The sequence below is a fragment of the Mytilus galloprovincialis genome, chromosome 8 (genome assembly GCF_965363235.1).
Source record: "Mytilus galloprovincialis chromosome 8, xbMytGall1.hap1.1, whole genome shotgun sequence".
Lineage (NCBI taxonomy): Eukaryota > Metazoa > Mollusca > Bivalvia > Mytilida > Mytilidae > Mytilus > Mytilus galloprovincialis.
Window position 1 is genome coordinate 39,963,503 of NC_134845.1, and position 144,179 is coordinate 40,107,681.

The 144,179-nt window shown below is 32.3% G+C and overlaps 3 protein-coding genes across 14 annotated transcripts; all 3 read left to right on the top strand.

Moving 5' to 3' along the window:
* Positions 1 to 15,406: 15,406 nt before the first annotated feature.
* LOC143041919 (uncharacterized) lies at positions 15,407 to 56,188 on the top strand. 8 transcript variants are annotated; one of them, XM_076214053.1, is made up of 12 exons: positions 15,407 to 15,424; positions 18,634 to 18,682; positions 20,521 to 20,698; positions 21,217 to 21,287; positions 23,079 to 23,117; positions 24,566 to 24,616; positions 29,500 to 29,562; positions 30,663 to 30,725; positions 53,092 to 53,293; positions 53,535 to 53,600; positions 53,925 to 54,017; positions 55,775 to 56,188. In XM_076214053.1, exons 3-12 carry the CDS (start codon positions 20,630 to 20,632, stop codon positions 56,057 to 56,059), a joined length of 1,002 nt encoding a protein of 333 aa, XP_076070168.1. In that variant the 5' UTR covers positions 15,407 to 15,424; positions 18,634 to 18,682; positions 20,521 to 20,629; the 3' UTR covers positions 56,060 to 56,188. The 8 variants fall into 8 exon arrangements, with proteins under 8 accessions (XP_076070168.1, XP_076070169.1, XP_076070167.1 ...); XM_076214054.1 differs by lacking the exons at positions 15,407 to 15,424; positions 18,634 to 18,682 and adding an exon at positions 18,401 to 18,585; XM_076214052.1 differs by lacking the exon at positions 15,407 to 15,424 and having other exon boundaries at positions 18,579 to 18,682.
* A 12,277-nt stretch (positions 56,189 to 68,465) lies between these two features.
* On the top strand, positions 68,466 to 95,901 carry LOC143041920 (uncharacterized). 4 transcript variants are annotated; one of them, XM_076214061.1, is made up of 21 exons: positions 68,466 to 68,568; positions 69,810 to 70,031; positions 70,745 to 70,812; positions 72,171 to 72,230; positions 72,486 to 72,554; positions 73,407 to 73,469; positions 74,744 to 74,806; positions 75,870 to 75,932; positions 76,639 to 76,701; positions 77,104 to 77,166; positions 77,774 to 77,836; positions 80,491 to 80,553; positions 81,235 to 81,297; positions 84,370 to 84,432; positions 85,383 to 85,445; positions 87,313 to 87,375; positions 88,896 to 88,958; positions 91,564 to 91,771; positions 93,558 to 93,623; positions 94,277 to 94,369; positions 95,236 to 95,901. In XM_076214061.1, exons 1-21 carry the CDS (start codon positions 68,560 to 68,562, stop codon positions 95,527 to 95,529), a joined length of 1,845 nt encoding a protein of 614 aa, XP_076070176.1. In that variant the 5' UTR covers positions 68,466 to 68,559; the 3' UTR covers positions 95,530 to 95,901. The 4 variants fall into 4 exon arrangements, with proteins under 4 accessions (XP_076070176.1, XP_076070179.1, XP_076070178.1 ...); XM_076214064.1 differs by lacking the exon at positions 81,235 to 81,297; XM_076214063.1 differs by lacking the exon at positions 72,171 to 72,230.
* Positions 95,902 to 100,565: 4,664 nt separating this feature from the next.
* On the top strand, positions 100,566 to 112,086 carry LOC143041921 (uncharacterized). Of its 2 annotated transcripts, none has more exons than XM_076214066.1 (6): positions 100,566 to 100,677; positions 103,799 to 103,941; positions 107,403 to 107,730; positions 108,317 to 108,642; positions 109,834 to 110,054; positions 111,691 to 112,086. In XM_076214066.1, exons 2-6 carry the CDS (start codon positions 103,809 to 103,811, stop codon positions 111,934 to 111,936), a joined length of 1,254 nt encoding a protein of 417 aa, XP_076070181.1. In that variant the 5' UTR covers positions 100,566 to 100,677; positions 103,799 to 103,808; the 3' UTR covers positions 111,937 to 112,086. The 2 variants fall into 2 exon arrangements, with proteins under 2 accessions (XP_076070181.1, XP_076070182.1); XM_076214067.1 differs by having other exon boundaries at positions 100,587 to 100,661.
* Positions 112,087 to 144,179: the final 32,093 nt, after the last annotated feature.

A 144,179-nucleotide genomic window follows, 5' to 3' on the forward strand; every position in this document is an offset into this window, starting at 1 on the left:
TCACGCGTATTTTGATATTTAAGTCCTTCGTTACTCCTGTAATATGCGTTGCGGAACATATTGACTATATACATTTTGTTCCTCTCTTGATAAGCGTTCGATTGAGGTATAATATATATCTGTTATTTGGGGCTGAAGGGTCCTACCAGTTCATTCCATTATTCAAAACATCCATTTCATTATTCAAAATTGGCTATTTCCTCATTTTTACGCATATTGTGGCATTTACATGTAGGTCCTCCGTAAACCCTCTGATGATCATTGCGAAGCAGGATATAGCTATAGTGTCACAGTCAATTTTTTTTATATTTATTTCACTATTCACCGCTTCAATTTGAATAATGAAACATAAACTATTTCATTATTCATTATTCATTTTTTAATATTGAATAGTGAATAGTGAACTATTTCATTATTCATTATTGAATGATGAATAATGAACTATGAATAATGGACGTTCTTCAGCGTTGTTAACGAATCAGGTAAAATATTTATTGTTAATTTTATCACCTCATCGTATCATCATATGATAGGTAAATGCGTGAATTTTCGATTTTCAGTGTCGTCATGGTTAAAACTTGTAATCATGCCATCCTTTCATTATATTTTTTTAAATACTATCCAATGGTCAGAACACCTTGATTTTCTCCCAATTTGTAAAGTTGATTATGTTGCATGATATATATTTTTATCGGGGAAAAAAATTGATATGCAGCTAAGATTGGCAGTTTTTTAATTTGTGTTGATATTTGAAATAAAGGGAGGTAAATTAAAGTTAAAGAAGGCGCGCTTTTTCAAATAGTAAACACTTTAATTCAGATGCATAGTATATTTATCTGGGGTCGACAACCAAAAGATGATGGTACATGCAACTAACTACTTTTTCAATTTCATTGTAAAGTAAAATGGCTGGTTTTTGGGGTGTTTTTTTTTTTTTGCATCTCTGTTCAAACGTTGGTCTTATATTTTCAGGTTCTCTTTGGATTGCCAAATAATATTATTATCACTTAATTGAATGTTTAAATTATTTTGCAGCGATGTTCTGCATGGAAGGAAGACTGTCATCAAATCCAACAGTTCCGGATGGCCCTTTGAACTAATTGCTAAACATCAATAACGATGTAAGATTCAAGTGTCTGATCCAGCACAAGTTTACTTATCCAGGGTTTCCTTGTAGTTGTGGCAGAAAAAACACTAGACAGTGTCTGGCATTGAAAGGATATCAAACGGATGTTTTATGGAATGATTCTCACGTACATATGACAATCATATGCATAGGAATGCGGAGCTAGTCCCTTTCATGCAGCAATTTTTAATTTCCAATATAAACTCCGAAAAGACAAGGATATAGAAATGTACATCAATGAGAAACATTCTTTGTCAATAAAATCATTCCAAAACTTAAATGTGTCATTAGTGTTGCATTATTTATCAGTAGAGATAATTAGATTCCAGTAAGATTGCCCAACTGAAGGTTTTTGTTGGTAATGTTTTGTAAATCTTGGCTGTTTTGCAAGACAAGCTGGGCCGTGCAGGTTTGCCCGCCCGCTTCTTTCAGTGTGAAACAATATTTTGTTTATTATAAAAGAAATCACTGACGCAAGACTGGAGCTGGCCTCCTTTTAGGCAGTTAGTGCAAATCCCCTGAGGTTTCAACTATTACATGCAAAACGGGTGGAAGGTTTTGTTTTTACCGAGTCAAACATTTTTCATAAGAATTAAACATTGAGAATTAACATATACTTTCCTATATGTAGTGTTTGTATTAAAGTATTGCCAACAAAATTCATCAAATTTGGGGTCATAATATTGCTAAAGAAAAAAACCTTACCCCCTGTACATCATAAAAGTGCAAAGTCTTTTTAACACACGTGCATAGTTAATTCGGATCACATATTTTCTATTCCGATATTATAAGAATTCGAAGGTTCATATCATTTACAATATTATTGAACATTTTCTGGGATTTTTTTTACTATCAACGTTGAACCTCGAGGTTACATTGTAGTAAAAAACATATTCAATAATAACGTTGAATGTAAATGATATGAACCTTTAAAGTCTTATATTATAGGACTAATATTTTTCAAACATAATGTGTTGATCAACTATGTTATGATGATTTTGATAAACTTCACATTAGGTAATTTGTCACGTATATTGATTACATTATATCGAGTTGTCCCAACGATACACTTGTCTTTGTGCTCGATCATACGAAATTACCGACATTCAATCATATAGACAAAATGACCCAACTTTGCAAAATTCTTGTGACGAAACTACATTTCGAAACACGTTAAAAATTGGATACTCAGAAAGCTACACATTATTAAGGTTTGATATATATTTTAAAAAAAAAAAAAAAAGAAAAATACGCAGTCAAATCTGGCAATTTTTTATACACCCCTTTGTTGAACAATAGATTGTTCAATTACCTGTAAGATACCTGTAAGATCGTTGTGGGGCTCATATGGAAGGATCCTATCCTTTTTAGCCCACCCTATTTTGGTACACTTTCAAAACTGATACAATCATCAATCCTGTATGATTTGGTGCAATATTTCACACAATTAAAAAGTTATATAGAAAACTATTTGTGTCCTCATCAATTTCTTAACTGATACATGACTGACTCCCAATGACGGTCTATACTAATTTTAAAGGCTTCCACAGTTTTTGATGAAATAACTTCAACTGGTAGGTTATTCCAATCATTAATAATTCGTTGTGAGAAATGTCTTAATCGAAAAGAAGTGTTACATCTAGGTTTTGCTAATTTCCAATTATGCCCACGGGTATTTGTACTGATGACAGTAAAAAATCTTTCGTAAGATATATCTTCGAATCCTTTTAATATTTTGAAAGCTTGTATCATATCACCTCTTCGCCTTCTGTGAGTTAGGGAAGGTAGTTTAAGTACTTTTAATCTGTCTTCATAGCTTAAATGTCGTATATCAGGAATTAATTTAGTTGCTCTCATCTGCACTTTTTCTACAGCATTAATATCTTTCTTTAAATGCGGATACCATATTGTATTTCCATATTCCACGTGTGGTCGTACCAACGCAACGTATAGTCTTAAAAATGTATATTGATCTTTAAAGATAAAAGTTCGGTTAATTAGCCCAAGTATACTATTGGCTTTATTTATTTTACTTGATATATGTTGAGAAAATTTCAGATCATTTTGAAAAATAATTCCAAGATCCTTTTCTTGTTCATCTTTAATGATATCAATATTGTTCATGGTATAAACATTTTCAGGATTATTTCTTCCATAATGGATTTGTTTACATTTGTTCACATTAAATTTCATGTCCCATAACTTGGACCAATCGTAGAGGGCATCTAGATCATTCTGTAAGACATCAGATTTAGAAGTAGGTGCATAAATTTTAGTATCGTCTGCGAAATTTTTTACTATAGACTCCACAACATCTGGTAAATCATTTATGAATATAATGAAAAGAACATGTCCAAGTACACTGCCTTGGGGCACTCCACTAATTACATTTTGCCATTCAGATTATTCCCCTTTCACCGCAACTTGTTGTCGACGTCCAGTTAAAAAGTCAGTTATCCATTCTAATATAGATCCACGAATACCGTATGAATACAGTTTCTTTAGTAATCTTTTATGTGGCACTTTATCGAAAGCTTTGGCAAAATCGAGATATAATGTGTCCCAGGATATATTATTATCCATATATAATGACCAGTCTTCCATGACATCAAGTAATTGTAATATACATGATCTTCCAGAGCGAAAACCAAACTGTGAGTCTGATAACAAATTATTGGTTATTAAATGATCAATCATTTCCTTCCGTATAACCTTTTCCAAAGTTTTACAAACAATTGAAGTTAGACTGACCGGTCTGTAATTTCCCGCATCCAGTTTACTACCTTTATTCTTAAAAAGTGGGGTAACTCTAGCATCTTTCCATTCTTTTGGAATTTTTCCAGTGTCAATGGACTTTTGAAATATCAAAGTCAAAGGTTTTGAAAATGTATTTGCCATACTCTTTACTATTAACGGATGAATATTATCTGGACCCATAGACTTGCTTCCATTTAATAAAAGTAGATATTTTTCAACTGTATCTTGATTGATCACAAAGTGGTCTAAAGATGCTTCAAAATTTCTCTCTTCAATATTAGGTATATTATTTGGATTTTCAGCAGTAAATACACTGGTAAAAAAGTCATTTAATACAGTCGCTTTAACAGCATGTTTGGCAATTAAAAAATCATATATTAACAAATTTAGCTTTAACATATACTTTACTAATAGTGGTTGTATAAAAGTTATATAATGGTTTTGTGTTTTAAGATATATTCATCCCTATGCGTAAATTATCTCTCCTTTTTTTTTTTACCTTTTCTATCTCTTTATAAGAAGAGTGACTTTTCTATTGTTCTAGTGTCACTGGAAATCCCACTGAAGAATGCTATACGGCTTTGAATTTCTTTAATTTTACTATGACTGATATTTTAGAATTGGAGAATTTCCAGAAAAAGACATTCAAACATCTGGGGCCGGTAACAAGAAGCATTATTATGTCTTACAAACGTCTAAAGAGAGTCTTAACATTTAAGGGGCCCGATTTAAGAGTGTAACAAGACCCAACCCCAGACCTATCTTAGAATAATTGACAGCCCTTAATGTTTTAAAAAAGTGCATGATTTAAGAACGATTCTTAAGTCTTCCTTAAAGCGATCTTACTAATTCCGGTAACACAAAATCATTCTTAAATTTTGGTCAGTTATTAAGTGTTCTTAAAACAAACTTAGCAACTTAGGGGTGTAACAAGAACAATTCGCAATAGCTTCTCTTGATATATTTTGTAAGAGTGGTCCCGACTATTCTTAGCTGCATATTCACTTGTTAATAATAGAACAAGTTGCTTAAAAAAAGATAATACGTGAACCTTAGAACTTTTTTTAACCTAATTATCAATTCAACTGAATAAGAAATTATACATCAGTGTTCTCTTGGCCATGTGTGTTAAGGATGGTAGTTTCTCTTTATTGTAAATCATTTTTTACTATAGACTCCACAACATCTGGTAAATCATTTATGAATATAATGAAAAGAACAGGTCCAAGTACACTGCCTTGGGGCACTCCACTAATTACATTTTGCCATTCAGATTATTCCCCTTTCACCGCAACTTGTTGTCGACGTCCAGTTAAAAAGTCAGTTATCCATTCTAATATAGATCCACGAATACCGTATGAATACAGTTTCTTTAGTAATCTTTTATGTGGCACTTTATCGAAAGCTTTGGCAAAATCGAGATATAATGTGTCCCAGGATATATTATTATCCATATATAATGACCAGTCTTCCATGACATCAAGTAATTGTAATATACATGATCTTCCAGAGCGAAAACCAAACTGTGAGTCTGATAACAAATTATTGGTTATTAAATGATCAATCATTTCCTTCCGTATAACCTTTTCCAAAGTTTTACAAACAATTGAAGTTAGACTGACCGGTCTGTAATTTCCCGCATCCAGTTTACTACCTTTATTCTTAAAAAGTGGGGTAACTCTAGCATCTTTCCATTCTTTTGGAATTTTTCCAGTGTCAATGGACTTTTGAAATATCAAAGTCAAAGGTTTTGAAAATGTATTTGCCATACTCTTTACTATTAACGGATGAATATTATCTGGACCCATAGACTTGCTTCCATTTAATAAAAGTAGATATTTTTCAACTTTATCTTGATTGATCACAAAGTGGTCTAAAGATGCTTCAAAATTTCTCTCTTCAATATTAGGTATATTATTTGGATTTTCAGCAGTAAATACACTGGTAAAAAAGTCATTTAATACAGTCGCTTTAACAGCATGTTTGGCAATTAAAAAATCATATATTAACAAATTTAGCTTTAACATATACTTTACTAATAGTGGTTGTATAAAAGTTATATAATGGTTTTGTGTTTTAAGATATATTCATCCCTATGCGTAAATTATCTCTCCTTTTTTTTTTTTTTACCTTTTCTATCTCTTTATAAGAAGAGTGACTTTTCTATTGTTCTAGTGTCACTGGAAATCCCACTGAAGAATGCTATACGGCTTTGAATTTCTTTAATTTTACTATGACTGATATTTTAGAATTGGAGAATTTCCAGAAAAAGACATTCAAACATCTGGGGCCGGTAACAAGAAGCATTATTATGTCTTACAAACGTCTAAAGAGAGTCTTAACATTTAAGGGGCCCGATTTAAGAGTGTAACAAGACCCAACCCCAGACCTATCTTAGAATAATTGACAGCCCTTAATGTTTTAAAAAAGTGCATGATTTAAGAACGATTCTTAAGTCTTCCTTAAAGCGATCTTACTAATTCCGGTAACACAAAATCATTCTTAAATTTTGGTCAGTTATTAAGTGTTCTTAAAACAAACTTAGCATCTTAGGGGTGTAACAAGAACAATTCGCAATAGCTTCTCTTGATATATTTTGTAAGAGTGGTCCCGACTATTCTTAGCTGCATATTCACTTGTTAATAATAGAACAAGTTGCTTAAAAAAGATAATACGTGAACCTTAGAACTTTTTTTAACCTAATTATCAATTCAACTGAATAAGAAATTATACATCAGTGTTCTCTTGGCCATGTGTGTTAAGGATGGTAGTTTCTCTTTATTGTAAATCATTTTTTTACTATAGACTCCACAACATCTGGTAAATCATTTATGAATATAATGAAAAGAACAGGTCCAAGTACACTGCCTTGGGGCACTCCACTAATTACATTTTGCCATTCAGATTATTCCCCTTTCACCGCAACTTGTTGTCGACGTCCAGTTAAAAAGTCAGTTATCCATTCTAATATAGATCCACGAATACCGTATGAATACAGTTTCTTTAGTAATCTTTTATGTGGCACTTTATCGAAAGCTTTGGCAAAATCGAGATATAATGTGTCCCAGGATATATTATTATCCATATATAATGACCAGTCTTCCATGACATCAAGTAATTGTAATATACATGATCTTCCAGAGCGAAAACCAAACTGTGAGTCTGATAACAAATTATTGGTTATTAAATGATCAATCATTTCCTTCCGTATAACCTTTTCCAAAGTTTTACAAACAATTGAAGTTAGACTGACCGGTCTGTAATTTCCCGCATCCAGTTTACTACCTTTATTCTTAAAAAGTGGGGTAACTCTAGCATCTTTCCATTCTTTTGGAATTTTTCCAGTGTCAATGGACTTTTGAAATATCAAAGTCAAAGGTTTTGAAAATGTATTTGCCATACTCTTTACTATTAACGGATGAATATTATCTGGACTCATTGACTTGCTTCCATTTAATAAAAGTAGATATTTTTCAACTTTATCTTGATTGATCACAAAGTGGTCTAAAGATGCTTCAAAATTTCTCTCTTCAATATTAGGTATATTATTTGGATTTTCAGCAGTAAATACACTGGTAAAAAAGTCATTTAATACAGTCGCTTTAACAGCATGTTTGGCAATTAAAAAATCATATATTAACAAATTTAGCTTTAACATATACTTTACTAATAGTGGTTGTATAAAAGTTATATAATGGTTTTGTGTTTTAAGATATATTCATCCCTATGCGTAAATTATCTCTCCTTTTTTTTTTTTACCTTTTCTATCTCTTTATAAGAAGAGTGACTTTTCTATTGTTCTAGTGTCACTGGAAATCCCACAGAAGAATGCTATACGGCTTTGAATTTCTTTAATTTTACTATGACTGATATTTTAGAATTGGAGAATTTCCAGAAAAAGACATTCAAACATCTGGGGCCGGTAACAAGAAGCATTATTATGTCTTACAAACGTCTAAAGAGAGTCTTAACATTTAAGGGGCCCGATTTAAGAGTGTAACAAGACCCAACCCCAGACCTATCTTAGAATAATTGACAGCCCTTAATGTTTTAAAAAAGTGCATGATTTAAGAACGATTCCTAAGTCTTCCTTAAAGCGATCTTACTAATTCCGGTAACACAAAATCATTCTTAAATTTTGGTCAGTTATTAAGTGTTCTTAAAACAAACTTAGCAACTTAGGGGTGTAACAAGAACAATTCGCAATAGCTTCTCTTGATATATTTTGTAAGAGTGGTCCCGACTATTCTTAGCTGCATATTCACTTGTTAATAATAGAACAAGTTGCTTAAAAAAGATAATACGTGAACCTTAGAACTTTTTTTTAACCTAATTATCAATTCAACTGAATAAGAAATTATACATCAGTGTTCTCTTGGCCATGTGTGTTAAGGATGGTAGTTTCTCTTTATTGTAAATCATTACAATTTTGCATGTTGAGAGAAGTGTTAAATTCAGTAAGGAAAAATGTGTGACCTTTTCATTTTCAAACCAAGAGTTCCAAATGGTGAAGTTAAAATCATAACTTCTTAAATTTTACGGACGCCATCAGACATGAGTCGGTTGACCGTTAGGGAATATCCGTTATACATGCAGATGATATTGAATATCGTCGCTGAGCTTCTAAAATGTCGTATATGACTTTTTGGGCTAAAAATACTTTTTGACACCAATGGTCTGGGCGGGAGGGAATCTTTGGTATTACAAAATAGCATACAGTTAGACCAATCAAAATGTGTGAAATAAGACATATTACAAAATTTCCAATGTCAGTTGTTTGTAAAGTTTGCTTCCAAAATGTTGTATGAAAACTTGAAAATCGTTGTAGAATGGCTTTGGGAAAAAAATAATTGTACATTTCCTTATTTCTGTGAAAATAATTTAAGTTGTTGGATAATCCAGAAATGTCAAAGTTTTTATTTCACTGCTATTTTACAAAAATGTTCAAGTTCACATACGACATTTTGGAAGCATGCATTTTGCCAAAATTTTCAAAGCCTGTTTGTGAGAAAAAAATTTCTTGAAAAATTTGTAATTTACAACATTTTAGAAGCCCAGCGACGATATGTTTCTTGTGTCGTTACTACAATCACGTTCCCTTTACACGAATGTGACCTACCGAATTAAACTATTTATCTGCTTCGTAATATGATGAGCAACACGACGGGCGTCACACGTGGAACAGGATCTGTTTACCCTTCCGGAATGGATAACCTGAAATCATACCAGTTTTTAGTGGGGTTCATGTTGCTATTATATCCATATTTGTGACATTTTTGCCTATTTTGTCTGTTTTGTTCACGCATCGTTTTCCATATAATGGAATTTGATGAGACTGTCATACAAGTGAGAGGTTTGGCGCTTTAAACCAGGTTCAATCTACCATTTTTTTACATTTGAAAATGCCTGTAACAAGTCTCGAATATGACCGGTGTCGTCCATTCGTTTTATGTATTTCATCATTTGATTTTACCATTAATTTTGATTAGGGACTTGCCGTTTTGACTTTTCCTCGGAGTTCAGTATTTGGGTGATTTTATTTTTTGTTAGAAGTCCTCAGACCACAATTAGTTCCCTTTGGTCGTGGTCTATAGTCATTATATAAGGTATTTCTTCCTAAGTATTCTGTCTACTGTTTTATTTGAAATGTTTACTATTTGAGTGGTCCAATCAGTTGCATGTATATTGAAATAAGTAAAAAATGTGATAAAAAACATTATTGTTGTAAGAGAAGGTAGTTATTTTGGCCGAAATGAAAGTGAGGTAAAAATTAGCCTTCGTCATTTTATCAATATTCAAGATTCAAATCCTACCATTGGTATGCAAATTGGGCTCTTAAAAAAAGCTCTTATGGATTGTCCTGGGACAAGCATATTTTATTAGAATAATAATGGTCTATAAGCAGTTAAATTCATTTCATGTTTGAAGCGGTGCAATTTTTTTTAATTCAATTTGACTTTTATCAAAAATGCATTGTAGCAAAGGGAAGAATAATGGCGGTCTGAGGCCGAACTGTTTCCTTAGGTTAAATGGGTAGTTGATTGTTGTGCGCATTTTATCGTTCATGAAAACATTTTTATGATTCATTGAAGGTGATTCTAATTTCTTTACGAGGAACCTAACACGGAAACGCCAGAAAATTATTAAGAACTCGTAACTTGAAAACTATTACGATGCAACTTAAGTGGGAAATAAGACCGATCTACGAACAACCTGAGGGAGCTTTGATTTACACTCTTTCAATGATCTTAGGATTATCTTATCTTCCCCTTAATTCAATACTTACGACCTCTCTTAAAAAAAATTCTTGTTACCGGCCCCTGCTATAGAACATAGAAGTCCATAAAACAACTCATCCACAAGGAAATGATTTCTCTATTCCTTAGAATTTCAAAAGATACAAATTCAATTGAGTACAAAATAGGAAGCAGACAATTATTGACAAAAGATGAGAACTCCAACAGCTGGTATATCAAAGTGGATAATATTCTCAAGTCATATGAATTGCCCTCTGCGTATGAGATAGTCTTTAGTCCAAAGAAAAACTGGAAAAGATTGACCCATGATATGATAGATTCAACATGGAAAACAATATGGTCTGAGATAGCTGAAACAAAATCAACGTTAAATCATATGGAAATAAGCAAATGGAATTTCTGAAGTCTTAATAATTGTTGGAGCAGTGTCAGAGACAACAAGAGAGATGTTGCTGAAGTCATAATTAGATCCAGAATACTTACTGGAACGTATAAAACTCAAAGTATAAACAACCGAAAATCAGATCAACTACGACTACATCATTGAATCTGAAAATGATCTACTCCAATTATTAATTGATAGTTCCACCAACCGTCGGATACCAAAATCTCAACTAGTAGCTATAGAAAGAATCTGCAAAGACTGGGTATATGCATTACATACCAAGAGAGCAGAATTACAGTGAAATATACATAACATTTATACTCTGCATACCAACTGCAAGAGAACAAATTATATTTTATCGGTCGTTACTACATTCTCTTCCTTTTTAACCAATGTGACCTACCAAATAAGACTATCTACCGGGTTTGTGTATAGTATAGTTAGCATATTATCTTTACTCTTTTGATAAATTGGTCATGGTAACAAAATTATACTACATCTTCTTAATTTTACATTATTACAGTAGTATAGAAAACAAACACACATCATAAGGAATAAATACAATAACATGCTATAAAGTATTTTTTTCTCATTTAAACTTAGTTTGAAGACGACTTCAATTGGGTATTCGAATAGCATTCGAAAAATAACTACTCCATATTACGAAAAGATCAAGTTTAAAATATACTTTAGCACGAAAATGTTTGTATCATAATAAAAACTTTTTTAATTCATTCATATATTTAATTTCTTCCGACGGGCAATGCTCAGATCCGTGTTAACGCAGCTTTTCATAAATTTGTGGTTTCAAAACGGGTCAGATACTGAGGCAAAACCGAATGATTGTGTAGTAAACAACAATGACGAAACAGGATCCTTCAATTTTTACATGACCTATTTCTTTCGTCCCATGCACAGAAATACAAACATTGAGGTGCTCATACTGATATGTCATGCAATCTCTGTGTTAATATCTTTCTTTCCGTACTTTTCTTTCCAAATTCGTGGCAAAATACCAAATTTGATGTGCCTTTTTACTTATTTTTCCATTAATCTAGAACGGTTGTAAAAATATTATATCTCACAATCGTAAATAGTTATGTATATTCTTCAATATCATTAAAACAACAAATTGATAAACAGCAATTCTACCTTTTATCTTTTATTAAATGTTCATCACCCTACATATGATATTATTAAGTTCAACATGTTTTTGCCGGGGAATTTAGACTCATTAGAATCCAGTAGCCCTTTTCACAAAAAATCTTAAGAGTAAAATTAATCTTACGATAAAAAAACATTTAGTTGAATTGTTAATGAATATTTTAGACTTACGATAAATTTTACACTTAAGATTTTAAGTGTAAAATTGATCTTAAGATAACAATAGTTAGTTGAATTGTTAGACTTACCATAAATTTTACAGTTAAGATTTTTTGTGAAAAGGGCTACTGCTGATTCCTAACGATGAAAGAAAAACAACTCATTTTTTTAAAGCTCAGTCAGACGCCCTCGCAAAGATACTCGATATACATATGATGCATTATTTAGGGATAATCAAATTCTCCGTACGCTTTATTAATATTATTAAGGGGGTGGTCTTTGTCCTCATTTTGGTCATTGAACAGATCAGCATAGTTTTTATCCATAATAATTACTTTACTTTAGTCTGTACTGTTCCGCCTATATCAGACGACCCACTTTTCAGTGTGAATATCATTTAAATTGTCAATAAATCCAATGCACTAATATTGTCTGTTTATACACATTAACCACCACCTCTATTTACACACGAGAATAAATACATCCCATGAATATATACATGACCGAAACTGGAGCGCAAGTCATTGGACTTAAAATGTTCGTTGCCCCATTTCAAATTAACAATTGTCACATTTGAGCACTTATTCATTAAGCTGATTGATATTGATTCATTAGTACTGCCCCAATAAAGTCGATCGCACCTGATGTAACTTAAAGCATAGTCCTCTAGTGATGCACTCTACTGTAAACACATCGCCTCTAGTAAGAAAATGAAATACACTGCAGTCGATTCACAGGCACTTGTCTCAGAATTTTTTTTTTTCTGAGACAAGTGCCTGTGAGTCGATTATTAATTGTAAAGTGTTAATTTCGGAACAAAATAGTTCATCGTAAAGTTTAGTAGATACATCTTTTATAAAAGATTTTAGACTGTATAAAGCTGTTTCTCACATTATTTAATTTACTACATCTCAAAATAAAATGTAACCGGTTCTCTTCCCCAGTTAGTTCCACATAGCAGACAGATTGCACTGATTTGTCGTTTACTAAATTTAGACTTATCACATTGAAGAGTATATGTATTACATGCTAATTTGGATTTGATGCAGACACGTAAGGTAGAGTAAGGTTTAGATACACAAGTATTCAAAATAGGATAAGAATGTACTATTTTATTGTGACTAATCATGTCTGACGCCTCTTGACGACGTTATGTTATCAGATTGATGTTTTATCTAAAAAAATATGTTTTTTTCAATTATGAAATACTGATTTTCGGAAAAGTTTTCTATCATACCATGGTGGGGATTTGGGAGTTAGGATTATTAACAGTTGTTTTATACATAAGGGCATCACATGGAGTAAATTGAAAATTGCTGATTAATATTGCTAAGTTCTTTCCTATTGATCATTGCAAACAATTTTGTTACTCCTTTCGTACACATTTCTAGATTCAGCATAGCACGGTTTATATTACAAAATGTAGGTTACGACTGAAAATTGGGGCATTCAATCATAATTTTCTATATCGACGAATTTGAAGATTTAAAGGGGCACTAGCTACGAGATGTATAAAAATCTAATTTAATAAAAGTATGATTTGTTTTTGTTCAATCAATAATAAAAGTGAAATAGTGAAATACTCGCTATAAGCAGCCAAAATGGTTCAATTTTGTCAAATTAAGCTAAATAATATTAGTTTAAACATATTTATTCATAGTGGATTGGGAAACCAGTTTTGAAATTTATATTAATCCCTTTCCACTTTGCGGGTGCGAGTGCTGCCTAGTAGCGGCATTAGCCTACGCTTTTTCGAAATCTACAAGGGTGTCTTTAACGTGCAAGAGATATGGCTCTCTCTTAAATAATATTGATAATGAAGTATTCACTTGCAAGTGAATAAGTTTACAGGAGAGGTAATGACGCTGCTAACGTAAAATGTTATTTTCGCGACGTCAAACTGTGACATATCGGGAAAAGATGCATTTTCGACTGATTTTTATCATTGAAATTGATTTAATTTGAAAACGAGTGCATGGACCCCTATTTTTTAAAACGGCATTTTGTTTCATTTTCCAGGGAGATTATGTGGACCAAATTTTATAAAACTGTAAATAGTGCAATTTTTTTAATTCGGATAAATGTACAGCAAAAAATGATTTTTTTTCAACTCATGACCATTTGATAAATATGAGTTATTTCTGAATAAAAAATGCATAAATTTTTAGAATACGTATAAAATACAGAAATTACAAATTATTTAACAAAAAAAAAAATTGTGTTTATCTTTTAAAACAAAAAAGTTATGTCTTTCTTTCGAAAAAAACCCAAAAAAAACGGCCACAAATCTGAATTTTGAGCAAATATACAAAATTTCGACCTCATTTAACTAAAAAAGTAGCACATGGAGGTATATGTTTTATTACATATTTGATTTAATCAGGCAAAAAATAACCTATATGGAAATTTTCATCAAAACTGTATCGTATGCCCTTTAATCCGTATTCATGTGAACTTCAATTTAACCCCTTAAGCTGGGGTCACACATTCACGATTTTTACTGCCGTCCTTAAAAGGACCATTCCCGATTAAAATTCGTCAAAAGTCTGATCAAGATCCTGTGAATCGTGGATGGAAATTAAAACTTTAATTAGAATTTGTAAAACAAATAATTTAATCACGACAACATTCAGATATTGTTCAGAAAGCGTCGATATTCAACTGTTTCCAAGCGAATTTATCCATATAATCCCGTTCTCAATCCGCTTCTATCCAATTAGTATCTTTCGCCTGGTAAAATTCGACCGAGTCTGTCACGACTGAGTCCCGATTCTACCGAATGTAATCCGACAGAGATCAGACCGTGCAGTGACCAGACAGTGAACCGACGCTGACGGAAGTTATCCGTTCGAAAACTGTCGGCATACTCGGGATGATCAGGTACTGTCGGCATACTCGGGACGATCAGGTACTGTCGGAACGTAATCCTATCACGGTCAGCTCTATCGCATTGCAAACGGCTTTGTCTGGTTTCAGTCGTATTGTATTCTGTAATTGTCAGGACTCTGACTTGGGTATCATTGACGAATTTCGTATTAATAATGGAACTGTTCCGGAACGGTTTCGGCAAAGACGGTTCGCAATCGACTAGATCTGGATGCAATCTGGACTCGATAGGCAGAAAAACAACAATGACAAATTTCTCCAGGTCATTCCCGTTCCACAGGACACCGTCCAGAATACACAGAACATTGTTAGGATTTTGATCCGATACAGCAGAAACTGTCACGACATAGGCACGATTGTGATCCGAATAGACACAATCGGCTGAGTTTCCCCGAATGTTACGGGACGCACCTAACTGTTGGGGTGCTTCGCCGAACTATTCGGACACTTCCCGACCCGTAGGAATCTGCTACGAACTTAAACGACTGCGTTCAGACAATGATAGGACATTCCAGATAATTGAGGATAGTAATCCGACTTTTTCACTTTTTGTATTGCTGTCTGATCTCAAACAGGAGCAATAATCGGCAATGTGTGAACCCCGCATTAACTAGAGATTGACAACGCATGCTTTGTACGTGTACTGTTTATTTAAAGGAAAGGAATGTCAACATTGAAAGTGAAACAAAGGTAAATCATTTGATGACTGTTTCGATCCACTAAACATCTTTCTTCTACATGTAAAAACGATGAGAAACATATATTTTTAATCTATAAAATAAAATTAAACAGACCTATAAAAATCCAACTGCACGTGTTGGCTTTATCTATGTATATCTAATCATTAGTATATTTATGTTTACATCGCTTATATGGTCATCTGAGGTCAACTCGATATTTAATTAGATGGAGTCTAGACTAAAATACACACGAAACGAATCTTCATATATTATTGACCCTATTTTCTGTAAACTGTTTAATTCACACTTTTGATAGTTTTGATAAATATTTTACATTGCTATAAATAAAATATGAGAATTTGAGTCAAATCGGTGACCATGAATTTGACAGCTAGTGCCCCTTTAACACGTCGGGACCACTACCTTATATGAAAATGCATAAATTAGCATACTTATGTTCTCGCACATGTAATTGTTTATTTGCATGTGACGCAATTTATTTTTACCTAGGTTTTAGACCAATCCACTAAATGAGTCACAATGCATGATGGACTACTACGTGTTTACAATCAACCAAGAACACGTGTTATTTACTGAAATACAACACATTTTTTTCCTGCAATGCGGGATTCACAATTTCGCTTAGTTTTTCATTTTGTGTATCCTCATTTATAGTTCGTGATATAAAGTATTACTTCCATGCTCAGGTTAACGAAGAGTTGTTTCTATGCGAAGAAAAAAGGGTTTGAATTACCCGATATATAGCCATTAACATGTTTCATGATGGCACAGAGATTAATTTCATGTATTTTTCCACCAGAAGCAACGAAATAACAGCGAAAAAACACAATTACCCATGAGACAAACTTACTGGTGTAAAGTAAGCCGTAGATAAAATGCAGCCGTTGGTGCTGATATTCAAGAGTACAGCAATGTTCGTTTAGATAATTAAAGGCAAATGTGGGATCCTTGAATTTTGTGTTCGTAAAAAAGGCGAAGAAATATTTACATACATGCCAGTGTTAACTAAATCTATAAGTATTGTTTTTGGTCACATTTCAGTATATGGGACTTCCAAACTGTTCCCTTTTTGTTGAAGGTAGTGAAGTCAGCAACTGTAGTTTCAGTTTGTTCTTTTTTTAACGGGCTCGGAGATTTGCCAAACTGAATAAAACCATTACAGCTGATTTCTTAAACCTGCAAAGTAAAACTTTGGTTGGCTTGCTTGCTTTGTTTGTATAGTTGTTTATACAAGCTTTGAAAATAAGATTGACATCTTTAAACAATATATATATATAGATAGGCATAGCTTTATTAACTTGTATATTTTATATTTTGTACAATATACAAACAAAGCAAGCAAGCTAACCAAAGTTTTGCTCCACACGCAATAGGAAATAAGCTGTAATGATTTATCCATATGTATGTGCGACAAGGTGGAAAATTTGATATGTTTTGTGAAAATTGCAGCGTTGGATCTATAATAAAAAAGAAGATGTGGTATGATTGCCAATGAGACAGCTGTCCACAAGAGACCAAAATGACACAGAAATTAACATTTATAGATCACCGTACGGCCTTAAACAATGAGCAAAGCCCATACCGCATAGTCAGTTATAAAAGTCCCCGATATGACAATGTAAAACAATTCAAACGAGAAAACTAACGGCATTAATTATATAAAAAAAAAAAAAATGAATGAAAAACAAATATGTAACACATAAACAAACGACAACCACTGAAATACAGGCTCCTATACAATATATTTTTTTTTTGATGGGATAGATTTCTTGTCCTTTTATATATTTAATTGGGCCGTTTTTCTTTTTGTTTTTTTTTGTTTGGATTGTTTTACACAAGTAATTTTTGGGTCATTAATGGCTTACTTTTCAGCATTGGACCTATGACTGCTTACTTTACTAAATTATGTCTTTGTTGGAAAGATGTCTCATTTGGCACTCATACCTCATCTTCTTATTTCTATATACAAAGCACGTTTTAAAAAAATAATAATAGGTAATATGGCACCCACTATCATCCAGAAACTTTTAATATTGGAGATATTTTACATCTGTCAACAGGACAGCAGCCGAACGATAAAAAAACCTCTGAGGTATATTTTGTGATAAAATTAGCAACAAACGGATATTATCGATGGATGAAACTATAAAAAATGTATTGAGCTATATACCGTACCCGCTCAGTGGCGGATCCAGGGGCGGGGGTTCCGGGGGATGGACTCCCTTTTTTTTGGACAATCAGTGCATTTGGATGGGGACATTTAGTTGGAACCCCCTTCCCTTTTATCCAGGGTTAGGACCCCCCTTAAAATGGCTGGACCCGCCCCTGCCGCTTTCATAACACTTCTTTTTAGCATACTGAATATTATGATGTTCTTACTATTAGTTCAGGTCCTGATAACAAAATACACATTCAGTACAGAAAGAAGTGTTTCAATGAAAGTTTCGTGTTTTTATAGCAGAAATGATTTTGCAATGACAGTATACAGGTTTAAAAGAGCTCAAATGATTTTCTTACTGGACAGTAGTCACTTCATTAGATATTTCACTGTGTCATGTCGTGAAATTAATGCAGGTTCAATTCATAACAATGCACAAAACCGGTTCAACTACTTTTGCGAGGCGAAAAAGAAAGTCGAATCGTGAAGCCAATAAACAATATTTTTTTAATCTGAGGATGCAAATTGAAGATTACGTTATATATTTTACATTAAATATATTTGCAGAATAAAACTTTGGTAATGAGAGTCCCAGACAATATATTAATTGACTGTTTTCCCACTAATTCCACGTGTTTTAAGTAGTAGTTTACTCGTAGTAGCCCACAATGCATTGTAGTTCATTGAGTCGATTGGTCAGTTTTCCAAGGCCATATAAGCCTTGTGTTTTGGAAATTACTATGCAAATATATTCTGACGTCAGAAAATCTAGAGTTCTCGACCTGTAAACACCGGTTTTCTTCTTTAATGGTTTAAATGTACACAGAAATGGGAAGAGATTTCATTCAAAGGTCGTGCCAGTATTTTAATGTACAGTTTAAATGTTAGGCAGTGTTTTCGAAGTAGAAATTTACCTAGATGACGTGTAATCTTATAAATTGTAAACTATATTTAAATGACCTAACACAGCGCATCACGGAAGTAAAATATATGTAAGCTTTACATTTATTGTTATGAATGCTTTCTTTGTACATTTGTAGCTTATGGTTTGGACTTTTTTTCTACACAGCCCCCTTTCACTTGGATTGGGTAAGTAATAGTGTATTGTTCATGCATACATCTCCAAGTAAGTCAAAAATAAAAAGAAACTCCAGTTCGATAAACCATAACATATAGTTTCATGGTAATTATGGTCTGCAGGTCGTTGGCGAAATTGATCTATAGTCTGATGTCTACGTACGGCAAAATAAAACTTTTAAGAACCAGTCATGTGATGATTTGAATCTCAATTCCTCAAAAGTTAAATAACTCGCACCTTTGAACACTTGTTATCAAACTCTGGCATTTCATTCAAGGAAGACTACAGTAATCATGGTAATACCATTTGATGATCACCAGAATCAGCAAATAAAGACTCAATGGAAAGATCTTGATTTTACCGGAAAAGAAAACCAACCAGAAGTTCTTCTACACATTATCTATAGCAAATCATTATGCAACTAAATATCCATATAATTTATTTTACTGGTTATTTGCCAATATTCAGTTGTAGTCATAGCTTTGAATCGATTGTGACAAATTAACACAGAATAAGACTTATCACAAAATTTGTACTACCCATAAACAAGGCAACAGATACAACTAGTGAGCCAGAAATTGTTTAATTACCTTTCCGAAATACCTGCATTAGAGATCAGCCTCCGCACGGAATGTGTTGTTGATGATATGACTGTGAATCCTTGGTCTCATCGCTATGTGGTATGGGTTTTGCTCATCGATGAATACCGTACAGTGACCTATAATTGTTAATTTCTTTAAGTTAATTATTAATGCATATATACCACGTTATTCATAGGTACAAACAACAACCACTGAAGTTCAGGCCCCTGACTTGGGACAGGCACATACATAAAGAGCATGTGGCGGGGTTAAACATGTTAGCGGGATTCCAATCTTCCTCTAACATGGGACAGTGGTGTAACAATACAATATAAGAACGAATTAAAAAAATCAGTTGGATAAAAATACAAATACTACATATACAAGTGGACGTGGCCGAGAACTTGTACATCCCAATAACAAAAAGACACTAAAAAGATCCGAGAGTACTCCAGTTATTGACAGCTTGTTCAAAGCCACTAACAACTAAAAAAAATCATGCATCTAAGACTAAATTATCAATCAGAACACATCCAACATCCAATGAATTTAGTGTAAAGACGTCATAAACAGTCGGAGAAAAACATGACCTTGTGCAATGCCAATATACAGGTATTAAGCGATTGTAGATTAATGAATGTGTATATGTATATAACAATTATTATTTAGATTGATTTTAATTTATTGATAACAAAATCAATATTTATACCTATAAAAACAATATTCAGTTATCTAACTACAGTGTTGAATTGGTAACCTGTTATGATACATTTATTTAAAGAACCGATAAGTTTACCAGGATCGTTTCTAAATTTTCCTGGCACGGTAAACAATATATATCCGTAAAAATGAGGATGTGATATCCTGTTTGAAATCAGTTTTCTACAGGTACAACCAAACTTCAAAACCAAATCTTTATATTTATGAAAGAATTTAGTAAAGGTTTTAAGTAATTTGTGGTAACGAAATCCCTGGCTTAATAATTTACCAGTAATACATAGATTACGTTCGTTAAATTCAAAACGTCACAACAGGCACGGGCATAGTGGACGAGTTGTGAAATATAAACACTGTAAGATGGTGCCAAAGGAACATCACCATCCAAAAAGCGCAAAGTAACAATAGGGAACGAAAAATCGTCCCTTTTGTCGTAAATTTTAGTGTGGAGTTTCCCGTTTAAAACCGAAATATCTGAAACTAGGAAAGGACATTTATTACCTTAACTATTCATTTCTTCTGTAAACATTTCATTATTACTTTCTTTCAAGGAACAAATCTTTTTGACGACTAATATACTGGAGACACGAAAAGAAAAGACTTAAACTAACCAAAAAGAGAAGATATGAATTATAACATAAATGCACACAGAATGATGGAATGTTTGTGGATATGATACTAACTGTTTGTTTTAGTATTTGTTATTATTATTTGAAGATTCCTTTTCAGGTAGGTTAATTGTTTTGAGATGTTTTAAGAGTGAAGTAAAAGATAAACAGAATATGATATTTGGGGTTTGAAAGACAAATAAACAAAACCCAAATATTGATCAAAACTCAAACAAAGTTGAAAAAACCCCATAATTACCACTGTCAAATTCCAGTATATCAACATTATAAAAACTTTAAATACATAAGAAATGATAGGAAAGTCCATAACAGGGAATATAAAAAATAACGAAAAACATTTTGTCTGTCTTATATCTTAAACGCTTGATACAGATCTAGACAAACAAAAAAAACAACACTTATATGTTCTTGATTTGACTTTTTATTTTAGGTCCTTTTTTATGATATAGCCCTTCAAAAGTTTCGGTTCTAATACACCCTTGAGATTTTGATAGTCGGCGGCTTTAAGCGGACCTGATGAACTTTACTCCAGAAGACGCATACAATTTATAAAGCGTCGTTTTCATTTTTTATGTTGATTTAAAGATTTATACATGCATGCTTTTTATTTGTATTTAGATTATGGCTTGGATAGTTGGAAAGATTATTTCATTGTGTTATTATATTCAAGGTTTACTACTACGGTTACTGTAAGTATAATATACATAATATACATTACCACTACACTACGTCATATATACTGTTTTTACAACCATATATTAAGCACACAATTATCTAACTAACGAAGCATTGTTTCAGATATTGCAGATTTTATGTTAGTCATTGGGTACTTATTTTAATAGATTTCATTGGTAAAGGTTATTGCCGAATTCAAAGTTTCAATTTTGATGAAAATTGATGTATCCACAGAATGAAATTGAGAATGGAAATGAAGAATGTGTCAAAGAAACAGCAACCAGACTGTAAAGAACAGATAACAGACAAAGGCCACCAATGGGTCTTCGATTCAGCGAGAAAATCCCACACTCTGAGGTGGGCCTCAGCTGACCCTTAAATAAAAATATGTTCTAGTTCAGTGACAATGATAAAGCATAGTTTATCGAAAAAGTAAAAACATAAAAATATTGATCTCCGCGTAAAAATTAAAAACGGAAAGTCCTTAATCAGAAGGACACATTGCAGATGCTACTGTCGTCCGATGTCTCAACAAATGTATCCGAATTCCGCAGACAGGATGATACCGATTTACAAGTGAAATGTGGATTGAACATTATTGGACTGAATCCGTAACAATAATGACATCGTTAAAAGAATTTTCAGCCGATGTTTAATGGAGATAAAAAAAAACTTCAGAAAAGCAGTTGTCGTGCATCTTTTAACAGATAGTCAAGGCAATGGCATTGCTCGTCGGATATACTATGCACAGGCACCTTATAGGAGTCATTTGCTTTGAAAGTATTTTTTTACTAATTTTTGTGTTTTGCAGAAATTTGATAGACATGGAAACACTCTAAATTGCTAAAATCGTTATAAGATCTACAAATAAGCCAAATTACCGAAATTAGCAATTCTCACCTTATTGAATATATGGCCCCTAAATGACAATCTTTTTTTTTTTTATTTCACATTTGTTTTCGAAACGTCACTATAGTAGATGGAGAGTTACTCTAAATGAAAGAAGAAAAAATCAGTTAATTATATCTACAATAACGTTAACATGGCTGAAATTGTAAAACGTTATTGGAATTATTGCCCTTGAATTACAACTTTTACTCATTTTTGTAAATGTTTGGCGACCTTTGTTACCTCGGTAGAGCCAAAATTATAGCGAAAGATATTTTAACCCACAAAGTTTTCATTCGATCAACATTTTCTTCTTGCATTTTATCACAATTGTTGTTACGAAAAAGTAGAACAGCAGTCAAAAATGTGATATAATCTTACTAATAATCAGTTTAAAACAATTATTAGCAAGAGCGACATACAACAATACAAAAATTAACAAGGCACAAATAACAAAGTCTGCTAAAAACAATTACAAAGTTGGAATGGCAATGGAAACGCAGACAAAATACTGCTGTGTATGATAGTCAAAACAACAGGTTATGATAGCAATCGGGAACATATATTCTATTGTTTCTGTCGTACTTATATCTGGTAGTAGGGCGTGTGGACCTCTTTGACAAAATCTGAATACAACAATAATAGAAAATACAATACTGATTTATTCCCTTGATATTAAAAAGTACAAATACGATATATTTTTCAGTGCCAACCAGTACTCTACTTTGTTCTCATAAGGTCCATTATCTTTCTGGATTCTAGAGATTGTAATATATAATACATCGGAATTTAATTTGGCCAATATGGCTGCTTCCAATGAGCTACTTGAAAATAATGAGTCCAATAATATACATTGTTTCGTTGATTGTGAATACAAATTATATGTAGACTTATACTATTAATCCTTTTTTTCCCAGAAGAGGTCATAACTATCAACCAGTTGCAAATGATGAAGAGTGAGTAGTTCTATTTTTATGGATTATGTTTGGGTGAAATAACCTCGGACTACAAGTTCACTTAACTACTTAAATGTATCATAATTATACATTGTAGAAGTTTTCAATACCATGACCCTTACCTTTTCTATCTATATACCTATATCTTATCAATAACGCATATCATTTATCCTCCCATTCATAAGAACATTTAAGGTACCGACTGTTGATCTTTTGTGTGAGGTGTGTTTTGATGGGAAGGTGACAAACCATTTGCCAAATATATGTTTGCTTCTTAATTTCTTGAAAAAGATCAGTAGTGAAGTGGAAAACAAATTGTAATTTTGAGTGTCACTGATGAGTCTTTTGTAGACGAAACGCGCGTCTGGCGTAAATATTTTTTAAACTGGTATCTATGATAAGTTTATTTACAACCACTGGGTTGATGCCACTGCTGGTAGAGTTTTAATTCCCCGAGGGTATCGCCAGCCCAGTAGTTAGCATTTCTGCGCTGACATGAAATATCATTGATATGGTCATATTTTTTAAATTAACTGTTTACAAAACTTATGAATTTTTGAAATACTTAGGTTTTTCTACCTCAGGAATATATTACCTAAGCTGTATTTGGCAAACCTTTTAGGAATTTGGGTCCTCAATACTCTTCAACTTCGTACTTTATTTAGCTTTTTTTGGATTCGAGCGTCACTGATGAGTCTTTTGTAGACGAAACGCGCTTCTGGTGTAAATCCAAACTTTAATCCTGGTATCTATGATGAGTTTATTAATTGAAAGTTATTAATAAATTAAACAAAGACATTATTGATTTGAAAAAGTGTGATCTCCGAGTTAATAATTCATATAATTGTGAATTTGACATTTAGTGGTAACAAGTAAAATCACAAAAATACTTATCTCTGAGGAAAATTTAAAACGGAAAGTGGCAAAAACAAAATGATAAAACACATCAAACGAACGGACAACAACTGTCATATCCCTGATTTAGTACAGGTATCTTCAAATGTAGAAAATGGTGGATTGAACCTTGGTTAATAGCACTTAACCTCTCACTTGTATGACAGTCGCAGCAAATTCCATTATATTTACAATGATGCGTAAACAAAACAGACATAATAGGTAAAATTGTTAAAAAAAGGGGTACAGCAGTCATGCTGCATGTTGTAAGTAGTGAGTTGTAATCAATGCATTTGAATGGGGACAAATTGTTGGAACCCCCCCCTTTTGTCCTGGGTTGGGAACCCCCCTTTTTAAAATGGCTGGATCCGCCCCTGCTATTACTATAATTTTTAGTTTTGCATTTTATCGTAACGTCACTTGTACCTTTTTGTAAGTTTATTTATTATATTTTTATTTTGTTTTTATACCATTGAGTCAGTAACAGTTTATCAGAATTAAAAATTCACATTCTAGTACAAGAAGTCTCATAATCCTTGTAATAATTATTGTAGATCAGGGTTAGTGGCTGGCATTGACAGAAAACTTATCGAAGCTAATATAAGGTAACTTACAAATATCTGCTTGGTATTATCGTCTCTTAACAGCTTATACCAGGGTTTGGATGTTCACACATTTCAACCTTAGTAAATGCGAGGTTTATTGCCTCTATGAAGGAGAGCTATTTTGGGGTCTTATAGATTATACAGCCAAGACAATTTTACACTATAACAAAAATAGTAAATATAAGTCATCTTAAGACCACCATTACAGTGTTCAGAAACTACCACTGTTTCTCACTTTATCGGATTTTCCTTTCCATCAAAAATGGAAAAATATATTTTGAATCTCCTTCAAACCCCTTAGGGGGAGGGGGTAGGAAGGACAATCAGAACTGAACCAAAATGGGAAGTGCAAAAGTTTTAATCACTACAACCTTTTCCAATATATGCTAGTTCTCTATAAGCCCATATATTGAGCAGTAACTTGATATTGTTTATCTTGGCTGTAATAATACATAGAATCATATTTGTTTTATCAAGCTCAAACCATTACACCAAAGTCCAGCATTTTCTGAAAATTTATCAAACAAATATAAAATTGATTTAGGGACTTATGGTCACCATCCAGGACTAAGGAAAAATCGTCAGCATATTGACTTAACAAACACTGAGTAATTAATTGTTACAACAGCAACATCAGGGTCATTGTTAATAGCTGCACTGTGTAATTCCAACACTAACATAAATAGATAAGGAGATAGTTTATCCCTTTGACGAATTCCACTTTTCAATGAAAAAAAAATCTGAAATATATCCGTTATTTATAACGACACTAGAGACATCACAGTAGCATGCTCTTATCTAACTATTATATGGTCAAAGCCATAAAACTGCAAAGCCTTTAGTATAAAAGTTCCAAATCGAATAAAAGTAAAAGTCCAGGAATGTCGTCTTCCCCCATCTTTTCCATCAGATCATAAATGAATCTAGTACATTCGCTTATATACATATCTTTAAGAAATCCTTTTTATTTATAACTTACTACATTTACCAGTACCTCTTTGAGTCTATTTGCTAGACTTGCTGTAGCTATCTTATATATATATATATTCTACACACAATAGTGTGATAGGTCGCCAGTTCTTTAGATAAAATTTTGACCTACCCCTCTTTGGTATACAAATAATGTCCCTGCCTTTTAGTGATAGAGAACTTTACATTTTCTAAAGCCTCATTTAACCATCTTAGCAATGGTATCTTCATTTCAAATTTTGTATAAATCTCAACAGTGAATCAATCTATACCAGGTGATTTTGGAGTTCTTCATATGCACTGGGGTAAAGCTGATGACCGTAACTGCATTCACGGTCATCCCAAGATGTCGGATGAAAAATTAGGTCAGTTTCTGTATTGTCTGTTAAAGTGTTTCTATATCATTTTCTTTACAAATCATACATTGAAACGATGTAAATTTATAAAAGAATCACTCGGAAATCACTAATTACTTCTGAGAAATGTGCATGAAACGGGAAATTCGATTTGAAAAAATCGTTAAGATGACCGTAAATCATAATCAAAATATTTTCAAGATGACCGTAACATAAAACAAGGATGACCGTGATTGGTAAAAAGATGACCGTAACTTGTAAAGGATGACCGTAATTTGTAAAGACTGACTGTAATTTATATAGGACGACCGTAACTTTTATAGGATGACCATCAATTCTAAGAAATATCCGTATTGTATTCAAAGCTTTTTTGTTGAGTTTGTCGATCTCAATCGGGGCTCGGTTAGCGGATATAAATATGTTTCATAAATTTCTTTTTTTAAACTATAATATAATTGGCCATGTTTAGGATTTATAACAATGATAGTAAATTGCATATTTCTCGTAAACAATGAAATATTCATTGATATCGACGTTAAAATTTTAACACAAATTGACAGCGATACGACGAAAATTTGAAGAAACATGAATGTGTCCCTAGTACACGGATGCCTCATCTACACTATCATTTTCTATGTTTAGTGGACTATGAAAATGGGACAAAACTGTAATTTGGCATTAGAATTAAAAAGATCATACCATAGGGAAAATGTGTACTAAGTTTCAATTTTATTTAACTTGATGCTGGACAAACGGACAAACAAACAGACGAACGGACGAACGTACGCACAGACCAGAAAAACATAATGCCAATAAATGGAACATTAAAAACATTAATAATACATACGAATATTTGGTAATCGAGCCCATGTGTATGGTTCCAGAGGAAGCAGATTAAAATCTTAATTTGTCTTGATATATGCAGGCGGAAACACTTTTGAAATAGGACCAAAAGAATAGAAGCTCTGTGTTTATCGAGAAAGCGATAAATGTTAACTGTAATGTTTGATATAGTAACAAAATTTTAAAAAGTTAATAGAAATAAATAAAACGACAATTTTCTTATTTTAAAAACACCTTTTGCATAAGTTTTCAATGTATCTATTACATAGTAATGCAAAACAATAAGATATCAAGTCGACGACATGGTTCTTATCGGGGCCATTTATAGCTGACTATGCGGTATGGGCTTTGCTCATTGTTGAAGGTCTTACGGTTACCTATAGTTGTTAATGTTTGTGTCATTTTGGTCTTTTCTGGATAGTTGTCTCATTGGCAATAATACCACATCTTCTTTTTTATATATAGTATCTATAAGTTGGATGTAGAAAATGCATAACCTCCGATTGTTTTTTATCACGGACGGAGAACATATCAATCTTTTAGTTCAGAAATTTTCGTGTCTGCCCTTCCATTATGTGAATCAAGAAAAAATTCCCCAAAACAGGTAACGATTGTATCGAAAAGAGAAAAATCGAGTGCACCTTTTTATGTTGGGGCATGTTTGGTGTGTATATTTGTCTTTAAAACGTACAAAGCAAGAGTATTTTATATAGCATCTCGCTTCAGATTCTATCATTATTATATATCAAAGCTACAGGTTGACTTTATAACGTAAAACAATGACAGTACGAAAAGATGAAATATATGGGTCAAGTGAGATACCTATCTAATGAATCACAAAAACAGAGTAGGTGTGTTCGAATAGCTATTTTACTAAAAGTACTTGACGACAGTCTTTTAATATGGATGATGAAAATGGATATCTTCGAAAAATATGATTTTCTTGTGTGTGATAACTAGGGTTTATAATCTTCAACCACTGAAAATGTTTAGTCTGCCCTTCCACGAAATATTTAATTAGAATTTTTTTAAATGCTTAAGAATTTTCAAAAAATCCATCTGACATCCGAACAGACAATATTTTTAAGTTGAATCAATGCAGACAAGATCATTAACTAATGCTCATTAGCTAGTAGATACATTTGTCTTTTAAAAAATAACTGACATATAACGATCGATTGTAATGGTGCTATCTGGATAAATTTATCAGTTTTCAAGAGCAAAATTGACAGAGCGTCATCCCTACAATGGCTTCCAGTTCTACGATTGTGAGCATGAACTGGCGTAATGGGGAGATAATTTTGAAGAAGTAGAATCCTGACTGTATGAATAACATTTCTGTATACGTTCCGCCTTGTGATACGCTTTTCGTACAATACTATTTTAAGAATCTACTTTGCTGGAGCTCACCTTCACTAGTTTATTCGAATGATATTTTTCAAAATATTTCTGTTATTTTATTTGCACGACAAAATGAAAGACGATATAATATCAATGAGTGTACATGCAATTTTTTGGCATTTTTAAAAATGTGTATTTATTATATGTCATTAAAAGGAATCCCAGAAACAAAAAACAAAATCTTTTGTCGAGCAGTTGAAGGCTGTGCACCGCATTTTTTTTCATTATGCTTGTAAGGTGTCATTTTATCGCGCTTTTGTAGCATGTTTTCCCTTCCTGTTCATTTTCATGTCTTTTGGCAAATTCATTTTAAAAATTAAACCCTCTACTGTAAAAAAGATACATATGGTAATCTTTGCATTTGAAGCACGTCTTATTTTCTTCTACCTATAGGATAAAACTCTCATATTAATATGTGTATACCAACACGATTAATCATTTGATACAAAAAGATAGATATATAAATACGGATATTTCTTAGAATTGAGGGTCATCCTTTAAAAGTTACGGTCATCATTTACAAATTACGGTCATCTTAAAAGCAGTTACGGTCAGCCTTGTTATGAATCGCTGATTCTGTTACGGTCATCTCGATTGTGATTTACGGTCATCTTGGCGATTTTTTCAAATCGAATTTCCCTTTTCATGCACATTTCTCAGAAGTAATTAGTAATTTCCGAGTGATTCTTTTATAAATTTACATCGTTTCAATGTATGATTTGTAAAGAAAATGATATAGAATCACTTTAACAGACAATACAGAAACTGACCTAATTTTTCATCCGACATCTTGGGATGACCGTGAATGCAGTTACGGTCATCAGCTTTACCCCAGTGATATGTGTAAGAGAAGACAGAAATCCTGCATAGTTAAAAGTCCCTCACAAGTACCCAACTATTCCTCATTATGTTTGGTAATAAAAGGATATTTTTTATACTTTTAAAAAGATGAGCCACTTGAATGAAGAAACTTTCCAAGTTCATGTCAGATAATTTTCGTGACAAATTATATTCAATTTAAATAATTATAATATTGGACTACAAGTTGCACTACAAGTTATATTGATTTAAATTTTGAAAAAAAAATATTCCAGTTTAGGTAGTTGACCCTGATTTCATGTACATTGAACATGAATATATGATGGTACGATAGGGCATCGAACCCTTAGAATACACATCTTTGTGTTATTATGTATTTGAGAAATCCGTATATGTTTACAAAATTGGTCAGAAAAACACATTTAGAACTATTTGGACATCTGTATAAGGTATCTGTATCAGATGCACCTTTGACAGTGTTTCTTTATTTTTAAGGCTCCACGATTCTCAAGAAAAAATAACCACGTTACAGAAAGAAAAGGAAGATGCAATAACAAGGTTATATAGCTATAATGGTCCATTTCCTGTTGTCTTTCATATCGGGATTTGTTTTATATGAACAAGTTGATACATGACTAAATTCATAATCTTGTTATATATTTTCTGTCGACCAATACACACGAATGCCATGATTAAAACAAACATTTTTGATGTAGTAGTATACATTACATTTATTGTATTGCTTTACGATGAGTACAAGAGCAAGTTTATTTTTTAGCAGAGTTAAATTCCCGATACGAAGTGGAGGGAAATAGTTGTGTGTCGAATGGCGAATAGACTTGCCATCGTCTGAATAACAGATAACAAGTTATTTACAATACAGAAAATATTTGTTACCAGTAAACAGTCTTTTTATAGGAAAATGTTTGTTTCCAGGAAATAATTCATACACAGTTTAAAGTTTCCCGATAAAAAATCTTTTTAAAGGGAATGTTTACTTCCAATAAATAGTTTTTTGAAATATTACTAGTAACTGGTTTATAGTCTTTTTCACAAAATGTCGTAAAAATATTACATTTATTCGTCAATAACTTTAGTAAAAGTATGCACACTATAAAGTTATAATAATTTTATATGTTTCTTAATGGTTTAAGCCAGTTTTACAACCAAATTGACTGCCATTACATAATAATTTAAGTTGCAGATGTAACACGTCTTCAGATTTGCTGAAAGTGGTTTGCTATCAGCTCATAATTTTGTCATGTAACCGTTACGTCATAATCTCACCCTCCCCTGCTATACTCCAAAAAATGGAATTTAGAATTGAATTATAAGAAATGACTGTTTCATTATTCTGTCTGATCGAATTAACCTGAAAAAAAAGTGCGCACTATTCGATAATCCGCTACAAGTTTTATTTAGTGTGTACCACATTTTGTTATTTCAATCATTTCATATACAGAAAAAATATTACAATCATTACCTAATTGAAATTGTGTATTGGTTTCTTTTGGAAACTCTCCAACAAATACAATTGCTATTTTGCATATTTTAAATAGAGGAACTATATTTTATTCACGTCTTATATCGAAAACATAAAACTTTTTTGGTTAAATGCATAAGGTCTGTAAATATGAAAATGTTTCTTTATCTCTAAGATTTCAAGACTATCAAGAAAAAATAAATGGGTTACAGAAAGAAAAGAGTGATGCATTAACAAGGTAATATAGTAACATAATAGTCAACTACATGATGTCTTTCATATCGGTATTTGTTTTAAATAATGACATTTTGAATTGGTGTCAGTTAGAACTTGTCTATTTGATATACTTGAAATTTTACATGCTTTGAATATAGTACATAAGTTTATGCAATCCTTATACCAAGAAACATCTATTTAAAATTGGAATGGAACAGGTCGTCCTATACAAAAAGGGTCACCTACCGCAAGATTGATTGTTGATTGTTGGTTGCTTAACGTCCAGTGGCAAATATTTCATGCATATTCAGGACGAGAACAAGTTCACAATAAATACAATAGGTAGGTTGATACAATAGAGGCCATCTGGGATGATGGTCGGGGAAATTTGGACTGTCACTGGAAAATGAGGGTATATTGGATAGGGACAGAAATTTTGCCTTGCAACAGGCCACATACGGACCCCTCAAAGAGTTGTTGCAAGGGTTCTTAACGTGCAAAAGAGCGTGGCACTCTCTTTACACGAGGCATCGGATTTAACGTCCCCCTTCTGACCGGACGTGACTGCGAACTTGATACATCCCGCACAACCAAACGGACGCCCCACTTCGGCAAGCGTTTTACTGCCGGTCGAGAGAAGACCAAGTGACCATATTTCTATACCCCAGTCACCCTTGGGGTGGCCTACCGCAAGAAGGATAGAAACATTAAAGTTAAATACTGTTTTTATTCACACGAATTTTGTTTTTTGGAAATTGTTTGTCAGTTCCGCTGTAAAAATAAAGGTTGTACATGTAAATAGTTTAGGTTTGAACATAATATTTAACACGAAAGTGATGGGAAATAAATGTATGCATTTTCCCCTAAAATATTGTGATTTTTTTTCTAGTATTGTTCAAAAATTATTATGTCATACTTTTTCAACTATTTTTTGTCTCGAAATAGTAGGTCAATAAATTTAAGGTATGGCTTGTATTGAAATGACTTTAATTATGCCATTTAAAGTTAAGCTTTACTAACAGAAATAACTACAGGTTAATCACAGCATCTGTATTTGAAAATATAAAAAAAGTGAAGCTTTAATTCTAACTATACAATGAAATCAAAAGTATATATGTGTATACAATTGCCTAAAATAAACAATTAGCTTCATTAGCCAATCATTCTCACAGCCTGTATAAAAAGATGACAGAAAAACTTGTACCAAGTACACACAATAAATAAACTGTAAGTAAAAAACTTGACTATTTGTGTTGTTCTAGATTGAGTGAGGTAATGGGATCAAAATTAAGAGACAATAATCCAGCAATAACAGACCTTAATGATCCAAACAGACCAATGAAACTTGGGGATCAGTTTAGTGAGTTGTATGAAAACGAATGGACGGATGCCTACTCTTTGTTAGAAAAGAAGTTCACGGAAATCGAAACGATAGACGTTCTTATTAAAATTCTTAGCGTAAGTACAGGTGTTTAATTCTTTGGGTAGTTATGTACTACATTAGGATATTATTGCATTGCTTCTTAATGAACTTGTCGTTCTTCGAAAAAATAAACTTTTTGTATTTATTGATTTCACTTTCAAATCGCGCACTAGAATACAAAGCAACCATTTAATTACATTTATCTTCCTTCCCTACGCCTATATTACCCTGTTCTGTCGCTCAGTAATTCTCGTATCAAGACTTCAAAACGAGACCAGGCATTATCAGCGACGTCACAATGTGAGAGGAGAAGTTATCAGCGACGTCATAATGCGAGAGGAGACATTATCAAGCTTTGCTTTCGTCAAGCGTAAAACTGTCTTAGGGAGGGCAAAAAGACCATTAATAGAACGATAAATAGATAATTGGGTTTTCTATGTAAAGATATCGTAAAATATCAGCCGCTCGACACAATGTGAATTTTTTTTAGCTCGTTCGCTACGCTAACACGCCAAAAAGGTTCACATTGTGGCTCGCGGCTGATATTTTGCGATATCAATGTGTAGTAAACCCGATAATCTATACGTATTCACTAATCATCTTAAGATTCTACTTTAAAAATAAAAATGAACAAACTTAAGGCTTATATATTTTGGCTAAAACTTTTGAACAGATCATCATGATAGATCATGTTAATGACAACTAAATGTTAAATAAAAATTTAATCCGTATAACAACTGAAAAAAAGCAATGCAAATTCCAAGGAACAGTTATAATGTCTATTGGACTATACTAGAAAATAACATTTCACCATATAAAGAATAGTCATAACAAAAAGGCTAACAATGGTGAACAAACTTACAAACACTTATATGGAAAACGTTTAATTCAAATATATGTTTACTTTTTATTGGACATTCACATAGTTCGGCATTCCTTGTAGGAAATTTATGAGATGTGTTTGGCAGAAGTTTCTCTGCAGCTATCCGGACACAGAAGCGCTGTTCAGGTAAGCAAGTAATATCTATCAACAGGAAATATACAGAATGGGAAACACCCCATTCCTTATTTTCCATTACTAAATATTTGTACTTTTTTTTTTAAAAGAAAATAGTTATTTAACTTTTTGTTAACCAATTGTTGTCATTGCCAATTTGTGGTCGAAATAAAGTTACACAAACCATCTTTTTTATAATTTTGACATTGAATAACGAATGAATTCAATATATTGAACTGCTTATTATCACATTCCGACTAGTTTATCATTTAAAAGTTATTTTGGGAAAACATGCAAGTTGATAGTGAACAAGATTTTACTTTGTAGGGTTTAAGTGATGATGAAATTGAAGGTTTTATAAAAGCTGTAAAGGATTCAATAAAAATCAATGCATCAAAGTATATTCCACTACTCCGTAAGGTATGTAATATATTCTATAGATGATGAGCAAATACATTTTGTTGTTAAGAAACAAATTTGGCAGATAGACGTGCACACAACTGGGAGAATAGTTTTCACCTGATTCAACCTTGTGATATTTAAAAAAAAATAATAAAGCTATTATGTTCTAGTTTTATACATTAATAAGTTTCGTACAACTTGCGGTTGAAAGGGTACGCAAACACTTTGCTTCATTTTTTTGGACCAGATTCGCATTTCGACAACCAATGTCTCTTTAGTGATGCGTGACTCTAAAATATTTGAAAATCCAAAGTTTACTAAAAGGACGAAGATCTTTAACCTGAAAAGTACAAAAGAGTATAGCTGAAGCCTGGCAAGGAATCTGAGCTTTGTATGAAGGAGATACATTCCTTAATTTTTATAATTTCCAACATTTTGTAACAGCAAATCTTAATGACACAAAATCTTGGATTTCACGCAAGTACCGAAATACTGGCTACGGAGCTGGTATTCACCTGCGGAGGCGTCTACCCATTAGTAGTAATAACATTAATGGTATTAATGTTTCTGCACCAGATGAGCATTTAGACAATCAATGTCTCTTCAGTGATGGCCGTGGCCGATATATATTAAAATACAAAGCTTACTTAAACGATGAAGAGCTTTTAATCGAAAAAAGGACCAAAAGTATAGCCAAAGCCAGGCAAGGATTTTTGCATGAGGGAGATCAATACTTTGATTGTAAATAATCGCAAACACATTGTAACATCAAATTTTGATAACACAAAATCCGTATTGTTTTACTTAATTTCTACACAATTGAAATAGGTGATGTATTGTAATCTGCACAATTCCTATAATAACCATTTGCCTCGTTTTCAGAAAATAACCAGTGACAGTTCAAGTTGTAAAACAGTTGTTCAGCACAGAGAAAGCTGTCTAGAATACGTAGAAATTTGCGTTAACCTATGTTATCATGTAGCTGTCCAAGATCCACCAATGGTTATAGATTTTAAACCTGGAAAGAATTTTGATAAACAGTTATGGAAGGAATACACTCGGTCAGGAACCGAGGTTGAATACGTAGTATGGCCTGCTTTGTATTTGTACAAGGGAGGCCCGATTATGTCAAAGGGTGTTGTTCAGCCTACAGAAACAAACAATTGATGTTATACGTTAACCAATTCGTTTTAAAAGAGTCGTTATCTTATCATATCATTATTATTTCTGTATAATTTTATATTGAAATATTAATAACAAGCTATTGAACGTATATATCTTACCAACAAACAGAATACATAACTAATATCTGGTCCAATTATTGCAAAAGAATTAAGCTTGGTAAAATATTTCTTCTCACAATATAAACAAATCCCTTTAAATAATTATTATAACTTCATTAATAGTTCAAAGTGATTGATTGTTCTTTGTGCCCATGTTTGGTTCCTACTTTCATTTTGTCCTTTAAATATTATGTTTTGATTTTCCACTCATTCAGTTCATTCCTTTAAATTGCTTGTCTTTAATTTATGAATCTCATTTTGACGATAGAAGTGGTCATTTTTTTACTATAGTTGATGCTCTTTTTGTTTTAGATATCTTCACAAGCATTTCTCGAATTAAGAACTGACCAGCTACGCTACGCTGGTCAGCTCTTAATTCGAGAAATGATTGTGAAGCTGCGTGTTTAAATAATGTTTGCTATTCAAGAAGAAAAACACTGTTTGCTATTCAAGAAGAAATGATGTAAACAGAATATTAATATCAACAGTTGGAAACAAATTTTCCTTTCTGACGGGACACAAGTTGTACTTGCGGAAGGGGAAAATCTGAAATGATCAACGAACCCATGCTTATTTCTAGATAAAAAAAATCAACATTATGAACGTTAAATCTACCTCAGGAAAAGATTACCTTAGCTGTATTTGATAAAACTTTTAGGAATGTTTGGACCTCAATGCTCTTCAACTTTGTACTTTATTTGGCCTTTTTAACTTTTTGTTATTGGAGCTACACTGATGATTCATTTGTAGACAAAATGCTTGACTGGTGCACATTAAAAATTTCAATCCTGGTTTATATGAGGAGTTTATTCATTACATCGTAATCTATAGCGTCAATGGTCTAAGTATGCTCTTCATTATGGCAATATATCAATTTATGGCTAACTTTTATATAAACTACGTTTATGTGCTTACATATAATCCTGCATTAGCCCAGGTGGTCGTGTGGTCTAGCGGGACGGCTGCAGTGCAGGCGATTTGGTGTCACGATATCACAGTAGCATGGGTTCGAATCCCGGCGAGGAAAGAACCAAAAATTTGCGAAAGCAAAATTACAGATCTAACATTGTTGGGTTGATGTTTAGACGAGTTGTATATATATATTATATATATATAAGTGCTTATAAATAGCAGTACATGACATACAAATCTATGGGAGTGTGGATTAATCAGTACAGAGATTAATTCAATTACACAAATAAAATTATAGATTGCCTAACAATGTAATTTTAACACACTATCTAGTATGTAAATATAAAAATGTTTAAAATATTTACAAAATGATGAAAATAAACGCAATATTTCGCTAGACCAACTAGCTATACCAAGCGTGTATCAATCCAGGTGAAATCGGATGTAGATGATAAGAAACTTTTGCAGCTCAATGTATATGTTGCACTTAGCTGCCTTGAAAATAAGAAAATTTTGCAGCTCAATGTATATGTTGCACTTGAATTTAGCTGCCTTGAAAATACATAATTGGTAGTTGAAGTTAGCAACGTCCATTGGCCAAAATTCCGGGATGAAAAGGACGATGCTTTGTTCTAAATTATTCTTTATCTTTCCTGTATCTTTTCTCGTCTTTTTCGTTAAGACCATCAGGTTTTAAAGTGTGGAATTGGTGGATCCAAAAGTTTTCTCTTCTCCTCCTCGCCGTGGTGTCCCACTCGGTGTTGACTTCTATAATTTGGAAAGTAACATTATCAAAAGGATGTTTCGTTGAATGAAGATGTCTTGTGAGAGGACAGTTTTTGTTGGTTTTGTACGATGAACGATGGTTATTGAGCCGTATATTAAATTTGTCCATTGTTTCGCCCACATACTGAATGCCACGAGTGTCACATGTTAATATATAAATTGAGTTCTCAGTTTTACAGTTGGAATTAGAGTAGATTGTATAATTTTGTTTAGTAACGGAGCTGATGAAAGAACTGCTTGTATTGGCAGCTTTACAACACAAACAATTCCTTCGACCACATTGTTTGTAGCAACCGGCGATGGAGTAGGCTGCTTTGGTAAGACAGATGTCACTAATTTGTCACGGATGTTTTTATGTCTTCTGAAGGCCATGACTGGTGGTGATGAAAATACTTTTTTTTTAGATTTAAATCATTTTCTATAATTTTCCAATGCTTCTGAACAATGGATGACACATTTTTAAAATCAGGATGGTAAGTGAGTACAAGGGGTGTTCTGTTAGCTGCGCTATTCTTATCTTTGTACTCAAGAAGGTCTTGGCGACTAGTTCTGTTTGCTCTTTTGAAAGCACTATCAATGATGTTGTTATTGTATCCTCGAACAACTAGATGTTTACGAAGTTGTCCAAGTCTAGCATTTTTCGTATTTTCAGTAGAGCATATTCTCTTGATTCGCAACGCCTGGCTGAATGGGATACCAATATATATATATATATATTATATTTATATACGTTATACAATGTACGATGCTTGATAAAAAAGGATGAAAAAAAATGACGTCTTTCTAACTTGATTCTTTTTTTAACAACCCTATTGTGTAAAATAATCTAAAAATTCATTTTCATCTCTCAAAATAATTGTATTTTTTATTTTCACAGTAGATTTTCCAAACACAAGCGCTCTCACTTTAAAAAATACAGTTTAAACTTCTTGTCAAAGAGCAAAGTTGTCCATCGTACTTTGTCTTTCAGCACACAAATCCATATTTGCAAGTCAGTGACGAATTGATCACAATCGTCAATATTTACCTAAATTTATGCTGACAAATTATTGCATATCTTACAAATTATTTTTTTCATTTAGAGAATAAGTTTTAATGGTAAATCTTTATTGATTCTTTTCATTCACATCTTGTATAACCCTTGACGATTTAGAGCTTTTAGAATTGCATTATTAATTTTATGTTTTCAGCTGTTGTTGAGAAAAAAAACATGGTATTATTTAGATGTCTGTAGTAGTTATTTTTGTAGTTCTATAATTAAAACTATCCCCCAGATCAGTAAAAGTCACTAAATTTATTAATCTTATAATAGTGGTAAAACAAAACTTTCTCAACAGAGCCGTTTTCCTTAAAAAGGCACAACTTTAAAGAAGACGGAACAACTTCACCCAAATAGAAATATTTTTATTTTGGAATAAAAAATAGCCTTTAGAATTGTTTTTTTTAGGTATAGAAATGAAACTTCTCAGTATATTGGTTAATTGCTATTTATCTTTTGGAAAATTTGCTGCTTTTTTCATGAATACATTTCGAGTATAAAAGGGTTAAACAATTTTTCTTTACAAAAAGATAAGTTTCTCCATTTGAAATCCGATTACTTAAATACACGCATCAGTTTAATGTATCTGAGGACCTGTGACGATCTTACGTCATATAAACAAATAAGATATGCACAATCAACAGTATTGATAGATATAGATCAAACTTTATAACATTAACTTTTGCAAACAATGTTGTTACGTTATCAGTTTCGTACAGATGTGGGATTTGTTTTAACTTTCGGCGATAATCTAGACATTTGGAAAAGTAGGGTATTATCTGGTCCTGACTAAAAAGGGCACACTATGTTATATTTTTTGTTTTCTTTAGTTTTTGTTAACCATAGGTGCTTAGGGAACAGTCATTATTTATCAGCTGAAGGGGTCGGTGCATTTTAGGGGGGGGGGTCATTGGTAAAAATATTCTGTTATTTTGACCCTTTCTTCTTTATTCTCAAAACCCCTTCATGACCCTCATAAGAATGCTTAATGGGCACCATGGCATTCACACATACAAAACAATACACTTTATGATTTTGAAAAACATTTCCACCTGAAATAAAATTAGTGATATTTGCAATGTGTTATTCCAGTTGCACTTGCTATATTGGGATCCTGATTTTTTTTTCTTTATACCTAAGCAAATTAAGGTATAAAGGTTAAAGAGAATTCAGAGACAAATGCCTGTGATTGGGATTGCAATACAAATAATTATATGATGAGAAAAATTAAAATCCGAGAAATGTTTCCTCTTTTTTTTTTTTTTTTTTTAATATTTTAACTTTTTTCATTTACAAATAATTCTGTGACAGCAAATGTAGATTTATTCATTATATAGAATATAAATCATTATTGAAGGTTATCTATAATAAATTTGTAGAATTATTAGTTTGATATATATATAGTGCATATAGTGCCTTTGATAGCTTTACTATTTAAGGATTAGCATTTTCAAAGTTAGGGACAACAATATGTAAAGACTATGACTTCATTTTGTACATGAATGTTCAACTTAAATAACAATACATTTTTTTCTCATTTAAATGCTTATTTTGTCAATTCTGAAGTCCTACATACAATTGTCAGATATTCTTATTTTAGAAAAAAATTAAGAAGAAAAACTCTTTGTTATACTCTGGGTTTCTCAAAGCCTGTTACAATGAAGCTGGTAGTCATCACCTTCTCACAACTTTTATTTGATTGGATTTTTTTTTCGAGGGGGGTCAAACTTTTCAAACTCTGTTCTTAGGGGGGGGGGGTCATTTTGTGGTTTTTAATAATGATGGGGGGGGGGGGGGGGGTTGCCAACAAAAAAATTTATGTGAAAAATTTGAACCGACCCCCTCAGCTGATAAATAATGACCATTCCCTTATTAACCCCGGTATTACAACTAAGAAATGGGGGTAGTATTACAAAAGGGAATATGTCTACGAAAATGCAGTGTATGGCATGATGTCGCCATTTTGTACATACAGTATTAATGTAAGACAAGATTATTCCTACCTGTTAACCCAAGGATTGATAACTATTTTTAAGTTATCTTTCAAAGGTTACACAACATATTGAGGAAGTAAAATATATGGAAGCTTTCATAATTTTGTATTTTCAATGGTCTGAACTGCTCTTTGAAGCACTTGTGTTTCGATTGGACTTGTTTTGAAAACGAATACTAGCCCATTGTCACTTGGATCGGTAAGGATTGTGTATTGTCCGTAAAGCTACAAGTAAGTAAACATGCAAAAAAAGTTATGTATCTAGTATCTGTAAGCATATTAGTTTGGTGGTTCATTGGTTCTAATGTTCGTTGATTAAAAGGCTCCATACCTAAGTAATACTGTGGGTTCATTTTTATTCGTGTTATACCAATTTTCGTGGGTTTCGTGGGTCACAGCGAACCGCGAATTTAAGAATTCAACGAAGAATAATCCCGAGAGATGTGTATCGAGTCGAATGTTTATTTCCGGTTATGTTATGCAGTTCTAGTATAGTGTTCACTAGCGATAAACATTATAACAAAACACGGTTTTTTTATTGACAGAAGATACAAGTATTATGATTAAATCTATAATAAATATATCGAATATCAGTGATAATTTACTTTTTAAAATTGATTAAAACTGTTCATGGAAAATAACTGCCAGTTGTTAATTACCGTGTCATAGTTTGGTTTACCAGTGATTAAAAATCAATAGGATTAAGTACGGGGATATTGCCCGTAGGTTATATTGTTTATGACAGGAACATTTATTTTCAAACCTTATACTTATATCACTGTTTATTATATCTTAGAACATACTCACCCCTTCTCGTCCAAAGAAAAGTCAGTTTTTTGCCCTCTAATTTTCATAGTACATGGTTTTCCATGCACTATGAAATGCTATACATGAATGACTTTTCATTGTCAGTTAATTATGAAAGTGAACTCTTAAAAGCTGCCCTAACGAAGTGTACAATCCCCTTAGGCGTTTTCCTTGGGAAAATAGCCTACTGATTTAAGATGAAAGAGCAAGATTAAAATAAAAACATTTTGAATTTTGCCAAATTTCATGCATTTTCTCATGGTACAAATATTAGAACACAAACAAAAAATTGGTAAGGATACATAAAATGATATTTATTTAACTTATATACCTTACATTTGAGGGAATTATTTTTCTCTCCATCAAAAAAACACAATGCCAGACTGCTGATATATAAAGCAAAAGGTTGTTTTCGGAGAAACGCAATACATTTAAATTTATCAATAAAAAGTAAGCATTTAATGTCGAATGGTCTGAATTCAAATATTCATACAGAGAGTTTTATATCTAAAAAAAAATCAAATTCCAAAAAGGGGATTTATATAATATTGTGTTGCTTGTTAAAATAAAAAAAATGTAAAGATATATGAGTATTAAAATTTACCTGAAGCAGAAATTAAACAATTTATCCTTCACAAACTTTGTACGTGCTATTTCATTTCATTTATTGAAATGATCATCAATTACCTATGTTTTATATTTAGGTCATTATAAAAAGTGAACTCTTATTTAGGTTCGAATATTACAATGGGAAAGGATAGTTTTGTAAGGTCACTCGAAAGTGTGAATATGTTCTAAATTGGTCAGACAATACTTGGCTTCGCCTTGGGCTTAAATCTTCATAAAACATGACCAAGTATTGTCTAACCTATAAGTGATAAGGGAAATGAGCTTTCAATCATAAAGTTTTGAATGCCTTATAGAATTCAGACAAGAATTTATAAATTGTAAAAAACAAACAAATAATTAGTTGTCTCTGTCCATTATTGTATTCGAAGTTATCAATGAACACTTTTTAAAACCTAGAATGACCAAGCGAGGATTTTGACAATTCAAAACTTTTTCAATCAATTCCTTCTTTTTTGTTTTCTTTTATTATTGATCAAACCAAGGAGGTTATATGATCTTCTAAATCAAAAAGAAATCCACGAATTACGTATCTACTTTTTTTTGTAATCAGCGATCCACGAATTTACGTATACCACGATGTCTTTTTTTTCTCTATCCACGAAAATTGATACCCACGAAAATAAATGAATCCACAGTACAAGCTGGAACTTATAGAACGGTTGTAATGTGATCTTAATATGATGTCCGTTCCATAAAAGTAAGACAATTCACCCCACAAAAGTCAAGAATATTGGAGATAACGATTGCTAAAGCGTCCAGTCTGGTTCAGAGGTACAGGACTTTTTGAATTTTGCCAAATTTCATGCATTTTCTCATGGTACAAATATTAGAACACAAACAAAAAATTGGTAAGGATACATAAAATGATATTTATTTAACTTATATACCTTACATTTGAGGGAATTATTTTTCTCTCCATCAAAAAAACACAATGCCAGACTGCTGATATATAAAGCAAAAGGTTGTTTTCGGAGAAACGCAATACATTTAAATTTATCAATAAAAAGTAAGCATTTAATGTCGAATGGTCTGAATTCAAATATTCATACAGAGAGTTTTATATCTAAAAAAAAAATCAAATTCCAAAAAGGGGATTTATATAATATTGTGTTGCTTGTTAAAATAAAAAAAATGTAAAGATATATGAGGATTAAAATTTACCTGAAGCAGAAATTAAACAATTTATCCTTCACAAACTTTGTACGTGCTATTTCATTTCATTCATTGAAATGATCATCAATTACCTATGTTTTATATTTAGTTCATTATAAAAAGTGAACTCTTATTTAGGTTCGAATATTACAATGGGAAAGGATAGTTTTGTAAGGTCACTCGAAAGTGTGAATATGTTCTAAATTGGTCAGACAATACTTGGTCATGTTTTATGAAGATTTAAGCCCTCGGCTTCGCCTTGGGCTTAAATCTTCATAAAACATGACCAAGTATTGTCTAACCTATAAGTGATAAGGGAAATGAGCTTTCAATCATAAAGTTTTGAATGCCTTATAGAATTCAGACAAGAATTTATAAATTGTAAAACAAACAAATAATTAGTTGTCTCTGTCCATTATTGTATTCGAAGTTATCAATGAACACTTTTTAAAACCTAGAATGACCAAGCGAGGATTTTGACAATTCAAAACTTTTTCAATCAATTCCTTCTTTTTTGTTTTCTTTTATTATTGATCAAACCAAGGAGGTTATATGATCTCCTAAATCAAAAAGAAATCCACGAATTACGTATCTACTTTTTTTTGTAATCAGCGATCCACGAATTTACGTATACCACGATGTCTTTTTTTTCTCTATCCACGAAAATTGATACCCACGAAAATAAATGAATCCACAGTACAAGCTGGAACTTATAGAACGGTTGTAATGTGATCTTAATATGATGTCCGTTCCATAAAAGTAAGACAATTCACCCCACAAAAGTCAAGAATATTGGAGTTAACGATTGCTAAAGCGTCCAGTCTGGTTCAGAGGTACAGGACTTTTTTTTTTAAATTTTGGCTCGATGAATCTTAACAGACTTTATTTTTCAGATAAACAAATTATGTTCATTCAAATCCCCTTCACGTATACGCACGAGACTGGGAAGCTAAAGAATAACAATGGTAATGCCATCAAGCCATTTTATAAATATTCGATTTAAAAGAAAAGAGAAAAAAAAGGAAATAACGGCTTTCCATTACCAAATCAAATAACATGAGTGTTGTCATAGTGATGATCAAACACACAAGAAACAAACTGACGACGGACCTTAAAAGTTTACTCATTATTTAAGCTGTTATTACATTCTTCACGAAGAATTAAATTCAAACTCTGTTTCCTCAATGAAAATCCTTGTAATCGACAGGTAAAAAGTAAAATCACAAAAATACTGAACTCAGAGGAAAATCTAATCGGAAAGTTCATAATCACATGGCAAAACCAAACGACAAAACACATAAAAAACGAATAGACAAGAACTGTCATATTCCTGTACAGGCATTTTCAAATGCAGAAAATGGTGGATTAAACCTGATTTTATAGCGCTAAACCTCTCAGTTTGTTAACAGTCTCATCAAATTCCGTTCTATTAACAAATAAAATAGTCAAAATATTGGTACAACAGTCATCATCGTGAAACAATTTTAAAAGGAACAATTTAACAGAAAAATTACGCAAACACTTAGTAAAAATGAAAGATATGAAAAGCAGCATTACTATACACATAATAATGGAATAAATAAAGGCAACAGTAGTATACCGTTGTTCAAAACTCGTAAATCTATGGATAAAAAACAAAATTGGGGTAACAAACTAAAACTGAGGGAAACTCATTAAATATAAGAGGAGAACAACGACACAACATTAAAATGTAACATACACAGAAACGGACTAAGCATTAGACAAAATCCGACGAGAATAACAAGTATAACATCAAAACCAAATACATGAATTTGAGATAGAAAATTACCTTGACACGTCTTATAGTAATGTGAATTCACACTCAAATATAAGAGAAAACAAACGACACAGCGGAAACACAACGTTAAAATGTTACACACACAGAAACGAACTATAATATAACAATGGCCATTTTCCTGACTTGGTACAGGACATTTTTAAAGATAAAAATGGTAGGTTGAACCTGGTTTTGTGGCATACCAAACCTCGCACTTTAATGGCAATGTTAAATATAACATTGAAATGACAACATAATATTACAGGACTACAATACAAATAAATAGGAGAACGTATTAGACAAAGAAACACATGATTAATAGATAACAAAAGGCATCGGGTTAAAAATTCAATACGCCAAAAACGCGCCTCGTCCACACAAGACGCACCAGTGACGCCCAGATATAAAAGATCGAAAGTGAAAAAAGTACAAAGTTGTACAGCACTGAAGATCAAAAGTTGAAAAAGGTTGTGTCAAATACGGCTATGTTTTTATGCTTGGGATAAGAACATCCTTATTATTTAGAACAATTTATGCTATGCAAACAGTAAATTTTATCAAGTGAATATAAAAGATATACATAATGAAACTGAAGTATTAACTAATTACAGAAAACAAAACCCGAATACATAATGCAAAGACCAACACAGAAAAATAGACACACCCGACTTAGTCCAGTGTTGGATCTAAGTTTGGGATCTATAAATCTTAGCTGTCTAAAGGTGTTTTCAAATTTACTGAAAATTCACAAACATTAGGTGTGTTGTTTTAAGAATGTATACCTGTCAAGGGCATGTGTTGGCTATCAAGACAATACGATTTCTGTTAATCCTTTAGAAGTACGAGATTTTCGCATTCGTGTAACATTTTCAATTTTAAGAAGTTTTTCTTTAATAAATGAAGAGTAATGAGGATAAAGTATATGTATAGTATAAGGTATAGTTAAAACGTTTATATACAGTCGCCATAATAATTTGTATGAACATTTTGGAATAGTGGAATAGCTGCACCCCATTAGAATGTCCCATGTGTTGTTTTTGTCATTAGAAAAGCAACGGGTGTCACACGTGAAGCGTAACTACTCAGAAGCAACTCTAGTCTTTGAGTGGAAGTCGTATAATTTTATTCAACGTGATTATTTATTGGGCACTTTTCCATTATTGTATTTCTATATTGCTCTCTCTTTGTCTTTTCTCTTTTGAAAAAAAGATGATCTCACTAGGGTAGTAGTAAACACAAAAATAGCGATTTATTACAAAAACGAACAGATTTTACAGTTGGTCGTTAGAGATTGAGTCGTCTGTCTTTAATGTCACTGGGCGATGATATCTGACTGGATTCCAATGCAACATTATCTTTATGTCTCAATTATTTAATGTTTTCTGCATGTTATGTATTAAGAGGGGTTGAAGTATGTTGGTGATGTTGAGATATGATCTGCATATTTGCGAACATAATGATTTCTACGTATCGGGATTTGATGATTTTTCAGAATCCTTGACTAAAATGCTCTATTGTTATCCCTATTCCCCCTTTACGATCATAATGATAATACACTGCTTTTTGAAAAGATAATGATTGGTTGATCAATTGTGTAGGTCTTTATCTATTGCAAAAAGTAAAACCAAAAACATATAAAGATAAAGATAAAGCTGAAAGCACAACAAGCAAGTAGACACAAGTACAAGTCGCCTTTAAATTATGTTAGAAAAAAGACTTGTGTGAAATTAATTTCAGTTTTATCGGGAAGACTACAATTAGTTGATTTCCCATACTTATAGTTATGTAACCAGTTTTGCAGACGTATTGAGGACGAAAACGTTTTGGTGCCAAATATTTGACTTTATAAAGTGTTATAAAATTTTAGCAGATATTATATGTTATGTTTATTTCTTCATATTGGATAATTTGTATAACTTATTGAGTTATAGTCCTCTACTGTGAAATCCATTCAAACTTCAGCGCTGGTCTTTGGATTTAAAACATATTTATCTTCATAAGCTGAAGGACGCCTCCATGCGGGAATTTCTCGTTACATTGAAGACCTGTTGGTGACCTTCTGCAGTTGTTTTTTCTATGGTCGGGTTGTTGTCTCTTTGATACATTTCCCATTTCCATTCTTAATTTTATTATCTTCATAAGCACAAGTGATGATACACCTTTAGACTACTTCGATCTTTTTGATATATGTGTAACCTTCAATCTGTATTTCAAAACTATTGATACATTACTGATGTTACGAAAATGTTTAAAGTGATATTTTATTTGAATTCAGATAATGGTTTGGATTGTTGAACAGTTTTATGTAGTGTACGAATATTTTCGTTTTTTACTTAGATCGTAAGTTATTTATATATAAAGAAAAGCTGCACAGATATACCACATCACTAAGCAACTACATATAATGTACTATATGTTATAAAATAATACGTAATTATATGCTAGCGAGGAAGGACATCGCAGAGATTTTCAAGCCTATATATAGTATTGATAATGGCTAGTTGACTGTTTAGTCTAAAAGATATGAAAGACACAAATTGGGCAATACATTAGAAGAAGTTCAAAAATTGCAAAAGACTAAAAGACAAACAACAATACCAAAACACTGCATAACACACTACGATTCACATACCAGTGCGACCAACGACCACTCAATCAGTCTTCCAGTGAAATTCGGAATTAACATTTTTTCTGTAACGATTTCTCGGATTCCAGGTTTGCCTAGATTCTACGGAGAACCAATTCGACCTATTACATATGCCTTTATTAGACGGATTCAAGTCTTGAAGTAATAGTATTTGTTGTTACTATTTTTGATTTTCTAGGTATCAAAAGGAAAAGGTCGAAGAAAAGTAAGTTGTTTTATTTTACTATACTTATTTTCTATAAAAGAGATACTTTGCAATCCTATCTTTCTCTTTATCGTGCATCTTTCAGTCCTATTAATAAGCATATTTTTCATACCTTTTCTCCTTATTTTGATATAAGCTTAAACCAATCAAGGAGTTTGTTACATCATGAAATCTAACATAAAATAAAAAAGTCAAATTTCTGAAAATCTTTTTATAACTTATCATATATGGAACTCAAGATTCAGATTACATATTAATGTACTTTTTGTGATGGAATTGCAGACTGCAGATGGTAACAATTGAAAATGACTCAGATAACGACAGTAAACTTATTGAAACTGATATAAGGTACATTTAAGTAGTGTTAAACGTTTTGTACAAACATAAAGATGGAAATAATACGTTTTTTTCCCTTCTAGCATGGATAAAATGAATACAAGATAAATAGCGGGTGATATGCCTAAAGTACGAGGGAAAAGGCTAAACAATGTGACTTGAAAGAAAGGTTTCTTTCATAATTTAGTATCGTATTACTTATATCAGATTGTCTGCTTTACTTAATGTAACAGAGATACAAAATGTTTTTTAAAGACCTACTTTAAACATAAATCTTGTATCGGTACTATTATTAGCTTTATAGCATACAGCCTGTCAATACTATATCATTATATGTTGTTATTCTAATGATTTTTTTATAACACCCTTTATAACGTCGTAATACTAAATCCGTTGAATGTGTACAATCAGTTTAGTTAAATAATTTCCAACTGATTGTTTTATTCCAGTTTGTATTACACCACTGTTACAAAACTGTTCAACAATACAACATGTATTATGAGCCTGTCACGAATAAGATTGCATATGTATGAAAGCTTTAATTAAATATCGTTTTAGATGACAAGCAGGGACTCTTCACTGGAATGCTGGAAATTCTATCTCACTTTATGGCACACATTACAAAGCATATTAACTGGTTGATTCTTTTTTTTTTTTAGGAAATTACCGTATTTTCTTTAAATTAAATTTTCAGGTGTCAATTTTAAGTGTAATGCTATATTACTTTTTGTGTTGATATGAATTATCATTGATATGGTTATATTTATAAATTAACTGTTAACAATATTTTGAATTTTTGAAAAACTAAGGCTTTTCTACCTCAGGCATAGCTTGCCTTAGCTGTATTTGGCAAAAGTTTTAGGTATTTTGGTCCTCAATGCTCTTCAACCTCGTAGTTTATTGGGCCTTTTTAACTTTCTGGATTCGAGCGTCACTGATGAGTCTTTTGTAGACGAAACGCGGGTCTGGCGTATATACAAAATGTAGTCCTGGTATGTATGATGAGTTTATTTAAAACATCATTGACAACTGGACAAACGAACTGACTAATCTTTTGATGACCATAATATTTTGAATAAGCTGTAAGTGAGAGATTTTGTGTTTTGTTTTTCAGACTACAAGAATACAAAAGGGAGATTGGTCCACTTCGGAACGAATACAACATGCAAGCAAAAATGCAAGTATTGCTTTTTGTGGACCAACATTTAATATTTTTCCAAATTAGGAGGGAGCAAATACATTTGAAATTTTAAATAACTGAAAGACATTAAAAAGTATCAAATTTGTAAAAAAGATGTTTTACCTGTTTTACCTTTTGATAAACAACTAAGCCAAACTCCTACCGTATAGTAAGTTATGAAATGTCCCTACATCTCAAAATCTGAAACAATTCGAACTGAAAAGGAAAAACCTGATTTATAACTACAACCAAGAACGACAAATCATTTTGCAGAAAGTACCAGACACAATCAAACCATAAATTTCATTTGAAAGGGGATTGATCCGTTAGTACTTAGCTCAAAACAAATACATGCAACTAAAAGATAAGAGATACAAAGTATTGATCGATAAGTATGTTCTCTCAGTAAATAAAATAAAGGCAACAGTAGTATATCGGTGTTGAAAAGAGAGATAACAAATCCGGGTTTCAAACTAAAACCGACGGAACCACATCAACTATAAGACGAAACCCAAGGAAAAACAGTAACATCGAAGTGTAAAAAAACTACAAATACCAACACAAATACAAACGAACTATTTGAGATCAACTGCCATATTCCTTGCATTTATATATATATATATATATATGTTCCGGACCATATGAGTATTTGGACCATACGCGTATGGTCATGACCATATGGGTATATACTCATATGGTCCGACCATACGCGTATGGTCGGGGTAATTAACACGTTTACTGTTAAGACTTTACTTTTAATAAGGTATGATCCTTCTAGTTGTCACGTCATTGAGAAGACGCTATCAAAGGTCGATTAATTAATTAATTAAACAATTATCTTAATAAAAATAAACAGTTTCATATAGTAAATTTTACTCACTGGTCAATACTATACTAAACACATTTTATACCAGTCCTATGGTCATTACCGATTTAGTATACCCATATGGTCATTAATAGTTATCCCATAAGGACGCGGTGTGTCAGTGTAAGATCACCCCGATGGCCGGAGGCCAGAGGGTGATCTAACACTGACACACCAAGTCCGAGTGGGATAACTATTTTACATCCCAGCTGTTTTAGATTAGACGAAAAACCATTTACAATTCATAAAATCTAGTTTAGAACGCCACACAACCATAACAATATACTTTATATATTACTATATGATGTATACCCTTTTTGACCCCCAAACACGATGAGTAGATATCAAACAATGTCAACTCGCCCCACTTGCCAATCGGCCCACGCTATATCGCCACTTTATAAAAATATCGTCCCAATCTTGTTTACCGACTTGCCCCACTTTGAAAAAGTGTAAAATCAAATTGAACAATCAGTCTGAAAACTCACAAATTAACGTAAAAGGTTAAAACCCCACTGAATAAAGGTTTCACAACTCGCCCCACTAATAAAAATATCTTGCTTCCTTTAAGTATGTCAAATTACTATTATTTCGTATCAAGTCGTCCTGGTGTAGTGGTATGTGTCGTGGCTTGATATGCTAAAGGTCTTGAGATCGAATCCCAGCATATCTACTGGATTTTTTCTACGTGAATTTTGATAGATAGTCTTTTCCGTAAAATTAATTATAATTTTTTTAGTGGATTTGACATTCCCGCCAAAATGTTACAGAACAAAGGAAAGCATGCATAACAAAGAAACTCAAACTAGGGTGATCTGGCAGGGGTGATCCGGCTCAGATCACCCCTGTTAGAACAAAGGAGCTGGGATGTAATGACCATACGGTGATCCGGCTCAGATCACCCCTGTTAGAACAAAGGAGCTGGGATGTAATGACCATACGCGTATGGTCATTACATCCCAGCTCCTTTGTTCTAACAGGGGTGATCTGAGCCGGATCACCCCTACCAGATCACCCTAGTTTGAGTTTCTTTGTTATGCATGCTTTCCTTTGTTCTGTAACATTTTGGCGGGAATGTCAAATCCACTATAAAACTTATAATTAAATATACAATTACACGGAAACGACTATCTATCAAAATTCACGTAGAAAAAATCCAGTGTATATGCTGGGATTCGAACTCAAGACCTTTATCATATCAAGCTACGACACATCCACTACACCAGGACGACTGGATACGAACTATCAGTAATTTAACATACTTAAAGGAAGCAAAATGTTTTTTATAAGTGGAGCGAGTTGGCAGACCTTTATTCAGTGGGGTTTTAACCTTTTACGTTAATTTGTGAGTTTTCAGACTGATTGTTCAATTTGATTTTACACTTTTTCAAAGTGGGGTTAGACCTTTATTCAGTGGGGTTTAAACCCTTATCGTTAATAAGTGAGTTGCAGAGATTGTTAAGTTTGATTATACACTTTTTCAAAAGTGGGGCGAGTCGGTAAACAAAAGTGGGGCGATTTTTTTCATAAAGTGGCGATATAGGTTGGGCCGATTGGCCAGTGGGACGAGTTGACATTGTTTGATATCTACTCATCGTGTTCGGGGGGTCAAAAAGGGTATAAATCATCTAGTAATGTATAAAGTATATTATTGTGGTTGTGTGGCGTTCTAAACTAGATTTTATGAATTGTAAATGGTTTTTCGTCTAATCTAAAACAGCTGGGATGTAAAATAGTTATCCCACTCGGACTTGGTGTGTCAGTGTTAGATCACCCTCTGGCCTCCGGCCATCGGAGTGATCTTACACTGACACACCGCGTCATCATGGGACTATTAAAGATACTCATATGGTCCGGAACATATATATAAACTCGGTACAGAACATTTTTAGAAAGAAACAAAATTAATCTAGTTTAATGGCATGTCAAACACCTCACTTTATGACAATGTTAAAAAATATCGCTAAAACACTACGGAACAAAAATAAACCAGCACAATACACGCAAAAATATTCATACCAGCTAAACGCACGTACAAATAATATAATTGTCGACACAACATGCAAACTGCAGAACATCAAAGAACATATTCAATCAACGACAAACACCACAGGGATTCAACAATAGTCACGCGCTTACTTTATACAATTATTTTCACATTATTCGTCAAAACATTTTCATGACAATGATGGTATGGAAAGGCATTTTTTTTTAATTATTCCGACTAAAGCGATCAGTCATAATAGATTAACCGAACGAAAACAGAAACATCAAGAATAAATCCATGAATATTGAATGTGCAAAACATCGAGCCACGCCGCACACCAATGCAAATTTACATTCAGTATAAAAGTCCCATTCGGGAATATGACAATGATGGTATTAAAAGGCAATATTAGAATTTTTTGCATAACAATGGTTAAGACAAAACTCATTATTCAACCGAAACCATAACAAAAAAAATAAATACTTGAATGTTGAATGTACACATCAATTATGTTTAGTTTAATATAAAAGCTTGTTAAAAGCCCGCGTTTTTCCAGACTATAATGTAATTACGAAGTTGCACATATTATTTTGATCACATTTATATTTCATGTAAATATTGATTATTTTACTCTCTCTTAAGGCTTAAGGATTACGAAGAAAAGATCAACGTGTTACAAAGAGAAAAGAGTGATGCATTAACAAGGTAATATAGCTACATATTATGTCATAATAGGATACTACAAGTTATAATTCATATGGGTATTTTTTGACATAAATATGTTAATCATGCCTCATTTTAAACTCTCATCAAATTACTGCCCCTTAATTTTATGTTAATCAGCTATACATTTTTGTGGTTTCAATAGTTACAGACCACTAAGATGCAGACCATATTCAGAAATGATTAGTTTAATAGAAATATCATACATCAATTGTCTTTCGTTTAATGTTTTTCCAAAATAAATCAGTGGCCAATTTTATCTTTTTTCATAATCGAGTTATCTATGTTCAACCGACCAGTACATATGAATGCCATGGTAAAAACAAAAATGTTTTTCATTTAGTAATTTTTATAAGTTTTAAGATTCTGATTTCAAACATAAATGACTGTCATTTCAGCATATAATTTTGAATAGGTCCCTGATGGGGACTGCATGTATAATAGATATAATTGAATCTTTTGATGTTTTGAATAAATGAAATATCGAAGAACATAAATATGAAATAGGGCTAGGACATACTAAATAGGTCATATATCGCAAAGGTGTACCTTATGATAAAAAAAATAATTTAAAAGTTAGATATAATTTTATGCAGACCAAACATGTTTCTGAAAATGAAAGTCAGTTAAGCTCTAGATAAAAAGATTTGAATGGTAAATGTATTTTATTTTTTTTCCAAAAAGGTCAATTTTAAATTAGACGATGAGTTTGATTAACACTTGCCTTTGAAGAGTTCAAAGTATAAAAATGAAGATGTGGTATGATTGCCAATGAGACAAGTTTGACATGAATTATTGCTTTTTCATTTAAAGCTAAAACTCTATATTAATACAAATAGGTTGAGGTTTACTATAGCATCTGTCACTGAAAATTGTGAAATTCAAAGTTTGCATTTTTTTAATTGTATCATAGAAATAGACAGTGGGGTCGGTTGAAAATAAATCTTTGTAACAAAAAAGATGATATTAGCTTTCCAATTGTGAACTTTCCATTTCTAAGTAGCAACATTCCAGCAGCACCTGCATACGGGATATATATCTCCAAATTGATACGATATTCCCGTGCTTGTATTTCCTATCACGATCTGTTTGTTTCGATTTTGAGAATAGCTAATATAATGCATGGTTCTCCTAAAAAAAAGAGCCTTATATGTAAGTCCTATGTACTCTCTCAAATAGATCAATTGTTAGTAAGAATATTTGGTTATTTGTTTTTGTTTTAGATTGAGTGAGGTAATGGGATCAAAATTACGTGACAATAATCCAGCAATAACTGACTTAAATGATCCAAACAGACCAATGAAACTTGGTGATCAGTTTAGTGAGTTGTATGAAAACGAATGGACTGACGGTTACTCCGAATTAAAGGATTCCAAGAAATCAACAGAAATCGAAATAATAGAAATTCTTATTAAAATTCTCAAAGTAAGTTCATGTGTTTAATAATTTCGGATACAGCTTCATTACATTTGGATAGAATTTAACTACATTTGTACATAAATGCACTGTTTTATTATTGTTTTGTACATCATGGTAAAAAAAAAAAGTCAAAAAGAAAAATGCTTATAATAAAAGATTAAGTCTGCACACACTAATATCGTTACTTTTTAAAATAAATTTATATCTCCATTTATTGAAAATTCGCATAATTTGGAATTTCTTGTAGGAGATTTATAAGACATGTTTAGCAGATGTTTCTCAGCAGCTGTCGGGACACAGAAGCGCTGTACATGTAAGAAAATGATATGTATTGATAGGAGATATTAAAATGGGACAAGGCTTTCCTCATGTTCATTGTTTTACAAGAAAAAACTAACATATTGAGAAAATAAAATTGTTAAATCAAAATGGTTCTCTTTGTTTTTTTTGTGGATCAAATAAAGTTAAAGAAAACATTTTATCAAACAGTTAACTATTGTGGCATTTCATTATGAATTGATTCAACAATCTTTTGCACTGTTAAATTTTTAAAATGTCTTAAATTCCGACAACTGTATTAGTTTCAAAGTTTTATGACAACATACAAGTTGATAATAAAAAAGATATTACTTTGTAGGGTCTAAGCGACGATGAAATAGAAGGGTTTATAAAAGCTGTAAAGGATTCCATAAAAACAAATGCATCAAAGTATATTCCGCTTCTCCGTAAGGTAAGTATTATATTTTACAGATGATTGACAGATGTATTTAGTTTTTAGGAGGCACGATCGAGTGTGCATAGTTTGAAAAAACGACAGATTTATTTTCACATTATTCACCCTTGTAATAGCCTACAACTATATGATCCAAATACTACTTCAGGTAACCAGTTAATTTAAAATTTGCTTTCACCTAGAAATAAACTGCAAATAAGAAGCTATCTATAATAATATTTTACTCAATTTGATCCCTTTCAGTAATGTCAACGGATTTTATTTACAGTAATGCGGGGTTCACACATTGCCGATTATTGCTCCCGTTTGAGATCAGACAGCAAAACGACACGAAAAGTGAAAAAGTCGGATTAGTATCCTCAATTATCTGGAATGTCCTATTATTGTCTGAATGCAGTCGTTTCAGTTCGTAACAGATTCCTACTGGTCGGAAAGGGTCCGAATAGTTCGGCAAAGCACCCCGATAGTTAGGTGCGTCCCGTAACATTCGGGGAAACTCAGCCGATTTTGTCTAGTCGGATTACAATCGTGCCTATGTCGTGACAGATTCTACTGTATCGGATCGAATTCCTAACAATGTTCTGTGTATTTGGGACGGTGTCCTGTGTATTCGGGACGGTGTCCTGTGGAACGGAAATGATCTGGAGTAATTTTTCATTGCTGTTTTTCTGCCGATTGAGTACAGATTTCATCCCGATCTTGTAGATTGCGAACCGTTTTTGCCGAAACCGTTCCGAAACAGTCTTGTTATTAATTCTAAATTCGTCAATGATACCCACGTCAGAGTCCCGACAATTACAGAAAACAATATGAATGAGACCAGACAAAGCCGTTTGCAATGCGATAGAGCGGACCGTGATAGGATTACGTTCCGACAGTACCTGATCATCCCGAGTATGCCGACAGCTTTCGAACGGATAACTTCCGTCAGCGTCGGTTCACTGTCTTGTCACTATCTGATCTCTGTCGGATTACATTCGGTAGAATCGGGACGCAGTCGTGACAAACTCGGTCGAATTTTACCTGGCGAAAGATACAAATCGGATTAGAAGCGGATTTATAGAACGGGATTATCGGGATAAATTCGCTTGGAAACGGTTGAATATCGACGCTTCCTGAACAATATCTGATTGTTGTCGTGATTAAATTCTATTTTTTTACCTTGGCCACACACTTTGTTTCAACATTTGCCCAAATGTATTGCGATTTCTCGGGCATCTTCTACACAGGCAAAATTTGCTCACATGAATTTCACATGAATCTCACGTGAAATTCACATTGAAAATTTCACGTGAGATTCACGTCAAACGAGCTTATACATGAAACTCACGTGAAAATTTTCATGTGAATTTCACGTGAATTGAGATTCACACGAATCTGATGTGAATTTTTTCACATGAATTTCATGTGAATTTTACAAAAAAAAAGTGATATTTTTCAAGATTTTAATTCAATTTGAAAATTAAGATGTTATTTGAAATACTCTATTTTAAAAAATCATGTGAAAAAAAATACGTGATTTTCACAAGAGATTCACATGAGATTCACGTGAAACTCACAAAAACTTATTTCACGTGAGTTTCACGTATAAGCTCGTTTGAGTTGAAATTGACAATACTTCATATAATGGTAAACAGTAGATAGTTTCATACACATTTCGTTTGAAAGGGTATTCAAACACATCTTAATTATATTTCTACACAACTGAATATGATGAATCATTGTAATCTTTAATTCATATGCCTCTTTTTCAGAAAATAGCTAGTGACAGTTCAAGTTGTAAAACTGTTGTTCAATACAGAGATTGCTGTCTGACGTACATAGAAAATTGTGTCAACCTATGTTACTATGTAGCTGTCCAAGATCCACCGATGGTCATAGACTTTGTTCCTGGACAAATATTTGATAAACAGTCATGGAAGGAATACACTCGGTCTGGAACAGAGGTTGAATATGTAGTGTGGCCTGCTTTGTATTTGTACAAGGGAGGCCCGATTATGGCAAAGGGTGTTGTTCAGCCTAAAGAAACCACGATTTAATGATTATATTATATATGATGTCAAATCATTGGAAAACAGCAGCTAATAATCATATCATTGTAGGAACATCTTTGTATTATGTTTTTGTTAGAAATATTTAAAATTATATAAAAACAATCATATCTAAAATCATTGTTAATATTTATGTCAGAAGATTTCTTGCATTTCTCATTTACAGCAAACCAAGGAGGCAATAATAAACACAGCAGGAAGGCAGAAATCATCCTCGACAAATGAAACAGATAAAGCAAAATTTGTAATTGTGTTTGGTTAAGAACTTTCTCCGTTTCACATTGCTCTATAATTATTGATTTAAGTTTTCTGATAACTAGTTTCATTCTGATACTCTGCATCAAAACCTTTTTTGAATGCAATGTAGGTCTCATTTGTGTTTTTTGATAGCTGACGAACTTTTTAAATATTTAATTTCACAAAGTTAAAATAGAGCGGACAATGTGTAATGAACACAATAGCTGTAAAAGTAGAAGGTGACTAAAAAAGAGACACATACTATCAACGTTCATATTTTGAATTTGTTTTATGTATTTGCAAAATTGTACAAATTTACAATACAGTGTTTTATAAATTATGAACAACACCATAATATGAGGGGGGGCATGGGGGGTCCCAATAACAGCAAAACAGCAAATTGATTTGGCTCATAACAGATAACAAGGAATTAAAATGGACAAAAACAGATAACAGTAAATGAAATATTAAAATAATTCGGTCTTTGACAAATTAGTATTTCTTATTACGGATATAATCCTTTGTAATGCATTCCATTTTTTATGACTATGTTTTTAGTATTAATTTATGTATCTAGAATGTGTTTAAATTACTACTCAATATATTATTATATTTATTATACGCTCGTTTACGGAACGTATTATATGGTATACTGTTGTCCGTCTGTTGTCAACTTGTCGGACATTAACTCAAAAACTCTTTAACCATTTGCATTAAACTTTGGGAAATTGTTTATATCTATTGACGTGAGCTCCCTTTTTGGTTTTTGTTTTTTTTTAATAAATTTTAGATTTTAAGTTTCTGGGTAATGGGTTTTTATTCAATAAAATTGGTGTTTTTTTTTCAAATTCTGATAATATCTCAAAAATACTTTCACAAAGAAAGGAATTTAGGTGAATTGTTTATATCTATTAACATGAGGTAACTTTCAATTTTTATAAATTTTAGATTTTACGTTTCCGAGCTAACGGGTTTTATTAATTAAAAAGGGGTGATTTTCCAGTTTTCAGACATTAACACAAAAATGTTTTCAGCAGTTCTCATGAAACGTTGGTGTATTGTTTATATATATTGATTGAAGCTCCCTTTGTTGCTAATCAAAAAAGTGACCTAAAAGAGTTTGAATATTCTGACTTTTTCTAAATGACCATTTAATGAGGTGTGTGAATTTTTCTTAATAAAACTATGAGGCAAAGTGGTATATAGGGTAGAAAAATCAAAAGCACCAATTATAAGCATGCAATTTATCAAGTACTTCGAACGAATTTTGACACTCTAAAAGTAATTTATTCCACTATTTTCAAAGGCCTTATTTGAACAATTTTTTATCAGCTGAGGTTTTTGGTTGTACCAAGTGTACTAACTAGTAAGTAGAATACATAGTTTAGTAGGGAAACAACGGCTTGAAACGAAATAAATCTTTGTTTGTTATGAGTTATGTGCAGCTTCGGACCCAAGTACATGGTTGGAACTTTCATTGTACAATGCATTTGGTTGTGCTTTGAAAAGAATCAGAGAGCTGAGTTTATGTACCATATTATATAAAAGGTTAAGTGTTTGTTAGGACCTAGTCCTTAATTGAGATCCTTGTCAGATATTCCTGGCCATATGTTTTCCTTTTTGTCATATTAAGAATTGTTTTAATTTAATATGTTCGTACGGAAAACAAGGAACATTATTCTCATACAAAAAAATAAGATAATTCTAAATACACATTCATAAAAAAATGGAATTTATTACAAAGGATAATCATAAGATATACTTGAATTGTCCTGGACCTCACTTTTTGATGGGTATATGTTAATGGAATCCTTCTCTGAATACGGGACAAACATATTAGTAGTGATAGACCCCATTGGCCAATGATCTTCAATTTATACCGAATATTGACTGTCAAAAAAAAATGCTAACATTCCAATTTTCAATAACAGTTAACAGCAAATACATTATCACAATAACAGATAACAAAAAAACTAAAAGCCCAATAACAGCTAACAAAGAATAAGACAATAACAGCTAACAGCAAATATATTTTCAAAATAACAGATAACAAAGAATCAAATTGCCCCATAACAGCATAACAGTTAAACCCCTTGCCCCCCTCATAATATGAACAACTGTTCATAATCAGTGATATCGACAGAGGTATAGTTAAAGAACATAGAATATATAGGTTTTGCTGCAAAGATACAACAAATATTTCCTTAACGAAATCCATACCCTTGAAAAATGCTATTCAAGGAAACGTTATACTTTTGAAGTACTTATACATGTATTTACAAATGTTCTCTCAACCTTTCTTATTTAACAATTTTTCTACGTCTTTAAATGATGTTACATATGTGTCTTATAGCTGATGTGATGCCCTTGGTTTTATTTTGTAACTCATATTTATTTTTGCTTAATCGATTTACGACTTTTAAACAGAGATATAACACAATGTTGACTTCGTCCCCTTTTTTAAATTTTTTTTTTACTTATTATGTCTGTTTGTTTTGTGCACACATCGTTGTCAATATAATGGAATTTGATTCAACTGTCATACAATTTAAAGGTTTAGCTAGTGGTTTCAGCAACAACTTTTTACATAAGAAAATAAACAGCTGCGCCATGAGCGCATGGTACGCCCGACGTCTTGTTTGGAAGTTTTATGCAATAATCATAAATAGTTTCTGAGAAAGTTTTAAGCAATAACCATATATTGTTTTTGAGACACAGCGGGACGTGTGAAACCCCCAACCCTGTGTTGTTTTTTTTTTTTACAAAAAACTGAATATCACTAAAATAAAATTTTGAATCAAAAACAAAAAGTATACAGATCTTTAGATTAATATAACAAAGAAGTGTGTAAAGTTTTAAGCAATAATCATAAATTATTTTTGAGATACTGCGCTACATGTATAAAAACCCTCCCCTGTTTAACAAAATACTCAATAACTCAAAAATAAAATTTTGAATCATCACCAAAAGATATACAGATCTTTAGATTAATATAACAAAGAAGTGTGTAAAGTTTTAAGCAATAATCATAAATTGTTTTTGAGATACGGCACAACATGTAAGAAAAACCCTCACCCTTTTTTTTACAAAATACTCGATAACTCAAAAATAAAATTTTGAATCATCACCAAAAAGTATACAGATCTTTAGATTAATATAACAAAGACATGTGTAAAGTTTTAAGCAATAATCATACATTGTTTTTGAGATATGGCGCGACATGTGAAAAAACCCTCCCACTTTTTTTACAAAATACTCAACTACTCAAAAACGAAATTTTGAATTATCACCAAAAAGTATACAGATATTAATATTAATATAACTAAGAAGTGTTTAAAGTTTTAAGCCATAATCAAGAAAAGTTTTTGAGATACGGTGCGACATGTGAAAAAAACCACACCCCTGTTTTAGTTACAAAGTGCCGTAACTCAAAAAGTTTAAATCCTATTTTCACCAAAAAGTATACAGATCATTTGACCATCATAAGAAACAACTATATTAAGTTTCATGAAATTTGGATAAGTCGTTCTCAAGTTACGGTGCGACATGTTTACACCAGACAGACATACGGACAGACGAACAGACAGACAGACAGACAGACAGACAGACAGACAGACAGACGGACAGACGGACACCGGACATTTGTATACCATAATACGTCCCGTCAAAATTTTGACGGGCGTATAAAAAAGCCAGGACTATGACAGTTGTTATTGTTATTCGTTTGATTTCTTTGAGCTTTTGATTTTGCAATTTGATTAGGTACTTTCCTTTTTGAATTTTCCCCGGATTTCACCATTTTTGTGATTTACTATGTTGCCACTTTTTTCAGTTATAGTTACTCGATGTGAAACCCTGCATCTGAGAAATCGTTGCAAAACCATCTACAATGTGTCGAGCCTCTTCGGATTTATTTAGAGTTGCATATGTATGCTGTATGTATCTGAGACATCGTTGCAACATCATCTACAATGTGTCGAGCCTATTCGACTTTATTTAGAGTTGCATATATATGCTGTGTGTATTTTGATTTAGAATCCACTGGTTTACTCTTTTGTCATTAACTTAATACCGCTCAACAGAGAAGTAAAATAACATATGCAAAGCTTTGGACACTATCAAGATATTAGATTGATTGGTTAATAGCTGCTTAAGACCCAGCAGCACAAATGACATATACAGTAAGATAACAAGCTAACTTGATATAACATTCCTTGTGCTTTTCTTGATTAAGAGGCCTAGTCCGATTTTTTTTTAGTTTAAGTCTACATGAAGATTTTTCACTTATTCGAACACATACACGTACTTTCCCAGTGTCGTATATAAATATCAACTTTTAATACATAATTATCGTCTCTGCGTTCCATCAACTTTTTTATTATTCCTGAAAGACATTTACATTACGCCATACGGAGACGAAGCTATACCAACTCAGAAGTCTTTAATATAACTAAACCAGAAATCGAACCAACAACATTCTATTGTCATTCTTTAAAGCCTCTCGAATATTAATCTTTACTCTGTATTTGAAGAACAAACGTTTTGCTGGAAACACCGAATCCGGTATTTTGATTGGTTGGTTTTTAAGCTTGGAGGAAGAATTGTACTCAGAAGTATGGTTAGACCTGTTTAAACTAGTGACACATAATACAGTAAGTCATTAAATCAAGTGATTTTCAGAAAAAAAACCAATAACTAAGTGGAGTTAGTTGGATGGTACGCATTACTTTTGTGTTACACTGCACTCACTTCAAACTATTAACCTTTCATTGAGGCAATTTGTTAAAATATTTTACCAGTTGATAGAATTGTGAGAAAAGAAACCAAGTTTCAATTTGGTAAACTGTTTGAGCAATTGCTATTGTGATATTCCAAATCCTACTGGATAGACCAATTAAAAATGAGACAAAACGAAGTTGTCCTAAATAAAGGCAACAGTAGTATACCGCTGTTTAAAGCCACAAATCGATTGAGGGAAAACAAATCCGGGTTACAAACTAAAACCGAGGAACACACCAACTATAAGAGGAAGACAACGGAACAAAAGAAACACTGAAGTGCAACAATATCAAACACCAATGAAACGAACTATTAGATAAAATTTGTGGGTTGAACCTGATTTTTGGGTATCCAAACCATCCGCTTAAAGCAATGTTTAAAGTACGGCTAAAATGACAACAAGATAAAGATTATTTGCTACATCACAATTAAAACTAAGTTAAAAATAGTTTTACTTAAATCGTTTCTATCAGAAGTGGTTTGTATTCCCCCTTTAAAGATATCAAGGAGGCAATGAAAATTCACAAGTCACAAGACAGAAGACAGACTAAATTCGAGCAAAACGAAAAAGACTGAGAAAAAATGGTAACTTTTTCTGTTGTGAGAATCTTTCATGTTTATATTTCTATTAGGCTTTCCTCCCATGGCGTTGTTCGGATAGTCGTCAACAATATGAAATAAGATTTTTTTTTATGTCGGAATGGCAGTCTTCTGGAAGCCACCAAAGACAACTAAACAGAATAGCCATTTCAATTGAATAAAAAGGACAGACAGGGGAAAAAAGCGTACTACGTTCTCCATATCCAATCTACATCCACATATTCGATAAGATATAATGTTAGCTCTGAAAAATTCACAATTCATGAAATATGTCGAGCTCTTAAATTGGGTTCAGACTATGTTCAATTTGCTAGGAACCTATAAGTTATGTTGAGATGCCGTGTTTTTTAAATTCTATATTTTGAAATTTGGTAATGGGTCTTAATATCTAACCGACATGTTCAGATTGTTCCAAAAAGTAAGTTTTGAGGGAATATTCGATTATGAAGTGAAAAGTAAAATCACAAAAATATTGAACTCCGAGTGAGTGTCAGCCAGCAAAATTGTAAACTGATATTTTGTACTTTTGAAAAGGATATTGTCTTTTACTTTGAATGTTAGGAGACAAAATGCTACATAAAAATTCAGGGGCTATTTTTATCTGAATTTCTGTAATTTAAATCCGCTTTATCCGCTACACAGGCACATTTTGCTGACATAAATTTCAATCGAAATTCGTATGATTCACCTAATTAAAACGAGTTTACACATGAAAGTCACATTAATTTCACGTGAACTGAGTATCGCCTCAATCTCACGTGAAGATATTTTGCATGACGTTGATTGAATTTGAAATTAGATGTCATTTGAATAACTTTATTTTTGAAATTCACGTGAATTTTTTTATGTGATTTTCAAATGCAATTAATGAACAAGCTCGGTTGGGGTGAAATTCGCATGAATCTTAATTTACTTGAATTTGTCCTTGTGTACGCTTTGGTTTTTATACCCCATTTATGGGCATTGTGTTTTCTGGTCTGTGCGTCCGTTCGTTCCTCCGTTCTTTCGTTCGTTCGTTTGTTCGTCCGTCCGTTCGTCCGGCTTTAGGTTAAATAAAAGTTTTTGGTCGAGGTAGTTTTTGATGAAGTAGAAGTCCAATCAACTTGAAACTTAGTACGCAATAATGTTCCTTATGATATGATATTTCTCATTTTTATGCCAAATTAGATTTTTTACCCCATTTTCACGGTCCACTGAACATAGAAAATGATAGTTTGGATGGGGCATCCGTGTAAAACCCACCCTTATTTTTTTTTATCAAAACAATTCAGCTTTGAAGGGTGCGACATTATAAAAACAAATTTACTCACTTTTTCAGTATAACATATTTACGATTCTCAATAGATTATGTTTCTTAATAACCAAACACGAGTGCGCATAATAGTAGTTGATGTCTTTAAAAAAAGGTAAATTCTAGAATACTGTACATCGAACAAGGCCGTCTTTCACTCTTTTCCTTTCACAACTCAAAACCCCTTTATATTGTGTAGGCCAAACGAGGACACGATTGGTCATAATCGTCAAATAATAAGAGCTTGCAATACTGTAGGGATTCATGTCTGTTGCTGAAGACTACACATGAGGCTCTCTGGAAGTATTTTTGTCCTTTATGTAGCTCATTTACGTATACCTCGCATCTCCTTTTATTAATATCTTTACGTCTGCATTATTTTCTCCTGACGAGAGGATTTGGTATGTGTCTATATTTATTATTGTACTATGTATATTATACAGTTTGTTTATAATAACATTAACGTTACTAATTTTCCTGCAACAGATGCGTATTTCAACAATAAATGTCTCTTCATACGGGGCGCCGAATGGGACTCTTGTGGTTTTGTACTCAAAATTCAATTTTGTACGGACAAAAGTGACTTTTGTTCAACAAAAATAAGTTCAGTTTAACAAAATTTGTATCATACTACAAATTTAAAATTTTGTCATACAAAATTATCTATCAGCGGACAAAAGTCACTTTTGTCATGACAAAATTCATTTTTGTTACACAGACTTGAATTTTGTTACCTAATTTGAAAATTGGGCGACAAAAGTCAATTTTGTATTCAAATTAGTTTAGTTTGGTTTCTGTGAACTAATTTGCATACAAAATCGACTTTTGTTACACAAAATTGACAAAAATGAATTTTGTCTCAACAAAATTGACAAAATTGACTTTTGTCTCAACAAAATTGACAAAATTGAATTTTGTCTCAACAAAATTGACAAAATTGACTTTTGTCTCAACAAAATTGACAAAATTGACTTTTGTCTCAACAAAATTGACAAAATTGACTTTTGTGAGACAAAATTGACAAAATTGACTTTTGTCTCAACAAAATTGACAAAATTGAATTTTGTCTCAACAAAATTGATTTTTGTCTCACGAAAGTCAATTTTGTCTCACGAAAGTCAATTTTGTCTCATAAAAGTCACTTTTGTTGTTACAAAATTGAATTTTGTCGTCACAAAATTGACTTTTGTCTCAACAAAATTGACAAAATTGACTTTTGTCTCAACAAAATTAACAAAATTGACTTTTGTTTTAACAAAATTAACAAAATTGACTTTTGTCTCAACAAAATTAAGAAAATTGACTTTTGTCTCAACAAAATTAACAAAATTGACTTTTGTCTCAACAAAATTGATTTTTGTCTCAACAAAATTGACAGAATTGACTTTTGTCTCAACAAAATTAACAAAATTGACTTTTGTCTCAACAAAATTGACAAAATTGAATTTTGTCTCACAAAAGTTAATTTTGTCTCACAAAAGTTAATTTTGTCTCACAAAAGTAAATTTTGTCTCACAAAATTGAATCTTACCTCACACAATTGACTTTTGTGATTTAATTTCCATATCAGGTAACAAAAGTCAATTTTGTATGCAAATATGTTTATATTTGCATACCTTTTAGACAAAATTGACTTTTGTCATGACAAATATGAATTTTGTCTACAAAAATGAATTTTGTCATGACAAAAATGAATTTTGTCTACACAAATGAATTTTGTCATCACAAAATTGAAGTTCTCACAAAACAAGTCTGTAGCACATAGTTTTGTAAGACAAAATTGATTTTGTTATGACAGAATTGAATTTTGTACAAAACCACAAGAGTCCCATTCGGCGCCCCGTACTTCAGTGATGCTCGTGGCCAAAATATTTGAAATCCAAAGCTTATATAAAAGATGAAGAAGGTCCAAAAAGGGCCAAATCCGTGAAAGGAATCAGAGCTTTGCATGAGCGAGATACATTCCTTAATTTATAATCATTTCTAACATTTTGTAACAGCAAATTTTAATAACACATAAAAAAATCTGTATCTGTAAACCGAAGTACTGGCTCCTGGGCTGATGATACCCTCGGGGACTAACAGTTCACCAGGAGAGGCATCGACCCAGTGGTAGTAATAACATTAATGGTACTAATTTTCCTGTACCAGATGCGCATTTCGACAATACATATCTCTTCAGTGATGCTCGTAGCCAAATATTTGAAATCCAAAGCTTATATAAAAGATGAAGAGCTATAATCCAAAAGGTAATTTTGTAGACACCTTTGTGACATTTCAATAAAATATTTTTTAACAATTATTCACAATCTCAAAATTATATATCCACCTTCTTGTATGGCCATTGTGAATACAATCAACCTGTGATGTACATGTACATAAGAAAAACACTTATTTTGTTTACAGATGGTTTTACCGATGTTTTTTGTATTATCAAATCATAACACTAATACATGTTCAGATATTTACTGTGTCGAGTACACCTTTTGGATGAAAATATGGTGACTGCCAATTCAATTGTAGTAAGTGTAGGTCATTGTTTTATTACTTAACTTTTGGAAGTAGATATCAAGTGAAAGATAAGTTTATCATATACATTTTAGCTGTTTTGAAATATCATGAGCATGACTAAAACGATACAACACCCTGTGTGTTACTGAGTCAACGATCAACTAAAGGCAAGTATGATAATTCCATCATATTTGCAAAACAAAGAATCCGATAAGGAAAATAAAAGCGTATGAATTAGGCGCTTTTCTTGGTTAACCTTCATCGATTAACCTCAGAACCATATTTTGAAAGACTGAGATGCAGATCGAATTACTTACTCAGTTATATGACCGAATGGGATCAAAAACTAAAGAGTAGCAAAACTTTATAATTCTAAAGTATACTCTACCTAGTAGGGAGTTGGAAACTTATTATCTTAGTAACATCTCAAGGTTATCATCGGAGACTGACAATCCAAAAGCAGCGGTATCCACTGCAGGACTCCCTTTTTAAAATTTGTTTTTTACATTTTATTTGAAAATACTTTCGGATAGAGGGAACATTATTTTTTACTAATATTGTTAAATCGCATTGAAAAGATTTTGAACACCTTAAATAAGTAAAACTAAGTTAATATAAGTTGAAATATCAAACAATTATTTTCAAATAAATTATAGAAACCAAAAATAAAAAAAATAAAAAAGGGGTGCTAATTCCACAAACGCCTGTGGTATCCACCCATTGCTAAGTTAATGAACATTCTATTGAAAAATAGTTCAGAACCTTAAAAATTGACTCGTTTTCCATAATCTGGCACCACGATTTGTTTTGCAATCAGACTATTACAAGTTACTATTTCAATTTGAAAACGTAAATGTGAAAAATATATTCATTTGGGTCACGGGAGACACACCAATAAGTCGTTTAGTATATTATTATAGAGTTTGGTTTAGTTTCTAGAACATTATTAACTTTAATAAATGTATTAATACAGATTCCGGATTTACAGTTGTATGTATTATAAGCTAATTTGAAGCATGCATGTGAAACTTTGCCACATTCTTATTTGCCCCCCCCCCTCCCCGGCACACATTGTGACAGGGGAATATTGATATGTTCACTTTGGTCTTCGTCTTGCCAGCAGTTAAACTAGCGCTAAAGTCAGACGTATGTTTTGCTGTGCGGGTGTACAAGTTTACAGCCACGTCCGGTTATATTGTATATAACTTCAATTTAATCTCTCTTGTACAGAGAGTGTCACGTTCTCTGCGCGTTAAAATCGTGAAACTCGTCGAGGGGTTCGTAGGATAACTGTTGCCAGGTAAAATATATATCGCTATTCTATATATCCTCATTTTTCAGTGGCAGTTAAAATTTCTCCTATCTTCATTTCGGACATCCTATACTACAAGACCTACCTATTGTATATATTGTTAATTTGTCCTCGAAGTATTTGCCACTGGACGTTTAGCAACCAATAATAAATCAATCTTACATACCTGTCTCTATTCTGAAACCGGAATATCAGTAGGTTTCGTTAGTTCATGTCCCTCGTATTCGTTTTTTCATTTATAAATTTGAAATATTTTATGCCGTTTATTTCCTCGTATGAGTTATTTCGGGTTTTCTACAGTTGACTTATGAATAAGCCACCAACAATCAATCAATATATTTAGATATATGTAGTAAATCCAATGGTGACAGGTAGTAAAAGAAAACGGATCCTTTCAAGTCGTTTGTGCTACAGTAAAGGAAGTTTTATGAAAGACACAAATGTATTTTGTATAAAAAAAAAAACCCATTCAAATATCTACTTGAGAGTCGGACTGCCTCAGTTCCTAGATTGAGGCTGTGACCCGAAGTACTATTTTGACATTCAAAATATGGTAAACTACTAAGGAAACATATCTGCAAAACTTCACAGAACAAATGGGTATATTTATCTCTGATAGAAGATTGCTCAAATTTGGACTAAACCATTCAATTTACTTTTACTGGTATAAATATTCAGGTGTGGCAGATGTGTTTGAGTGTAGCTAGTGGGGGAGGGGAGGGGTTTGGAGGATGCATAAAAAACGTTTAACATATATTGTGTACAATTTGGAAATTAGTATGGCGTTCATTATCACTGGACTAGTATATATTTGTTTAGGGGCCAGCTGAAGGACGCCTCCGGGTGCGGGAATTTCTCGCTACATTGAAGACCTGTTGGTGACCTTCTGCTGTTGTTTTTTATTTGGTCGGGTTGTTGTCTCTTTGACACATTCCCCATTTCCATTCTCAATTTTATCCAGGCAGAAAATATGAGTACTAATCTTTCAATCTTTGAAAGTTTGCACATTTCTCTTCATGTTTGCTACATGTTTGCTACATGTATGCTCAATGCACCATCGCCTATCATAAATTCTAACCCCTCTTTTATCTATAATTTTGATTGCCCCTTGATATTGCCTTTCGATTACCTTTTATTTTTACCATTCTTAATTCTTTTATGACTCATGAAGTGTCATTGATGATTAATGTCCAACAGCAAGTATTACATGCATAACATACTAAATGTAGTAGTAATGTGATATGAAAACGAACATATGAATTCACAAGAACGAATAAATAACTATATATATATATAGATACTTATTTCTAATTCTTTAACCGTTGACAGGAGATTTAATCAACCTTGTCCCGCCCTCGGAGCATGCTACCACAAGATTTGACTAAGTACACCAATATTGATTGAAAATAAAGTAATTCGAATATTATTCTACTTTCATAATACACATATTGAAAATACTTTCATGATAAAATTTAAATGAAAATGAAAATTAAAGTGTGTATATCATTTAACCAGAGCACTCATTAATCTTTATTTTACTGACTGTTGATTTTATTGATATATATAAAGACAGTTTATCAACAAAATCTGCAGTGTCAGCAATTTAAGTGTTATGCATGACAAAAAGAACCGAAACTAGTGTATATCTGTACATAATAATGTATAATTGATCGGGTTTTAAAAATAAACAATCTACGTGTCAAAGATTATTAAGCAACACGGATGTAAAATTGAAGAGCACGAAAGGAAAGTTAAAAGATGGGAAAGGTATTTATAATCTTTATTATAAGGCTTTAATTGGTGAAGTAATGTTGTTTATCGACTTTACTTTGTATTTTGTAGTAAATGTCCTCAGTTAATATCAAGTCACAAAGCAAATCATAATTAAAGTTTGTGTTTGTGTACATTGAACACTCGCAAATATTAAAGGTATGCAGTATTATATACTAGACATTGGTACCGAAACAAGACAAAGGGTATAGGTCAAAGAAACCACAATAAAACTAGTAGAAAGGATTTCTAGAGGGTAATCTATGAATGGAATATATTATTAATAAGCTAGCGTTTCTATGCCAGTACATGTCAAACTCTGAATCGTGTTAAGTATATATTTAATACAGATAATACTAAAGAACTGCAGACGATACATAATCCTTGAATGGTTAGGGTTCATCTGCACATACAACAAGCACACGTAGGTCGGCTGCATGTCACGAAAAAATAATATACGCTTCTCTGTACTATATTGATACGATGGAAATGTATTTCAAGAGACCTAAAGCGAACACACTTGTCAGATTCTTAAGCATCCATAATTCCAAGATTTTTTTTTCGAAGATGTCCCTTGAATGCGTTTAAGACCAATCAATTAATGGATATATGAAGGTCGTGAAATATGGTGTTTTTATCTAACTGTACAAATAATATCCATGTCGACATTATTCAAAATACCAGTAATCATGGACCCATATAGTTTAAGATGTAAAAATTAAAATTAATAGGTGTCATCATTGTAACTTTCTTTTCAATTCAACAATTCATATACAAAATGCATTTGCAGTGAAAACCAAAAAAAAATAAAATTAAGGACAAGTTGTATGATTGTCATTGAGACAACTACCCACAGAAATTAATATGATGAAGATAAAAGCAATTATAGGTCAGCGTACGATATATATACAGCCGTTAACAATGAAAACATATATCGTAAAGTCACCAATAAAATCTGAGCCAATGGTGTTACTGTACAACATATGCACAAACTAAAAATCAGTTTGAAAATGACTAAACACAATACATCGGTATCGAAGCAAAAAGCAAAAAGATAAAAAAACAAAATGAAAATGAAAAAAAAAGAACAAAGTTTTACAACAATGGACATAAAGCACAGACATATAAGGGTACTTGGAGTTATTTAACCAATTACAACTAACAGAAACAAATCTCGTTGTTCATTTAATTCAGATTAGTAATAACAACTCATTCAATCTATGTTTACAAATTTTCAGAAAAAGGGAGGCCACAATACAACGAAGAAACGGCATATTCATGACAAGAATAAGCAAGGAAAGAAAGAAAATTCTGACGAAGACGAACAAAAGAACCAAAAGGAAGAGCAAAATGAAAAAGAAAATGTTACCTTTCTTACTACATGCTTTAGACTATTAAAAGGACTGGTTGTATTTTTATGTTGTACACTGCCATTGATGCCTTATAAAATTGTACGTAAGGTAAGTAACATCAAGTATGGAAAATTAATGAATCGATAACTTTTATATGGTGTCCGATTTTGTTGCTTTTTGTTCTTTCGTCTGTTCAATAGAATGTGCAACTCATCTCTGACCAGTCACTAGATTTAAAGGAAATGTGTATGCCTACTCAAAAACCGAATGAAATTTTACATTTATATAGGTTTTCCAAAGCAAAACATCTATTCGAACCACTGTTATAAGCCTCTATATGCGTTGACCATAAAATGTTGGTACACAAAGGTCACTAAATCTTTTATGCGGAATTTGAACTGCTACTTTGCAGACAATATTTTGTTGAAAATGTTGAGTCAACATCTATTGTAAAAATTTTGAAAGCCAAGCATGTATAAATATTTAAAGACTTGATGAAGGGGTGGGGAGGAGGAGGCGAAAGATACCAAGGGGGACAGTCAGGTGAGCTATATGACCTCTAGGGGCATAGCATAAGAATAAAATTGTTCACATATTGATTGAAACAAGACATTCACACAATATTCATATACACACAAACAACAATCAATATCCAGCCAAAAAAAAAAAAAAAAAAGAAGCTTGATCCTCTCAAGGTCCATATAGGCTCACTTTAAAATAATTAACTTGTTAAGATCGTAAGGAAATACTGCACGAAGTTCGCTTGTTTAAATGAGCAGCTGTTTCAAACATATATAATACAAGTAACATTTTTATTTTAGATTATAATTTGTATTTGGACCAATTTTTGTGCTATTTGTGGAACATTAACAAAGATGTTAAACTTTAGGTAAATGAAATAGAGTTAAAAAAATAACACTATAGATATATTTATGAAAATAGAGTTATAACTTGTTTACCATTTGTAAAAAATCTATCGGACAGAAGAGTTTAGACGAACGCTAAAACATTCTTGGACTGAATAAGCCAAATCTTACATAATTATGTCTAATTAGATATAAGAAGATGTGGTATGCATGCCAATCACAATACGTAAAAGTATACCATCAAAGATTAAAGTACGGCCTTCAACACAGAGCCTTGGCTCGCACCGAAAACAGCAAGCTGTTAAGGGCACTAACTATGACTAGTGTAAAACAATTTAAACAGGTAAACCAACGGTCTTATCTATACAAAAAAAGCCGTGAAACGACGCATACTCATGAACCACATCAACAAACGACAACCACTAAACAGCAAATTCCTGACTTCAGACAGGTGCAAACAGATGCAGTGGGTATATAAACGTTTGAATAGTCAACAACCTTCATACTAGCCTGAAATGATAGTGCAACATCACAACATAGAAAGACACACTATAAAATACCAATTGAAATTGATTAACTCAAAAGACATATTATCAAAACAAGTAAACATATGCTGAACGAATAAATTTGAATGTTACTATAGTAGTTTGAATGAATGTTGATATGGGTTTTGAAAAGAATTCTTTTACAATGAAGAACTTTTCATCAAATCTATTTCGCTGGAAGGTTGTTTACCGATGAGAAAAATCTCATTAAACAACAAGTGAATGGCTTTCTTAGAGGTTATAATTCTCCTAAACCCCGAGAAAAATAAAATATATATGAATCTTCATGCCCATCTGTCTGTAAATCTCCATCCGTTTGTCAGTCTCTCTTCGTGCCCTCCGCATAATTTTTGTGCCGTAAAAGATATGTTAAACAAACATGATATAGTGTTTCACCATTAGCTTGAGGTGTATCATATAGCAAAGTTCGATGAATCTAACATTGACTCTGTCCTTATGATATTAATAACCTTGTTTTACGTATGTCCGGCTCATAACTTTTGTACTGTAATTCTTAGAAAAGTTAAACGTAGTATGCAGTTGCATCATGAGATTTTGGTGTTTCATGTGTCATTTGCCAACATCAGAATACTTTCAACTCAGTATAGTTCTGTCATATATTGACCACGTGTTAAACTACCACAGAAGCGTAGATAATATAAAATGAATGGATGGCTGAAAGCCAAAAATACATAAAATGTCGTCTGGGAACTTTGATGTATAAGTACCACTATGCGCACAGCTCTAACCAAATTAGCAAGATTTCCAGAGTGTATTCCTTTTCCACTTAACGAAGACAAAGATTTGCGATATAACTGCTACTTTCTGCTTTGTAGTCGGAAGAAAAAGGAAGAAGAAATAGAAATTAAGGAAGAAAATGGTGATGTCAAGACCAGGTACATGTTCAACATACTTTACTGAACTTTAGCACCTATTCAATCATGTAGCAACTCAGTTACACTAATTGCAGTATTGCTTACTTTTTTTAGTCAATTTCAACATATCCCTTGAAGATTGATATAACAGTGCAGAATATATTGAATGTATAACTACTTATGTTACACATTGTAGTTATATCACAAACAATATTTATATTTAAATAGAATTTTCAATTTATAACTTAAATACCAACATTACATATGTTTTTATAGATCAAAGTCTCGGAAAAAATTGCAGAAACAGAAAATACTTGAACAGGAAACGAGACAATTCACGAAAAGGTAACTATACTAATTGATACAAGTCAATAAAAATTTGGAAATAATGGGACATTTGTACAAATCAATAATTAGTAAAAACGCATCATTAGTACCAAAACGACTACATGTGTACGTGTTGTAGTACTCTGTTTAACTATCAGGATAAAAATTCAGAATTTTACTAATAACATTCAATACATAATTTGGGGATCCGTTATATCATTACTCGGATATGTCTCAGTTGTCTAAGCAAAGTCTTCTCCTACAACTTTTCTTCTAATTAAATGACAGAATGCGCCCTACCAAAGAATTTTTGTCTGCTACGCTTCTAAAAGCGAGATTTGTTTATGTTATAACAGAATCACCGATGACAATACATATGTTCCACTTCAATACTTGATTTACAGGGTTGCCGCTGGGGTTATGTTAGATTTTACAGCTGTTTAACTTTTTATTTATTGTGAAGGTACATAAAATGTAATATTTTTCCATATTGGTTGGTTTTCATGTTTTGTGTTAAAAACGTATAATACCAAAGTGTTAACATAGGGAATAAGTGTTCCCCGATCGCCTTTAAAAATGACGGGCGAAGACCTTATTGACTTTTCAAATATTTCTAGAAGTTACCCCGTCCCAACCACCTATTCACTATTTTTCAAGCGTTTCAATATGAAATATTCCAGAGGTATTTCATTTCGCCTTGAACATCGGATTACTACTGTTGCTCTAATTTATATAGGAAGTGCCTGCATTCCCGATAGTTTCTTACACGCAGGCTATTTGGTCTGATATATAGTTTTGTTCTCTTGGTTATCATGCCACCTCTACCTATTCATAGATGTGTAAAACAATCAAGACATTTTTATTTTTAAGCACAAGCGAGTCGAATGGAAAGCTGAATGTAAAAGAGAATGAGAAAGAGACAACATTAAAAAGGTTAGTCTTGTTAGTCATGCTGTTGTGAAAAAGAAAAAAATAACAAATATACCTTACTCCATGGAAAATCAAAAACGAAAAGTCCCTCATTAATCACTGAAGTCAGATACTAAGTGTTTGTTTATAAGTCTGGTATATTACAGCAATACGTTTTTCACTCATTGCTGAGAATCAAGGTAATATTAAACCAACGAAAATATATTTGTAAAGTTCTGCTTTAAAAAACAAACATCATGTAAAAGGATTTTTTTTTCAGTTTCCAAATTATTTTAATAAAAAAAAGACAGAAAACAAAAATACTTACATTATAGATGTACAAAATCTTGAATAAGTTGCTGTATTGTGCAGAAAAAAACCCAGAAATCAATAATTAACAGGATTGAAATATTGTATTTACACCAGACGCGCGTTCCGTCTACAAAAGACTGACCAGTAACGCTCGAATCCAAAAAAGTTAAAAAATCAAAATAAAATACGACATTGAATAGCAAAACACCATGTCTAATTATATATAATTTAATTTTGGATATAACGAGTCTTCTGATTGGCTGACGTTATTTTGTTCTGAGCCCATAGACATAATTTAGTCATGTGACCGTGACGTCATCAACGTATTTTCATGGTTTTCTACGGTTTAAAATGGAATTTAGAATTAAATTAAAAGAAATGACTGTAATATTTGTTCTGTCTATTCGAAATAACATAATAAATGTGGTGCACACTGTTAAATAACCCGCTACGCGCGTTATTCAGTGTGTACCAAATTTTTTATGTTATTTCTTCATAGACAGAAAAAATATTACAGTCATTCCTTAAATATTCGTTATAAGTTTACTAATGTTTCATTTGCTTGGGTTGCTTACATTTTTTTATGGAAATTATGAGTCATGTTATATATGAGTTACAAGATCAAGCTTTCAAGAATTTTGTATTTCATCTCTCAATAATTTCTTAGTATCCAAACAGGAATCTGTCTGAATGTTCTGATATCTGTCAGGCTATTTTGGTTTTGATTACCACAAAAATTTAACAGTTCGTGTATTATATATGTCGTGTTCATATGTATACATTTATTTTTATACGATGTTGTACCGCAGCATGTAATAACAAAATAAGAGATATATATCTTTTAATAACCACTTTCGTAATTTAATTTTGATTGAATTTATGAACCGGCCAAACCCTCGTCTTCTCTATTATTCGAATGAACTAAACTCTAGACGTTATCCAGCAGAATCTAGTTAATGATCTTTACATGAACGTGTACTTTACAGAATTTCAGAATACGAAGAAGAACTTAAAACTATGGAGTCACAGAAAAATAGTGCGTTAAACAGGTACATGCTTTGTATGCTTACAATGTTCAACAAATTTAGTCAATTTATGACAGACTAGGAATATCAATTTTAACTGGTTTATTTGTTTAATCCATAACAAGGCTCTGTTTGATTATTGATCATATATCTGCAACTTTAATTGAAAAGAAACATGAGGAAATGGGTAAAGTTTTACATTATTTTATGCGGAAAAAAAATCAAAGTTTTGAGCATTCATGGAAGAAACAATAGTTTGAAAGAGTATGCTTTAGTGTTTTCCTTAAGACACATAAAAAAACTCGATTGATACCAAGTGGATAACAGAACCTATATGCGTCTAAGAGAAATTAACGAAGTCTTGGCAAAAAAGCAAAATAGCAAACTGACAAACAACTCCAACAAATAAACTGGGAGTGATCACAGATTTTTTCGAGTTTTTTTAAACTGTGTGTTCAACACCACTTGATTATTAGTGGTGAACAATTGGACGCAAACACATTTTCAAATCTTAAACATTTAGAAAGAACATACACATTAATGTATAAATAAAGACCGAGTGTATCAGATGAACTCCAATAGAAGCGATAGCAAGTGCGTCAATGGGTTATAAGTCACCAGCTATGTATGGATCATGATCATCTGCAATGGGACTGACTTCCCATTCAGTCAAATGGTCAATATCTATAGTGGATCGAATGGGTAATTTCACAGATAAGGTAACTTTTCTGGTATCTAAAAAGTTCAAAATTCATAGATTCTAGTTAGAAGTCACCATTTTTGTAAATATCACGAAAATAATTCAAGTGAAATGCCCACACCATCGCTATTGTGACTCTGGTGTTGACTTGTTTCATTGGAAAAATCATAATACACCTCCTTTTTTCATAAGAGTTTACAAAACGTATCAAAAAATCGGTATCAAATATTTGTATGATTGATTGTGCGTTGTTATGTATGACTTATGTAGTTGTTTAGAACAGACATGATTAAAAAAGTTAAAAAAGTGAGTTACTGGGAAATTTTAAAAGTTTGTTTCATTGTGAATTATAAAAAAAAAATACTTTCAATACAAACTGTTTTACAGAATTAAAGAAAGTGAGACACAACTCAATTTGGTAGACAAAGAGAAGAGTTCAGCCTTAAAAAGGTAACGTTTCAAGTCATTTCGAAATTAGAAAAGTTATACACTTTTTGCATCATATTCTATTGTGTTTTCCAATTTTTGAATACATCTATAGGAAAAAATACTATTAACATAATAATAAATTTTGGCGGAAACGTCGAAAAAGGCTATTTCCCCGATTTTAGCACAAATAGCCTTGTCTTAGAAAAAAATTGGCTGATATTACATTGAACTCAAAGTGTTTTCAAATTACTTTTTTTCCAGCAAGAAGATACAATTACTATTAATTCATTAACATAATTTATGGTCAGGATGGTACTGTACATCATTGAATATCATGTGTGTCACGTGATCAAGTTATTATTTCAGTTCGTCATGGGCAATTAACGGAATTTCTTTCCATCAATGGATTCAAAACAAATTAAAAAACAAAGCAATAATAACAAAAACTGCAATGTCCGTGTACTGATAAAAACTTATGTAATTTCGTGGTTTTACAACCTTATGAAAGACCGTAAATCGTTAAACATTTACATTCATAGTTCCCCTTTACCCTAGAAATCCACGAAAAATGGTATCCCACGAATAGTAATGAATCAACAGTATATCAAATAAAAAGGTGAAGCATTCTAAATCGAGATCAATGTAGGGAACAGTTTTATGTTTTATTTGAGTTTATTGTTGTTTAATTATAGTATCATAATATTTCATGTAATCTATGCATTTACAGAATCACAGATTTCGAAAAGAAACTGAAAGCTGCAGAATCAGCTAAAGGAGTTGCGTTAAAAAAGTATGTTACTTATGATAGTTAATTCAAACACTGCTCCACAGATGTGTTAAACCTCAGATCAAATAAAGCTGACATTTTTCATAAACAGTAATCAACATATATCTCTTTAATACATAAGCTAAAAATCTATCGGATTATAAATGTTTTCTTAAAACAACTATATAAAATTATATTTTCATTAGTTGTTAAGTTGTGAAGACTCGATTTAGAGCTATGTTGCTTTTTGTTTGTCAAGTATTATCTTTTTAGAACTCTTATTGTCTATTTTGTTATAATGTAGATGTTTGGTTGCTTTTCGTTGGTCACTACACTGCCGATTTTCTTATTAAAAGATTAAGTTTAGCTATATCGAATAATTGAGGTTAATTCTGATTTGATTGTTGAAAAATGGCTTTGTTTTAGAATAACAGAACTGGAGGCACACCTGAAATCGACAGAGAAAGAGAAGACTTCAGCTATAAAAAGGTATTTGGCAATAAGGGCGGTAACATCAAAAAGGCATACTAGTATTCCAGAATTTGACAGACATAATTGTTTCAGAAAAAGATATACTGACATAACATAGAGCACATTTGTTGTTTAATTTATTATTTGCTAGAAATTAGATAAACACAAATAACAATTAAAATATGTAAACATAATTTTAGTCCAGGATTGTTCTCTACATTATAGATCACCCGGTATGTGTGTCATGTAATGAAGATGTTGTTCGCCATTCTAGCACTTTTTCTGCTGTAAGACCAAAACAAATTCAGCCAAAAATTACAATGATTTAGTAATGAATGTCGATTCTGAATTCATTTGTTGATGAATGAAGAAATTTGGAACAACGCATTTTCCCCCCTAAATAATGTTTCATCCAATAACCTCTCGTAGTCCAATAGTTTCTTTAACTTGATCAAGTCAACACTTATAATACATTTTAAACTTTTTATAATTATAATTTTGGCTTAATAGTTTGTCCAATTTGGTAAGTGATTTTAATCACTCATATGCAGGAGTATAACGTTTTTATTGAGTTTTTTTTCATGGATATAATTGAAATATTCTATGTAATAAATTACATTTACAGAGTCAAAGATTTCGAACAGAAATTGAAAGCTCAAGAATCTGACAAAGAAGATGCTCTGAAAAGGTATGTTACTTAGTTAAGTTAGAGCAAACACTGCTCAATGCTAAACCGTATAAAGCTAGATTGTTTTTTTACATTTTTGTTTGCATAAACTAAATAAACATTTCCTGCATTAATCAGCTTTAAAAGGTAGCGTTTTAAGCCCCAGTCCCACTAGACCACGATCGCACTACGCTCACCACGATCTAAAATAAAATCAGATCGTGGTGAGGTCGCGGTATGAGCGGCATGAAAATGTACATTTTCGTTGCTTTCACGATGCTACTACGTCCTCATTACGCTTCTACAACGATCCCGCTACGATTATACCACGTTCTCACCCCGCTTATTCTGCGACCTCACTACGCTTATCAAGACCTTTCTACGCTCTTCACGTTCTCACTACGACCATACCACGATTTATGCGATTGCAACACGATCTTACCACGCTTCTACTGTGATTATAGCACGCTCGTCCAACGACCTTACTACGACCATACCACGCTCATACCGCGATCTTACTACGCTCTCAACAATAATGTCAGCACCGAACTCCATATAAATACTGTTTCATTCCTTCTATTTCTCATTTATAAGAATATTTTACGGAAACAACACAGACACCTCATCTTTATATTCGTCAACTATTTCTCGGCAAACCTCGGGTAAAAATTTACTTATAGAATTCCGAGCAACTCTTAAGTCATACTGCAAGGTCGAATACTTGTCACCAGTAGCTAAATTAAAAGTGATGGCAAGTTTAAGACCAGGCGATAGGGCTCTTCTAAATAGCGTATCCGTCTTCTTAATTCTTGGACCAACTTGGTTAAGAAGTTCATCGAACATCACTGGAGACATTCTTAAAAGATGGAAGAAGGAAGGTTCATCCTCAATTCTTAACTCGTTCATCAACTGATCATAATGACCAAACTAGAGTCTCCTATCCGTTGCTAACCAAGGACGAATCCAAAAGGACCTACGCCGTCTAAATGTTCTTCGAATCCTTCTTCTTCGCTCTCTCAATAACAAAATCATGGCTTGGTCGTTAAGATTGTGTATCTGAGTTATTGATTGAAGAAGCATTACTACATGTACATGGTCTTGTGTTTTCATGGTTCAATTGAAATTGATGTTTCAAACAAAAACTGAAGAGTTATTATACATTTATGTGACAATGAGCATGACAAGAACTCGAAATAGTCGTTGTACGAACGTAGACAGGTCGTAAGAAGAGCGTGATGAGGACGGCATGAGCGTGCTAGAATCGTACTATGGTCTTGAACAGCGTGGTGTAAACGTGGTATGGTCGTAGTGGGGGCGTAGTTGGGTCGCGGTGAGAACGTGATGATCGTAGAGAGGTCGTGATAACGTCGCTGTGAGATCGTAGCGTAATCTCCCCGAATAGAATCACGCTCTCGCTACGATGGTACAGCGACCTTTGCGATCTTACCACGACCTTACTACGCTCTCACTACGCTTCTACTACGACCTGATTTCGCCACGACCGCACCACGCTTGTTTTGAACATGTTCAAACTTGGCCACGCTCATCACGATCTCCAAGACCTTGCCACGACCGTATTACGACCTCACTGCGATCTACACGATCGCACTACGCGCGTCAAAATTTGCATTTTTTTCACAGATCGTAGTGCGATCGTGGCCTAGTGGGACTGGGGTATTAAAGTCATTACGAACGAAATGAGAAGTGTTGTCCATTTTGACCAAATAAAATTATGTTGTATAGTCACACTTCTAAATACAATATAAATAAAGGCAACAGTAGTATACCGCTGTTCAAACTCATAAATCCATGGACAAAAAACAAAATCGGGGTAACAAACTAAAACTGACGGAAACGCATAAATATAAGAGGAGAACAACGACACAACACTACAATGTAACTAACACACACAGAAACGGACCAAGCATCAGACAAAATCCCACGAGAATAACAAATATAACATCAAAACCAAATACATGAATTTATGGATGTAAAGAACAAAGGTTTAAACAAAATATCGATGGTTTATTTTAGAACACTGATTATACATTAATGTGTTGCCGATCAATTGGAGAAATTTTGATCATCATATCTTTTTATCTGGTGAATTTTACACGAAATTGTACTTTTCCATTAAAAGAACTAAAAATCAAGAACTTTTTTGTTTTATCTTGATGGCCGTACATGTATTATACATTCTAAACTTTATATATCATACTTGAAGCCTATACATTGTCTTATTCGGCCACTCGAGCATTACTAAAGAGACATTTATTGTCGAAATGCGTATTTTATTCAGTAAAAGTACTAGCCAGGTACCTACGATAACTACAAATAGGCCAGTTCCTATGCTGTTTGACTGTCAAAAAGAGGAGCGAAAGATTCAAGAAGGAGAGTCATACTCTAGGTCGAAAATAAACTGACAGCGCCATGACTTAAGAAGGAAAAAAAACCAAACAGACAAATAATAGTACACAAGACAAAACATAGAAAACTGAAGACGAAGCAACACTAACCCCACCAAAAATTCCCAAAGGGTATCACATGCCCAGGAAACAGTAATTCGGTACTTATACCAAATGGCGAATATTGTTTGGTTGAGTTGTGTTGTTATAAGATTTTAGAATTCATTTAAAAGCAAGTTATAATATTCTTACCAATCAATCCATTTAAAGAGTGAAAGACTTCGAACTGAAATTGAAAGCTGCAGAAACAGACAAAGAAGATGCTTCAAAAAAGTATGTTACATAAAATAGTTTAAGCAAAACACGGGTTCACAGCTATGTTTAGGTGGTACCCAACACTACAGGGAGATAACTCTGTAAAATCTGCTAAACGTTTTAATTACGTTGTGTTGTTAAGGGATTATTAAGCTTCTGAATGATCAATATTAGTGTTTGTCAAACTGCTATATAACCAGTGTAATTTTTCTGATGAATTGATTGGTTCAAATTTAATGATTTTTTTATATTTTTTTCAAAGGGTCAAAGTAAATAATTTGTCAAAATTTTATGAAAATTAAACGAGCCAAATTAATTTAAGTGAAGGTGTTGGGTAACAACTTAAACGTCCAATAACAGAAAGTTTGAGTTTTGTATTTTGCATCAGAATTAATGAAAACAAATATCTCATTAAGTAGAAGTATAAAAAGGTACCGGAAAATGAATGATATCGATGAAATAAATCATAAAAGGAATATTATAAGATACAAAAACTATCACTCGCTTATCTTCCATTCTTTTTTTCATATTTGATCTAAGTGTTATTTTCTTTTTTATTGGATATGAGTGTCACCTATATATCTTCTACTTATAGACAGATATAATAAGTGCTTCGGCGCGAGTAATGTAAACGCTGATTTAAAATATATATTTTTGTAATACATTTTATTCTAATATGTAATGCACTTCCATTTACAGAGTGAAAGCTTCTGAACAGAAATTGAAAACTACAGAATCTGACAAAGAGAATGCTTTAAAAAGGTATGTATTAAAGATCGTTTATACAAACGCTGATTTATAAATATTCGATATTAAGCGTTACTGTTGAATGTATATTAAGAAAAACGCTTCAGACGCATACAATTTATAAGTGTACATTACCTTAGCTGTATTTGGCCAAACTTTTAGTAATTTTGGTCCTCAATGCTCTTCAACTTCGTACTTTATTTGGCCGTTTTAACTTTTTTGGATTCGAGCTCCACTGATGAGTCTTTTGTAGACGGAACGCGCGTCTGGTGTATATACAAAATTTAGTTTTGGTTTCTATGATGAGTTTATTTTCGTATTTTTAAAGCACTTAATATCAGTCATAAGCTCAGAGTCAATAATGAGATTTGTATAACGCACATTCTGAAATAGTCGGTTTATATGTTTATAAAATCATTAACTAAAGTTTGAGATTCCTCTGGCAAAGTTGACATTAGATTGGTATTGTGCAAAGATGATATTGGATTGATTTTGACAATTATTTTAAGAGACTTTGTTGTCAGAATGCGATTCAAATGTTTTTTTTTTTATACATCCTTTAGTTTCAAATATTTGAGTTTGAGTGTTCCTGATGAAGGTAAATCCAGAAAAGCACTTCCGTCGCAGGCAATGTATATTGTGTTGTTTTTATTTGCTTACAGGTGTTTAAAAATCTGAAGCTTAGAAAGTTGGATTTTCTTTTTAGAATCGCGATTTAACAACAAAAACATCCATATAGAGAAGTTTAAAACATATCAGAAGTGAATGGTATTAAAAAAGATGTAGTCTTAAAATATTAAAAGACGATACAAAAACTCATTAACAGGTCTTGTTTGACTTGTTTACCGTCCCGTCCTTTGTTATTTTGATTAAAGTATTGACTCTTTATTTTAAGTTGAAATTGTATAAGATTGTCATCTTTGCATGTTTTTATCATGTCAGCAATGTCTCGGAAGAGCCAAAAAATCAGCGTCGATCAATCAGTTTTACAACCGTCATGTTCATTTGCATTAGCATTATTTATTTGTTAAAAACTATTTATTAAATACTATCATATCATATGTGTATAACACTTAGATATTGGCAACCAACTTTTCTTACATATGATATGCCCTTTGGCAATAAAATGCATAAAAAAATAAGTTTTAAAAAAATGTAATGTCAACATTTCTTGTAGGGTTATTATGACAATATTAAAACTGAAACTTCAATTTTTTAAGTGATTGTCATTAGGCCACACCAATTTAATTTCTTGTTCTACGGATTTTTGGACTCAAAAATTTGGGGCGAGCGAGCGATTTGAAAATTTTAATAAAAAAATATTTAATTTGCAAATTTTTGAGGCGAAGCTTGAAAAGTAAAGGCGAGCGACTATATTTTTTTTGTAAACATAAAATAGTAGGTTTTGACAATAATTAAACTTGATTTATAACTTGTACTTTGACATTTCTTTAATTTCTGAAGTATTTTTTCCCTACCTGTATCTGTATCTGTATAGTACTGGAAATGAACTCAAAATACTGAGTAAAACTTATCCCTATACACCAAGAAATAATTAAATCTGGTCTATGTATGTGTGACTGACAATGAGACAATTCTCCATCCAAGTCATAATCAGTTTGGGGGCAACCCCTTAATGTTATAAATATCCCTTTTACATGTTTTATGAGGGATCAATATAAGTTATAATATATTTGTTTGTACAAAAGGGCTCATATTTTCTCAAAGAACTATATATCTATCTAGTATTAAATGGTCAAAGCATGTCCAAGAATTTTGTAATATTCCTGGACTAATTAACCATGTTAAATTAACACATTTACTTTAACAGTTTAATATTATTCAAAATAAGTGGACCCCTCTTTTAGAAAAAGTTTAAAATATGATGTAACTCTCCTCTTTTTGAGTACAAAATTCTAAGTTTTCAAAGGTTTTGTACAGAAGAACTATACAAATCCTCGGTATTTCTATTTTCTTTTCTACATCAGTAAAATGACCCCTTGTCTGAGGGAGGGTTGTTCTCAACCTGACAATAACAAACACAGGTCAAAGTACGGCCTTTTACACAGGGCTTTGATACATACCAAACAGCAAGCTATAAAGGATCCCAAAATTATTAGCGTACACAATTCGAACAGGCAAACCAACGATCTAACTTAAATATCCAAACGGGAAAAATTATACCAATGAACAACATCAACAAACGGTAACTGCTGAACGACAGGCCCCTGAATCAATCAGGACAGGTGCATAAACATGCAGCGGCTATAGATAGTTTTGTTTTGCCAGCATAATATAATTGCAGTTGAAGGCAAATCCTTCATGTGTTCTTTGTACTTTATTCTAACAACGAGAATTTTTTAATAGGGAATATAAGTAAGGGGGAAAGAAACCAATGTTGATATCTTTTTATAATATTTACAAAAAAAACGGTGCGGGAAATAGACATGATTACATTTCCGGATGCGGGAAGCGGGAATAAAAAAAAATAAAAAAATTCTGTTTTGAAAAAAATAGGTGCGGGCGGGTCCGTCGAACAAGGAATCAAATTGGTGTGGCCTTAGCTAGATAAAATATAAACATCGGTGCGGGTAAACGTTGTTCTTCTTTTGGGTTATAATTTGTTGAATCGATTATTATTCTGATTCTCAAGTTTTATCCACCATTTTGTACGTAAGGAATATTACCAACTTTTGACTCCGGTTTTTATAATTTTTCGACAGGTCATCTTTCTTGTGGTAAGACATCCTGGTAGTCGGCGTGGTTTTACTCAGTCTTTTACGTTGCTCTCAATTGACTTGGTACCAGGATGTCCAACCACAGTGTATGTAATCAGTCGAAAAATATAAACTTCGTTTATCTACAGGAAGTCAGGAATATCAAAGTTGTTTTTCATTCGTTTGATCTGTTTAAGCTTTTGATATTGACATTTGATAAGGGAATTCACGGTTTAAATTTTACTTTGAATTTGGTAATTTTTTTATTTTAACTCTCACAGTAAAGATATGATAAAATCATAGTAAATGTTTTTAATTGTTGTGTTATGAATTGACAACATACTTTTTATACTTTTGGTTTTTTTGATAGAATGAAAGAAAGTGAGACGAAACTAAATGCAATTGAAAAAGAGAAGACTTCAGCGTTAAAAAGGTAATTATGTGTCCAAGGTATTTGTTTATTGGATTAGTGACACATGTTGACCACAACAAATCCTTTTGTGACCAAATTTATTACATTTGTGTAGAACCGAATTGATCCCAAAAACAAATGCACCGAGGATGATATAAAATGAAGCTTAATCGACAACATATTTGTTGATATTGGTGGATTGATATTTCAACAGACAGCCGGTATTTTAATGACTACAAATTGTGCAACCATACTTGTTTTTGTACTGATATGAAGCAGATATTAAGCGAAAGCTTCTCCAAAAAGAAAAAGCAAACTCATTTCCATTCAAACTTGACTATAAACAAACTTGACTATTTCAAATTTCAAATTGTCAATAACTACCCTTTCTTCAGTAACACCCTTCTACCCTACTCTAGGGTGTTTACATGTTTTCTATTGGTATTTTACTCTCTCTCTTTCTCGCATCTGTAAGATTACTCATTGCTTCCTTTTCCCAATTGTGAAATATTAACTGAGTGAAGAGTTGTGTTTGGAGTGTTGCATGCAGATCTTCCACTATTGACGAACCCAGTTTGTCTCTTACTAAATCATACAAATCACCAAACAAACCAAACAAAAATAATTTTAACAATAAAGCAACAATTTTTGAAACATCAAATCAACATGTATTTGTTGTGAAAACTGTTAACAACCTAGTTGCTAGGGTACTGGACACCATATCATACCGTTTCCCTTTGCAAATTTCTCTTAAGATCCAGAAAGGTTTTTGAACTTGATTATGTTTAAAAGCATGATACCTTTTAAATCCTAATTTTACTTTCAGTTTATATTTTTACTTAGTTGGTCGTCTTTTTAAACCGATGCAAAATCAGAATCAAATTCATTGTATGAAGAAAAAATGATTTCCTGCTGCCATCGTTCGTCAGATAATTAAAGCATTGTAAAAGTTTGCTTAAATACATTAACAGGGTCAAAGATATCGAACAGAAATTGAAAACGGCAGAATCAGAAAAGGGAGAAGCCTTGAAAAAGTATGTTACTTAAGGTAGTTAGTAAAACGGTTCACAATTGTGGTACTTGCCAACGTAGACTGGAAGTAGTATTTTGCATCTCCATTTATCTTCATATAATAGTGCGATATTGAAGTATAAATTGTTGTATTTAAGGAAAAACCAAGGTATCGAAAAAGATACCTCAAGATAAGGGAAAAAATGAAAGATACCAAGCTTATAATGTATAATAATTTGTGTACAATTCAATAGATAAAAGACAAACGAGTGACATTCGAATCTAAACAACTGGAAGTTAAAATCCATTATGATGTAGGAGAGAATTTAAACTGAATACTATGGTTTCAAAAAAATTATGCCGAAAATTGCTTAGCCCGTTTACTTTCAGGTTATTTTAATGTATGAAGTAATAGTATATTCTTGTTTGTAGAGCAATCTATCTCATTATATAGACTTTTCTTTATTCGATACCATTTTTTTATTTGGAGTTCTTTTTTATATCACCTGGCCCTAACGTCCAAGTGAGCTTTTATCATCACTTGACGTCCGTCGTCCGTCGTCATTAACTTTTACAAAAAATCTTCTTCACTGAAAATACCTGGCCAAATTTAACCAAACTTGGCCACAATCATTATTGGGGTATCTAGTCTTAGAATTTGTCCGGTGACCCGGCCAACCAACCAAAATGGCCACAATGGCTAAAAAAAGAACATAGGGGTAAAATGTAGATTTTAGTTTATTTCTCTGAAACCAAAGCATTTAGAGCAAATCTGACAGGGTAAAATTGTTTATCAAGTGACGATCTATCTGCTCTGAAATTTTAAGATGAATCAGACAACCGGTTGTTGGGTTGCTGCCCCTGAATTGGTAATTTTAAAGAAATTTTGTTGTTTTTGGTTATTATCTTGAATATTATTATAGATAGAGATAAACAAACTAGAAACAGCAATACTGTTAAGCAAAGAAAGATCTACAAATAAGTTAACATGACCAAAGTGGTCAGTTGACCCCTTAAGGAGTTATTGCCCTTTGTAGTCATTTTTTAACAATTTTCATTAATTAGGTAAAGTTTTGTAAATTTTTACAAAATAATTTCCTCTGTTACTAATGGGCAAGTTCATTATAGATAGATATAATTGTAAGTAGCAAGAATGTTCAGTAAAGTAAGAACTTCAAACACATCACCAAAACACAATTTTGTCATGAATCCATTTGTGTTCTTTGTTAAATATGCACATAGACCAAGGTGAACGACTAGCGAGCCTCTAGTTTACTTTCTTTCTCGGAATAAATGTAGACGACAACGAACTCAACATTTTCTAACACATTCAATATTCTTCGTGTGGCTATTTTTAAATTGTAAACTTTAAAAACGAGTAAACCACCATAGGCTTTATAAAAACCGGAACTACGAAGAGTTTCATTATTAACATATACTATAAGAATATATCATTTTTGTTAGACCAGGAATCGCGGAAGCAGTCAAGAAGACAATATTATTTTTTCAGGGGTTGACAGGATACACGTAATCCTTGTATTATTAAAACAAAGTATTGCACTGTGTGAAAGTGAGTTTGCCAATACGATGTTGACAATAGGGGACGAACATTTGATATTCTGTTTGGATCAGGAGGCATTTTTGCGGATTGACCATTCATTTTCATTTGTTGCTTTGCATATAATTTTCGCAGCGATAATTCAATTTTTGTACACAATTATTTCCTGCATTTTGAAGAATAAACATTGTCATCCTGTCTGGTTCAAGTTTGTCTATTGTCATCTCTTATCAGGTCATGATATATTCATTTACAAAATCCAACTGATTGGCCTTGCTCTGAACATCAAATGGTCGTGCCCTAGTTATAATAATAATTTATACTTCTTTCAGACTGACAGAATACAAAGCTGCAAATGTATACCTACAAAGAGAACATACAAATGCTTTAGAAAGGTAATCTTGAATATGTTATGACATAAAGCCCAAATAAATTTAGATCGTGGTGAGGTCGCGGTATGAGCGGCATGAAAATGTAAATTTTCGTTGCTTTCACGATGCTACTACGTCCTCGTTACAGTTCTACAACGATCCCGCTATGAATATACCACGTTCTCACCGCGCTTATAATGCGACCTCACTACGCTTATCAAGATCTTTCTACGCTCATCACGTTCTCACTACGCCCATATCACGAGTTATCCGATTGCATCACGATCTTACTGCGATTATAGCACGTTCCTACCATGATTATACAACGTTCATATCGCGATCTTACTACTTTCTCAGCAATAACGTCAACATTGTGTTCCATATCAATACAGTTCCATTCCTTCTATTTCTGATTAATACGTCTATTTGACGGAAACAATACAGTCATGCCACAAAAATCTACTAGAACACGTGGGCGTGGTGGTAGTGGCTAATGTAGAGGCAGAGGGAGCAAAGTAACGAATCCTGATCAAGCAGAGATATCGGACAAACCAATCCAACCTAAATTATTACCTATTGCTTGTCTATAAAGCTCAAATGACGATATTTTAGTGAACGATAGCAGAGATGACACAGATGTGTCAATAGATATAGGCCTTCAACACGGAGCCTTGGCTCACACCGAACAGCACGCTATAAATGACCTAAAAATATACTAGTGTACAACCATTTAAACAGGAAAACCAACGTTCTAATCTATATAAAAAACGAGAAGCAGGGTTGAGCCGTTAGAGCAAATGGATAATTACATTCAGACAAACAAAAAATTTAGGGAGTTTTTTTATATATTTTATGTGAAAATGACAATAAGAGTGATGGTCGTAGTGTGAAGGTAGTCAGGTCGTAAGAAGAGCGTAATGAGGACGACAAGAGCGTGCTAGAATCGTACTATGGTCGTGAACAGCGTGGTATAGTCAAAGTGGAAGCGTAGTTGGGTCGCGATGAGAACGTGATTGTCGTAATGAGGTTGTGATAACGTCGCTGTGAGATCGTAGCGCAGTCTCTCCGAATAGAATCACGCTTTCGATACGCCCAGCTACGATTGTACAGCGACCTTTGCGACCTTACTACGATATTAGTGCGCTTTCACTACGCTTCTACTACGACCTGATTTCGCCACGACCGCACGACGATTGTTTTGAACATGTTCAAAGTTGACCACGCTCTTCACGATCTTGAAGACCTCACCACGACCGTGATACGACCTTCGTGACCTAGTGGGACTGCGGTATAACACAACAAATATTTTTTTGTAAATATACAATATAATATCACGTTTTTTTTTTATATATGATTCACTTAAATAAATATCAACATTGTCTCTTTACTTACAGTGTAATATTGCAAGGTCTATCAAGTGATCTACGAAACATCTTTACAATGTTTTAACAAAGTATGCGTTTGTCCTTAAAAATACAATTTTGATCAATATGCTGTGTTTACACGTCTTGTTATGATAGAAGTTTCATGATACAATCTTTCAGAATAACAGAAGCTGAAAAAAGTGTACGTTTGCTCTCTCAGGAAAAGTCTGATGCTCTAACAAGGTGGGTGTAACAGGTAGCATGAAAATTTGCTTTGAATTTTTTTTGGACACAAATTAAAAGGAAAATTACCAAAACTTTAGACAGAACAAAAAAAACATAACCAACAGTTCTAAAAAAACAGATGCACAAAAAAATAAATAAAAGAACTTGCAATTCATAGTTGAAATGTTTCAAGCAAACAATATGATTCAATTTAAACCAGTTTTATTTTCACACTACGGAAAGCCTTAGACGACGTGCTGCAAGATTTGATGAAAGTAAACCTTTGTGAAATGATGAAGAACAACACAATATACTTCAAGTTGTATATTTCTTATGAAATGATTGTTTACAAAAGTAACAAAATGTTTTAAAAAAATAGAGCTAGATTCTTGTAATTCATATTCCTGGATAAAGTGCCTGACATTATCTCTCAATTTTGAATTTAAATAAAGGCAACAGTAGTATACCGCTGTTCAAAACTCGTAAATCCATGGATAAAAAACAAAATTGCGGTAACAAACCAAAACTGAGGGAAACGCATTAAATATAAGAGGAGAACAACGACACAACATTAAAATGTAATACACACAGAAACGGACTAAGCATTAGACAAAATCCGATGAGAATAACAAATATAACATCAAAACCAAATACATGAATTTGGAATAGAAAAGTACCGTGACACGTCTTATAGTAATGTGAATTCACACTCAAATATAAGAGAAAACAAACGACACAAACGAAACACAACAATAAAATGTTACACACACAGAAACGAACTATGATATAACATTGGCCATTTTCCTGACTTGGTACAGGACATTTTTAAAGATAGAAATTGTTGGTTGAACATGGTTTTGTGGCATGTCCAACCTCGCACTTTAATGGCAATGTCAAATATAACATTGAAATGACAACATAATATTGCAGGACTACAATACAAATAAATAGGAGAACGTATTAGACAAAGAAACACATTATTAATAGATAACAAAAGGCATCAGGTTTAAAATTCAAGACGCCAAAAACGAGCCTCGTCCACTCAAGACTCACCAGTAACACCCAGATATAAAAGCTCGAAAGTGAAAAAAGTACAAAGTTGTACAGCACTGAAGATCAAAAGTTGAAAAAAGGTTGTGTCAAATACGGCTATGTTTTTATGCTTAGGATAAGAACGTCCTTATTATTTTAATAGAACAATTTATGCTATTGCAAACAGTAAATTTTATCAAATGAATATAAAAGATATACATAATGAAACTGAAGTATTAACTAATTACAGAAAACAAAACCCGAATACATAATACAAAGAATAACACAGAAAAATAGACACACCTGACTTAGTTCAGGCCTCAATTCAAATCCATATTGTAAATCTCTTATGTCTTTATAAAAGTAAAAAATCATGCATAAGGTATCACGATATATAATATGACTGTGAAATAAGAAATAGATGAGATAAAAGTTTAAAGAGTTTAGCCGTCTTAACCCTTTAAACGTTTAAATTCAATTTCGGCCAAAATGCATTGTTTATACTCATATCACATATCATATAATCATCATCATCGTCTTTTTACGTTTGGTGGACGTATATTATAAAACTGAATAGGTATTCGAATATAAACCGTCGGTGATTCTTTATTTTTTGCGGACTAGTTATGGTTTAATTCGGCCTTTATTTACAATGCTGTACGAACTTCTCTGGTATAATTAAAGCGAGTTAGTATACACATTAAAGCTCACGTTCCAATATAGTGAGTGTGTCTGTTCATTAAAAAATGAAAAGATGGTCACAATAATGATCGAGTATATCTAGTTTAACTTAAAATATAGAAACTACAAATTTTCGTTTTCTGTGTTGTGATTTGTTAACTTTTGTTTGTCATTAGTTGTTTTCGTTTTACGTCATGGCATTGTCAGTTTTATTTTTTATATGTTCATTGGGTATCCCTAGCCTCACATTTTTAGTCTGCTTCATACTTTCACATCCATCGTACGCCTTGATAATGAAGATCGATTATAACCAAACCGTACGACTAAAAAGATAAGTTCAGTAAACCAAGGGATTTGCAATGAAATATCTGAAAAAGTCGTATGTGTCAAATTTCTATTACGATTGGAGTCTAGATCTTCTGCCACGTGTGGAATACAACTCACAACCGCAGACAGGGTAGAGATTACAAATTAACAAAACACGGTCCACCAATCTGCGATTGCTATCTAAATTTTGATTAATGATGTTTTATTTTGTATTTTCCACAAAAGTTACATCACCGACAGTCAACTATTTTTTTTTATTTGCCTAACGCGACTTGACACGTGTATTTAGTGGAGCAAAACACTTTGGCCACACCTGATAAATTAGCGTTCAGCTGCGGTTAATGGTTGGTTTCGCAATTTAGTAAATCTTCAGTTTTTCTATGTAGGGTTGTGTGGACTGCGTACGGAATTCGATTGCTTCATTAGTATATCCAACTCTTTTCTTCGTTTCATACTTGTATATCACATTCTGTACAAGTCTCTTTATAAAAAATTATAAATCATCTTAAATATGTAACTTTGCAAATATGGGTTAATGGAAAATAAAGCAATATTAAATTCAGCATCAATTTTATTGTTATAGACTGAGTGATATTATGGGAACAAAACTACGAGACAACAATCCTGCAATCACAGACCTAAATGATCCGAATCGACCAATGAAACTTGGAGATCAGTTTAGTGAATTGTATGAGAACGAATGGACGGATGCATATTCAGAAATATCGGATTGTAAAAATCTTAATTTATCTGAAATTGAAACAATTGCAGTGCTTTTGAATATACTAAAGGTAAGAATTTTAATCAAAAACAAATGTCAAAGACATTAATTTTCTACCTATCTAACAAGCAGTCAACATAATTGAACATAAAAGGAAACAATATTGTAAATTAACATTTGCAAGAAGAAACTGTCTGAAAAATTACAATTGAAAACTTTCTGTTTTATTTTCTCTCTCACATACTATAGGTATTATAACATCATAGGACTCATAGGGGTCATTTTATTAAACAGGTCGAAGTAAATATCAGTGTTGAAATAGGCCATTTTTCAAAGTGTTTATTGAATGTCTTGGTGATTGAATCATATTTGTAGTATTTTTTTTAAAATTCAAATAACACTGCAAGCGCACGAATAGTATGAGCGAGTGCATTTAAACAACCAATGAGTGTTTTCTGTGGTTTCAATTCTGTTATATATATATATATGTCGTGTACAAGTTGCGATTTTGTACAGATTATAACATGTACAAAAATTTTGTACATGTTATAACTTGTATAATGCAAAAATACAAGTTATAACATGTACAAAAGTACCTCATACATGTTATAACCTGTACAAAATATAGCTTAAAAATGGTTTTAACTTGTACAAAATTTAAAATAAATCTTAATGAAGTAAAATATACATTTAAATTCACCAATGCATAACATGCATAAAGAACAACAATAAATAGGCCAGAACATGTCTTTTTTCTGTAGAGGACAATGATCAAAAAGTTTTAGAAATATATGTTTCATGACTTATGTTGGCAAAATGTGTTTCCGTGTAATTGTATGTTTTATATCCATTATGGCTTAAATAAGTGTGAAACTATTTACTAAAAGCTTGCATTCCTCAATGACAATTACATAAGATACTAGTAATTAATTCTTCCAAAAAAATTTAAGAACGATTCCTAATAATTTTGGGAAATACTCCTCCCTCTCGTTTTTATAGCATGCAAAGACTAAAACAATGTCTTATATGCTTACCATGTAAAGGCAAGAGAGAGAGGAAATAGTTTTCATCGGACCACGCTTCATTATCAATATCTTTGGATCTACTCTTCAACATTTTTGGCCTTCAGCATGACTTATGTAAATTTATAACTCAATTTTTGTTTATAAACTATAAGATCATTGCATGAGGCAAATGTCATTTTGATGTTTTAAATATGTATCCTCTTTGAAAGCATTTATTTGTGGCCTTTGGATGGTGTCTGCTCCATGGGCGGGTTATTGTCTTTTAGATACATACCCCGTTTCAATTCCCAATTTTATTTGTAGACACATCTATTCTGGCTATCCTCTTATGTCTTTTAGTGTCAACTAGAATGAAAGTATTTTACTATTGTCTTCAAAGTGGACGCTCACAACTATAATTCATCAAATAAAGATACGTCCATAGATAGTCATAAGAGGATCATAAGACATGTCCTAAGATATATCTTATGACAGGTCTTAGGAATGCTTTGTAATACCGACCCCTGGACATTAACTGTCTCAAAAAAGGAAAAACACACTAACATGAAGGAATAATAAAAAAGTTATGAAAATGTTGTTGAGGTCAATATCATCTAATGCGATAATAGAAAAATATCCTTATTTTTCGATTTTGTACAAGTAAAAACCATTTTTAAGCAATATTTTGTACAGGTTATAACATGTATGAGGTACTTTTGTACATGTTATAACTTGTATTTTTGCATTATACAAGTTATAACATGTACAACATTTTTGTACATGTTATAACCTGTACAAAATCGCAACTTGTACACGACATATATATATCTTCATTAAATTTTTCTTTTGCAGGAAATATATAAAATATGTTCGGAGGATATAGAAGAACAGTTATCAGGGCATAAAAAGCTTGTAAATGTATGTTATCTGTATCCTGATTTCTTTTTATCTGATGAAAATTATTTATTATTTATATTCGTCTAGCAAACGACTACGGAGGTCTTTGAATGACGATTTATCAAGATACCTGCATAATCATTTATCCATAAATTGATTGATTTACATGTCCTCAGAAACAGTTAAGACATTGAAGAAAAAAACATTTAGCAACAACAACCTACATTACAGTAGATATGGATTCTTATCATAATTCTATTCCTGCAGTCTGTAACCATCTCCATTACAGTGTGATGTGGACTCACTTATCTTCCGAAATATGTAAAAACAAACATGACTGGATCCAACTTTATATTCAAACAATTCATGTACACACTATAACGCAATTTAAAGAAAAGAAGATTGGTCCGAAAAGAAGCAGAAAGGTTAGGCAAACAAAGCTCTTAAGCATCACTGATAAAAAGTAAAATACAAGTTGTCGTAGATTTCAAAAATTGAAACGTGAAACACAGAGACAGCGATTGAACTTTTTACTTTGAAAATAAGTTATAACCGGGTTTCACGTTAACCTTGTCAATTGTCAATACGAATTTTAGGCATCTCGTTGATGGCGTGATAATTTTCTGTTTTTGGTGTTATTAGCGTTAATACACGGCTTAAAAATATTTTTTTAGGGCTTCAGTGATGACGAAATTGAACTATTCTTAAAGACAGCAAAAGATTCAGTGAAAACGAATGCCGCAAATTATATACCTCTTCTATACAGAGTAAGTTGGTTTAAAATAATTTAATTTGTTCACTGAATATTATTAATTGAACAGATAATTAAACATAATATATTTAATTCGTTTGCATCTGTTCAAAAATTATAAAAATGTATTTTGGTTGTTGGTTTATAACACTACTTTTGTACCATGGTATGACAGATTTTTTTTCTTGTCGAGTGTAGCCTCAGAACAAAGAGAGATCCAACGAGTTTCCAAAGGAGTATTGAAAAAACTGAAAATCATTGTCAGTTACGATCAGAGTCGAACGAACATTTCCACTATCGGTACTTCACAGTTAACAATCGAGTTTGGAACATTTGAATTTAAAGCTGAATATATAATTTAACAACCTTTCTATTGTTGGAGACAGCACATTGTCTTTCATATGTCTTTTGATTGAGATTCTGATCATTGATCTACACGTCAACATTTTATGCATTAACATATATCGAATTACAAAAACAAAAATGTGCTATCAAATATTCGAAAAGTCTAGAAATTTATCATTCATTTGCAGCTTATACTTGTTTTCTTTTATTAATACTTCTCTTTAATCATGATCAGCTAGGAATACAGTATATTGCAATTTTTAATAAATACAATCAATAAGAAATTCTGTAAAAAGTTCATGGAAAGAAAAGCCATAAATTGCCCAACTAATGAATGATGGTAAGCTTAAATAGAGTTTAACAGTACATACATTTAGCGTTAGGTATATACCAGGTAAGCTATAGAAGCTGTTGTGGGTTTCTGATTTTGAAAAAGAATGAGAAGATTGATTTGAGTTTAATTTATATTAGAAAATCAACTCGTTTTCAGTGTACGTTTAATCTGTAATTTCAATTGATTTCTTTTTTACTTTTCAGAAAATAATTAGCAGTACATCAGCCTGTGAACTAGTAGCTCAATATAAAGATTTCAGTCTACAGTATATAGAAAATTGTGTGAAAATTTGTTACTTCGCAGCAGTCCAAAACCCGCCTATGGTGATAGATTTTGAACCTGGACAAATGTTTGATAAACAATCATACAGGGAATATACCAGATCGGGCAACGTTGTGGAATATTTAGTTTGGCCAGTCTTATATTTACATAAAGGAGGTCCAATTCTATCTAAAGGTGTTGTGCAACCAAAAGAGGAAAATAATAGCAATAAGTAGTGAACTCGAAGTTACAAATTTATAAGTTAAACTATTGATGATTGTAATGCGATACGTGCCTTTGACCCTTAGACATGAATTCTGTAATATATGCCTGTAATTAGATATTTAAAGTATTACTTTTATGTTCTTCTTGAAATTGAATCTGATTGTACCAATTGAACACATCTATCAGTCGGAACATCCATACGATAAAAACTAAAATGTTTAAATTACTGATGATTTTAATGCATTCAAAGGTCACATGCAATAGTTTGTGTATTGTATACTATTTGATCTATGAAATGTACCTCAGTTTGTAGTTTGACAACAATGGAATACAAATTGCATTTCTCTTTTGTCAATATGTATTAATTAAATTCCATGACAGAATGTTATACAATTCATTTAATTACTTGTCGTCATGTGATGTCTACTAAAATATGCTCCTGTAGAAGCAAGCTGACATAATATCGAAAACCCGAAATATGATAAGAATAATATCTCTTTATTTAAACGAAGTCAGTAACACATATAGCTATAATATTAATCTTCCATGAGGCCATAAACATATAGAGAGCCATCAATTATGACCTTCCATACCTTATATGGAAATGAGATATTAAACTATATATAAGAAGTCTAGATAAGAACCACAGAAAAGTACAAAACAACATCTGATTCATACAAAGGATATAAAGGGATACCGTTTTCTGGATTGACCATATTAATTCAAAGCAAACACAACAAATGCTTACAGCTGGAAATGCGCCAATTGAAGAGGAATTTTATCTGAACAAAAAATTACAAGGGAACCACCTTTTAATTTCAAAAGTGGTTTGGGGTTTTACAGGATTGATTGATATGAAAAGATGAGTCTGATTAAGACAAAAAACATAATAACCTTCCCTGAAGGCTAATGGTTGCTCCATAAGATAGATGAATTATTTCCTTTTATATTACATGTGCTAATTTTAATAAGTTTAAAATATTTAACAGTAATATACCGCTGTTCAAAACTCATAAATCCATGGCCGACAAAAAACAAAATCGGGACAACAAACTAAAACCGAGGAAACGCATTAAATATAAGAGGAGAACAACGACACAACATTAAAATGTAACACAAACAAACACACAGAAACGGACTAAGCATTAGACAAATTCCTATGAGAATAACAAGTATTACATCAAAACCAAATACATGAATTTGGGATACATAAGTACCGTGACACGTCTTATAGTAATGTGAATTCACACTCAAAAGTACGAGAAAACAAACGACACAACGAAAAACACAACGTTTAAATGTAACACGCACAGAAACAAACGAACTGTAATATAACAATTAATGGCCATATTCCTGACTTGGTACAGGACATTTTTAAAGGAAAAATGGTGGGTTGAATCTGGTTTTGTGGCATGCCAAATCTCCCTCTTTTATGGCCATGTGAAATATAACATTAAAATGACAACACAACACAACACAACATAAAAATGAAAATAGATAAGAAAAACTGCTAGCTATAGCGGGATAACTGTTACAATATTTTTGCCAAAAAATATTTTGGTTATAATAATAGATATATGTTATATAATAATGTCGTTAATACCATACAAAATTAAATAGTCAATTACAAGAACTATCAGAGCATCATATTTGTATGCAGTCTTCCGCACAACAGGTGCAATTGAATAAAGTAAGAAACGGAAGATAAGAAGATACCAAAATAGGAATAACAAAATATCGAACTCCAAGAGAAATTCAAAAAGGTTTTTAAAATCATGACAACTGACAAAATCAAAAACTAGTCTATCAACGGAATAAGTGAAAAACTTATATATATGCTTTTCTTTCGGCATTGCACTGTTCATGACTAGCTTTCAGTACTTGCAAGTTCGGTTTGAGAAAATTACTCATAATTTGAAATGGCCAAAAGCCGGTTTGGACTACCACGCTGCTAAGTATTTTTGAGGGTAAGGCCGTTGTCATCTCAAACCGTACTTTCGTGTTAATTTAACGTGTTGGTACAATTTGTAATGCATTTGTGTTGTTTAATGTTTATTTGATAGTGTTATATCTCGTCTCACTATTTTTAATATAATATACCACCTTTGATAAGTGTTTTGTTAAAAAACAATCACTTCTGTTCTCGTACTATGAACAACATAAATATTAATATCTTATGAGTTGAGAAATGTATTCTTGGACTGTCCTTGAGGTTAAAATACTAAATCCCTGGGATGTGTTTTAGTTGATTTAAGTCTCTGATGCATTTTATTAATTGTTCTGGGCTTTTAACTACATTGTAGATTTCGTGTTTTGAACAACGTATCAGATTATAACGAAAGAAATCTATGTAGTACTGAAAAATTATTACACCAGATTAGTCAAATCATTGACCTAATTTTATCATCGATTTAAGGACATCATTCGTAAATATAAATCAACATGCAGACATCTTATACGTGTAGGTATTTCACATCCAATCTTATATGGTAATATTTTTTACAAAGCACAAAAATGTCGGTGTTCTCCTCAAAAGCTATTAAAACCTTTAAACAGACTTATTTAGAAGGGATATAGCTACGATACTGTTTTCAGGTCAATAAAGATGGCATATTTTGGCTTTAATATTGGTTCATTTTATTTGCACCGGAAATAAAACACATTTATTCGATAAAACCAGTTGTTGGCATTATACAGGTTATGTTCTTCTCATATATATTTTATGATTGAATGATACTAAACCCCTAACGGGAGGGATTGTGCTTGATATTCATAAGATAAGATAAGATATTTTTTTTTATTCCAATTAAAGAACACATGAAGAGCAAAGTAATTTATAACAATGATTTTTATAATTGACACAATAATGTTGATATAAATCATATATAAGTATGAATATAACCATCTCAATTCTTAGATGTTATACCACAGCCAGATCAGAGCCACACACATATTAGAAAAAAAATATGACGAAGCATAATCTTTCAATCAGTTTAACTGAGGTCCGGAGCTGGCATGTAAGTAACTGCTAGCTGTGACTGTCCTTTGTCACTGCATGTATCATTGCCGTTATGTTAAGTTTCTTTTTCTACCTATTCTGACGTCGGACTCGGACTTCTTTTAAACTGAGTTTTACTGTGCGTATTGATGTGTGTTTATTTATTCTACATTGTCTAGAGGGATAGGGGAGATTTGAGACCTCACAAAACATGTTTAACTCCGCCGTATTTTTTGCGCCTGTCCAAAGTCAAGATCCTCTGGTCTTGAACAGTTTTGTATGATTTTTAATTTTAGTTCATTTATTTATTATATTGATATTCATAAGATAAGATAAGATATTTTTTTATGATATAAATCATATATAAATATGGATATAACCATCTCAATTCTTAGATGTTATACCACAGCCACATCAGAGCCACACACATATTAGAAAAAAAATATGATGAAGACATAATCTTTCAATCAGTTTAACTGAGGTCTGGAGCTGGCATGTTAGTAACTGATAGTAGTCCTTAATTTGTCACTGCATATATCATTGCCATTATGTTAAGTTTCTTTTTCAACCTATTCTGACGTCGGACTCGGACTTCTTTTAAACTGAGTTTTAAAAGAATATGAAGGTATGGGGGAGATTTGAGACCTCATAAAACATGTTTAATTCCGCCGCATTTTTTGCCCCTGTCCAAAGTCAAGATCGTCTGGTCTTGAACAGTTTTGTATGATTTTAATTTTAGTTCATTTATTTATTTCGGAGATTAGTATGACGTCCACTATCACTAAACTAGTACACATTTTTGTTTAGGGGTCAGCTGAAGCACTTTCCCGTGTGCGGGATTTTGTGTTAAAGACCCATTGGTGGCCCTCGGATTTTTTTGCGCTTTGGTCGGGATGTTGTCTTTTTTGAAACATTCCCTATTTCCAATTTCAATTCTATTTAGTAACTGCAAGTACTCTGAAATAGATACAATTTGTAATGCTTTTTTGCTATTTAGGGTTTACTTATTCAGTTTTAATTATCGTCTCTCTATTTTTAATATATACCAGCTTTGATAAGTGTTTGGTATGACTATAAAATGGCAAAATCAAATGATAAAACACATCAAACGAATGGACAACAACTGTCATATTACTGACTTGGTTGTGGTTGTCTTTCTGCATGATACAATGTATCATTTAACATATCACCCCTTATTTTATTCATTTTGTATTTGCTATTGTTTCAGGTAAGAGAGGAGGTTTGTATACTTATCAAAACACGTTTAAACCCGCTGTATTTGTTTGCACATGCCCTAAATAAAGGCAACCGTAGTATACCGCTGTTCCGAAAACACATAAATCCATGGACAAAAAACAAAATCGGGGTAACAAACCAAAACCTAAGTCAGGAACCTGATGCATCTGCGCCTAAGTCAGGAACCTGATGTTCGGTGGTTGTCGTTTGTCGATGAGGTTCAAGTGTTTCTCGTTCGGATCCTTGTCAAAATATTTTAAACCTATAATGGTTTACTTTTTAAATTGTTATTTGTATGGAGAGTTGTCTCATTGGCACTCACACCACATCTTCCTATATCTACAATTTCTAAGTTGTGCTTGCCATAATTATTAACAACTCTTCTTTGCGCTACTAAAGCATGCTTTCAGTTTACTACGCGGCATTATTGTAACTTGATACATTGTAACATCCTCTATTTCACACTCAGCTAGCTATTTCTTTCTCGGGATATACTTTTAGTACCAGTACATATTTTAATTCAGGCTTTATAGAGAAAGTACATTTACTCACGCCGTCAAGTGGTGTGCATTTAAAATGATTTGCTTTTATTAAGACTGACTCAATTCTCATGCATCACTTTATTTTCCCTGGCACTGAATGAGTGGACGATGGTATTTTTTTTATGTTTCATGTAGGAACAGTATATACTATTCAATATTATATTATATCGGAGAGTTATAGTCTGGTACAAAGTCTTCAACATGAAACCCTGAGTGGTGGTGCTCCTCTATCAATGGAGGTAAATATACGAAACAGAACTAGAGATGTTTTGAAAACTTAAAAGTGAAAGTAGAAGTTTACTACATGACGTGTCTATCTTCCCTATCTAAGAACTTATCCTGACACCTATTAGTTTAAATTGTAAAGGTATTTGTTTACATAGGTAAGAAGCACAGAGACTCAATATCGGATACAGCTTTAAATAATCGTTTAATCATGCTCAGTCATTTAATTTTTTTTTTCACATTTCCTGTCTAGTTTAGCAGTCATTTAAATCATTATAGTTGGCGCCATTATTTGTCAGGGGCGAATCCAGCAATTTTAAAAAGAGGGGTTCCCAACCCAGGACAAAAGGGGAGGTTAACTATATATCCCCATTCAAATGCCTTGATCGTCCAAAAAAGGGGGTTCCAACCTCCAGAACCTCCCCCCCCCCGGATCCACCACTGTTTGTACTAGTCTTGTACATACCTGCAAACTTTTGAAAATGGTGATGGGGGTTTTTGTGCGCGGCACCATTTTTTAGGGTAGAATTTTTCGCGGCATTTTTTCGTGTGATGATTTGGCTCCTAAAAGTGTCTGACATACTTCTTTTTTTGGGGGGGTGATAGTGGAAGATGCTATTATAACCTATCTTTTTTAAAATTGTTTGATTGTTGTATTCTTTTTGTTGAGATAAACACCAGTAAGATGACTTTATGTTTGTCTGATACATTGTCAAGAAATAAAAAAAAAAGTAATAATTTTAATAATTTAATAACAAAAAAACAACATCAATATATGAGGGTCTGGAATGGGGGGAGTGGTCTGTTGTTCTGTAAACATTTATTTTTCACCCCTTTTTTCTCTAATCTTCAAAAATTAACCTCTTTTTTCTCTAATCTTCAAAAAATTTTACCACGCATTTCTCCAATTTTCATTTTCTTTTTGCCCGTTATTTCCTTATCTTCATTTTTTAAGGGCATTATATTCTTTAATCATTTAACCCCATCCAAACCCTCATATATATTATATAGATCAATATCACAAGCAGTACTAGAATGTTTGGAGACATCATTAAGGCCACCGTGGTCAACTTTAAAGTCTCTGTTGCAATCTTTACAAAAGGCATGTGACAATCCTAACGTTGATTTAGACAACCAGCCCCTGTACTTGACATCATTCTCCCATTTCTCTAAGTATTTGCACGAAGCAACACGCTTTTTTTTCTTAGGCGGTGACAGAACTATTTTGCAAGTGATAACTCGCCCATCACGATTCCAATTTTTATATAAATTTAACACCCAAGCTAAAAAAAAAACAACTCAAAATTTCGATTCTTTGATTGTTTACTATGCCGACATTAATCAACTGGTGAATGCGTGATCACTAAATTTTGATTGTATGAAATTTGTCAGACATGATTTGTCTCCCTTGGGAAAACTTTCAAAAGTTCAAAATCGGGAACAAAAATATTATTTGCGTGTAAATTTTACTAAAATTGTGTTTTTTGGCTATTTTCACGATCACGATCGTGTAATCGGGACAGAGGGTCAAAATCGTGTAATACACGCCTAAATCGTGAAAGTTGGCAGGTATGCTTGTACTAGTCTAACGATTTGCACATGCATATATTAACCATGAACGTATGTAAATTGAAAAAAAATAGATTATTTATTTATCTAAATTATAGCAAATATCCCGGAATGTTCATATTTAGGGGAAAGGGCAATGACTAAGAAGAGGTGCCGACTCCAGTCATGTTTCAGTGATTCCATATTTTTCAATCAAATTTTTCAACCCATCTCTTAATTTGATTTATTGGTAATTTCTCACAGAAAATTGATATTCTCATGATTATATGACATTTTCTTTGCTCTATTTTGTCATGGAGACTTTTAAAAATATTAAATTACATAGCAATATCTTTTTTAAAACTGAAATGAAGGAAATTAATCAGTTATTGACTATAGGGGATGTAGGCCGTTGGGTTTAAAAAGAATATATACTATGATGCATGTCAATGGAACGTCTTATAGTGTTCTATTTTTTTGTATTCTCCTTGAAATTGGTAGATATTTTTTTACACAGATATTTTTCCTATTGGAAGTTTACCACAAAACATAAGTTTTTCAGGCCAACTGCAAGATAAGATACAAAACACATTTAATGCGTCCAGTGACCCGGCCAACAAACCAAGATGGCCGCCACGGCTAAAAATAGAACATAGGGGTAAAATGCAGTTTTGGCTTATAGTTCTCAAAAACCAAAGAATTGAGAGCAAATCTGTAATGGGGTAAAATTATTTATCAGGTCAAAATCTATCTGCCCTGAAAATTTCAGATGAATTGGATAACCCGTTATTAGGTTGCTGCCCTGAATTGGTAATTTGAAGGAAATTTTGCTGTTTTTGGTTTTATAATTTTGAATATTATTATAGATACAGATAAACTGTAAACAGCAATAATGTCAGCAAAGTAAGATTTACAAATAAGTGAACATGATCAAAATGGTCAGTTGACCCCTTAAGGAGTTATTGCCCTTTAGAGCCAATTTTTTAACAATTTTCATCAATTTGGTAAACATGGTAAATTTTTGTAAGTTTTTACAAAATGTTTTCCTTTGTATCTAAAGGGCCAAGTTTATTATAAATAGAGAAAATTGTAATTAGCAAATATGTTCAGTATAGTCAGATAGTAAGATCTACAAACACATCAACATCATCAAACACAATTTTGTCATGAATCCATCTGTGTCCTTTGTTTAAGTGCCAGTCTGCCTAAGAATCAGGCAGTGGTGAAAACATGACCAAAAAAACCCCACCCTATTTGACATTGATTTCAGTTCATAATATGTAGTTATGCACATAAATAACATTCATTCCATTTTCCGTCCTGGTAATAGAAGATATAATTTGGTTGAAATGCACTAGAAATTTACGAATAAGGGGAGATAACTCTGTAATTTGCTATCATTGTAACCAATTTTCTAACAAAGTTATTTGATATTACCAGACACACACAAACGAAGGACTAATACTTTTTCACTCAGGATGATGATTAGTATTAGATAGCATGATTAGCCCGGTGGGTTTTTTTCTAATCATGTTTTAATTTTTACCTAAATTGCCTGATTCTTACAAACACTGGCACTTTTAAATATGCACATAGACCAAGGTGAGCGACACAGGCTCTTTAGAGCCTCTAGTTTACATTGTATTCATGCAGGGGCATCATCTGTGTCCCATAGACATATTCCCCATTTATTATCTTATTATTTGTAAGTTGCATATTATTTTTTTGTAGTATATGAATAATGGGTCCCAAAAGAAAGACTACTTCAACAGGGAGAGCATCTAGAAAGGAAAATGAGTTTAATGAGTTCTCAGATATGGAGGGTGATGATTTACATAAACAAAACTCAAAGGATGATCCAATAGACAAGCCAGGTATTCTATTATAAATAATGTCATCTACACAGTTGTTGTACTTGTATATACTGAGATTGATTAATTGATTGTAGGTTTTAACGCCACTTTTAGCAAGCTTGGCTTTATTATTGGGTTATTGCACGAATATTGGGGAATATTGTCCCGAGTAGAATTTTATATTGCACTAGCTTGCGAGTACAATATATGTTCTACCCTTTTATTGTAAAGCAATATAATATTTGAAAGTAAAAATTGGTTTAATAAACTAAGATTTAAACGTTGATGACGTCATGAGTTTTGAAGATTTATTGCACTAGTGCAATATTAGAATTTATTGCACGCTAACTTTTGGTTACGTTCTGTGGGAAATATTATATTGCTATACAATAAAATGATATATTGCAGTGTAAGTTTTAATTGGTGGAAAAATCTGGGATACCCAGAAAGAGAGAACCAGTGACCTTTGGCAGGAAAACTTGCATTCCTTGCCAATTCAGATAGTCAATGATCATGATAGTAGCCAAATGCATCTGTTGAGAGCTCGGTTCTCACTCAAAACTTCAGTGTTTTCTATATTTGTGAAAAAGAAGGAGATATGATATGATTGCTGTTGAGACAATAATCTACCAGAAACTAAAAGTATTTTGATGTAACCAACTACATGCATTTGTCATCATACTGCCTAAAACAATGAGCACTGCCATACTGTATTAAAAAGCTATAAACTTGATAAAAAATCCAACATAACAAAAAGTGAAAGAATTATTTACAATGTACATACTTTAAGTCATACATTGTGGTAGATATGGTTATGGACGAGGTCAGTGGTTTAGGATGCAGAATTAAACAATTTGTTTAATACAAATTTGTAAAACTGTGAACATGGTTAAAGTGTCACCAAATATATCCATTTTAAGTCTATTTAATCATGTGTTTTCCCTTCTAATAGTTAAGTGCTTGAATCCTCATGAAGATCAGAAATACTGTACATATAAACATATTGTAAATGGTATTGATCACTGAACAAGGATTCTTGACAAAATAAATTATCTTCAAACAGACTTAAACATCTTAAATTCAAGAAGAAGAATATTATTGTCAATTGAACAGAGGATAAAAAGATAAATAAATCCATGAAATACTGTATTAAGTTCAGAAATTGTTGTGAGGTTCTTGTCTCACCTGTGATGAAAAGTCCCAGTATAACAGACATAGATATTACTATCTGACAGTGATGTAAACTATTTGTGTAAAATAAGAAGGTCGAAGACTTGGGTGCATCATACCTTGTATGCAGATACTATATGTTATGAAGTTTCCATCTGACATTTGTCCTTGACCTCATTTTCATGGTTCAGTGACTGCTTGAAATAAAATATCAGTTTTTGTTCATATGAATTTTTAACTTATTATAAGGAGGATTACTATAATAGGTATATGGGTTCTATGTGTCCATTAGACAAGTTCACCTGACTCTCAACCTCATTTCATGGATCAGTGATCAAAGTTAAAGGTACATGATTATGCCTGTTAAATCTCATATACTATATAATTAGCAGTTCAACTAAATGTGGTGAATGGGATGGTTGTAAGGTGTTGTGTCAGTCTTACATGTTTCTTTTGACCTTGACCTCATTTTCATGGTTCATTGGTCAATGTTGATTTTTTGTGTTTTGTCTGTTATCAAGTACTTTATCCAATAGGTCAACTATATTTGGTATATGGAATGAATTTCAATGAATGTATTGTAAGGTGTACATGTCAGTCTAGTTGGTATTATTTGACCTTGATCTTATTTTCATGGTTCATTGTTCAATGTTATGTTTTTTGTGTTTTGGTTTATTTTCCAATTAATGATAGCTAATAGGTCAGCTATGTTTGGTGTGTGGGACAATTGCAAGGTGTACATTATTAAAATTGAGAATGGAAATGGGGAATGTGTCAAAGAGACAACAACCCGACCAAATAAAAAACAACAGCAGAAGGTCACCAACAGGTCTTCAATGTAGCGAGAAATTCCCGCACCCGGAGGCGTCATTATTGTCTGATAGGTATTATCTGACATTTATCTCATATGCATGGTTCATTGGTCAATGATAAGTTTTCTTAATTTTGTCAGTTTATCAAATACTATACATGGTATAAACAACAGGTCAACTATATTTGGTGTATTTAGCTGATTGTAAGATGTACATGTCTGTCTGGCTTGGATCATCTGATCATGGCCACCTTATCATAGAACATTGATAAAGTTAAGTTTATGTGATACTTGTAGTAAAATGTGTCTTCATGATATAAACTTTCAACATAAATTCAATGATAAGTAAGATAGGTGAGACATTTCAGCTTGTGTACTCTTGTTTCTAGTTATGGAATAATGTAAGTGAGTGAGTATTGGGATAATATAGAGAACTCACATTCTGATATCAGATACATATATCTAATGTATATGTGTACGTGTAAAGCTTGTGTATGTTGTGTACTCTTGTTTCTAGATATGGAATAATGTAACTGAGTGAGTATTGGGATAATATTGAGAACTCACATTCTGATATCAGATACATATATCTAATGTATATGTGTACGTGTAAAGCTTGTGTATGTTGTGTACTCTTGTTTCTAGATATGGAATAATGTAAGTGAGTGAGTATTGGGATAATATTGAGAACTCACATTCTGATATCAGATACATATATCTAATGTATATGTGTACGTGTAAAGCTTGTGTATGTTGTGTACTCTTGTTTCTAGATATGGAATAATGTAAGTGAGTGAGTATTGGGATAATATTGAGAACTCACATTCTGATATCAGATACATATATCTAATGTATATGTGTACGTGTAAAGCTTGTGTATGTTGTGTACTCTTGTTTCTAGTTATGGAATAATGTAACTGAGTGAGTATTGGGATAATATTGAGAACTCACATTCTGATATCAGATACATATATCTAATGTATATGTGTACGTGTAAAGCTTGTGTATGTTGTGTACTCTTGTTTCTAGATATGGAATAAATTGTAAGTGAGTGAGTATTGGAATAATATTGAGAACTCACATTCTGATATCAGATACATATATCTAATGTATATGTGTACGTGTAAAGCTTGTGTATGTTGTGTACTCTTGTTTCTAGATATGGAATAATGTAAGTGAGTGAGTATTGGGATAATATTGAGAACTCACATTCTGATATCAGATACATATATCTAATGTATATGTGTACGTGTAAAGCTTGTGTATGTTGTGTACTCTTGTTTCTAGATATGGAATAATGTAACTGAGTGAGTATTGGGATAATATAGAGAACTCACATTCTGATATCAGATACATATATCTAATGTATATATGTATGCAGATTTTCATGAATTCGCAATAATTTACTTCACTTTTTTGTCTATTTTAAAAAAAAAAATCACTAATGATATAAATGCCCACAATAATTTCTGAATTGCAGTAAATTGAAATTTATTTTTAGACAATGGAGATAAATGGAAACCTGATTATGAAGAGGATCTTTTTGGAGACATTAATTATGAAGTGAATTATGAAATAAAGCATGAGAAGGATGACCCTTGCTATGCTAGGAAACAGGAACTTCTCCAAGACTGTAAAATATTAACGGAAAGTGTAAGAAAGCCGTTGAATGTGGCTGTCATTGGACCACCAGGATGTGGTAAATCATCATTCCTTAATACCGTGTTTGCTAGTTTGAGCAGTAATCGCTGGTACGAATATGCCAAGTGTGGTTATTTTGGAAATCATGAAGATGTCATGGGAATGCAAATTACAAGACATCTAAGAAGGTACCATTTTGCTCAAGATTATTATTTATATAGATCTGCAGACTTTCAAAATTACTTGGTAATTTTTGTTCCTTGTGCAATGCGTTGCAGGAAACACAATTGTTTTCCTTTTAGTTTGACCCATAGTTGATCCAATCAAGAACATTTCACACTCCAGATAAGCAAACTACACCAGGACCACCAAGGTGGTTCTCATAAAAAAGAAATTATAACTGGTGTTAATTGATATTTGTTTATCTGTTCCTTTGTTTGCAGTTCTTGTCATAAATGTATACATATTATTTTTTTTTATTGTAATATGAACATACCTAGTAGTTGAAATGGCAGTTTGAAAAATGATATAGTGAAAAGTAAAGATATATAGATAATGTAGGGAAATGTAACACATTTGATCTTGTAGCTTCTCTTCATCAACAGCAGTTAACCTTCCTATCAACCTTGTGTTGATGGTCTTTGGTTTTCAATATGCCACCACCTAGGTAGGTATTGCACACTTTCTTCTATAGGAATGATTTTACTCTCAATCTGATAACTCAATATCATGAATATGGTGGCTCGTAACCTAAGTTTTTCTAATATATTTCAGTTTCCCAAAGGAAGAATATTACAAACAGAATGATTTGAGTAGGTTCCCTACATTTATAGACATGACTGGATTTGAAAACGATGATTCAATAATAAATGAAGAACTCTTACGTCTTGTTTTCTGTGGTAAAATGAAAGAAAAAGAGGTATTGAATGACATCGTTGCTTTTGGAAGATATCATGGAATAACAACGATGAGAAACAAGTACAGAAATAGGTTTACACACAGACGAATCAATAGAATCATCATTGTGTGTTCGTCAAATCCAGATTCTGCCATGCCTTCTGCTTTGTTAAAGACCGTGGTGAAAGTGGCCAATGAATTAGGTAATGTTGATAAGATTCATCTATTTAAAGCTTAAGACTTATAAGTTGGGCAATAATGCTTCAATTGAAAGCTAAAAACTTGACTATCAGTATAAAGGGTTGTTCTAATAAAACATGCATGGAACATAGGGAAGACACTTCCTTTACAAGTGGGTTTCAAGTTTAATAATGGAATAATTCAATTTAGAATAATTTAAAATTTTGAAAAATTTATAAGAAAAGTATTATAAAACTAACCACCATCAAAGAAAATTAGCCATTAATGCTTGACTAAGTATAAAAAAGAATCTGCAGTATAATTGCCAAATTAACAACTATAGACCTTCAACATTGAGCAAATCCAATACCTAAATACATGAAATAGTCAGCTAAAAGGCCCGAAATGACAAATGTAAAACAATTCAAACAAAAAACTATTGGCCTAATTTATGTACAATAAATGAATGAAAAACAAATGTGTAACACATCAACAATGACAACCACTGAATTACAGGATCCTAACTTCGAAGGTTCATTATACCTTTACTAAATAATTCTGTATGAATTAACTAACCTTTTAGCCATAAATTCATAGCTTAACCTTCTTAACAGTTAATTTCCATCATACATGTCTTATCAATTTTCCAGAATTAAAATAACCCTTATAACATACAGATATGTGGCTTTTTACAAGACATTTTTAAAGCAAGTGTTAATGGACTGAAATTAAAAATTAAAGGACAAGTTGTAATGATAGGAAAATTCATATGCCAATTGATTTTTCAAAATCTCATAGACAGGTTAACAAACAATAGATAACATGTTTGCTTTTACATAAAAATCAGAAGTGTAAATATATTGTTCAGCTTCTCTTTTGTATCCCCCCCACACACACACACTTGACGCAACATGATTTTTCTTTTCTGTTCTAATTTAGAGTTGTTCCCCTTGAAATGTAAATTTTTACTGTTAATTATTTGGCAGTTTTTTTTCGAAAACTATAGGAACTACTAGTTAAAAGTGTATTTCGAAAAATATTGTAAAACTGAAAAACACAAACACAACTAGTGTGTGCAATTTAAGGTCCACAATAGAAGCCTGAAACTTTTTCATTATGTCAGTGATAATTGGGCTCATGTGAGCTCTTATTTTTGTATTTAACAATTGCATGGTAATGATTAGTTAAATATAATTAATGTTTTCTTTTTATAGACATTACATTTTATGGTGTCATGACTTGTGCTGATATATTTAGAGCAAAATATGATAAAAGAGTCCAAAGCAGGGAGAAATTGTTCAGGGAAACCCTTGGTTTGCCTAGAAATAGATTGGCAAGTGTAATTAATTACTGTCCAGCTGTGGATCCTGATCGGTCATATGAGGATACTTTGTTACCAGCTCTTGATGTACCTGTACTGAGGCTCATGAGACAGGTATCTATAATACTAAAATTACGAGGTCCAATTTGTCAGCCGTCATCGGGTAAAAATGACAAATCAAAGAATTCAACTCTATATATAACTAATATAGGACAATGGTGTAGATTAAAAATTACACCACTCCAGACCCTTTTGTTTTCCACATAATTAATATTGCCAATAATTAACAAGTTCCGGGTCAAATCCATTATCGATACCAATAGTATATTCACCTGTTAGCTATAACCTTATCTGTACGTTCCACATTTGACAGGCGCACCACCAAACGGTGTATTAAGGATTTTGCTATATACACGGGTCATAATCAAAGGGCTGACACTACTAAATTCAATCATTGTCAAATTGTTCCTTATTGTAGTTTTATTCAGCAATCAGCAAGACTTTCTAAGATAACTAATATAGGACAATGCTGTTGAGTAAAAAATACTCCATCCCTGGATAGCCAGGACCTTTTGTTTTCCAAATAATTAATATTACCAATAATTGATAAGTTCCAGGTCGACGTGTTCAAACAGAAAGATTTGAAAGCAGAGAAAACTTTGTATCTTATAATCGACATGACTTTATCAGATGACAATACTAATTACTAAAATAAGGCTTAGGCATAGTTATATACTTTAATTCAGTCACTGACCCGCGATATCACGGGTGTGTACTTGTATTATTTAAATGATTAGAAGTCACATAAATGTACAATATATGTACATTGTTTAAAATATAAAATTTATCTGTACGAGCTTTAGAAACAGGACAAAAAGCGTGGCTTTATATTCCTGACCATGTATCGTACATTTATTGTTTTTAGCCTGCAATTTACACCTGGCACTTTAAACTTTAGTGTTGATATACACATCTTTCTCTCCAATGTTTTAAAGAAATTAAATCAACATAATTGAAAGTTGACCACAAGAGGACCCCAAAATGAATTGTTATGCAAAAAAAAATATCCATACGGTTGCTCAACATTCATGCAGGTAACAGGTGACTTTATTTAAATAAGTACAAATAATGAAAACAAATTATTTGTTAAACTATTATTTGAACAATAGTTTGCTGATTGTAGGATAAAAAGAGGTTCTGGGTGGTAAATTTCCAAGAAATTGAAAAATTGCCATTTGACAGAAATTTCGTGCGTAGATCTCATGATTGGTACATGTTTTATTGTTTGAAAAGATATGTAGTCCACCATATAATACTGCCATTTTGATTTTGGCCTTTTATGTGAGCTATAGGACTTTTGACTATTTATTGTAGTATTAGGACAGTGTCAATTTCACAATGCAATTCCTTTTACATGTCTTATAAAAAAGAAGATGTGGTATAATTGCCAATGAGATAACTCTCCACAAGAGCCCAAATGACACAGATATTAACAGCTATAGGTTTCCGTACGGCCTTCAACAATGAGCAAAGCCCATACCGCATAGTAACCTATAAAAAGACCCGAAATGACTAAGATCATTTGACTGAATCCTCTTTACTTAATAGGATTATTTGCCATCATTTGCTGTTGCCCATATGTTACCTAGATTTTATTTTTACCATTTTTACTTAGTTATTTCATTTGTATGTCTAGTGATATAAACATTTTTAAAAGCATTGTTATATATTATATCATTAATTTTTTCAGATATTGACGCCTGAACCCAGTGATTCAACAATGTACTTTGGAGATTATGTAAATGAAGTTATCTCTTTCATCAAGAACTTTTTCCTCTTCGGATGTGTTCTTATTGTAGGTTTATATTTCCTAAGAGTAGATGTTTCGGTAATCAAGTTAATCTTTTACTGTCTATTATTGATAATGATAATTTTGTACATGTGTGAATATTTTATCAAATCTAATAGACCTGTAAATGCCAGTGCTGTAAGATGAACATTTCACATGTATTAACATTTGAGCATTGACATGTTCAAAACAGTTACATTTTTCATGATTTACTCTGGTTTAAAATAGAATTTAGAATTCTGTCTATTGGAAATAACATAAAAAATGTGGTGCACACTTAAAAATAACCCGCTACATACCACATTTTTTTATATTATTTCTTCATACACCGAAAAAATATTACACTTATTCTCTAATAAAAAGGAGGTTAAGGATGCTCTGTAATTATTGAAGTATTAATGTTATCAAACATGCATCAATTATTTTTATGTGTCCAGCAATTTTTGCTATATTTGGATTAAAGATTCTATAAGTTTTTTCAAAGATGTGCCAGAGTATTGAAGTTGTTTTGAATGAGTTCAGTGTTTTTAAGATATTTTGTTGGTGGTAAATGTAAGATTGTTTACCCTGAAGTACTGATGTGTTCAGATTTTGTATTATATTATCTTAAAGGATAATGTAAGAATGTTTACCTTGGATTATTGATGTGTTCAGATATTTTACTACATTTTCTTAAAGGATAATGTAAGAGTGTTTACCTTGGACTATTGATGTGTTCAGATATTTTACTACATTTTCTTAAAGGATAGTGTAAGAATGTTTACTTTAGATTAATTATTGATGTGTCCAGTTTTTTTTTTATTATAGTATCTTAAAGGATGTAATGTAAGAATGTGGACCTTGGACTATTGATGTGTTCATATTTTTAATACATTACTTAAAAAGGACAACGTAAGAGTGTAAACCTTGGATTATTGATGTGTTCAGATTTTTTTTAAGGACAATGTAAATAGAGAATATCATATGGCTTTTTCAATATCACATCTGTATCAACCCAAGACACCAATATAATCACAAGAGCTCGAGGGATTATATTGGTTGAGGGTTGATACGGTGTGTGATATTGAAAAAAGCCATATCATATACACTTTATTATATACATATACCTAAAGTAGATGTTTTTTATGTGACATGATGTCATACAGAAAAGGAGGTTTGAAATGACGTCATACAGACTATAGGTTTGACATGACGTCATATAGATTAGGGATTTGATATAGCCTTTGCAACAGTGACTGCAATCGATGATGTGACTTCATATAGATTAAAGGTGTGATAAAGCTTTTGTAACCATGCTGATATTGATATCATCAAAGGTGGCTGATATATACAGCACACTTGCCATTGATTGTATAACACATACAATTTATTTGTATTTACCGCTAAGTATATAATAAGAGTGTTTACTTTAGATTATTGATGTGTTCAGCTTTGTTACTATATTATCTTTAAGGATAATGTAAGATATTTTACTTAGTATTGATGTGTTCAGCTTTTTTTTAGTTTGAATATTGATGTGTTCAGCTTTTTTAGCTCACCTGGCCCGAAGGGCCAAGTGAGCTTTTCTCATCACTTGGCGTCCGGCGTCCGGCGTCGTCCGGCGTCCGTCGTCGTTAACTTTTACAAAAATCTTCTCCTCTGAAACTACTGGGCAAAATTTAACCAAACTTGGCCACAATCATCATTGGGGTATCTAGTTCAAAAAATGTGTTCGGTTACCCAGCCAACCAACCAAGATGGCCGCCATGGCTAAAAATAGAACATAGGGGTCAAATGCAGTTTTTGGCTTATAACTCTGAAACTGAAGCATTTAGAGCAAATCTGACATGGAGTTAAATTGTTTATTAAGTCAAGATCTATCTGCCCTAAAATTTTCAGACGAATCGGACAACCGGTTGTTGGGTTGCTGCCCCTGAAATGGCAATTTTAAGGAAATTTTGCCGTTATATGGTTATTATCTTGAATATTATTATAGATAGAGATAAACTGTAAACAGCAATAATGTTCAGCAAAGTAAGATCTACAAATAAGTCAACATGACCGAAATGGTCAGTTGACCCATAAAGGAGTTATTGCCCTTTATAGTCAATTTTTAACCATTTTTCGTAAATCTTAGTAATCTTTTACAAAAATTTTCTCCTCTGAAACCAATGGGCCAAATTTATCCAAACTTGGCTACAATTATCTTAGGGGTATCTAGTTTAAAAAATGTGTCCAGGGACCCGGCCAACCAACCAAGATGGCCGCCATGGCTAAAAATAGAACATAGGGGTAAAATGCAGTTTTTGGCTTATAACTTAAAAACCAAAGCATTAAGAGCAAATCTGACTATTAGAAAATTGTTTATCAGGTCAAGATCTATCTACCTTGAAATTTTCAGATGAATCTGACAACCTGTTGTTGGGTTGCTGCCCCTGAATTGGTAATTTTAAGGAAATTTTACTGTTTTTGGTTATTATCTTGAAAATTATTAAAGATAGAAATAAACTGTAAACAGCAATAATGTTCAGCAAAGTAAGATTTACAAATAAGTCAACATGACCGAAATGGTCAGTTGACCCATATAGGAGTTATTGTCCTTTATAGTCAATTTTTAACCATTTTTCGTAAATCTTAGTAATCTTTTACAAAAATCTTCTCCTCTGAAACTACTGGGCCAAATTAATCCAAACTTATCCACAATCATCTTTTGGGTATCTAGTTTCAAAAATGTGTCCGATGACCCGGCCATCCAACCAAGATGGCCGCCATGGCTAAAAATAGAAGATAGGGGTAAAATGCAGTTTTTGGCTTATAACTCAAAAACCAAAGCCTTTAGAGCAAATCTGACAGGGGGATAAATTGTTTATCAGGTCAAGATCTATCTGCCCTGAAATTTTCAGATAAATCGGACAACCCGTTGTTGGGTTCCTGCCCCTGAATTGGTAATTTTAAGGAAATTTTACTGTTTTTGGTTATTATCTTGAAAATTATTATAGATAGAAATAAACTGTAAACAGCAATAATGTTCAGCAAAGTAAGATTTACAAATAAGTCAACATGACCGAAATGGTCAATTGACCCCCTAAGGAGTTATTGTCCTTTATAGTCAATTTTCAACAATTTTTATAAAATTTGTAAATTTTTACTAACATTTTCCACTGAAACTACTGGGCCAACTTCATTAAAGATAGAGATAATTGTAAGCTGCAAGGATGTTCAGTAAAGTAAGATGTACAAACACATCACCATCACCAAAATACAATTTTGTCATGAATCCATCTGCTTCCTTTGTTTAATAGTCACATAGACCAAGGTGAGCGACACAGGCTCTTTAGAGCCTCTAGTTTAGTCTTAATATTGATGTGTTCAGCTTTTTTTTACTATATTTTTGTTAAAGGATATTGTTATGGTGTTTACCTAAGAAAATTGGTGTAATCATTTATTAACATCATGTACATTGAATATTATTTATGTGTTTAGCTTTTTATGCTATACCGGTATTTTATTCTATGATATTGTAAAGGCATTGAAACCCTATAATATTTATGTAGTACACATAGAATGTTTTTATTGGTTCTATTTTTTGTACAATATTTTATTCAATAAAATTGCAATGGCATTTACTCTTGAATTTGATGAAGTCACATGTCTTAGCAATCTTTTTATGCCATGAATGCTTTTTAGCTCACCTGGCCCGAAGGGTCAAGTGAGCTTTTCCCATCACTTGGCGTCCGGCGTCCATCGTCCGGCGTCCGGCGTTAACTTTTACAAAAATCTTCTCCTCTGAAACTACTGGGCCAAATTTATCCAAACTTGGCCACAATCATCATTGGGGTATCTAGTTTAAAAAATGTGTCCGGTGAACCGGTCAACCAACCAAGATGGCCGCCACAGCTAAAAATAGAACATGGGGGTAAAATGCAGTTTTTGGCTTATAACTCAAAACCCAAAGCATTTAGAGCAAATCTGACATGGGGTAAAATTGTTCATCAGGTCAAGATCTATCTGTCCTGAAATTTTCAGATGAATAGGATAACCGGTTGTTGGGTTGCTGCCCCTAAATTGGTAATTTTAAGGAAATTTTGCTGTTTTTGGTTATTATCTTGAATATTATTATAGATAGAGATAAACTGTGAAAAGCAATAATGTTCAGCAAAGTAAGATTTACAAATAAGCCAACATGACCAAAATGGTCAGTTGACCCCTTTAGGAGTTATTGCCCTTAATAGTCAATTTTTAACCATTTTTCGTAAATCTTAGTAATCTTTTACAAAAATCTTCTCCTCTAAAACTACTGGGCCAAATTTAACCAAACTTGGCCACAATCATCATTCGGGTATTTGATTTAAAAAATGTGTCCGGTGACCCAGTCAACCAACCAAGATGGCCACCACAGCTAAAAATAGAACATGGGGGTAAAATGCAGTTTTTGGCTTATAACTCAAAGACCAAAGCATTTAGAGCAAATCTGACATCGGTAAAATTTTTCATCAGGTTAAGATCTATCTGCCCTGAAATTTTCAGATGAATCGGACAATCCGCTGTTGGGTTGCTGCCCCAGAATTGGTAATTTTAAGGAAATTTTGCTGTGTTTAGTTATTATCTTGAATATTATTATAGATAGAGATAAATTGTAAACAGCAATAATGTTCAGCAATTGCAAAGTAAGATTTACAAATAAGTCAACATAACCGAAATGGTCAATTGACCCCTTTAGGAGTTATTGCACTTTATAGTAAATTTTTAACAGTTTTTCGTAAATCTTAGTAATCTTTTACAAAAATCTTCTCCTCTGATACTACGGGGCCAAATCAAACCAAACTTGGCCACAATCATCATTTGGGTATCTAGTTTAAAAAATATGTGGCGTGACCTGGTCAACCAACCAAGATGGCTGCCACGGTTAAAAATAGAACGTAGGGGTAAAATTAAGTTTTTGGCTTATAACTCAAAAACCAAAGCATTTAAAGCAAATATGACAGAGGTAAAATTATTTTACAGGTCAAAATTTATCTGCCCTGAAATTTTCAGATGAATCGAACAACCCGTTGTTGGTAGCTGCCCCTGAACTGTTAATTTTAAGGAAATTTTGCTGTTTTTGATTATTATCTTGAATATTATTATAGATAGAGATAAACTGTAAAAACAATACATGTTGGCAAAGTAAGATCTACAAATAGGTCAACATGACCAAAATTGTCAGTTGACCCCTTTAGGAGTTATTGCCCTTTATAGTCATGTTTTAACCATTTTTTCATAAATCTTAGTAATCTTTTACAAATATCTTCTCCTCTGAAACTACTGGGCCAAGTAAATTATAGATAGAGATAATTGTAAGCAGCTAGAATGTTCAGTAAATTAAGATGTACAAACACATCACCATCATCAAAACACAATTTTGTCATGAATCCATCTGCATCCTTTGTTTAATATTCACATAGACCAAGGTGAGCGACACAGGCTCTTTAGAGCCTCTAGTTTAATGTTTTTAAATGCACGTAAAAAATTTGACAGGTAGTATTATGGTATACAAATGTCTGGCGTCCTTCTATCTGTCTTGGGTCCTTCTGTCTATTAGTCACTCCATCTGTCTGGCGAAAACATGTCCAACTTCAACTTGAGAACAACTTATCCAAATTTCATGAAACTTAACATAGTTGTTTCTTATGATGGTCAAACTATCTGTTTACTTTTTGGTGAAAATAAGATTAAAATTTTTTGAGTTACATTACTTTGTAACTAAACCAGGAATGTGTTTTTTTCACATGTTGCACTGTATCTCAAAAACAATTTATGATTATTGCTTAAAACTTTACACACATCTTAGTTATATTATTCTAAAGATCTGTATACTTTTGGTGATGATTCAAAATTTTAATTTAGAGTTACTGAGTTTTTTTTTAAAATAAGTTTTTTTTTTTTACATGTTGCATCTTATCTCCGAAACTATTTATGATTATTACATAAAACTAAAAACACAAGTGGATGGGCAAATAATGGGCTCTTGTCACATCTATTTATTAACTATATTTTGTTAAAGGATACTGTTATGGTATTTACCTATGAGAAACATCATGTACATAGAATATTCTTTATGTGTTTATCTTTTTATGCTATATTTTATTCTTTGATATTGTAAAGGCATTTGAACCTTATAATATTTTTTTGAAGAACACATAGAATGTTTTTATTGGTTTAATTTTTTGTACACGATTTTATTAAAGACTGCATGGGCATTTACTCTTGAATTTTATGTAGTCACACATTCTAGCAATCTTTTTTGTGTAATGAATGCTTTTTTACAGTTTTTTGTTAAGAAATACTTTGGCTGTATATAATGTGAGTCTTGGTGTTTTAAATATTTTTGGTTTAGTTTTTTTTTATTGATATTTTATCAAATAAAATTGTAAAGGAAATTACCTTTGGATAGTCAAACATAAACATTCTTTTTGTGTTCATTTTTTTTTACAATTTTTAGTACCTAATACTTTAGGGTACTGCTATTATCAATTGAGTACTAATGTAGTCAAACACTAACCTTTTTAATGTGTTGATAGTTTTATGTCATTAATGCAAAGTCCAGTGTGAGCTTTTGCTTTCGCTTGGGATACATTTTTATGGTCCATCATTCTTAAACTTTTGATAAGATAACTTGAAATTATTGAACTAATTCAAATATTACTTCATGATTAATTTTTCTGTTTCTTAGTTTAAGTTTGTTAGTTTTGATTTGGTACATCAACCGATGTGAACATTATGCATAGGTTAATAAAACATTAGGGTTGAATGCAGGTCGTTGAACAATATGTTTAACATCATATTAATACAGAAGAGATGACAAGGATGCAATAATGATCCAAATGTAAAGATGTGTTCTTGCTCTCTACTTGTAACACTGTAATGACAACTTTTGGCAGAAGTGATTTTTTGTCAATTTTGTCAATTTTACGTTTGAAAAGTACATTAATTTTGAAGATAAAAGTGACAGTTCACATCAAACCTGATCAGCAAAACAAGTTCCACAAAAAAAAAAAATTGATATTGCAAAATTTCAGATTTTATTTAAAGATGTATTCTCCTGACTAAATCTTGTTGAAATCTGGTTCTGGAATTATTTCCAAAACATGTAATAGAAGTGGAAAATATCAATAAATTTTTAAAATGTTATAATCAAACTTGACTCTGTGAAAAAATTGGGTATTTATAATAAGTAGTTTTTGAGAAATATTTTTTTCCAATTTCATTACCAATTAAGTAAGTCTTTTTAGCTAAAATTTGAGAAAATTGGTGAGGGGTACAAGAAACGATTTTACCAGAAACATGTACATGCCAAATCACTTTATTCTGTCTAAATTTCTTAGATATCTATTTTTTCAATCGTTTATAACATAGAAGTTGAAATAATATGCATTTTGTTCTTAAAACAAAAGAAATCAGGTACTTTCAAAGGGCTGATGCAAAAAATTGAAAGTTCACAATCATGAATTTTTCTTCACCACTAATTTTTAAAGTCATAAATCTAAAATTCTGGATTAAAAAAAATAGTTTAAATTCTAGAAATTTTGGGCTCCTCAGAGGTGTACATCCTTAAATAAGCTACAGAGCAGATGGAGTTGCCAATGACATATTAAAAGTAATAGTCAGAATTTATCCCAAGAAATATGTTAGTGTAATTTTGTATTTTCTATGATAATCAATGGTGAACAGATTAACTATTGTGTACTGTTATGTTACTTTAATGTTTTGTTTTTTGCTTTAGTCTGTTTTATTTGTTAAAATTAACAAGGCTTTATTATCTTGTTGATAAAAGCATTTGATATATAAATGCCTGTAATTAGAGCTATGCTGTCTATGATTAAAATAAAGTTTTATAATGTACATATGTGATCATGCAAAGCAATAAGTCTGTGTTTATATCTTGAAAAGTTTAGTTGAGCAAGAACTTTTTAAACGACAGCAATTTTTGTTTTGCGTTTTATAATGCTATGATGTCATTAAAAATAGGAAGATGTGGTATGAGTGCCAATAAGACAACTCTCCATCTAAGTCACAATAGAAATAAGAAGATATGGTATGAGTGCCAATGAGACAATATCCATCTAAGTCACAATAGAAATAGGAAGATGTGGTATGAGTGCCAATGAGACAACTCTCCATCTAAGTCACAATTTATAAAAGTAAACCATTATAGGTCAAGGTACAGTCTTCAACACAGAGCCTACGCTCACACCGAACAGCAAGCTGTAAAGGGCCCCCAAAAATCTAGTGTGAAACCATTCAAACAGGAAAACCAGCAGGTCTAATCTATAAAAAAACGAGAAACGGGAAACAGATATAAACCACATCAACAGACGACAAATACTGAACATCAGATTCCTGACTTAGGACAGTTGCAAACAATTGCAGCGGGATTAAACGTTTTTAAAGTAACAAACATTCTCCCTTATCTGAAACAATAGTGTAACATTGTCGTTGTTAATTGGGACGTCTGAAGATGCATTTGCTGTCAGGACAATGACTTTTGTTTAAGTGAATGGATCTCTATGAAATTTCACAAAAAGATTCAATACCACAAAATGAAGGTTGGGATCAAATTAACAGTTTAGGAATAAGGGGACAAAAACAAGTTTTTTGTAGTTTCTAGACAATAACCTGTATATGGATATCTCTGAAAGGTTGCATACCACTAAGTGATTGCTGCGATCAAGGTGTAATTACTCCAAAGTTGGGGTGTAAAAAAGTTGTGGGGGGGGGAAGTTTTTTCCAATTTTTTTTTGAGGGGGAGGGAGGGTTCATATTGTTTTTTTATTTATGAGTATTCGAAATTTCAAATTGATTTTAGGGTTCATATTGTTTTTCAAAATCTACGAAATTTTGCTATATTTCAAGACGAAATCTTAAATTGCACAGTATTGCACAATAGCACAGTTTTGCACAATAACAACAGTATGCGCAATGAGAAGAAATTGCACAGTATTTGGCCATAGCACAATACTGTCAATATGTCAGTATTGTACAATATCCAAGTATTGCACAATATCACAGTGTTGCACAATATTACAGTATTGTACCAAAGTACAGTATTTGGCAATACATGTAGCAAGAAATCGTCAGTTGCAAAGTATTGCGCAAAAACACAGGTTTTATCTAATAATGTTGTGTTTCATTGACTATGAGAAAATAGTAGCCAGGGTGAGAGACAATAGTGCACGACCCGAAGGGGAGTGCACTATTGTCTCAAACCATTGCTACTATTTTCCATAGTCCATGTTAAACGCAACATTAATATCATTATTATACTGACTGTTTACTATTTCAAATAGTGCTCATTGCGTATTTATATGTGTAAAAAAATGCTTTATAGTACAAAAGAAGCTTTTTTGTAACTCTGCATATACATATGATGTCTTTTAAAAATTTGATTTTGTCTACTTGATTGTTAGAGTTTCAAATAAATAGATTGTAATGTGGATATGTGGATTCTTACATCTGCTTTTAGAGGGATTGAACAAAATTAATGCTACAACATATATTAATTGGATTGAATATTCTTTTAAGTCCCTAAAGGCAGTTCAGTTTCCAACCATATTCAGTTTTAAAAAGGCATTCATATTAACTTACAATTACAGTCTCACATAACTATGTGTTAGATTTGGGTTTCTTACACGATTATTGCATTTATGTACATTCAATATAAATAGAGAAATTTCGAGCCAAAGCTATTTATTATCTGTAAGATACCTCTTATTTATTTTCAAGGAAATCTTTCGAAGTAAAACTACAAAAAAGTATAAAAGAAAAGATGAACTGAAAGAAAAATTTTAACAGGGAGAAGTCCATAAAATTTGACAAAATCAAATCCTCTACTATATTAACCAACAGATCAAAAGAAAACCAACTGTCATAAGCATGCATACTTTTGTAGTATATCAAAAATATGGTTAATAGTAATGTAAAGCATTGAATGTGTTGAATTTTGCAGATAATTCAAAATTATTTGATAAAAAGACCTTTTCAAATATGCGATTAATTTTAACAGCTGTCTGTAATCTGTCACCAGTTTTATTCCTATATATGTGACTTGTAACGTTGTTAGCCTGTTTCAATTGTTTGAAACGTATATGTCGACCAGATTTGATATCAAGACTACTGTGAACAACAATTTTGTCGTTGATTGAGTTGAATTTAACAAACATATTCATAACTTTTTGAAAACCATTTGATTAGAAGACTTTTTGAAATTCAAGTATTTTGGCATAACTTTTGTTTAAATTGGTGACTAGTCGCGTGGTCAGTATGTTTAAAAAAAAGTAAAATCACAAAAATACTGAACTCAGAGGAAATCCAATCGGATAGTCCATAATCACATGACAAAATCAAATGACAAAACACATCAAAAGCGAATGGAAGAGAACTGTCATATTCCTGACTTGGTACAGGCATTTTCCAATGTAGAAAATGGTGGATTAAACCTGGTTTTAAAGCGCTAAACCTCTCACTTTGATGACAGTCTCATCAAATTCCGTTATATTTACAATGATGCGTGAATTAAACAGAAATAAATAAAATAGTAAAAATATGGGTACAGCAGTCATCATCGTGTAACAATTTTAAAAGGAACAATTTAACAGAACACTGTTTGAAAACGTTTCTGTAGACCAGCTTTTTTTATAACTATATATTTGGTTTTTTAAAAGTTCTACCGGAAGCACATTACCAGAAATAATTTTTCACCTGCTTTATACAATGAGATAATTTTTATCCCCAAAAATATATAAATTTTTCAGTAATTTCAAGTGGTCTAAGATAAGTTCTTGATTTCTTTTGAATCGTTTTGTCTTGGTATTTCTTTCTACATTTTTTGGTTATTCTGACTGTACACACAATCTTGTTCGGTCATGTTTTTCTCTCATTTAAATTAACGAATGATAGATTTTATGGGGATAGATTACCACTAGACAAAGTGTCGCAAATCACCATGACCTTAAATATTATGAACGAAAAATTTATTATTTGGGGCATGTTTGTGTCAGAATTATAACATTTTCAATCCTTTGAAAGTTTTTTTTTTGGTTCCTGGTCAGGGGCTGCAGCACATCAAGACGATGTATTGCTGAATACAAAAGATGACATACAACCTTGAACTTGATCATCAAGGTCAAACTATTGATTTTTTATTTGTACACACTTAAACCATATATGTTCGGTTTTGCCATGGTAAGATCACTTTGATAATATCGTCTGCAGTGTATTCGTTTGGTTATATGGATCTTCACAAAGAAAGATTCGCATGAACATTTTGAATATACGTTTCCCATTTTGTAAAAAAAATAATTTAGAATGTTTAGTTAAAGATCGATCTTTAAAGTAAACCACATCTGATTGACACCACTCATTAAATATACTTATCACCATAGTTTTAAAGGCTATTCTTTGTGGAAGCGCAGATGTGTAATTGAACACATTGGCTCCCGAAGAAAATGTCATTCTAAAAATAGATTGGACCGAAGTTCAGGTTCCCAGTATTAAAGTGCAATTTATTTTCAAATTTTTCTTTATTAAAACCAAATGGTAGAAGGAGGTTTTTTTTATTTTCTAAAATGCGTTAAGAATACATGACCGAACAGATAGGTACTATCAGATACAATGTCCAGGTTTGCATTTGCTTTACCCATATCCCGAAATTGTCTAATACTGAATCGAACAATGACTTTAAAAGTTCTTTAAGCGATTAAACAATGAACATTGATATCACCAAAACCCTGATATACGTTTTATATTTATTACATTTGACAAGGATAAATGCTTTCGTTCGACATTAATATTATGTCTGTCATTTATTCTATACGAATAACATCGCCACTGATATACAAAAATCACTGTAGGACCAAATCAACCAGACATATCGATGTCTGTCAATATATTCTATAATTTTCCTTTTTTGAAAATGAATGAGTAAAGAGAGGCGATTGATACCAAAGGGGTCATTCAAAAACATAAATCGAAAACAAACTGACATGGCATTAAAACAAAAAGACAAACAGACAGATAATGTATGACATTGTATCCAGAAAATGTACTGTGTTTTATCGAGTATGGAGTTAAATTTAGAAATTGTTTTATATATCTTATATTCTTTTAAAAGAAATAAGATTTAGAATTTATTCTCAAACACCGTTTGTTATTTATCTGTATGAAACCGTGAAACTTTTCAACCACCAAGAGAGTATTAAAGCAATAACGCCACTCCTTAGTATTTGTAACAGTGCATTAAGCATTTGAAATCAAAGTAAACTGACGATTTAGAGATAAATTATTAAATACTAAGTAAAAGAAACTGGTTATTGATAAGTATTGCATTTGTTAATCACACTTCTGTAATTTCGTTGTTATAAAAAAAACATGATTTTGTATGAAAACACATTCATAATTCATTGTACATTTTTCCCAAAGTGTTAACATCTAATGGATTAGAACTGTTGCTAAGACTAGGCTGGGTGTGTATTTCCGAATAGTCTTCAATTTGTAAAAAAAAAAAGAAAAGCAAAACAGAAAGCATACGACAGCTATAAACATGTCAATACGTTTATTTAATGTTTATTTTTCATATTATTTTGGTGGACTTATATTACTGATTCATTTGATAGGAACATATTGTCAGCAATGTTCTCTTAGAAGCTTAAGAGTAGACCCTGATCATATAAATGTTAGATTGCATGGATATGCATTTAATATGTTTGAAAACGTTGGTGCAAATGGATGTTTTGATAAATGCATTCGTCGAAAAAGATGTCTTTCTTTTAATTACAAAGAAAAGGATCGCCACTGCGAAATAAACGAGAAAAACAGCGAAACCGACTTAGTTGACGGAGATGGTTATGTGCATGTTAACATACAGCAATACAGAAATGTAAGTTAAATAAAGGCAACACTAGTATACCGGTGTTCAAAAGGCTGAAAATAATTCCGTGTTAAAAACTCAAACCGGAAAAAAGCCTACATCAACTATAAAAGGAAAACAAAGGAACATCAGGAACACTGAAGTGCAACAAACACAAATGCCAACATACATAGAAACGAAATCTTTAATAACAGCTGCCTTATTCCTGATCAGAATGTTTTTAAGAACAAATAGTGGAACCATGTTGTGTGGCTAACCAAACATCCCGCTTTTATGAGAAATGAAAAAGATTGCTGTAGTTGCGCTCCAAACATCATAAAAATAAATTATGAACTCGCAAATACTATGGCAGGTTTATTTAGGGGCCAGCTGAAGGACGCCTCCGGGTGCGGGAATATCTCGCTACATTGAAGACCTGTTGGTGACCTTCTGCTCTTGTTTTTTTTTTTTTTTTGTTTTTTTTTTTTATTTGGTCGGGTTGTTGTCTCTTTGACACATTCCCCATTTCCATTCTCAATTTTATTTTGCAATAGCACTACAAACTTTTCATTTTTGAATACAAATATTATTTATCCACCATTTGATAACTTATATCTTATATCTTATATCTTCATTTAAGGGAAATATTAACAATAAATGTTGTTCGCCTTTTATATTATCACAATTGAATCACATTCCTTTATCTAAATGTAATCTTTCGTAACTACCAGTTTCAATTTTTAGACTACAAAGACAAATAAAATACAGGTTATATAGTTTTTGTATTGTTGCTATGTATAACCAAATTCATTATAGACCATGTATCGTTTTACTAGATGGAAAGACCATAATATCACTAAAGATTTAAACTATGTTTTTATCAATAGTTACTGAATGCAAGGTTTTAAGTAAATGTTGATTGTAGGACAATGTTTTTTTCTCTTCAGACATTATTCTTCCTGTAATATTACATTGTTAAAATAGTTCTAGTATCGTGAAGCTTTATTTATTATTTTACATTCGAAGTTAAATTAAATCAAATAATATCAAACAGCTTTCCAGATATGACCCTTGTTCAAAAATAGAAAATTGTCAAGTCGACGACATCTGCCAAACTACGAGGGACGGCGAAACATCTTGTGTGAAAGACAGTAAGTATGAATCAAATCTTTATTTATAAAAAAAATTATAGGCATTTCATCAGATGTTTAACGAATTCAAAAAGGGATATTTCAACATATAAGTCGAAAGCAAGTGAAAATATTATTGCTATAAATGAAACACGACAATTGCTATGCCCCATTGTTATGTCCCATTTATGGGCATTATTTTTTCTGGTCTGTGTGTCCGTTCGTTCAACCATCTGGTTAAAGTTTTTTGTCGAGGTAGTGTTTGATGAAGTCGCAGTCCAATCAACTTGAAACTTAGTACTCATGATTCCTATGATATAATCTGTCTAACTTTAATGCCAAATTAGTGTTTTAAGCCCATTTTCATGGTCCACTGAATATAGAAAATGATAGTGCGGATGGGGCATCCGTGTACTAGGGACACTTTCTTGTTTTGGGGATAGTGTAGGTGCTCCGAAAACGTACACATATTTTGCTCCACTGGTGACACCTGTCTCACTCATTGGTTTCAAAATTATTACAAAGTCTTAGCATGCCCAAACATTTGATACCCATGCCGTATATGACCATTATGTTGATAAAAAAATTATCAGGACAAATCAAAGACACAGTCATAAAAATGTGCTAGATTAATTGGTAGATATATATAAAAATGTTATCTGACTACGCGATTCACAATGGTACGGATTTTCGAAGATGCTGATCCGATCAATTAACTAAATTTCTAAATTATTGCCAACCATTCATTCATTCATTCATTCGATGTTTGTAGATTTCAATCTGGAATTATCTAACATAACAACGATATTAAAATGAACATATGATTGAAATATTCTGCATCAACTTTTCAATTTCTATTTCTATGCGTAGACCTAATAAAGATCAATTAAAACTTTTTAATATTTGGATTCTATACATCAGTGTATAATGTTGTTTCCCCCTCCTTCCTCAAGTCCGTTCGTCCGTTCGTCTGTCCGTCAATCATGTTATTGTAATCGCAAGTCCTCTAAAATAGCACAGCACAATTTCTTTTAACTTTGTAGATTTTAAGGACATACTATGTAGAAGCGATATCGGGAGTTATGCGCTATTTTTACAATTTTTTATATTTTGCCTACATGTGTAAATACACAATTACAACAGTTTGTCGCTGCAATTCCTCTAAAACCACACAACAGAATTACATGAATTCGAAGCGTTGTAGATAACAAGAAAATACTATGTAGATATGATATCGACAAGAAATTATGCTTTACTATTTTGTCTAGCAATGATGTTTTTTTGAACCTAGAAATTTGGCCTAAATATATTTCTGCAACAGATTGTAATCGTTCCTCATCTGAAACTGGGCAACTGCATTTTATAAACTTTGTAGTTAAAATTTTTAGTTTTTTTTTCTTTTTCTTCTTTTTTTAAGTTTTGATTCTTTGAAATAATGAATCTTGTGAATTTTTTGTTTTACCTAGTGACAATGTGGGGACATGGGGTATGTCAGTGTGACAACAAAAGCTTCTTTTACTAAACTATTGTTTTTTTCAACGCCAAGTTGTCTTCGTCATAGAGTTTAATTAACCTTATAATCAACACAGTTGTACATGTTGCTTTTCTTATATGCTCATTTAGATCAAATGCAGCCATATACTGACTGCAGTGAACTACACTTAGATCATCCAAGTGGTACTTATGTAATACGACCAAACCATTTTCATGCCATAAAAGTTTATTGTGATCAGAGTACCTCCGGTGGTGGTTGGACAGTGAGTTTATATAGTAACAAAAATTTCTTTCGGAATGCAACACCCGTCATAATCGCTATTGTGCACACCCAAATCAAAAAGAATAGCCTTTATGAAAAATACGTTCGCCCCGATTATAAAATGGAGTAAATAATATCCTTAAGTTGTTTTGGACAGCCAAGTTAAACCGAATCATATTGTTGTATAAACTATTTGAGCGCATTTTTTTGTATCAATGATTCTGATTGGATAACAGTAAGCATAAACTTATCTATCTCCTTGTCTGTAACTAAGGAAGCCGACATTTTGAATTGCGGAATGTATTGACATCTAATTTGTACAATAATTAGCAAACAATTCTCTTGTTGCATCTAGAATTCTTCTTTTTATCAATTTTTATTACATTCTGAAGCGGTCGAGAAACAGAAAAACGCCCGGTGTTTACATGATACGCTAGAAACATATCTATAACGCCATCTAGTTTAGGGATCAAAGAAAATAACATCATTTCGCGGAATTTTCTTTAACAAACATTTTACACTGAAACAATGGTTGCAATTTAATTACAAATGTATGTACTTGTTTCGCGTTAGAATAAATATAACTGTATTGTATATGAAGCTTTGCTCCCGCCATCGGCAGTTTAAATGTCGCAAATACCCATTTTTTTTATGTGTCTCCACTACGCGTCGCCATGTAAACTAAATTTTGCGACTGTAAAACTAACGATGGACGTCCGCAGAAATTAAAAGTAAAAATCTCGACTAATTTATTGCATCTAGCAATTGCCAGGGAACAATTAAACTCTTTTGTCAGGATTTTTATGCGACTTCTTTTTGTAATCCGTTTCATTATATAATCTGCAATGGTACTACTGCAATAGATCATGTTTGAAGTTTGGCGTATAACATGAACAACCCCTAGAGCTTATAGATTAATGATACATAATCACATTAGATGTACTTTTCATTATTATACGTTATTTTTATTGTCTAACAGCAATCTCGCGTCATTCTCCATTTAAGATTTAAGAATTGAATGCCTACGGTCAACGCTTTTACAATCCTATGAAATTACTAAAAGAATCATTCAATTCTCAAATGTAGAATGACGCAAGATTGATGTTAGACAATCAAAGCATTCAATACTTATAATGATATTTTTTTTGCTATGATAATGAAAAATCGATTTTGATTTTAGTGTTTGTGATAGCACAATTGTGACTGTTAAACTTCATTGGGATATTTTAATATGAAGAACAAGCGTTGTTATCAAATCAAAATAACGAATTCTTCTGAAACTACATTTAATGATATTATTTCAAAATGAATTGTATGAATTGTTATCGGGTTTTCGCGTTTCAACGTTTTCATGTTTTCAAAACAAAGAAATTATTGAATGCTTCTTTTAGTATTTCATAAGGTTGTAAAAGCGTTGACCGTGCGTAAAATTTTAGAATGAGTTCTGCGATTAACACAGAAATGGATTTACAAAAAGAATCATTCAATTCTTAAAAAATGAATAGAACAATGACTGAGGAAATCGCATATATTCGAAAGGATTGAGACCGGTCGCATCGACAGCGAAAGCATCTCGTGCTATGCATGCTATGTGAATCCACACTTAGTAAATTGTATATTCGGGAAGAGAACCCAAATTTATTGATCAAACAACGATACTTTTACTAACGATGTAGCATAGTTAAACAGAATGTTTATATGACATGTCGAAATCTATTCTTACTGTGGCAGGACAACTTTTCTAGCGGCTGTTCGATAGCACAGTTCACCTGGCAGTTCTATGTACCTTTTTCGCCACGATATAGCCTTTTTGTGCTAATGCGACGTAAAGCAACCAACAATCAATCAACTTATGTACATTTAAATAAAAGTAAGAATGTTCCAAATTTTCAAGTTCACTTATATTGACTTAAATAACGTCATGTCGTAATGTAACGAATAATATGTTTCTGTTTCAATTTTAAGTATTGTTTATTTAAATAAGGTATTTCAAAGAAGAAAAGATGGATCGACTGATTTTTATCGGGGCTGGACAGATTACGAAGAGGGTTTTGGTGATCTTGAAAATGAATTTTGGTTAGGTAATTATGTTCATACTTGTAATGGTCACAATAGAGATATTTTTTATTAATCTCAATAGTTATATTCTAATATTGAGAAATCAAATAGGCAACATGCCATCGAGATATCTAAATATAAAGGAATTTAGCTTTAAAAAAGGAAGTAAATTTTATGATACATTGTCAATATTAGCTCAATGCAGGGAGTCGCACTTGTACATTCGTTCGTTTTATATATAAAAGAAAAATATGTAGTTTGAAATTGATTGCAAATTAGTGTTAGAGTTTAAACAAAATGAATGTTAGCAGTTATAAGCCATCGAACAGCCATCAAAATAAAAATCAAAATCATACCGTTTATTAGCCTATAAATTGCCTCTTTATACAAATTTTGAGATACTTGAAACGACAAATGTAAAAGCTTTATTTATAACAAAGACATTTAAGAAAATAAAATGACACTTATGAACAAAAAAACCGAGTACAGGAACTGGATTTAGATTCGGAATAAATATAATACTCTAATTGGACGTTATATTATTAGTGCATATTTATATTTACATCTCATAGCCAAACGAACAACGGTTTTAGTAAAAGATTAACAGTCATTTGGGAGATATTCAGAGATGAGTATATTTCAATATCCAAGTCATCCGTAGAATTGGTTATCATATAAATCAACTGAACATTAATCAACCCTTTTAATTAAGTATTTCACATGTGTTCTGGCGTTTGATTTACCTTTTAATTAAATCATCTTCTACCAATACAATTTATGGTACATAACTGAAAATTATAAAGTTGTAAGTTCATAAGGAATATATTGATAGTTATCAAAGGTACCAGGATTAGGGTAATCTAGGCCTGGGATAAGAAAATCCTTAGTTTTTTGAAAAATTCTAAATTTTGTAAAAAGGAAATTTATAAAAATTACCACATTATTGATATTCATGTCAACACTGGGCTGGTGATACCCTCGGGGACGAAACGTCCACCAACAGTGTCATCGACCCAGTGGTGTAAATAGTTATCAAAGGTACCAGGATTATAATTTAGTACGCCAGACGCGCGTTTCGTCTACTTTAGACTCATCAGTGACGCTCATATCAAAATATTTATAAAGCCAAACAAGTACAAAGTTGAAGAGCATTGAGGATCCAAAATTCCAAAAAGTTATGCCAAATACGGCTAAGGTAATCTAGGCCTGGGATAGGAAAATCATTGATAATATACCAAAAAAATAAATATCAAATATATATTAACCAAGCATTTAATAAAGTTTAATCGATCAATCAATCAGAATCAATTCCTTCCAGGAAACAGGAATATTCATGCTATAACTTCTCAAAGGCGCTATCAGATACGATTTGACCTTGAAGATTTTATTGGTGAAAACAGATATGCTGTTTACAGTACATTCAACGTTGGAAACGCCTCTTCTAAATATCAACTAACAATTCAGGGTTACACAGGAGATGCAGGTATGTACAAATTAAGGCACCTGCGTTAAGTGGTCAATGTATTTGGACGTGTATAATCCAGTCGTAGTAAATAATATTGACAATGGAAACGGGGAATGTTTCAATGAGACAACAACTCGACCATAGAGCAAAAAACAGTTCATTGCAACTAATGTGTCTTCAACACAGCAGGATGAACTTTACTACCCGGTTATTTCTGTCATAATGGCGTCAACACAAATATACCTTATTTACCTATTTTTTGAAAATATTTATAGAATTGAAAAAGTCAAGCGTGCAAACCCGAACAGATTGTCGTCAAGCGTGCAAACCCGACCAGATTGTCAAAGTGTGTAATCGTCGTATTTATAATCATTCTACTGCTTTTATAAGTTATCGCTCTTCAATGACACTTTTGACCATATTGTCAAAATTTTGGCTGAAAAAACAGACTTAATTGGTCTTAAAATTTGAAAACTTGATTACTCAAAAACCGTTCATTGTAAACACACAATTATTTCACAGAGTTAAGTTTGATTATAATAATTTTGAAATTCATTGATATTTTCCACTCTTATCACACGTTCTGAAAATAATTCAAGAATGAGATTTCAACGAGACTGAACGAGACTTAAAAGTCAGAAGAATACATCCTTAATGAAAAAGTATTTCAATATAAGGGAGATTGATGATAATTTTGAAACCATATTTTCAAGGACAGTCCATGAGGGACTATGCAGCTGGCTTGAACAGACAAAAGTTTACAACGAAAGATAGCGACAATGATGTTGATGGCGGAAACTGTGCTATAACACGGTATGGTGCTTGGTGGTTTAGATCTTGTACCTTTTCTCATTTGAATGGTCTGTATCAAACAGACGATACACAGGGTCCAACTACAATTCACTGGAAAACTTGGAAAAATACCACACCATTAAAAAGGACAGAAATGAAAGTGAAGCCTGTTGTGTAAATATATTTATTGAGGTATTGGTCACATGTCGTAGTAACGGTAACGTGATATTTTACTGTGTTAACATTAAGTACACGATGTGAGTCTTTGATAAATATGATTGGATGGCACACACCAGCAATGTTACCTTAAGGGTATATACGCTTATGAAATTCGTGAAAAATATGATCAAGTAACCTAAGGAGTTCGTTTTAGAAAATAAAGTTTTTCAGAGTTTAACTTAAGTTAACGTATCTGCAGTAAGCCGTCATCAAATGTGCACCCACCCTTTTTGAGTTAATTGATGTCAATGTGAGTATATTAATATATATATAACTTTATATATGCTCTTCAACTTTGTATTTATTTGGCTTTTTTAACTATTTTGATATGAGCGTCACTGATGAGTCTTATGTAGACGAAACGCGCGTCTGGCGTATAAAATTATAATCCTGGTACTTTTGATAACTATTTATATCAATGTTTCCTCTTTTGTAAATAGGTTTTGATTATGTTACTGTCTATATATCTATGCTATGATTTAACTGGTAGTGTGCTTGTCCATGTTGTCTGAATCCATAGTACACTCTTATTTGAATAACTGTGAATGTAATTAATATTAAAGGCTGTTAAATAAATGAATAAATTATCTTTATTCAAGGGGATAATCCCAGAAGTCAAAACTAATCTTCCTAAGAGTCCTCAAAATTATAATTACATATGTTTAAAAACAATGTAATAATGATAAACACAAAATAGGAAAATTTAAATAAATATAAATGAAAAAGCATATTAATTTGCACATTTTATGACACATTTATAACATTTTGTCTTGTTTTAGGCACACTTATCCTAATTATGTGTTGTGTTATTTATCAACACATTTTATATTCGTTTGAGCTGGCGAATAAAAATAAAATGCTAACCATACCAATAAGTGTATAGATACCATTGAAACTGTCTTCTTGGTCATACTATCGATTGATAAATAAGGAAATAATAAATCAAATGAAGGTGAAATACATCCTCATATAAAAAAAGAAGATGTGGTATGATTACCAATGAGACAACTCTCTACAAGAGACCATCATGACACAAAAATTAACAACTATATGTCACCGTACGGCCTTCAACAATGATCAAAGCCTATACCACTTAGTCAGCTATAATGAGCCCCGAATTGACAATGTAAAACAATTCAACCGAGAAAACTATTTCTTTTACCTTATTAATGTACAAAAAAGGACGAAAAATAAAAAAAGGTAACACATAAACAAATGACAACCTCTGAATTACAGGCTCTTGACTTCGGACAGGCACATAAATACATAATGTGGCTGGGTTGGACATGTTTAACATACTTTTCACGAATTATGTATACTATATTTTAGATTAAGTACACCAGGGTTGTTTGTTTCCAATGTTAAATAAAAATGCTGTTTAAAATATAAAAAAAAAAGAAATGTAGTATGATTGCCAATGAGACAACCCTCAACAAGAGACGAAAACGACACAGAAATTAAAAATTATAGGTCATCGTACGGCCTTCAACAATGAGCAAAGCCCATACCGCATAGGCAGCTACAAAAGGCCCCGAAATGACAATTATATAAAAACATGAACGAAAAACAAATATGTAAGACATAAACAAACGACAACCACTGAATTACAAGCTCCTGACTTGGGGCAAGCACATACATACATAATGTGGCGAGGTTAAACATGTTATACACTGAATAATCCGCGTAGCGGTTATATTAAAGTGTGCATCATATTTTTATGTTATTTCGAATAGACAGATATTTCTTATAATTTAATTCTAAATTCAATTATAAATCGGAGTAAACCAAGAAAAAACGTTGATGATGTCACGGTCACATGACTAAATTATGTCTATGAGCTGATTAGCAAAACAACGTCAGCCATCAGAATACGCGTTATATCCAAAATTAAATTATTATAATATATTTATAGGATTTGAGCATCGGTAAGCTATTGTTGCCTTTGTATGTGTATACCACAGTAAAATATAGAATTGAAGTTTGCAGGAATTAAATATCGTTACAGTTACCATGGTTACATTTGCTTGGTTTCATTGATCTTTTTGACATATGTGTTGGCTTGTGTTTTACTGTACATTTTGTATATGTTGATTAAATAAAAAACATTCTGTAGAACATTTATACGTTTGATAACATGGCTATTTCATGTTCGCCTTGAGTACTTTTGTATTCTATATGTGTGCTTAAGAAAATACTAAAAACCATTTTTGTATATTATTATGTGTGTATTTAAGGGTTTTGATTCCGAAATAAGCGAGAGTTTTTTTGGCGTTGGATATTTTAGTGCACGTAGCATCAATTTGCAGCATACAGATACATGTATTTTATCCGTCCCTATCTTGTTCTAGCAACTCATAATGAACGAAAACAACTTCCATTGAAAATCAAATCAATTCTCCGTTTATTTACCATTTGGTTATTTTGGATAGATTAGACTATAAATATGTTTTTAAAATAAACCTTTGAAAAAGCAATCATATGTTATAAATTGGTCATGATGCCCATGCACCTGTAGCTGTATCAGGATAACACCTTTGTTTATCATGCATGTATACTGTGATTATTCGCGCGCGTACCGAGTTCAATCGCAAATGAAGATGTCACATGATATAACAAAGGGTCTGTTACTGCTGAGAAATGAGAAATTGACAACTGGGAAATATATATCAGTACGTTTTGCAATGTAGTCTAGTACGTGTTCATTTGTTTCAAGATTGAGGAAAATATTGAGACATGAAGCAAACCGTGTTTATATATTAATAGATGAGGTATGAGTGCCAATGATAAAACCATCCAACTCACAATTTATATAAAATTAAACCATTATAGGTCAAATACAGTCTTTAACACGCAGTCTTGGCTCATACCGAACAGCTAGCTATAAAGGCCCCACAAATTACTAGTGTATGTAATAGTGTTTTGGAAAGAATCATTAACTTAAAGTTCAGGTTAATATATGAAATGAAAACACTCGCAGTTTATTTTCAAAGTAATATCCCAAACCCAAGGCCAATACGGCCTTGAAAAACTGACCAATCGACTCAATGAACTACAATGCATTGTGGGCTAATACGAGTTTACTTCTACTTGAAAACACGTGGAATTAGTGGGAAAACTGTCAACTAATATAGTGTCTGTGACTCTTAAATTCTTTTTTTTAATCTGCGAATATGTTTATTGTAAAATTAATAACATAATTTTTAATTTGCATACTCAGATTAAAAATATATAATTTACGGGCTTCACGATTCGACTTTCTTTTTCGCCATGCAAAAGTAGTTTTTTCCATTGTTATGCGTTGTCCTTGTGCAATTATGTCACCGCGTGAAAAAGTGAAATTGTAGATGAATTGACCACTGTCTAGTATGAACAATTTTTAAGCTCTTTTAAACCTGTGTAACATTCCAAAACATTTCTGCCTCGAAAAACATGACAACTGGCACTGAAACACTGCTATCTGTACTGGATGTGTAAACGTTTTCATCAGGACCTGAAATAAAAGTAAGAGCACCGCAATATCCAGTATGCTAAACATAAGTGTTATCAAAGCGGACGTAAATAGCTTAACATACTTTGTCTAGTTTCATCCATCGACAATGTCCGTCTGTTGATAATTGTATCTCAAAATATACCTAAAAGGTATTCTTATCCTTCGGCTGCTGTCATATTGACGCATTCGTAATATCTCCAATTATTTAAATCCCCTGGATCTTAGTGGTTACATATAACCTATTAGTTTTTTGTCTAAACGTGCCTTGTATATAGAAATAAGAAGATGAGGTATGAGTGTCAAATGAGACATCTTTCCATACAAGACACAATCGTGTAAAGTAAGCAATTTTAGGTTCAATGCTGAAAAGTAAGCTATAAAAGGACCAAAAATAACACTAGTAAAACAATAAAAAAAAAATACAACAAAAAACATTTGCTTGATTTAATATACAAAAGAAGAAGAAATATATCCAATAAATAAAAGAAATATAATAGCTCTATTTCCAACGCTGCAATTTTCACAAAATATATCAATACTACCACCTTGTCGTACATAAAATAGACAACATCATTAATGGTTTGAATAAGGTTTACTTAATGTACGAGTCCGTTATAAAAATCCAATGTCTCCATTTGAAAAAATCGAGCTTTCAAAGACGAAAAACAAAATTAAACTACAGTTGCTGCTTCTGTACCATCAGATCAAAATGACCAGTTTTAAAGCCCAAATACAGAAATATGTCAAATAGTTATCAAAAGTACCAGGATCAAAATTTTATACGCCAGACGTGCGTTTCGTCTACATAAGACTCATCAGTGACGCTCAAATCAAAATAGTTAAAAAGCCAAATAAATACAAAGTTGAAGAGCATTGAGGACCCAAAATTCCAAAAAGTTGTGCCAATTACGGCTAAGGTAATCTACTCCTGGGGTAAGAAAATCCTTAGTTTTTCGACAAATTCAAAGTTCTGTAAACAGAAAATTTATAAAACTGACCATATAATTGATATTCATGCCAACACCGAAGTGCTGACTACTGGGCTGGTGATACCCTCGGGGACGGAACGTCCACCAGCAGTGGCATCGACCCAGTGGTGTAAATAGTTATCAAAAGTACCAGGATTAAAATTTTATACGCCAGACGCGCGTTTCGTCTACATAAGACTCATCAGTGACGCTCATATCAAAATAGTTAAAAAGCCAAATAAATACAAAGTTGAAAGTAAATTATACTATAAACTACAATTTAATATAGATTGTGCTAACATTGTCAGACAAGAATTTTAAATAGGTCTTGTGTAGTTTCGTTGAACTATGATGGATAATATGGGTTTTGTGTATGTTCTGTACCTTTAAAATTCTCAAAATGAAAATATCACTAAAGTGTTCTACAGACGTTAGTAAATATATTTTATAATGGACAATAGAACTTTTCGAAAGATGGTTGTACACAAAAATAAGGATATGTGGTATGATTGCCCAATTTAGCTCAAATGAAGTGGATGCAAGTAGTGATAGGCACCTGTAATGCCTTTAACAATGAAAAATACCGATACCAAATAATCAGCTATAATTCACCCCGATTGATAAATATTCCTTGTTGTTCAAAACAAAAATATAAACACATTCTTTTCCTCGATTTAAATTACTTTTTAATCATAAAATATAGTACAATATCATAAAATAAAATTTGTAAAATCTTAGAAAGTTTAGTAATCTCATCAGATCTTTAAAAAAACTCTAAGTCTTCGGCTTTTTACGAGCTAGGATCCAAAGTTTTCTTTTACTATCTATAAATACCAGCTATAACAAAGTTGCTGAACCCTATGAATTTTAGCACCGGCTATTATCGACGGCTAACTTTACACTAGTAAGTTTTTCTGATCGGTAATTGTATTTTTACCTGTTGTTTCGCTGCTGTCTGGTGGACTAACACCTGAAATCTCCGTGTCATCATCAAACATATTATGGCTGTACATCGGGTAATTTAAACACTTGTTTCTTCGCATAGAAACAGCTTTTCGTTAATCTGAGCATGGAACGAATACTTTATATCACGAAATATGGACACAACAAATGAAAAACTTATATTCTCAATCCTACATTGCATGAAAAAATGTGTTGTATTTCAGTACTGTAAATAACACGCTTGTTTGGTTGATTACAAGAAGCTTATATTATCTTTTGTTTTTGATTTTTTTTGGAGGATTTATGATCAAATTGGGACAAAAAGGGTGCAAAATTAGTACCCTATTTAGTCTCTACTTTTGACAGAATTGCACTGCTGTTAATTTAATTTCTCATGGAATAAACATACTACTAGTACTGTAAATAATTAATAGATGCACCTGCAGATATTTAAGTTGGCATGAGAATACACTTACAGAACAACAATACATTTATAAAGAAAAAAGGGTAAATCGATCGCAACTTCCGGTTTTTTGAAAGAATTAGAAACACATGCCCAGATCGTATAACATATATCTTTCAAGTACTCTTTTAAATGTATAATCTCTTAGTTTAGAATCTGTTGTTTTCAATATTTGTGTGTTTGTGTACTAGATCGTTCACACTAATTATCCTATTCGCGTCAATATTTATTAAGCTAACAAAACAGAACTGAAGACAGACCTGAACGAGGTGTCAAGGTTATACGACATATATACATTGTGTTCACTATTCAGTTTGTTACTATAGACATACGCAGTGAATTGTTCTTAGAAATGTTTGACGATATAAAAAAAGTAAAAAGATATATCATGACATCTGTTTTCTAATGTTCAATGAAAACAATCCAAAAGAAAAAAACCCAAACATAATCGAAAATAAAATTCGAAAACAAAATTCACAAGTATATTGATATAAAAAAGAAGATGTGGTATGATTGCCAATGAGACAACTATCCACAAAAGACCAAAATGACACAAACATTAAAAATTATAGGTCACCGTACGGCCGTCAACAATGAGCAAATCCCATACCGCATATAGTCAGCTATAAAAGGCCCCGATAAGACAATGTAAAACAATTCAAAAACAAAGTCCATCTTTTGCCAATTATTGTCTATTCTTAAAACCATCTCACATCATTCGCTGTGATTCATGAAATAGGCGAAGCAAGTTGGTGATAAATATTGTTGATTTTTGTATTTCTCTGTCCTAAATGTTCTTGCATTTATTTGTTCTGTACTCCTGTTATATAATGTCATCATTTAAGTGATATATTCAACATTGCGATAAAAGTTCGAGGTTTTGCTAGCTACAAAACCAGGGTCAACCATCGTGTTCTCTAATAACTTCCTGTACCAAGTCAGAAACATGTCAGTTTATATCTTATAGTTCGTTTCTGAGTGTGTTGCATTGTCGTTTGGTTTTGTTGTTGCATTTCAGTGTTTCTGTTGTTTTCTTGTTAAAGTTTATGTGTTTCCATCGATTTTGGTTTGTTGCCGGATTTGTTTTCGATTTGTGACTTTTGAACAGCGGTATACATGCACTTCTGTTGCCTTTATTAAAATATGTAAAATATCACGAATTTGATACTCATCAAAAATGTCTTCGGGGTCACACGAAGTAACATAGAGATCTATTAAAACACATTTTTAGAATTAAGTAAGGCAAATTCAAGTTCAAGTCTCAAATTTATAGAGGACTGGGAAAACGAAAATAGAATATTCAATATTCAAGCAAATCCAAAATCGTATACCTTTACAACAACCGTCCTTGCGCTTTACTCTGTTGTCGATGGCTAATATATTGAAAAGCATACACTTTCCTGCTAATTTCATTATTTTATTACCAAATATATCACGAAAATTATACGAACTTTGACCTCTTTAACATGTGCCAGCTGTCCCTATTATCAATATTCAAATATTTCTAACGAGCCAAACAACACTTCATTTCTGGTTTCGCTTTATTATGTCAAATTTTATTTTTTGTCATTTTGGTGGCTATATTTTATACTGCATAGTAAAGCAGTTAGACCATCTTTGTCCGATTTGTTTGTGTCTATTCCACACTCGAGCAAAACTTTTACAACGTCAAGTGAAGGAATTTGAGAAAAATACGTATCATCAACAGTTCCTGTTTGCGGATCTACGGCCAAATGTAATAATGACTCCCCATCATAAGTAGTCGTATTCAATCTAACTAGTTCATGTATTATTTTCAAAAAATCATTTTGTTCATATGGATCTCTCTCTAAACATCGGAAAACATTTATTATGTGTATAACAGACTGAAGCAGGTATTTATAGTTGTTGATTGTTTGTATATTGACTGGTCGTACGGATAAAATGGCTTCACAGCTAAAAATATGATCTTTAAACATCGATATGACTTCAATGACATCTTTTGTCTGTACCTTAAAAAAAATTAAAAAGGAGTTTCATTGTTTAGCTTAATTATAAAATTGTCAGGACTTTCAATTGCACATTATACCTATTTTGAAAAAAAAAGTTCTGACAAAGTAGATCACAAAAAAAATATAAAGGGACCAAAGTGTTCTTATTCAACTCTCATATAAATGATAATTTAAAAAATAAATATTTGTTGATGATAGCCTGTCATCTTAAACTTATATTTCTGTACGTGCTTGAATCTCAGTGAATTTCAATAAAGGATATTACTAAAATTATAAGCTTGCTCCCTTATTATGACACATTGGGACGACTGAAAACTAGAGTCTACATATATGACATGACATGTCCGCGTCGAATTAGGCCAATGGTAACATGGTACAGTATATGCATAACGATAGTGATCTAAGAGCTGAATGCAGCCGCTGCAATGTTTGTTTTACATAGAAACCAATTAACCGGTAACAGGTAAGGGACGACATAAAAAAATCAATGAAGGATAACATACTTATTTCAAATTTGGGATTGGGGTCAAATTGCAGCAAGTTTTGTATAAACTGACATCGATTTTACAAATATCCTTATTGATCAGTAAATTTTACCCAAATTAAGTTAAGAGGGGGGATAGGGGGTCAATGAAAAAACTATATGAATTAAGTTTTTTTTATCCTTCATTGAACTTTTAATGTGGTCCCTAATAGAGGTGATTATTTAGTGAAGATGGATAAGACGATTACTTATGAAGTGCTCATTTATAGAATAACAAAATGTTCACGGTAAAAATTAGCATTGCCAAAATAAATGAATTCAAGATAGTCTCTATAAATTGTATCTTTTTAAATTTATGTGAGTATTCATAAACTTTACCCGATTTTTTTCCGTACCAATACGTGCTGAATAATTGATATGGTAATGCTCGGAATCATAATATCGCGTATAGGAATTAAAAATTATTATAAAAGAGGGACAAAGATACCCAAGGGACAGTCACACTCGTAAATCTAAAACAAACTGACAACGCCATGGCTAAAAATGAAAAAGACAAACAGAAAAACAATAGTACACATGACACAACATAGAAAACTAAAGAATAAACAACACGAACCCCACCAAAAACTAGGGGTGATCTCAGGTGATCCGGAAGGGTAAGCAGATCCTGCTCCACATGCGGCACCCGTCGTGTTGCTTATGTGATTACAAATCCGGTAAATAGTCTAATTCGGTAGGTCAAATTCATTAAAGGGAAGGGGATAATGTATAATGTATAATGTATACTACGGTTTTCCAAGTTTGTTTGTAACATGACTGTTAGATGTAAAAGTAAGAATCCGTGATACTTAACAAAAGCCTACATTCAGAATATATTATTTAGACGTCTCCGATTCGGCAAGGCTGTTTGAAATTATTTAAAGCAGTATAGTATATGTGTAGAATTTCATGCTGTACATATCCAAAGAAAAGTTATATAACACAATTACCTTTTCGTTTGCATTTTGATCTTCAAATGCGATTTGCATTTCACAAAATATATTTGCAAGAGAAGTTGCTGCATTCACTGTATCGTTCTCTAAAAACTGTTTTCTACTTATTTCAATGCTATAGGCGTATTTCCATAATTCAACACACCTTTGGAACAGTTTAGTATCTGCATATACTGCACCACGATATCGTATTTTGTAAATAGTGTCTTCGTGATCCTCTCCAAGAATTCGTCTATATTTAAGTAATGCCTGCATATAGAGTATATGCTCATCTTTTATGTGTTTAAGTTCTTTGGCTGATGTTATTTCCGTCGTATCAGCAAAGGCAGATTTTGACAGGAAATTTACGGAAGTTTGAGACTTATTCATTGAATTTACTGAAAATTCGAGACGCATTCCGAGAGCCTTCATCCAGAATTTACGTGCCTTTTCAATATCTGTATCAACATGGTGACATCCTAGTAGTTCGTATGAATCGACGAGCTCTATCTCAGTACCACACTTTTTCTTCATAAAAGCCTCAACAACGAAATCATGTCCGTTATATGCAGCCAAATCTAGTGCCGTTCTGTTAGTTTTATTTCGTATGGTGTAATCAGCATTATTGGTCAGTAGAATCCTAACACTGTTTACATGACCTTCGTTAGCAGCATAATGAAGAGCGGTCCAGTCATTGACGTCAACTGAATTTACGTCAACTCCCTTTGTTATTAAGAACTTCACCAGCTCTGGGCATCTGATGGAATTCATCAAGCATGTTCCACCGTATATATTAGTTTTTGAAAGGTTTCCTCCGTTTTCGACTAAAAATTCGACCATAAGCTGATGGTTCATAAAACATGCACAACGAACTGGAGTTGATTCTGTGTCTGAACAATCATTCACGTCTGCTCCATAAAATAAAAGCAAACTTGCAATATCGACTCTCCCGGATTCCGCTGCGCACCAAATTGGTGGAACTTTATATTGGTTATCATTTTCGTCTGTGAAAATTCCTTTTTGATTGACATCAGCCTCACAGTTTTTAAGAAGATACTCAACAATGTCTTTGTGTCCTAACGTAACAGCCGCGCACAGCGCTGTATTTTGATTCACCTTAAAGGAAACGATCTGTTTACGAACCTCCGCTGATAACAGACATAACGTAGAAACAATCTTGGTAGGATTGTTTTCTTTAATGCAGCAATGAATAATATCCGCTTGAGTTTCGAATTCATTTTTTGGTTCAATGTTTGTTGACATGTTTACACAAATATTTAAATGTTGCTGTCCGTTTAATATATAACACTTCGGTCTCTTACCTTTTGTAATATAGATTGATCGAAAATTTCATTCTACATGACACAGGGATGTGTCGCAAATTAGTTCTTCGTTGAAAGTTTTTTTATTAACATTATCCCTAGATATTAAATACATGGGACAGAACATAGCCGAATATTTAAACATCCTGGTTCAATCAAATATATTGACATACTATGTTATCGATCACTGAGTATATGTATATTTAGTAAGCTGATAATCATGCAATAAGTTTTTTAAATGACTTAGGAATTGAAATGTTTAAAAATAGTTGATTTAAATATACATGATATACTCATTCATCTAAATATTGGGTAAAATATAGCATGCAGTGACAATATTCTCACAAAAAGGGGACTGCACAAGAAGCAGTGTTTCCTTGCATTGTGAACATTCATTTATTATGAACTCAGAGACATCCAGTGTGTCGATGATTTCCTAGGTTTATATTTTATAGTTTACTGTTATTTTTAGGCACAATTCAAGCAGTGATAAGATTATTTCCTTCTGTGACTATACACTTGGATTCATGAACATTTACCTACTTTGGAATGCATCCATATAGTGGATCAAATATAACCAAAAGGTTATTCACTCTTATTTTCTTTTCAGTCAAAATTGAAGCTGACATTGAATATAACGTCCTTTTTGTTATAAGTATGTCCCATAGAATGGTATGGAGGTTTATTTGGCGATCAATAAATCAGCAGCCCAACAAAACAAGTATCATTTTGGTAAACGGCGCAGATAAACAGACAATGTAGAGTGGAAACACGTTAGTCGTTGCTGGAAATATTATAACGTAAAGATAAAATGCCTTTTAACATTGTTTATATCGGCGCGGGAGGTTTGCGCTTTTTTTAACGGACATTTGCGGTGTTTAAAAAATAACATTTGCGCTGTTTCTTCAGGACATTTGCACTTTTTTACATGACATTTGAGCTTTATAAAAATAACATTCAATTATCATGGTTAAAAGTTAAAAACTCTTTTAATATATATGTCGTGTACAAGTTGCGATTTTGTACAGGTTATAACATGTACAAAAATATTGTACATGTTATAATTTGTACAATGCCAAAATACAAGTTATAACATGTACAAAAGTTCCTCATACATGTTATAACATGTACAAAATATTGCTTAAAAATGGTTTTAACTTGTACTAAATTTGAAAATAAAAATATGTTTCTATTAATACAACACATGCCATAAACCTCAATACTATTTTCATCATTTTTTTGTTATTGTCCATTCATGTAAGTGTTATACCTTTCTGATATAGTGAATGACCAGTTTAATAGTTTTTATAAATACTTTTAATAACTTAGAGGCTTTTAAAATACACATGTAGTCAATAAAAAATTGAAGCAAGTTCTGTATCAAAGAAAAGTGAAGACCCTTTTATCGAGACAGAACATAATACTGACACTGGAATTGAAACTGACAAAACAATGTCAGAGACGGACATTAATACTT

Coding starts and splice junctions, on each gene's coding strand:
- LOC143041919 (XM_076214053.1), top strand. CDS start 20,630: ATGTTTGTGGATATGATACTAACTGTTTGTTTTAGTATTTGTTATTAT. Junction 24,617..29,499: donor CTTATCGAAGCTAATATAAG/GTAACTTACAAA, acceptor TTTATTTTTAAG/GCTCCACGATTCTCAAGAAA. Junction 54,018..55,774: donor ATATTCCGCTTCTCCGTAAG/GTAAGTATTATA, acceptor CCTCTTTTTCAG/AAAATAGCTAGTGACAGTTC.
- LOC143041920 (XM_076214061.1), top strand. Junction 77,837..80,490: donor AAAGAAGATGCTCTGAAAAG/GTATGTTACTTA, acceptor ATCCATTTAAAG/AGTGAAAGACTTCGAACTGA. Junction 94,370..95,235: donor ATATACCTCTTCTATACAGA/GTAAGTTGGTTT, acceptor TTTACTTTTCAG/AAAATAATTAGCAGTACATC.
- LOC143041921 (XM_076214066.1), top strand. CDS start 103,809: ATGGGTCCCAAAAGAAAGACTACTTCAACAGGGAGAGCATCTAGAAAG. Junction 108,643..109,833: donor GAAAGTGGCCAATGAATTAG/GTAATGTTGATA, acceptor TTCTTTTTATAG/ACATTACATTTTATGGTGTC. Junction 110,055..111,690: donor TACTGAGGCTCATGAGACAG/GTATCTATAATA, acceptor TAATTTTTTCAG/ATATTGACGCCTGAACCCAG.